General features: G+C 41.0%; 2 protein-coding genes across 11 annotated transcripts; both read left to right on the forward strand.

Moving 5' to 3' along the window:
* The first annotated feature begins 537 nt into the window (after positions 1 to 537).
* On the forward strand, positions 538 to 6,920 carry LOC119858865 (homeobox protein unc-30-like). Its single transcript, XM_038410356.2, has 3 exons — positions 538 to 1,175; positions 1,636 to 1,820; positions 4,333 to 6,920. The coding sequence occupies exons 1-3, from the start codon at positions 1,142 to 1,144 to the stop codon at positions 5,329 to 5,331; spliced, it is 1,218 nt and encodes a 405-aa protein (XP_038266284.1). The 5' UTR covers positions 538 to 1,141; the 3' UTR covers positions 5,332 to 6,920.
* A 6,109-nt stretch (positions 6,921 to 13,029) lies between these two features.
* Positions 13,030 to 52,779, forward strand: BMS1 (BMS1 ribosome biogenesis factor). Of its 10 annotated transcripts, none has more exons than XM_043518571.1 (23): positions 13,030 to 13,443; positions 15,176 to 15,419; positions 15,826 to 16,016; positions 19,251 to 19,330; positions 22,159 to 22,347; positions 23,011 to 23,153; positions 24,850 to 24,971; positions 25,585 to 25,781; positions 26,467 to 26,606; positions 30,303 to 31,108; positions 31,802 to 31,903; positions 33,325 to 33,479; positions 34,134 to 34,215; positions 35,951 to 36,027; positions 39,352 to 39,534; positions 41,423 to 41,611; positions 42,576 to 42,756; positions 43,348 to 43,406; positions 47,231 to 47,353; positions 48,512 to 48,659; positions 49,998 to 50,173; positions 51,223 to 51,384; positions 52,241 to 52,779. In XM_043518571.1, the coding sequence occupies exons 2-23, from the start codon at positions 15,244 to 15,246 to the stop codon at positions 52,469 to 52,471; spliced, it is 3,912 nt and encodes a 1,303-aa protein (XP_043374506.1). In that variant the 5' UTR covers positions 13,030 to 13,443; positions 15,176 to 15,243; the 3' UTR covers positions 52,472 to 52,779. The 10 variants fall into 10 exon arrangements, with proteins under 10 accessions (XP_043374506.1, XP_038266197.1, XP_043374507.1 ...); XM_038410269.2 differs by having other exon boundaries at positions 13,052 to 13,465; XM_043518572.1 differs by having other exon boundaries at positions 13,188 to 13,338.
* The last annotated feature ends 82,523 nt before the right edge of the window (positions 52,780 to 135,302 follow it).

The raw sequence follows: 135,302 nt of genomic DNA on the forward strand, positions 1-135,302 counted from the left end.
GTGCAGAATTGTTGTCTACACAAAACCCACAAGTGTTTTTTCTATGCTATCATATATGCAGATTTTACTGGATAGTGCATTTGCCTTCTTTTCTAAACTACTATGGTATTGCTGTGTGTTTAAGTTGTTGCATTGTGACCCAGAGGTGGTTGCACTTCAGTGGTGGGTGATGTGAGCTCTGTGTATAAGAGTATAAGGACAACATGCTGTGGCCCTTAATGTGACTAAAGTATTCATGTTCCACTGTATGTTTTTATTTTAATACATGTTTGGTAGAACCACTGGCATTTTAACTAACTGATTTCCTTCATGTCAATGGTAAAACTCCCCTGATGGAAACAGATTCTAAACAGCTAACATTTATTTATTTTTTTAAAAAAGAGAAGCAGAAAAAACAAGTAATAATATCATAAAACATTAAAATCTGGGTTTGTTTTTGTTCTAAACTGGAATAAATCCACAGCCGGGAAGCCCATCATCACAATTAGAGCTCTCCTAATGTTTAAGGTAGACCTGGATTTGCAGAAACAAACAATGCCTGTTCTGTTGGAGCAGGAGACCTGCTTTGCTCACCTGGAAGCAAGGAGAAGCTACAAGGCCTTCTTTCCTCTGCCCCTCCTCCCTGCCCCCATAAAATGTTATATAAGAGGAGGAAATTGTACCCTTGAACGTTTGAAAACCCTGTTTTCCAGTTGCCAGCACCGGCTTTATATATGAGAGTTTAAAGGTCTCAGTCAGAGACACTTTGGCTACTACTCAGGGGACAAGAGCTAATTGTGTGTATTTTGGTGATTTGATTACAATAGAGGTGTGGGACACATTTCTGAGTCAGACTTTACAAAAAAAAAAAAAAAAAAAAGGCAGCCCAACACAACACAAACCTCCAGCTCAGTTTTCTTTTTAAATTGATAACAAAATAGGACATGATAAAAGCACTTTGTCCCCATTGGATGCAGCCAAGGCGGGGGGAGGGTTGCTAACTGCTGGGGTGAAAGGGACTATAAAACTAAAGGATCCACTTTTACTCAAACGAGGAGCTTGCAGCTAAGTTAAAACGGGTGGGGCCTTATCAGTCTCCCAGAGTGAAGATTTAAAAACAAAGCTGACAATTTTTGCCAATTACTAAGCTCCTAGCTCAAAGATGGAACCTACCGAAGTGAAAAACAGCGTTACAGGTAATTATGATGATATTCAGAAATATCCCCAAAGTTTGATTAAAATTAAATGGTGGCCCAAGTATGGATGCAATTGGTTTCCAGCTGTGTGGATTCTGTCTAATATTAACTTCAAACGCTTTATTTCTGAAGCGAAGTAAGCTCTTTTAAAACTTATGACTGAGACTTACAAGAGGTCCCATCCAGATCTTCTTCTTAAGCCCTTCCGACAAACCTTACTTGAAATTAGTTTTGACTGTGTCAAGATTGTAAAATCAGTTGCTTTTTTGCTACCTCCAGGGCTAGATCAAATCGAGACCCGTGTGGCGCATTGAGACCAATACCATTGGTTTTTCCTCTTCTTCTACCAGCGGAAAAAGTTCAATGGTTCTTTACAGCAGCTCTTGTGCTTCGTGAAAGGTTTTAATACTTTATTTCTCAAAGACCTTACGTTCTTGACTTACCAATTTTTTAAATGCAGAACAAGTCACGCAATGCCCCATTATTTCCAATACGCCGAAAGAAGGAGGCCGAAGGAAACGGACCACGTTTAGCAAAGCCCAGCTAGACCTCTTGGTTAAAACGTTTGAAAGGGATCCCTACCCTGGCATCACCGTGCGGGAGAGGCTCTCCAGTCTGACGGAGATACCCGAGTCTAGGATTCAGGTAAGAGCTTAAGGGGAACCATGTGCTTTGGTCGCTATATATATATATATTTTACAACGTCTGTTCAACACCCTGTTTGCCTGGTTAAGGAGGCTTTTCGGATTACTGATGTCCTGCCACTCTGTAAACAAACCATCCCAGAGCTGATCCTTGGGTGTCCCTTGACTGCTTCTGCCCCCAGGACGGGCCCTGGCACTATTCCGGGGAGGTTCACAACAAGCAAGGCCCCGATACGCGGCGGAGCTCGGAGCAAAAATCCTGCCCTCGAACGACTAAGGCTCCCCGTCGGTCTAGAGTAGGGTTCTTCTGCCACAGGATCCCAGAGTGCCGGATTGTTGTGAACGGCACTGCAACAGTGACCTGACATGGCTCTTTCTTGTAACGACGGGACCCGAGTCCCGCTATACCGGCTGCAAGGAAACTGGTATTGGAGGCAGGGTGGGTTGGGGTAGGGGGTTTTAAAGACTGGGACACGTTTACCCATTGGGAATACCTGGAATATACGTTTCCCCCTTTTGCTGGCTTAGCGTTTAGAGAGGCGCCCCGCGAAATGGTGCTCTGCCCTCTCCTTGCTTTCCCTTTCTTTGGTGACTGGTCAGGGACTAGAGCTCTTCAGCAGGCCGGTGGCAACCACAAACCCTTTCCGTTGTGCCGTGTAAAGGGATACTGGGGGATCTGGATCGAGAAGTGTCTCCAGCAGGAGCAACGCGCTGCTGCCCTCCCACAGGAGCTGGGAGGCTTGAGCGGTCTGGAGAGTCCCCCCGCCCTCCCGTCCCGTTTCGTTTTGGCTCCTCTGCTGAGTTAAAGGCTTTGGTGCACTCTCGGGGCCCGATCCTGGAACTAGATGTTGGCGGAATTCGGAGATCTGTTCCCTTCCCCGCGATTGTAACCGCTGTGGGGCCCGAATCTGTCTTGATCTCCCGGGGAATTGAAACCTGAGAGAGGGCACCGGGCTCCAACGTGGCCTTGCCTGAAATGGTTACAATCCGCGGAGAAGAAAGAACTGATCTCCAGATTACAGTATTTATTTGCGGGATGGGAAATGCCTGCCACCACTCACTGGAAATGTATGTTTAAAAAAACTACTGTAGTTCACAACTCCAAGCAGCCTTTTGCTCGCAAACCTTATTCCCATAGCTGTGGGGCCATCAGAGATGCAGTAAAATTAATAATAAAGCTTTGATTTAGAGTCCCGTGTGCAGTCACTATTCCAACTGAGCCCTCACTCAGGCAAATAATTCCACAGACGTCTGTAAGACCGGTGGTTCTCAAACAGGGGTACACAAAGACCTTCTGGGGGTTCATCAACTCGGCTAGATATTTGCCTAGTTGCACAACAGTCTATGTAAAAAAGCACCAGCGAAGTCAGTACAAACTATCATTTCATACAGAAAATGACTTGTTTATACTTCTCTATAAACTATATGTTGAAACGTAAGTACAATATTTATATTCCAACTTATTTTATAATTGCATGGTAAAAAGAGAAAGTAAGCAATTTTACAGTACTAGTGTGCTGTGACACTTTTCTTGTAAGCAAGTAGTTTTTCACTGAGGTGAAACTTGGGATAGACGAGACAAATCAGACTCCTGAAAGGGGTACAGTAGTCTGGAAAGGTTGAGGACTACTGAGGAGAGCAAGCCCATGCCAACACAAGGGGGAGCACAATCTAGCCCTTAGTGGGGAGCTATAACTTGAATCTGTATTGTATATAAATTAAAACAAAAACCCCTCCAAGCTTAGTCCCTCACAAGGACAGGGGAAATTGATCTCTGCTACTCCCATTGAGGGCAGGAGTGTTCAATTGGATCATGGGTGGGGCCCATTATTTGCCAAGTAACAGGGCCAAACCCCTATTTTCCAACTGGGTGGAAAAGGGAAACTAAGGTTTGAAATTTGTTGTTGACTAAAGCTGGTAGTCAACCAGTTTATTTTTAACTCTTGAAACTTTGACAAGTTAATTGAATCCTTTGCCAAGGTTTGCTCATTTCAACCAGCCCCAGTAGTGACTTAGTTGCAAATTCCTCAAACAGCTGGCAAGAACATGATCAAACTCCCACTAAAATGAATCTGATGAAGTGAGCTGTAGCTCACGAAAGCTTATGCTCAAATAAATTTGTTAGTTTCTAAGGTGCCACAAGTACTCCTTTTTCTTTCTGTTGACTAATGGAAACTGAATGGGGCTTCTGACCTCTAAAGGGTGCTATAGTTTTCATTAGCAAGATATTTCAGAGTGAGAGGGACATAAATACCTGGCCATTCAAATAGTTAAAGAAACCAACTTTAAACTGGAAAATGGGGGGGGGAGGCAAACTGGGGCCAAATTCTACACTCTTGCATGCTGAACTGCACTGAAGCAGTACATTGACTCCAGACTTACACTGGTGAAACTGAGGAGAATTGGACCTTGTAGATTTGTGTGGTAGGGGGCTTATATCAATAAATTCACCTGAAAAGGCCCCTCTCACAGGAATGATCATGGGTTCTTACTTTCTGTTAATTTCCTCCCAGGTTTGGTTTCAAAACAGAAGAGCCAGGCAGCTGAACCAAAAGAAGAGTGAAGCCCCCACCTTTCCCAAACCTGATTATGGCAACAAGAAGCTGACCCACTTCACTGTCAATTTTCCAGACAGGCCAAGAATGACACAGACTCTTGAGTCTGGTCAGAGTCTACTCAATCTACAGCCATGTCTGCCAGAAGGGAATCAAAATGTTCCTAGTCAGCCCATGCAGTATTCAGAGCAACAACTTCCTAGGTTAGATGGTCATTTCAAGAGCTTGGACAGCACTTTTAGAACAGGAACCCAAATCCAGACCCCATCAACTCATTTAAACTCCTCTTATGTGTCAAGAGAAAACCAATTCAGTTTAGGAGTCACGGGGAGTCCTTCCCAGATTCAACACCCTGTGCAGCCACTACAGCAACATCCATACTATCAGCTATCTTTACCTGAAAACTACTACTCAGATACAAATCTATTCCAGGCTGCTGTCCCCCTAGTTTTAGGGGGGCAGCAGTGTGGTCAAGGTCCTCAATATACAGCAGCCAAAGAGAATGGATACAGGATGCCTGTGACTATCAACTACTTAAACTCTAGTCAAGGAGTGATCAATGAGGAGTGTTCATATGTCAAGGCAAGCACCTCTCATCTTAGTAAGAGTCCAGTTTTAGGTCATGATGGAGGAGACCCACAAGTAAAAATGAAGCAGGCTGAGTGGAACATTGATTTACCTGTTTCTTCTAGCATTGCTCTTCCCCCTTCAACATTTGCAAACTGTCAGGTAACATCTCAGAGGATGTTGACTCCTCTGGTTCCTTTGTTTGGGCAACAACTGAAAGATATGATAGATGAATTTGATCCTTGTTGGTCATACGTGAGAAACGAAGTCTTAGGTACTGGTCTAGATTTGTTCTTTGAAAATGAACAAAATGTAGAGCAAAATGGTGGTAGAAGTTACCTCTTCACCTCTGGTGATCAGCGTTCAAGCTGCCACTTAGGTCATACCTGAAAATCAGCTTGGTGTGTATGTTCATGCTTTATAAATTTGCATGATTGTCAGGGTGAAAGAGGGAAGAGGCTGACGAGTGTTGCTGGCCAGTGTGTTGAGAGTTTGTTATGAGAGCTGTGTGTGAGTCAGTAAGGGGTGGGGGGAAGGCAGGTGTGTAGAAGTTGGAAGGTGGCTGCTAGAAATGAGTGAATAACTTCATCACAGAGTGTTTTCTGTTTGGGCATTGTCAACAAGTTGCTTGCAGTGATCTTGTATTAGTTTATAATTGGCTACCAGATAACTTTACTGGTCAAGGACAGTTCACTGAGTATTTAGTTAGTTAGTTTCTGGTAGTTAGCTTTGACTGGAGGTATGGGAAAGATTTTAGGGAATTATGTCTGTTTCCTCATGGGAAGAACGTGCTACATATCTGGTGTGACTACTCATTTTTAAAATCCATTTTCTATACAGTATACTCCATTTCTTTCACTGAAAGCTATCACAGGAGGCACAAACACCAAAAAAAAAAAGCAAATAGCGTGTTTGTTTTTAAATGAAAACTTCAGTGGAAATTGCAGGGAGGTGGGGTGGTATTTTTCCTACTTGATATGTGCCTTTAGTTACAGTCGCTAGTATCCCCTCTTTCAGAAGTATTTAATGTACTTTTTTTAGTGAACAAAATGTGTAGCCCTTAAAAAGCAATGTTTTGTGCAAATTGGTGGTATTCTAATTGAATTGCGTGAATTCTGCTATAAGAAAAGGTTTTTGAAAACCTTATGTTCTTTACCATTTCTTTCTCATAGCCCTAATTCTCTAAGGGGAAAAAATAGATTAACAATATCCTGATTAAGTGGGCTGTAACAGGACTTGAAGGAAAGCATCCTTTTGAGCTGAACTCTGAACACTATACTGTAGAGCTTGATCCTGAAGAGACTGAGACCCAGTTCCTCAAAGGTATTGAGGTGCTTAATTCCCATTGATCTTGGACATCAATGAGTGTTAGGTACCAAAAGACCCTTAAGAAACTGCCTAGAAGCTACTGAATGGGCATCCCTGTTTTTGCATGAGGTTTGATTGAAGTCCATAAACTCAGGCGGTTGCAGGAGTGTGGCCAGGATGTCTTAATATGTCTCTTTCATAAATGTTTGTATAATGCTCAAAAAATGGCTGTGGATTCTTTTTAAATGTTGGCTTCAACCTTTAATATGTTTTTTTTAAAATCAATTTCATTGTTCATATTATAAAATAAGACAAATATAAGCTAAGTGTTTCTTTTTTACACTGATGTAGCTACAGAGAGGTAGTCCAGTGGCTTGCATATGGATTGAGAATTAACAAATCCAGAGTTGTAGTCCTGGCTTTTATAATGATTCCATCTGTGGCCTTGGACAAATCACTTAGCTTCTCTGCCTTCATCATCCCTATATTTAAAATGGAAATAATACTTAACTACCTCATAGTGGTCTTACAAAGAACCATAGGCTAATATCTATAAAGCGTTTTGCACACAAAAGGCACCATGTGAGTGCTAAGAATTGTATTTATTATCCAATGATTTGTACTGATTTTTATGATTGAATTGCCTCAGTAAACTTTGTTTCTAAAATGTATTCAGTAATGCGTATTTATTGTTACTACTTTAATCTCTTGATCTTCTGGGGGGAAAAACCTCTCTCAAGCATTTTCTTAAAAACTTTGCTGGATTGGGACATGAGTTCTAATGTGACAGGGTTAAAACCACTTTCAGTCCTACTGGTTGCAATAGACTATTCACACTTAAAGTACATGATGAAAGGTTAATTCGGGTCTAAAGGCTAAACTTTTATTCTCCTACTTATTTAAGTAGCCCGGTGTGGCACAAAATGGCTGCAAGTGGTCTTGGGCAGGGAAGCGCTTCTCTAATCTGGCTGCTGAACAGATTAAGAGCCACTCTGTGGCTCTTGTAGTAGTCCTGAGGCTGCAATGCCCTTTCTGCTCTGAAGGACAGTGTTAATGAATTCAGCACTGGAGCTGAGCTCTTGAAATCACAGCTCCTTTGAAGTCAATGGGAGTTTTTTTGCCATTGACTTCAACTGGGCCAGGATATCACACCTGTGCTTCCAGTATGGCCTCTCCAAACTGGCCTGTACTGCAGAGCTTCAGTGGTTCAGCCCCTGCTTATTCTAGAGCAGTGGGCAGTCTTTGCTAATAAAAACCACTCGGGAGATCTTTGCCATGACTTTCAGAAGTGCTGAGCACCCAGAACTCCAGTTTTAGTCAGAGCAGGTGTGGGGTATTTGGCTTCTCTGAAGATTGGGCCTGTCGTCTTTTTAAAAGTGGCTCTTGGGGAGGAGAGGGAGGGTGAATGTGTTGTCTTAAAGACACTTCTATGCAGCAGTGTGAATGACAAGATTTAAATCTTCAGATGCAGAAATTTTCAGTTTTCAATTAAATGTCAAATGGAAATTGTACTTCTGTTCTCAAAAGTATCTTTTTTTTTTTTTTGTCTTAAAAAAATTTGTTTCATTGGAACATAATTATAAGAGTAAATTTAGAGAGACACGATAGATGAGGTAATAATATATTTTATTAGACCAGCTTATGTGTTGTGCCTCTCCCAACCGGGCTATAATACTGCAGATAAGAGTAATTGTCAGGAGCCTTGCCCCTTCAAACAAACAAAATTTGTATTTGTTATGGATGTTAAGTGGGGCAAGTATTACCGAATCTGACCCTATGTCCCCAATAATTTTGTAACACCTTCTAGATGGCTACTAATTTTGGCCCTTGGGACCCGCTCCATGCGGGTTGGAGAGACTGAGGTTGCAGCTACCTTCGTTAATAGAAACATAGGAGTGGAAAGGATCTCGAGAGGTCATCTAGTCCAGTCCCCTTCACTCATAGCAGGACTAAATATTATCTAGACCATCCCTGATGGGTGTTTGGAGATTTTTAAGAGCAGGTGAGACGATGGAGATTCCACAACCTCCCTAGGCAATTTTATTCCAGTGCTTAACCACTCTGACAGGAAGTGTTTTTCCTAATGTCCAATCTAAACCTCCCTTGCTGCTTGTTTTCTAAGAGGTTAAGAAGAACATTTCCTGCCCCTCCCCTGTAACAGTCTTAAGTACATAAAAGGTTATCATGTCCCCTCTCAGTCTTCTCTTTTTCCAGACTAAACAAACCCAATTTTTTTCAATCTCCCTTCATATGTCACATTTTCTAGACATTTCAAATAATTTTCAAAAACAAAAATGATTGAAGAAAACAAAACAGCATCCACCACTGCACTTTGAATTTTTTAATTTGAGAGAAGTAGCACGTTACTGCAGGTGGTGTTTTTCAAAACACATCAGATTCATTACAGCTGCTGGCAAGGGTTCCTGTGGCTGAGTTCCCATTAATTTGAGAGTTTTTGACTTAGTAAGGACTTCAGGAGTAGAATCTTAGTCTGACCACTCTTCTCTGCTGTGACCAAGGAGGGGCTACTGTGGAAAAGGGGGGCAAGACTGGGGAATCGTGCAGAAGATCTGCACTCTGTATGCACTAGGTGTGAAGGCTTGCTGTATCCCAGCAAGCAGGGATTTGGGGGGAATGGATAGCGGTAGCAAAACCTTAATTTTCTAGGGTAAACTAGGCCTAAATCAGCTTAACTACATTATAGTGCTCTGGGGTGTGAAAACTCCACATGCCTGAGCGGCTATAGTCAAGCCAGCCTAACCCCTGGTGTAGACAGTGGTAAATTGACAGAGGAATTCTTCCCTTGACTTAACTATCGCCTCTCAGGGAGGTGAATTACCTAAGCCCACAGGAGATGCCCTTCCCATTGGTGTAGGTTGTCTAGAGTGAAGTATGGCAGTGGTGAAGCTGTGTTGCTGTAGCATTTTAAGTGTAGACCTATACTAGTTAAGGGTATATTCAACTAGGCAAATCCAAAAGCCACTGTCTGCAGAGAAAGGAACTGCACTAATGGTGTGGGCTACTACAGCCTCAGGCCTTCAAAGTTGCGGTTGTGCCTGCAAAAGGTTCTGTAGCTTGGAGGCCTGAATCTTTCCCTCCATGAGTAGTACCAGCATGTCGCTCTGTCACACACTGGCTCTACACTAGTTCCAGAAGTCTTTCCATTGACAGGCTTTGCATCAGCCTTCAAAGACTAACTGCATCTCTACTTCTGAGAGTTTAGCTGAATGCTACACCACCGAGAGTAAAGAGAATCAATTTCAGAGACAAATTATTAGGATGAGATTCTCAAAAAAACTTTTTTTTTTCCCAAGGGGGAAAGGCTGATGAAATCATCCCCTCTCCTTGCATGCACTGAAGGTATGAAAAGCGCAAAAAGTACCAGCTGAAGATGGCCACTGACTGAGTAGGAGGCTGATGGAAAGCCTAAGCGGCATTGTGTACCTCTCAATGTGCAGCAGCCCTGCTCTATAAGATGATGATGTAGTTGGGGGGGTGGAGGAAGCGAAGTTCTGCGTACGGTATTTTCTCCTGTGCTACAAAAGAGCACATAGACTAATAGTGAGTCTGTGTAACAGTACACAGGGCCCCCGTCTCTTGTGGGAGCTGGTTATTTACCTTGTGACCTTCCAGCTGCCTCTATCACTCAGACATGTGCAGAGCCTGCAGAACTGCTCCACGGGCAATGTGAGGTAGCTACACTAGCTTTTTTTTTTTTTTTTTTTCTCTTGGAGAAGCACACGCTGCTCCCATTTAGTATCCCTTTGTGACTGCTGCAGGGCTTGTGCTCTGTGTATATGGGGAATTGCTTCTCATTGATCAGTCCTGTAGTTTAAATATGAAAGCGGAGTCTATTATGGTTACTTCTCACAAGCATGCAGTATCTCAAGGCCACATAGAATACATGTTTTTCTACACACAAAGAATTTAGTAGCCAAATATCCATGGCACACTGCAGTGCTCTATCCAAATGAGCTGGTAATCAGGTGTGAATTTGTCCTCTCCCTTTGTTGCAAATTGCATTTATCTTAAACTGTCATGTCTAGCATGAATTCCACAATAAGGAAATCTGCCCGGACTTGTTAAATACAAATGCTCTCCTTTATAATGTCACTTTAAAGACTTTCCACAATCTCTTTTTAGTAGATTTTATTGAATTACATTTACTGTTTGCAGAAGTTGCAGAACTCAGAGCTTTGGAGACCAAAGTCTTCTGGTTATTATTTACAGAGCAGGTCTAGCCTAGGCAATGACATTACAAGCTTCCCTCAGGTTTGTATGCCCCAAGTGCAAGTGTATGCCCCAAGTGCAAGAGCTCTGCTCTTCAGGGAATAGCTCAAAATAAGAGTGGATAGATTCTGAGACTGCCAAGAAAGATTCCAGTTAATGCCATTGCTGGTGGTGGTTTTGGTACAGTGAACGTCTTGTCAGCTGGAAGCTTGTTTAAGACTGACTCACTTCACATAGAAAGATGGGTAATATCTTTTATTGGACCAACTTCCGTTGGTGAGAGAGACAAGCTTTTGAGCCACACAGAGCTCTTCTTCAGTTCACATAGGTCATGGAAAAAGATTAGATGGTAACAAAAGCTTTATTCACTTACTAACTTGGCATGGACTCAAACTGGTAAATTAAAGGTAAAGATTCTGTAACCCGCTGTCAAGTCTCTGAGCTATTCAGTTCTTCATTTTCTACCTTTAACATACATTCTTATCTTCTCAGAAATGTCACTGAGCACAATGAAACCAACTGGAAGCTTGAGGACCCTTATCCCATGCAATCTCTAACATAAGCCGCCCCACTAATCTTCCGGCAGGAGGACCAGAGAGGGAGGAACACAACCAACCCTTTGCTCACTCCTTCTGTTAGCAGCATCACAGGGAAAAGAAATTCATGACCTAAACCCCTTTTTAGCAGCTCTGCTTCTTGTATTGTTTGGCATAAGGCCGTTCCTGCATTTTCTTGTTGCAAATTATTTCAAAGAACAGCTGTCTCCATTTAATAAATCAGGGCCCAACCCTGCACCCCTTACTCTTGTAAATTCCTCATTAAAATTTATAGAAAATTTGCCTAAGTATGGAGTGAAGGTTCAGATCTCTGCTAAACAACTATTTCTTACTACTCCCAAGATATTTGAAATCAGATGCCACATCTTGCTATCATGTATTTAAGATATGTGGGATTTTGCCCCTATATGATGCATAATTTCAGTGTATGGTTTTAAAAAACTCCTGCTGGTTTTCATTAATAAAAAAGATTTTCTATACTCCTTGGAAATGTAAACAATATATAGTTATGTTCATAGCAAGAATTATTAAAAAAAATGGGGGAGGGGAATCAGGCAGATCTTTTACATTTATTTGCAGAAACACAGAAAAGATTCCTCAGGGGTTGACTCAAGCAAACACAAAGGTCTGCAAGGTCTAGATATAAATGGGAAGCTTCCAATTATTATTTCATTTATTTGTATTTCACTAGTATCTAGTGGCCCAAACTGAGATCAGGAACCCATTGTGCTGGGTACTGTATCTGAAGAGTTTACAGGCAAGGCCTTGATTCCACAAACAAGCATGTACTTAATTTTATTCCCATTGATTGACTACTCAGAACTGTAAAAATTAAGCATGCTTGCAAATGTCTGCCAGAGTGGGGCCTAAATAGACAGGACAAACAAAAGGTGGGAAGGGAAGTTCTGGACATATCAGATAAATAGTATGTAACTGGAGAAAAATGAGGCTTTAAACTTTTCCTATTCTACTATAATAGAAAATGTGGCACTTCACTGTGTAATTAAAACAGTGCAATCATCAGACTACAGAGAAACACCATTATCCTATGCCATACTTTTTCTATGAATTTTCCCTGCTAGTTGTGCAGATTCAATACAGAAGAAAGCTGGGTTCAATGGTGCTTCAAGTATCATTAACAAAATTGTCACCTAAACTGATTGCACAACCTTCAGACTGACACCAAAATGACAGTTTTATCACCAAATCTGAAGCAGAGTTTGCAGGACTTTTAGCGAGAAAAAAATCTTTTGACAAGGAACTCTGATACAGATTTACTGAGAGAATAAATACGGAAAATCATACCATTTTTACAGAATCACTTTTCTGCCCGCGGTGTATCACTTTTAAAGGCTACTGTGAAAGTAATAAACATTCCCTCAGGGACTCTTCAGCCCACGTTTAAATGAAAATACACTTTGTTTACAGGTCCCTTAATTTAAGTCTCATTCCTGAAGGCTTAAACACCTGCTTACCCTTCCCTCTCCCCCAGCCCCCGTCAATAGCCCTGATTATCTCAGTGGGACCATTCACATTGCATAAAGTTAAGCAGGTGCATAATTATTTGCCTTAACTGTGGAATCTCAGAACATAACACGAACAAGATGTGCCACGTGCCCTTTTTACGAGTCAGCTTACAAATCACGATCCGTCTGAAAATGTCCAGCTACCGTGTTGTTACAATGTTAGCCCTGTTACAATAGCAGGGGTGCTAAAAAGGAAAGAAACTAGAAAACCCCACAAACAAGTCTGTATTTTGCCGGTGTGTTAACTTTGGGCGCGCTCGGCTCCCCTGCCTAGGCGGGGTCACCTCTGGTTTCGGGGAGCCTTGCACACAGCAGCAAGGGAGCCGGGAAGGCAGACTGTGGGCAGGACAATGCAGACCCCCGCCGTCACTGTCGGGACGGGGACTCAGGGGCCGCATCCCCAACGTCCTCGCTGCGGCTGCGGGCGGCGCTGGCGGACCCCCCCAGGCGGGAGCCAGGGAGCCGATGGGGAAACACCCAGCAACGGGGCGCTGCCGTGGGAGGCGCTGTCCCAGGGCAAGGGTCCTGGGTCCCGGGTCCCAAGCGGGTGGGGCGGGGGGCTACTGGGCGCCCGCCCGCCCACCTCCCGGGGTATCCAATAGGTGCTCCCAGCGCAGACAATGGCAACGCCCCCCCTCCCCCACGGCCAGTAAGGAGGGGACCGGCTCAGCGCCTCGCCTAGCTCGGTCAGGGGGCGCCTCCCTCCGCGCCCGGCCTGGTGTCCCAGCAATACCCGCCCCCCGCCCGAGCCGCTGTTGCCGGGCGGGAGCAGTTGGGTGAGACGCGCTTCCGGCCGCGGCGCCCATGCGGAGTCGCTGGAGGCACCGGCGCGGCGGGACCTCCGGTCGCTAAGCCCCTCCGCGCGGGGGGGAGGCCGGGCTGCGAGGCTCCCTTCTCCGGCGGGTGGGTAACTGGGGTGTCCGAGGCCGGATCCTGCTCCCAGGGCAACCAGTGGCTTCACCTCCCCCGGCCGTGGGGGTGGGGAGGGGAGGATGAGGACATAGGCCTCCCTGTGGGCGGGGATTACGGGCTGCCCCCAACTCCCGCCCCCCCCCCCCGCTCATTTTTTCCTATGTCTGGAGAAAACTGCCCCACACTATGCGGGGGGAGCGGAGCGAGCTGTTGGTCGCGTGGCGATACCCCCAGGGCGCTGGGAGCGGGGCCCCTGTCGTGAGCCTCGGGCGCCAGCTCCTCCGCTGCCCGCCCTGGCCAGTCAGACCCCATCCTTCGCCAAGCTCCCCTGCCACTCGGGCTCTCTTACTGCCACCGCGCTGATTTCTGCCGGGGTGGCCTGGTCTCCCAGACAGCCCCGCTCCTGCGGTGAGCTCAGTGAAACTTTGTGCCCACGCGGGGCTCTGCTGGGACACCCCACTGGCAGAGAGGCTCAGGGCTTGTGTCGGAGGCCACCCCAGCAGATTCGGGCCCTTGCAGATCCCCTTGTAGAATTGGGGCCTAAATGTTAAACATGCCTTTTATCTGTGACGATTACAATACTAAGTGAGATTTGCAGTTGTATTTTGCACCATAGGGGCAAGTAGAAATAAAGTTAACTATTCGTTCTATGTCTGTAACGAGAGAGTGCGACTACTGCTGTTTAATTAACTAGTTTTAATGGAGCCCAGTGATTGCAAACTTTTTATGTTATCCAGGGAGTTGAAGCTGCTTAAAGAAATCTTAATTCCTGATACACTTCACGATTCATGCTGATAAGACTTTGATGATCTTGTGGTTAAAATACAGGACTAGGAGTCTGGTTATGTAATGAAATCTGTCTGTGGATTTTTTTTTTTTCCAGAGGCATGTATTTTTGTGGTAGTTAAGCACTGGCCTTAATGGACAATTCTTGCTTTGTGTATGTGTGTGTTTTGATCATTTGCTTTCTATTCCACAGTTGTCTTAGGATGCTGTTTCTCAGGGGATGTCTTACTGACAATGTAGGGCTTGCATTTAGGCCTGAACACTGTTAGGGTTAGTGTCAGTTTAATGATAAGAGTTCCATAGCTGAAGTCTTCCTGCTGAAAATACTTTGTCCCTTGAACCACGTCTGGAAGATCTGAAACATTTATCCAACATCACGTAGTCCAAGAACTAAGCCTACTTCCTAGACTAAACTTTGCCTGCCAGTGCCCCATGCCATGAGTGTCACCACTTCCTGCCTGGTCTCCCGCTTACTAAATTCTGCCCTCGATTAGTGTAGGACCCTACCTCCCCTTCCCCCTCAAACCTACTTGAATAATGGTGCTCCATATAAATTAATGAATCTTGAGTAACTTCTAAATAAAACTCTTTCAGTCCATCCAATGATAAATTAATGCTGGGCAACCCCACTGACCTCCAAATCAATTTATACCATCCTTGGCCATAGATCTCTGTGGAGATGATGAGCCTTTCATGAACAAGGTCCTCTTCCACAATCATCAAAGAAATATTCAAGTGGCAACTTCGTCTGTCAGAACTCGCTTGAGTTTCTTTTCTTTTAGATAGGCATGACTCTCCTAGAGGAAAATTCAGCCTTTTATGTTTTAGGTGAAAAATGGGTATTTAAATAATCCTGCTTCTTTTTTGTGTGTATGTTGCATAATAAGTATGTGGTTTTTTTTCCCCATATGCCAGCTATGCTCTGTATCATTGACAAAGGCAATCCATTTGACACTGGTGACAGGTGATCCCTGAGAGAAGAGATGGAGGAAAAGGACAGGAAGAAGCACCATAAGAAGCACAGTGGGCCAAAGGCTGACAAAAAAAGGAAACGTCATCTGAATGATCTAGGACTTGGAGATGATGAGGATGCTCGGAAGAGAAACCCAAAAGCCTTTGCGGTCCAGTCTGCTGTGCGGATGGCCAGAACCTTCCACAGGTGTGGATTCTTTTAGAGCATGATGGGCTTGATAATTTTGTTTTCCCCAGCAAACTCATTTTTAGGTGCTGAGAGAACTGTTCTGTGAATCAGTCTCTGACATGCTCCTACAACTAACATGGTTTACCATAGCCACACCGCAATATATTTATTCTCTGTTATAAATGGGGCAGTAGTGTGGGCCTAAATGAGTCTATCATGCAGTACTAGTGAATTTGTCTGCGTTATGGGAAAATCTAGTTAGTTCCTTAGTTGATGGGAGTTGTGCATTTCTATGTGAGTAGCTGAGTCCTTAATGATTACACCTAAGAGAATGAGTCCTTGAAACACTTAGCACCTTAAACCAAGTGTTCTTGCTTTTTCGTAACTTCTCATTAAACTTTTTTATGAATTTCTTCATAAATAGGACTCAGGATTTGAAGACGAAAAAGCATCACATTCCGGTAGTTGACCGAACTCCCTTAGAGCCTCCTCCTGTGGTGGTGGTGGTGGTTGGCCCTCCAAAAGTTGGGAAGAGCACTTTAATAAAATGTCTAATTAGGAACTTTACGAGGCAAAAATTGATTGAAATACGAGGTCCTGTAACGATCGTATCAGGTGAGAACAAAAAATACAAGGAACAAATTGTTGTTTGATACACAATATGTAGGATATGGATAAATAGTGATAAACAGAAGGGTGACTTGATCTTAGTACATGTGCATGTTTTCTCACACACAATACATTTTGTTGTGACCTCAGATATTTAAAGTATTGCAGGCAGCATATATTGATACAGTAATCTAAGGAAACTGTCAATTTGAAAATATCTTTTAAAAAAATGAGTTAAAAGTCGTTTAAGGCACTACTCCTCTTACCCATTTTTGTAGTTTTATAATCACACTTTCCAATTTCTTTTTAAAAATTTGTCTCTGCCTGTTGCTGTGTGGAAAAACACAAGCAAAGGTGAGAAATTGACAAACTATTCACAAAGTGATATCAAATGCACCAAGTAAGCAAATACGTTTCTCCTGTTTTTCAATTACAGTAATTTTAAATGTTGTTTGTAACAGTAGTAGGTAAATATTTCCTAGCAGATGCGTGGCTTTCTTGTGCCTTAAGAAAATAAGATACTTTCCTTGTTATAAATTTTTAACAAATTTCATCTATACATTACACATACAAAAACTGTTATAAGAATATTATTAAAGTTGCAAAATCAAGCACCCAAAAGTTAGGAAATGCCATAATTAAAGTTATCCAACCTTTGTGCATGTTAATTATGATAGTCTTTAATTATATGATCATATACACTGGACCGTCGCTAGAACACGCGTCTATATAGCATGAATTCGCATATAACACGGTCGCGGCCATGAATCTCAAACTTAATTACTTTAATTGGAATTCATTTTAACGCGGTCCCTGCTGTAAAGCGGTACCACGCATGGATCCCAAATCCTGCATTCTAGCAAGGGTCCGGTGTACTAATTTTTCCACAGGACCCCATTTCATTCAGCACACAGGCTGGATGGTGCTCAATTAATGATCAGCTAATCAGTATTTTGTTTTCTTCTCGTTCAGTGTGTAGTACCAGGCCTTATTTACTACATGCTATTCAAACCCTGCTCTGACGACAGAATCCTTAATTTCTTCATGGACTTTTCTGTGGCATTCATCACTATAGTATCTGAACCGTCACAAATATTAATGTTGTTTTCACAACACTGTTGTGAGGTGAGGGGAACCAGGTGGTATTGTCTACGGCACAGAATAAGGTCAAAAGTGTCTAGTGATTTTTGGGTGCCCAATTTGAAATTTGTGTGATCTAATTTTTTGAAGTACTTTGTGCTTTGAACATATAAAATCCTAAACCCGCTGTCTTCAGTTGCAGCTGAGTTCTCCGCACTTTTGCAAGTGTGGAACCCTTGGTCTTCAGTCAGGCCACCTAAAGTGAGGAACACACAATTGATGACTACTTGTGAATAGTTTGGTTTAAGTGGCTTGATTAGCATTGCATAGGAACTCTGTGGTAGAAGTGGGGATAAAAGCCAGTTCTCTGGGGCTGCATTCAACTGCCTTAAACATTATCCTTTCTTTGTAATCCTCCAGCAAAGTCAATACACACCTGCTTTCTGTAAAAATGAAACAGGGATCCTATAGATAAGGCTGTGAGTCTATCACCGAGGTCACAGATTCCATGACTTTCTGTGACTTTTGGAGTGGCTGGTGCTGGCTCAGGGGCTGCCCAAGCTAGGCAGCCCCTGGGCCAGCAGCAGCAGTTTGGGTGTGTGGGAGGGGGCTCAGGGCTAGGGGTTGGTGTGTGTGTGTGTCCCCAGCTCCCACTGGCATGTCCCCCCTGCAGCTCCTAGGCAGGGACTCCACACTGCATGCTGCCTGAACCCGCAGGCCCTGCCCCTGCAGCTCCCATTGGCTGCGGTAGTTGGCACTTGTGGCGGAAGTAGCGGAGCTCCTGCCCTGGCCCCTGCATCTGCCACATAGGAGCTGCAGGGACGCGGAGCTGGGTAGGAAAGTCCTGCCCACCAATCCCGCCAACCGCGCCACCCCCACCCAGCACCAGCAGGGGTCCAGGCTATGTCCTGCCGCCCAGCCCCCCTCTCCCCCAGTACCAGCGGGGGTCCCAGGTCACATGCCTCAGCGCCTGTGGCATCCCTGGATTTCCCCCTCCCCAAAGCAGCCGTACGGGCCTCCGTCAAGGTGGGTATTTTTAGCAAAAGTCATGGTCAGGTCACAGTCCTATGAATTTTTGTTTATGGCCTGTGACCTGTCCATGACTTTTTTAGTAAAAATACCCGTGACTAAAACGTAGCCTTACCCATAGATAACTGTTGCCTTCGTTACTCAGTCGTGCTCCATCCCTAGAACAGGGCTAACCTGTGCACCAAGTGAGACCGAAGGCCTGTGGCAAAAATAGTATATGATCATATAACAGACTATCATAATAGAGCTTTGCAACCTGATCTGGACCTGTCAGAACCAGATTACAAGTGCCTGCCTCGTGCCTGGTCAGATATGACTTTTCTGAACGTTTGAATTTGGGTCTCCTATATTGCAGGACTGTGCCCTGACCACTGGGTTATGGATATCCTGGGGCAAGTGTCCCTCACCTCTCCTATTTTACTTTTTTATAACTAATTAGTCATTGGAGCAGGGGCTGGAACTTGAATCTCCTGCATCCCAGCTGAGTTCCTTAATCACCAGGCTAGAGAGCTGTTCTCACTCTTTTTCTGGCCCAGTGACTACTGATTGTCATTATGATTTACCACTGTAAATGATATTGAATAATTATGGAAAATTTCAGCCCAAGTGGTTAGTTTGGCACAGTTACAAGCAACTGAAAAATGGGTCTTATAAAATGGGGAATATCAGCCAACCAGAAGAACCAGGGTGTGCTCCCAGCCCCCCTATCATTAGGCACTTAAGAAGTTTGAACTGGGAAGAAAATGTTGGCTAATCTAGTCCATCCCTTCTATTATGGGAGAGCAACCTGTAATCCAGGAGAACAGCTGCACAATAAATCAGCACAAAGCCAACAGGAATTTAAAATTCTGCTGTCTCTGTCCATTTAATCTCCCTGGCTGCTCTTCTGTTGGATATTTTTCATAGGGAAATAAATTTATCTATCAAAGGTAGCATTACTTGGTATGAGCCCTCACAATAAATAAATCTGAGTAGCATTCCAACATGCAAGCATGGCTAATTAGGGAAGTCAACTGTATCAACACAGTATTGTAGCAGAATTGATGAAATAGCTGAGACCATTGAGGTTAAGATAAAATAACTTTAGTTGGTTCACTTTTGTTTTTCCTTAAATTTGCATTTTCTTCACAGGTAAAAGGCGTAGGCTGACCATTATTGAATGTGGATGCGACATTAACACAATGATTGATCTGGCTAAAGTTGCAGATTTGGTAAGGCAGCAATTGTGGAAATAATACCTTTGCCTAGATCATACCTACAGATTATTGGCCTGATCTTTACTCCCATTGCAGTCACTGGTAAAACTCCCTTTGACTTCAGTAGGAGCAGGAGGAGTCCCTAAAAGGCCTAATTTTCTGGAGCAGTCCCTGGGACTTGACCAGATGTAACAAGGGGGAAACTGCCTTTGAACGTCTACTGACCCTCTGTTGCCCATTCCACTTCTGAACCTTAATGAAAAATCTCTTTAAGAAACCAAAATGGAACAGCAACTATACGCTAAACAAATTCCAATTCAGCCCTATTGACATTTGAAATGGTTTGTTAAAACATAAGAATAGCAATAATGGGTCAGACCAATGGTCCATGTAGCCCAGTATTCTGTCTTCCGATGAAGTGAGCTATAGCTCACAAAAGCTTATAATATTTTCTCTTATCTAGTCTTTTCCTAATGGTTCCTAACATTCTGTTAGCTTTTTTTGACTGCTGCTGAATATTGAGTGGATGTTTTCAGAGAACTATCCACAATGTCTCAGAGATCGCTTTCTTGAGTAGTAACAGCTAATTTAGACTCCATCATTTTGAGTGTGTGTGTGTATGTGTATGTGTATATAGTTGAGATTGTTTTTCAATGTGCATTACTTTGCATTTATCTACATTTAATTTCATCTGCCTTTTTGTTGCCCAGTCACCCGGTTTTGTGAGATCCCTTTGTAACTCTGCACAGTCTATTTTGGACTTGCCTATCTTGAGTAATTGTGTGTCATCACCTCACTGTCAAATTTTGCTACCTCAATGTTTACCCCTTTTTCCAGATCATTTATGAATATGTTGAACAGCACTAGTCCGAGTACAGACGCCTGGGGAACTCGCTCCCTTCTGAAAACTGATCATTTATTCCTGTCCTTTGTTTTCTTTCTTTTAACCAGTCTCTTATCCCATGTCTGCTTACTTTGCTTAAGAGTCTTTGGTGAGGGAACTTGTCAAAGCTTTCTGAAAGGCTAAATACACTATATCCACTGGATTACCCATGTTCACATGTTTGTTGACCCCCTCAAAGAACTCTAATAGAAGAAAAAATTCTACAATGATCAGATTGTTCACTGATGTGTGGAAAGGGAAACATACTGCTACATCATTTGGGTTCATCTTATGCATCTAGCTGGTGAACCTTGGATTTGAAGGTCTGAGTGCTGCAGTCAGAGTGTTTTCAGATGAGAGCATCAATTCTGTAATTTACCTTCCTCTTTGGTCGAGCATATCTGAGTCTGTTGATCTTCAGGACAGGGTGCAAAGCTGATTTGTCTACTCAGATTTTCTGGCTGAGGTGGTGGATATGGAATATATTTTTGCTGATAGTTGATTGTGGGGTTATTTTTGGCCATTGTTGAATTGACCAGCTAATCTCAGTAGTCTTCTACTGCATACGTGTTCTTTGAGTCAATGAGATGCATGTAAAACATAAATAATAGATATGGTATATGCCTGAGGTTATGAATGTATATGATGCTGAGAAGCATTATACCAGTTTGATTGTCACAAGGTTAGGAGGACTTAGTTACTGATGGAGCCATAAGCCATTAATTCCTTTGCATCTTAGGGCTTGTCTACACTTACCGGAGGATTCGATCGATGCTTCGGCGATCAATTTAATGGGTCTTCACTAAATCAACTGTCGATCGCTCTCCCCTCAATTCCTGTACTCCCACCTAATCGAGAAGAGTAAGGGGAGTCGACGGGAGAACGTCTCACATTGACGTTGCGTAGTGTGGACCCCACAGTAAGTAGATCTAAGATACGTCGATTTGAGTTACGCTATTCATGTAACTTAAATTGGGTAGCTAAGATCGACTTTTCCCTTTAGTGTAGACAAGGCCGTAGGCTCCTTGTTGCTGAGGACCTAATTAGCTTTGCCTCATGTTCATGTGACTACAGGAGCCGATTATCCTAATGTCAATGTTCTGCTCCGTTATCATCTCTGTGACACATTAAAGTAATTGCAACATATGAAGGAAGTTTGTTTACCTCACTTGTACCAAAGACCTGTTTATGATCTTAGATGCTCTAGTCCCTTAAGGCATTACAGCAGTAGTCTCTTGAGGTAACCTAATCTTTGGTTGCATTTGTCAGATACCCAAAACAATCAGGGCCTTTATCTTTACTAATTTAATCAGACATTCCTGCAAATATTGATAAAAGCTCAGACTTGCATATTTTAAGAGGGGATAAAGTTTGTTAGTTGAGGAGGGCCAGCTTCTGATACTCTTATTCCTGTTAAGTATTATCTTACTCCTCAAAGAGCTTCATTACTGTTTTGAGCAGTAAGAGGCTACTTAACTAAATAAGGATCTGTCCCTCGTTCCTGGGACTAACGCTTTTTTTTGCAGAAGAGGGAGGTGGTGATTGTCCAGGGGGAGACTTTTGTTCTGACTCTTGTCTGTGGGGGTGTGGTTTTTTTTGTTTGTTTTTTTTTGGTTTTGGTTTTTTTTGTCCTCCTGTAATTTTTATGGAGAGGGGGAAACAAAGTGAAGAAAAAATTATAAATTATATGTAGATTTAGGAGAGAGGATTTGATTTCTTAGCCTTCTCTAAACTAAGAAGGGCTTAAGACACAACTTTTAATTTAAAAGGCCACAATTGGCTCACTAGGTTGTGTGAAAATCCTTGGGAGACTGCCTGACTCCTGGAGATTAAAAATTTATCAAAGCCAACAACAGACTAGATGAAGAGATGGATCCTGTTTAAAAGCATGACTATTAAATTAGTTGCTGATGAGGGCATCTCAATAGCACCAGAGTAAATTGTTTTCATTCACTTTCAGGTTCTTATGCTCATTGATGCCAGCTTTGGATTTGAGATGGAAACCTTTGAATTCTTGAACATCTGCCAAGTACATGGGTTTCCCAAAATCATGGGTGTCCTTACCCACCTGGATACCTTCAAGAACAACAAACAGTTAAAGAAGACCAAAAAGAGATTAAAACACAGATTCTGGACAGAAGTATATCAGGTATAACACCAAACAGTTATTTTTCATAAATGTTTGAACTGTGGAAATTGATTTGGGGTGGGGAAAATATTCAAGTATTTAAATGTACTGCATTTGTTTGTTAACAAATGTTACTGAAAGACAAGACACTGCTAGCGTAGTATTTAGCATTGAGACTCAGATTATACAATCTTTCTCTTTCTTGAAAATTGACTTGTGTAATTGAGCTCTACCACCAAACAATAGATCTGTTACAGCACTAGAGCCCAGTACTCATTCACACAAGTAATGATGTGGGTAGGGGGTTGCAGGATGAAATCCTAAATTCATAAAAGCCACATTTGCAGACTTTAATGTGGTGTCTAACAATGCTAATATTATGTAGCTTCTGTATTTGTGTTGTGCCTGCTGCTGAAAAAAGACATGATTTCTGTGAAAGATACATCTGCCCTTTAATAGATGTAAAAGCAAGTCTTTGCTGCTGTTGTGAGCCTTGCACACCTGGTGCCAAATTGTTGGGGATAATTTTTTGCCTTGATGGAGGGGAGATAATAACAGAAGTTAACTCAAATCTATTGGAGGCAATTGTAACTTGCTGAAAGCAGTCTCTTGCTTTAGTTTTAATGAGGTAGGAATTTAATTGGGCTAAGTTTTTGTTAAACTTTTAATATAAATTTGATTTAGGGTGCCAAACTGTTTTATCTCTCTGGGATGGTACATGGAGAGTACCAAAAGCAGGAAATTCATAATCTGGGACGCTTTATCTCTGTTATGAAATTCCGTCCACTTACATGGCAGACATCTCACCCATATGTCCTAGCAGACAGGTACGTGGTTTTCTTTCTTCCTCAATTCTCTTTGTCCTCTGCACTCCCACCCCCAAGTTCTGTTTTTATAAGAATGTAACAGCCAGTCAGTTGATGATGGTTAAATTAAAGTTTAATCTCTTTTTTTTTATTACTGACATAAATGAGGGGAAATCAGTGGTGTAAGAGGTGTATTTTCAATCTTGTGTATGTAAGTTTATCCACGCAGCTCCACTAATGTCAGTATGAGGGAATGGTGTAATTCTGTTCCTGTACAGTTCTGGAAAAAATGCATTTTAATAGCACAGTTATGTAACTGTTGGGCATGCAAATGACCAATTTAATATGTAGCTAGAATTTTATAGAGTTATCCATTACTGTGGCAGCTGGTGCATAGTCTTTGTTGCTATAAATGAGTGCAACCCCACTAAATTAAAAAATCAGTTTTAATAATTTGCCATCTGACTTCTGTGGAGCTGAGCCCACTTAAGTCAGTGGTAAACTTGGCCTGGTGACTTCAGTGCAAGTTTGATTTGTTCACAGACTTGTAGGTTAAGGCACTAAATGTATCTTTAGAATGTTACAGGATATTTGAACACTGTCCATAAAACATTTAAACAAAATTGCTGCGTGATTATGTTGAACTTCTCTGAAACCATAGCATCCCAATAGTTTAACAGCAGATAGTGAACATATCACTCTGATCTCTAATCACTGGAATGGCTCTCCATTGAATACGGAATCTACTTCAAGGTCTCTATCCTGAATTTCAAAACTCTCCATGGGATTGGCTCTAGCCACCTGAGAGGTTGTCTCTCCTTCTGTGTCCATGATCTCACACAACAGCTAGGTTCCATTGGAACAATGCATCTGTCTACAAAAAGGGGGAGGGGAAGTTTGTGGCTTCTGAAGACTGTACTTTCAGAGGAGCTGGACCTAGCTAGCTCTTGGAAGAGATTAACAGAAATCAATTAAAAAAAAAACAAACAAACCAGCCTTGCTTCTTTCAAAGTCCCATTTACTCATAAATGAGGGGAGGGAAATACCTATGAACTGATCAGATTATTTTTCTTGCAATTTGGGAAAGAAGTAAGAAACAGACATTTTGGTTTTTGCTTTTAAATACTGGGGCAATGCTTAAGTGATGTGGTCAGAGAAGTACTTAGAAAGATGATAGACAAAGTTCTCTGAAATGTACAGAGCACATTTGGGGAAAAGAAGAAAAAATATTCTCTAAATCTTCCAGTTCCAGTTTTAGGTGTTAGCTTAACATTAATGTGCATGAGAGCCTAAAAGTGAAATTGACTAGAAAGTGACTATAAACAAAAATGAAACTGATTCAATTGTTTTCACTTTCTGCCTCCAGAGAAAGGAGAAATGCCCCAAATGAACACACACTTAATCTTTCAGAGATCTAGTATTAGATGAAATGCTATACATTTAAAAATAAAATCATCGTCTAAAATATTCAACACACAAGAATCTTTAACCAAAAAAAAAGACTTTAACATGACAGTGTGCTTTTATTGTGTTCCTATTATCAAACAGTGGAAATGTCAAAAAATGAGATTATACGATGTTTGTGATTTTTTTTTTTTTAAATAAAGCTGCAATAATAGTTTAATGTAGCAAACGCAGTAATTTGCTTCAGTACTTTCTTTATGGGAGATGATAGTTGAGAGAATATATTTCTAATATCTCTTCTGATATTCCCTAGAATGGAAGACTTGACAAACCCAGAAGATCTTCGAGTCAATCCAAAGTGTGACAGAAAGGTGTCACTTTATGGCTACTTAAGAGGGGCATACCTAAAAAACAAAAGCCAAATTCACATGCCAGGTAATATATCTAATCTCTTAAAATTCTTATTATTTTGATGATTTTTAGCTTGTAATGCTATTACTGTTAAAGGGATAGTTTACATCTGTAAAAGACCACCGTACTATAGTTAATATTTTAATATTAATATTTTGTAAAACTTTTAAGTAAGAAATCTTCTTGCAGTGCTAAATCTAAACATAACCAATGTACTATAATTGAAAACCAGAAAATGAAATTGATCAGTGTAGTTACCATCTCTAGGATGATTGAAATGCAAAAAAAGAGTGTTAATAGCGAAAAGTAAGTTAGGCTTATTTAAAATGAAAAGTATTATGTAGTGTAATAAATGAATACTAATTAATGATAACTTAGTGATTTAAGTTATTTTCTTTTTAACAATGCTGAGATGATGTTAGTAACGAAGATAAGTGTATATTTACAGGAGTAAGTTGCCTGTGATTTATAGTCCACTAGCTGATTAATTTGTAGAATTTTTCCAGACCTAGTGGTAGGTCTTAAAAGTATTGCATGTGGTTTATATATATGTGGTGTTTTTGTTTGTTTGTGTTTTATTTTTTTTTTTAAATCAGAGCTTTGTCAAAATCCTTTTCTTCCTTGTTCCCCAACCCAGGTGTAGGGGACTTTGCTGTGAGCGATGTGAGTTTCCTGCCAGACCCCTGTGCACTTCCTGAACAGCAGAAGAAGCGTTCCTTAAATGAGAAGGATAAACTTATTTATGCCCCACTGTCAGGAGTTGGAGGTGTAGTGTATGACAAAGATGCCATTTATATTGACCTTGGTGGAAGTCATGCTCATCAAGATGAAGAGGTGAGGAGAAAGTCTGTTTCTTTGAGTTCTCTGTTCTCCAGTAGAATATAGCTTCTGCCTAAAGAGGCAAAGCAATGGTGCTTGGAAACCTTTTTTGTTTTGTTTTGTTTTTAAAACATCAACCTAAATGATATGCAAACATATCCTTATCCTTAAATATCTTATTTAACCACCTTTCTTTCTACAATGATTGAGAAACAAAATAGTTTGTTTGTTTTTCCCAATTTCCCTCTCTCAAAAGCTGTGGAAAACAGCTAAGGAAGTAATTAATAATAAATTCTTACATAGCTCATTTCTCTTCAGATACTTACCAAGCATTAACTAAATGTCATGCCATCCCTGAGAGCAGGGCCTATGTATTAAGTCTCATTTAGCAGGTGGGGAAATTGAGGGAGAGTGATTGTATCTCATCCAAGGAAGTTGCTCTCTGAGGCAGGGCTTGAACTTTTTCTCTGTCTTGTGCTCAGACCATTTCAAATATTATGGTGCATGAGTTAAAATAATGTTAAATGTACAATATGTTTTTTTACACACTGGTAAGGAGCCCATCTTGGTAATTTGCATGGTTTAATATTGAGTCTGTTCTTGTTGCCCAATTTTAGGCAGTTTTAAAAAATTGTTGATAGTTCAACAGACATTTGTATAATTGATCTGTTAAACAGAAAAAAATCTTTTGGTTTGTCAGGAAGAAGTGAGACCGAATCATGAACTAGTCCAAAGCCTCATCTCCACACATTCCACCATTGATGTCAAGATGGCTTCAAGCAAAGTGTCTCTTTTCATGGACTCCAAACCATTAGGTTCAGAAGATGTGGAAAACCAAAAGTAAGTTTTGAATTTTACCGAGCAGTGAGAGACTGAACAACTTGATTTAGAAGAGGCATAACACAGTTAACAGCTTTGGCCACTGGTGTAGCTTAGTTAATAGCTGTTTCAGTGGGCTGATATTAAAGGTGTATGGCTTGCTTGCATGGCACATGCACATAAGGAGTTTGGGAAAGGTTTATTGTAGAAGAGAAAGAGGAGTACGGAGCTCTAAAACTTGAAGCAGACCTGTTTAAACTTCATGACTATTCCCAACGTTCATTAGAACCAGAGTAAGATGAGATCATCACACTTATTTTCAGTAGTGATTTTATCAGGGTTTGAACTTGTTTTATGAGTTAAAAAGCACTGTTGCAGAGTTTCCTACTCTTCTGTAGCAGTCCTCCCCTAAATGTGGAAAACATAATTCAACCTCAACTAAACAACGGGTAGGCATGGGAGTAAGGATGCTTCAGGATGTGGGCATGGATGTTTATAGGAGAAATAATTGTACAACGGGTATATTTGCTTTCACCTTTAGATATGCATCTAGTTTTTTTTTTTTTTTTGACATTTCTATTTTTGGACATGGTAAATTATGATTATCCATTAGGTATTAACTTTTCAGAATGGGATAATCAATACAAGGTTCTTCTTTTGTCAGGTCTTAAGAGGAGAAGAAATCTAAGCTTTATTTGCACTTTCTCTGTTTAGTTTAGTTCGTCCTGGAAGATAAGTAATCATGGTTGTAAATTTCACTGGTCTTTGTGTGAGCAACTCTGGGATTGGAGACTTCAAAGTAATGTTCTGAATAGGATTATATTTCTAATTATAGAAGAAGTTGGTAATGCCACCCTGCAATTAGATTGCTTATCACCTCCCATTATAAGACCGTTTTCTGTTGCTTATAACTCTTTTTAACCGTTCAGGCTGAAATGTTCCATGTTGTCCACCTTCAGCTAATTATTATTTTAATTTTTTTTAACTTTTGCTTAAACAGCTAAGCTGTTTAAAAAAATAAATAAATAAATAAATAAACTTACTATTTCATAAAGAGATCCTTTAGTGTACCTCTATGCTTTCTTTTAATTAAGTTTTTAGGATGTAATTTCTACATAGCTGCAGATGACTGATGCATGTGATGTGTGTGTGATCGGTTTTTTGTTTTGTTTTTCGAGACAAGGTGGGAGAGGTAATATTTGTTGTTTGACCAACTTCTGTTGTTGAGAGAGACAAATTTGCAAGCTTACACAGAGCTCTTTTTCAGGTCTGGGAAACATACTCGGGGCAGGTATACACTTAAAACGCTGCATTGGTGCAGCGGCACTGATGCAGCTGCACCAGTGTAATGCTTTAATGAAGGCACTCTAAGCCGACAAGAGAGAGCTTCTCCTGTTGGCTTAGGGCATGTCTACACGTACAGTGGTGCAGCTGCATTGTGTCTGGTGAAGATGCACTATGCCGATGCACTATGAAGATGCACTATGCCGAAGCTCTCCCACCGACATAGCGCTGTCCACACCAGCACTTAAGTCAGTGTAACTACGCCACTCAGGAGTGGAGTGTAGACCCAGGGCTCAGAGTGTCACAGCTAAATACAAGGTAGAACAGATTGTTTAGCATAAGTAGTTCACATTTCAACGGACCATTCAAGAAGTGGCCTATTAACACCCTTCTGGTAGGGAGGAAAGGAAGGTGGGAAAGCAGCAATATAGAGAGTTGCTAGTGGGTATCATTGTAAAAAGCCATACATCCAGTGTGTGTCTTCAGTCCTTGATGTTTAGTGTTCAACATAGTTATGAATTTAAGCTCCCAGGCTCGCCTTTTGAAAGTGTTGTGCAAGTTTCCTTTAGGCAATAGGACTGATAGGTGAGATAAAGAGTGTTCACCCACAGGTGATGAGGTGTTTTTGTCTTGCATCATTTTCCTGTGAGTTTATTTGAAAGCATAGTAATTGTCTGTCTGGTTTCAACCTGGCACAGTTGCTATTGGGGCATTTAATTCACTGGATGACATGTTGTGATAAGCATGTGTAGGCCCAGGTATTTTGAAAAGTATGTTTGGGAGGGGTGTAGATCATTGTAGTAGTGGAAATATGTTTGCAGGTTTTGTATCTATTATTCTGGCAGCGTCTGGTGCCGCTTTTTGAGTTGTATCCTGGTCTGTGGGGAGCTTGCTTCTGATGATGAGCTTGGATTTTTAGTGTCTTGCTAGATTCCTAAACTCATGGACTGAATATAGACACTGGATTTTAAGGCTTCTTACAACAATTTATAATCTGCTACCCCATATTCTCTCTCCTCCCCTCCTCCCTCGGAAGTTCCTTCCCCTTTTCTTCCTATAACTGCAGGAGTGTTGATGGGACACTTCACCTTGAATGGTCCCTTGAAATATGTGTTAACTAATTATGCTAAATAATCTGTTCCATCTTGTCTTTAGCTGTGACACTCTGAGCTCTAGTCTACAGAACAAAATTACTTTGGTAAAATTTATGTCACTCGGGGTGTGAATAATCCACACTCTTGAGTGACGTAGTTAGACCAACTCTGTATAAGGGCAGGTCTACACTATAAAAGCTGCATCAGTGCAGCTGCACTAATGTAGCACTTTGAAGACACCCTAAGATGACAGCAGAGCGCAATCCTGTTGGTTATTCCACCTCTGCGACAGGTGGTAGTTATGTCGGCAGGAGAAGCTCTCCCGCTGACATATCGCTGTTTACACAGGGCGGGGCAGGGACCATAAGGTCGGTATAACTATGTTGCTCAGAGGTGTGGATTTTTCACACTCCTGAGTGACGTCATTACACCAAAGTAAGCGTTATGCCTGCTGGAATTTTGCGCCATTTCTCAGTGCAGAATTTCTGTTTTCCACCTAAATGTTTCCTTTTTCCAGGGCTGAATGTGGGAGCCCCAGCTGTGCTACATTTCCTGGATCTGTTTTGTTGTCTATATTGTTACAGATCTATTTGCTGACAGATATTTTGAAATAAATTGCCAAATAATTGAAACTAGCATGATTATATTGTAGTGTTTTGACAAATAAAATATGCAGAATTTTAAAATATTGTGCACAGAATATTTAGATGCAGAATTCCCCTGGGAGTAAAGTGTGTATGGGAAACCTGACCTAAGCTTTAAAGCTTCTCTCTCACCAACAGAAGTTAGTCCAATCAAGCTTACCTCACCCATCTTGTCTGTCTAATATCTTGGGATGGACATGGCTACAACAGCACTGCATACAGCAATAGGTTTTTTTTGTCATTTATTTCTCCATATAAAACAGTACTTCTCTCCAAGTTAGAAAGGATTGAGACTCCATCAGCATTGAACACAGTGCATTTTTTCTTCAATTATTTTTTTTTAAATAATTCACTGGCATAGCAACATGTGATACATTTTTAGTTTTTGTGAGGGTCCTGGGAGAATGGCAATCATAATCTTCAGTGAAAAACCAAAAACTTAATGCAGGCACTCAGTCTAAACTAGTGGATAACAGTGAAGAATCACTAATTTAGTTGCGACATTACCACTATGAGGCTTCTTGAACTGAGATTTTTGTCAGACAGTGTTGCTACTTGTTTTGATGGCACAGGTAGCCATACTTCTGCTGTTAGAGTGACACCACCAAAATATTCTTCTGTATTTGTTTGTGACATCAAATGTTTAATTAAAGCCAACTGATTTTTTTTTATCTTGTTCTCCATTGGGAAAGCAGATTTGTGATGCCAAAAGAAGAGAAACAAATTGATTTGAAGACTGGGAGAGTACGTCGGAAGGCAATGTTTGAAGAAGAAAATGATGATGGAGCAAGTGATGAAGAGGAGGGACAAGATGAAGAAATGTCTGAGGACGAGATGGATGGAGGTGAAGGTGGTGATGGTGACGATATTGAGGGAGAAAGTGACAAAGAGGTACCAGGGCAAGAGCTAGGTCTCAGAAGTGCCAAGCGTCTGAAAAGAGAGGAGACTACAGAAGAAACTGCAGTGGAACTGCCAGCATTTGCTGATAGCGATGATGATCTTGAGATGAGTTCAGGGGAAGAAGGGGAAACTGACCTTGATGAAAGCAAGGAAGAGGCAGAAGACCATGGAGATGAAGAAGAAAGTGACAAAAAGGAAAGTTCAGGCAGCGATTCTGAATCTTCAAGCAGACGAATAAGTAAATTCACACCACTTCCACACAAGGAAGATAAAGAACAAAGAGAGAATCATAACCTAGATCACCATTTGGGTAAAAAAGTGGTTCCCACTACAGATTCTGGAAACTGCACAGCTGACGAGGCATCTGAATCTGAGGCTGAAGGATCCTCCCAGGATGAGGAGGAAGAGGAAGGATCAAATGATGACTTAGAAGTTGAAGAATCCAATAGGAAAGGGATTCAGAGTGCTCCAGATAAGAATGTAGATGGTGTTGAATGGGCTGAATTGAAGACTGTAGAGGAGGAGGAGGAGGATGTTGAAAATCTACTGAAAGAGGAAGAGGAGTATGGAGAAGAAAATGACTTTTCTGCAGACACAGCAGGTAAATTTTAAATTTCTCATTTTCCTTTACTGTGCATTTGGCATAATGTTCATTGCTGCAGGCAGAGTCTCTCTTTCTTCTTGGGAAGCATTGTTGTCCAGTAACTAGAGCAGGAAACTGCATCTCAGACCTGGGTTATATTCCTTTGTAAGCCATTGATTCTCTGCTTAAGCCTCAATTTCCCTGACAGTAAAATTGATAATACCTAGCTTTTAGAGAGTTCTCTGATCAAAGGCCCTAAAGACATGCAGAATTGTTATCTTTACTGTGATATGTTTTCAAAAAAGTGAAACTTTTGTGTATTGCATTTGGAAAAAGTAAACTACCTTTCAGTGATTTTATTAACAGATGTCAGTGGTGAATTTATAATGATGAAAATAGTCTAGTTGAATCTGCAGGCTCTGGTCCTAATCTTTCTTTTCCTCTTTTTCCTTCAAAAGTTAGGAACTGTCTACACCGCAAAACCAACCAAATCACAGTAGTATGTTACAATACTGGATGAAAAATTAGAGCCAACCATGTGTATCTGTGTCACGTAACCAGTATAAAGTCTTGATCCTATCTACCAATTTTAAGTATATTGTAATTGACTCCCTATTTAAGTTTTCTCCCTAGTGCAGATGGTCCCTTAGTCTAATGCATTGCCTGCCAGTGGAGAAGGAATTTATAGAGTTCTTCTCCCCTCGCTTTCAGGTGCACTTAAGTGGAAGGAAGACCTTACCCAAAAGGCAGCCGAAGCTTTTCTGAGACAACAGCAGTCTGCTCCCAACCTTCGCAAACTTGTTTATGGAACAGGTAAAAATCCCATGTGTGTAAGTGTAAATTTCTCTCCTAGCCTCATGATGCTATTGCTCTGATCCCTGTATAGCCTTTTAATCATAGGCATATTAGTTAGGCATAGCTTTTGGAGTCTACTCTTCCATGGTGCATGAGGAAATACTGGAATTAACTCTCCTTATTGGTAACAGGAGTTCATGTTTAGTTTTCCTACATACCCCCCATATCATAAGAAAGATAATTTTGTCTTCCTAATTAAACATATCTTATGCTAGTTTGACCTAGTATTTATCCCGAGGCTTGCTAAACATATATTTGTTGGGTCCTTCCTTTTTGAGATACAGCAATATTTTTCCAGGTGGATAGAAAGAGTATTGAGTTCCCTTTGGTATATAGTATTTTCCCAAAACATTTAAGCTCATCTTTTTAAAATAAAAAAAAAAATCTAGTAGTAGATGCTATACACATACCACCTATTTTGGCAACTGGTTTTTTATGATCTGTTTGGTCATGTGAGATTTTTGCTGTCCTAAATGAATTTTGTCTAAAATTAACCAAGCATTCTTCGAAAGGTGAGGAAGTGTTCATTCAAACTATGAATAAGGTTAATTTTATGATGTCTGTTATAAAATGTATTTTTTAAGATAATGATGATGATTTGTCAAGAATCGGGCAGTTGGTTTAAAGTGAAGATAAAGCTGTCATTTACATGATGTATGCACTCTGTTTAATTAATAAACTGATACGTTTCCAAGCAAGAGACTGTCCCCTCGACATGTACAACTCCTGTTGACGTTACTGGGAGTTCTGCATACTAAGATTTGCAGTATAATGCCCTAAGAAATTACCAATACATTCACAAACCCAGTGTTAGCAGTTTACAGACTGGTACAAAACAAATGGGATTTGGTTTTGGAGAAATACAGCTTTTTTTCTAATAGGTTGGGTTTTGTTTTGTTTTATTAATTTTGTGTTAAACAGTTTCTACATGAGCAAACAAAGACGTCACAGTTGCTTAATCAAAGAACAGATTTTTTCAGATAAATCCAATCATCCACGAAGCACCTGATTTTTCTGTTTAAAGTATGTGAAATTTGACATGTGTAATACATTTTTCCCACAGTCATGTCCCGTCTAATTATCTCTTCAACGAAAGACCTGACTTTGGGTTCTGATCTCAATATAGAATAATTCACTTGCTGCTGCTTGCTCTATAAGGGAATCAAACAATGTATTAGTTTTGCTGCTTTCTTAATACAAGTTGGAACACTGGTCTCCTTACTAATACACTTGTGCATAAACCACTTTTATGATTTAATTTCTCTTTCCTCAAACTACATCAGACATTTAAAGATGTATGGAGCAAGAGAGGTTTTTGATTAATTTAATAAATACATATGATTTGCAGATGATGCTTTTAACTATGGCATTTTATTTAGTGGCTGAGGATGCCGATGAAGAGGATGATGCTGATGAAGAGCTTGGAGGGCTGTTCCACGTTAGCCGTCCTGACAAAGAATCCAGACAAAAGGCTAATGCCCTTGACTGCTCCAAATTTCCAGTGGAAACCCCCCAGGATTGGGATTTAGATGAGGTATTGCTTTTGGAGAGACAACTCTTACACTCTATACTCTTAGGAGCACTTCCAGTATGTATCCACTTACACCAGTCTTGAATTTCCCTTATAAAGAATTGCTGATATGTCATGGAGACATGAAACTAACCCATGTGAATTACAGACAGTTCTGCTTATGTGTCTTCTTCAGAAATTCTCATCTCCTCTTTGTCCTCACCAGAGACATTTACACGCAAACAGGATATTAGGTTTTTTGTTTTTTTTTTTTTTTTGTTTGTTTTTTTAAATAGGAAGGGGAAATGAAAGTAAGTAAACTTAATGCTAGTGAAAGATGCTGGATGGATTGCTGTGATGACTGATGTCATCTTATTTATTCACTAAATGGTTACCCCAGACTCACGTTAATGTGCTGACTCACATTAATGAGCTTTTGCCTTTTTCTGGCAGGATGATTTCTGGCGGTAGGGAGAGGTTAATTCATTCCCCTCCACCTCTCTGTGGAGGTTGCCAGCAAGGAAGACAGTTTTGATAGTTGTGTTGTGATGTAGATAGCAAATGGGCTGAGAGCAAGCTGTCTCTCTAAGCCAGAACAAGTATTACAGACAAAATGTGTCAGCTGTTGAAGTGTATCGTAGTCATGAGAAGTGTACAAGTAACACTTTCATTTTACAGGTTATGAACAGTATTCAAGACTGCTTTGTAACAGGAAAGTGGGAAGCAGATAAAGATGCAGCAAAACTGCTGGAGGAAGATGGTACGTCTGATGCTCTTGGAATATGAGTAATGGAGAAAAAACTTCTAGTAAATGCTGTGACTTAATATTTAACCCAAAATTCTGTTATGTATTTAAAAATGTTTTACATTAGTAACACCCTTGCCAAGTTCTCTACCTATTTTACATATTTGAAGCACTATGCAAGCATTAACTGATTTTTATTACTATAGCTGGTATTGATCTGTGCACAAATAGGAGAGAAATAGCAGATCGAGAGAGGGGAACAGTTTACGCTCTTTGAATATAGAATCTGTCTATCATATAGAATAGAAAATAGAATCCCCACTCAAGGCTGGTTGGCTTACACTCAGGGCATGGCTACGCTTGCAGATGTAGAGCGCTTTGAGTTAAACCAGCCTTCGTAGAACGCAGTAGGGAAAGCGCTGCAATCTGTCCACACTGACAGCTACAAGCACACTGGCTGCAACGTGCTTTTCAAATGGGGGGTAGGGGTGAGGTGGAATGTGACAGGGAGTGTGTTTGTGTGTGTGTGGCGGGGGGGAGAGCATATCAGCATGCTGTCTTGCAAGTTCAGACAGCCGCAGATCTCCCGCCTCTCTCTCTCTCTCTCTTTCTCTCAAAAACAGCATTCCACAGGTAATAGTTGCTTTGTCTCGGAGCAGATAAGTATGCCGGCTGTCAGAAACGGAGCTTTCAAAGGGCATATCCGCATTCCTGCAGCGATTCCAAAACAATGAGAAGAGTGGCCACTTGAATTAAGGGGATTATGGGATGTTTCCAGAGGCTGATCAGAGCTCAGTAATGCAACACCTCATTCACACTGACGCCTGGGCGTTCCAGCCAAGGCACAACAAGCGTTAATCCTCTTACCGAGGTGTAGTGCCAGGAGCGCTCTAACCGTGAAGTCAGAGCTCTCTACGTGCCTTGCCAGTGTGGATGGGTAGTGAGCTAGGGCGCTCGGGGCTGGTTTAATGCGCTCTAACTCGCAAGTGTAGCCAAGCCCTCATAGATAATCAGCTTTCAGTTTTGTAGGTGTGCTTAGTTGTTCCTTTTGTACAGAGGGGATTGAAATGAACAGAAACCCTATTTGCAGAAAGTAAGTCTTGTCACTTTGTTTTGCTGAAAAGTTGGGATTTTAGTGTTGGCGAATTTATGGAGATACTGTTTTTAATTTCAAATATGATTATATTATCTCCAAAGCAAACTTAGAATATTGATAACTTTTGTAGAGCAAACTTCCATTTATTTTTAAACTTCTTGAAATTACTGGATCCATTTTAGATTTTTGCTCTCCCTGCAGTCTCTGCCTCCACATCCTGATGGAAGCCGGAGGCTCAGGTTGCTGTGCTGATAACTTAGTGGGCAGTGTTGAGGCAGAGATAATGAGAGGGTGCTGTCAAAATTAAGAATTGTTTCACTCTTTCCAATTGTGTGGCTTTCACTCTGAGAGATGCAGGGAGACAAGGCATGTGGGCTTTGCTAGAACTTCACTTGAATTTTGAGGCGCTGGAGATGTGTGAAGAAAGTTGCTGATGGTGCATTACTGAAAGGAAAAAGGAAGAGCTACTGAAAAGCTGGGCTGCCACTCACTTTCTACAGAATGTGGGAAGAAAATGTGATAAATCTGTACAGCAATCAAAATGTGAAGTATTAGTGAGAAATAAATATGCACAAAATACAAGAGCTTAGAAGTGTTACAGAGCAGTGCAAAAATGTTGCTAACTTGCGGATTTCTTGGCTGCTCTATTTACAGAAGAACTGTATGGTGATTTTGAAGATCTTGAAACAGGTGTTGTGCACAAAGGAAAACCAGCAGCAGAAGGAGATGAGGTATGATCTCTAGCTTGATTGTTCATCAGCTGCTCTTATTTAGTATGTTTCTCTTTCTGTGGTGGGTTGTTCTGTTTCAAACATCCTTCAGCTCAGGATCCCAACTGGAAAGTTGCTCATAAATCAGTAGAAACAAGGCTGCTGTAATGAAGAGAACATTTTGATATCTGAGAGACTGGAATGAAATAGATTAAGTTTCCTTTCTTTTATTTTCATTAGGATCAGATGTGCTTTTAATTTTAGGGGATCAAATAAACTATATTCTTTACATGGAGCTTATAATTGTGCAGGAGCAGAAATCAGTTTACCATAGTTAACAGTAGAGGGCAGGCTTGATCAACTTGCTGGGGCTGAAAATCAAGTTTGTGATGCATGGTACAAGTTGAACATGATCCCGACTACTAATATCTTGTATTTTCATGTAATCTTTCCTAAGTAGTATCATAAAATAGAAGAAAACAAATGAAGATTAGGGTGGATCACAGACAAAAGATGTATATGTGAATTTATGCTGTAGTGTTAAATGCTGCTGTGTAACATACCCTAGTCTATGGGCTTGTCCATACTTGAAATGCTCCAGAGGCACAGCTTGCCACTGCAGCGCTTCAGTGTAGACTCTACCTACACCAACGGGAGGGGGTTTCCCGTCATTATAGGTAATTCTTTTGTCGATCTAGCACTATCTGCAGTGTGGGTTAGGTTGGTTTAACTACTCCAGTCAGAAGTGTGGTTTTTTCACACCCCTGAATGACATAGTTGAGCTAACTTAATTTTCTAGGGTAGGTCAGGCCCGCATGCTTTCAGTGCAATATATATTTTAGGGGAAAGGGCACAATCGTAAACTTGGTCTCAGTAATAATTATGGGAAAATATTTGTTTTATGTTAGTGATATGTTGCTTTTAACTTTGTCCTCAATAGGGCTTTTTAATTTTGCAAGGCATAGTAATGTAGAGTGTACCTTTTTGTGTTGGTGACATTCACCTTTTTACAGAAAGCCAGCCCTTTTTTGAGGGCTAATGTAGCACCTAATTGGTGATGAGGCCTTGAGCTAGCCCCAGGAGGATGAATTTCACCCAGTGTTTGATCTTTCATGGAATCATAGAAATTGGGGGGGAAAAAAATTGGCCCACCTAACCCTGACTAGTACAAGACTGTTCCTTACAGTATATTCTCTGGTGACTTCAAACCATGGGCTTCCACCATTTCTTTGGAGAGGTTATTCCATTGTCTCATAGATCTTACTGTTATATATGTATTTTTCTGATATTCAGCCTAATTTGTTCTTTACCTAATTTCATCCTATTGCCTCGTTTAAACCTGCCTGAGTTGTTCTTTGTTGAGCAATATAGAGAGAGATACAGGGAAAAGCACCTTGCTATTATAGTGCGGCAGTAGCTCCACACTGGGTAAGGATGAGACTAGCTTATTGTTTAAAATGCGATTTTTCTAAATACTCAGAAATGTACACACTTATTTGCAAACTACTGTGCCTCATGGTGTGTCCAGGGTAGGATTAGTGGTTCTAATTTTGAGGTTGTTTGAACAAGGGGTTTCTGAGATACTGCTCCCTTAAAAAATGCATGGCATGAAAATATTACGATTCTTATAGTTTTTCCTGTACACACTTGGGCCTCAAACTATGGCTCTGATCCATCCCAAACTGGTGGTATCTGCTCAGGATTGATTTCAGATAAAGAGCTGACTGCAGTAATGAAAATTTTCTAAAGCTTACCTGCAAAGCAAAATTGTCTGGGAAATTGGTAGTCCACAATAGGAACTGAGATAGACTTTGAGAGAGGGGAGAGGAGAAGGTACTTTAAGATGAATGGGTCAGTCTATGACAAAAGTGCTCAGAGCTATTATATCAGCCTCTGTTCATCTTCATGAGGTGTTCTTACTGATTTGAGAAATCCCTCTGAGATGACTGAACCATTTCATACCTCTGCTGTAGAAGGTTGTGCAGAGCTCCTTCCCTCTGAGGGGGAATCTGGGGCTCCCTCCTCTCTGTTTTGCTGCTTCCTGCTGGTAGACATGCTCTTCATAGCCCATCAGTCACCACCTTCTCTCTTTTTCCCATGGCTTCTCCAGCCCTACTGGAAGGGACAGGAGACAGGCAGAGTTGGTAGCTGAATGGGAGTAAGTTTCCAAGGAAGCCTTCTTATGCCCTCCCCGCCCCCAAAATCATGGTCCTCTCAGTATCGCCATCTACTAAAAAAAACAAGGAAAATTCACTGCTCCAAAACTTTGTAAGTGAAGAATTAAGGTTCACTGGCAGTGCCTTTTACCCTTCCAGAGCATTAGTGCACCTATCCTTAGACCTCTGAAAACAAGGAAATAAAAAGTTAAGAGGTTTAAGTATAGGCTCATTCAATGTTCTGGACGGGTATGTGATTTCGGTTGACAATGGAATCATGAGCTAGTCTGTAGTAATAGGGACCAAATTTATTTAGGGCAAATGTTGAAGATATACAAAATATTGCAAATTTTAGGGTTTTTTTTAATACTTAGTTTTTTTTGCTTATTTGTGAAATTATTGCTAATCATAGCATCTTGAACTAGGCATTATTCATGTCCAAACTTCCCCCAGTCCATTATCTCTGGCATAGTACCTCACTCCTGATGGGCAATACTCGTGTATTATTCAAGTCCTGGGCCACTCTTATGCAGTCTTTTTTATTAATATGTTTGTTTTAACTTAAGCATGATAAATTATGCCAATTCCAAGCTCTGAGTACTCTTGGCATACATTTAAAAATGCAATTCATAGCAATAAAAATACCATTTATTTTAATATTGGTTTGAAAAGCTTTCTCATGAGGACAAAAGGAATGAGACACCATGGAAACACATTTCCACTTCTTATGGAAGACATTCTTCTCCATATGGTGAATTTATTATTAAACAGTTTATCTTTTTAGGATAAAAAGCTGTATTTATCACTATTTGCATTATTAAATAGATCCTGGTCTACACTTGAAATTTAGATTGACCTACCTGTGGTGCACAGGTGTGTGTGACCTAGCCACTGTTGTAGATGCAGTAAAGGTCAATGCAAGAACTCTTCTCTCAATTAAGCTACCAGCACTTAGAGAGGTGGATTACCTACATTGATGGAAAACCGTCTTCTGTCAATGTAGGAAACATACACTGTGCTGCTACAACGGTATAGCTGCAGCACTGCAGCTTTGCTGCCTGTAGTATAGAACATACCCTATGTTGTTCCTTGGTCATGTTCTGTAGGTGTATATAAAATGTTGGCCAGACTAGGAATTTTGTGAACTAACTTTTCAAAAGCTGTTTGATAAACTTCTTTTTCTTGCTAGGCTGGAAGTGAAGGGGAGGAAGAGGATAAAGCAGGAAAAGAACCCAAACTGGGAGAGGAGGAGGAGAAGAAAAAGCGCATGGACAAGAAACACAAATTGAAGGAGATGTTTGATGCTGAATATGATGAAGGGGATGCCACATACTTTGATGATCTCAAAGGGGAAATGCAGAAACAAGCTCAGGTAGAAGCTGTCAACTTGGCTATTTGTCTGACTGTGAAGCTTCTTAAGTACCACACACTCTTTCTCTGGGGCACTTTTAGGACACATCTTCACAGGCAACATTAAAGAGCTGCTCCCACTGGTGCACTGTCGACACTGGCACTTTATAATGCTGAAACTTGCAGCACTGTAAAGTGCTAGTGTAGACAAGCCCTTAGATTCAGCAGCCACCGATAGCTCTTCAGCATTTATGTGCAAAACACCATATGTTTAGAGGGATTTTTTTAATTGGTGAATAATGTGATTCCATTACCATTTTTAAAAAAAATACTAATTCTTTTGAAGCTCTTCTTTTTAATTGACTTATTGAGTCATTATTGCTACTAAAATGTGGCACTCACCTAAAGCTACTGTGTAAATGTTAACTGTTCAGGGGTTCCCAAGCTGTGATCCGTGGAGCGGAGAGCTAGGTGGTCACATGGTAGGTGTTTTCAATGGAAAGAAATATCAGATGAGAAGGGGAGATGAAATTAAAAACAAGTATAGTCTGTGATTTAAAGAGGTCAATCTTTATTGCACTGACTATAGGTAAAAATACTTTGCTAATAATTACTTTTTCTTTTAAGCAATTGCTGTGGTTGCCATATGGCTATTAAGGCTTCACAAGTGAGTAAGTAAGTGTCCACAAGGCAAAATGTTACATCAGAATGTATTCCACACTTGAAAAGTTTGAGAACCCCTGTTCCAGTGGTGTGATGAAAATTTTCAAAGACATTTGAGAGACAATTTGAGCTGGTAACTCTGCTGCAATGTTTAGTTGTTAAATGAAACCCTGAATATAGTTTTTAACATAGCTTTTTGTATTGCACTGACATCTTTCTGATGGATATCATAGTGTAAGGTTATTTAAAAAAAAAAAAGACCCATAGTGTACACCATCTTCTTAACTAACAAAATCTTGCTCAGATTAACCATTAACTCAGTTGTACAGGTTTGCATTAACCTCTGACATAAGTACCAAACAACAAGACCTTGTGTTCTAATGTGCTTGCATAAGAACACTTAAAATGTAAACAAGTCTCTTCCAGTAAAAGAATGAGCCAGTTTAGAGCTCCTGCACTAAAGGCCTGTTAGGGAAACATGTATTATAGTGATCCTTAAGCAGTGTATTGCCATCACAGACCAGAGAGAGAGAGTCCAAGTAAATTGGAGAAATCCAAAGACTTCAGAAATGTACTTGAGCCACAGAATTTATCCTATATGTTAGACTCCAACAGCTGCACAAACAGCATCCAGAATAATCAGTAGTGGCATAGCAAAATATAGATGTTCCTAGCAGTACAAAAACAGAGGGAAAGAACCCTCCTGTTAGTTACAAGGATCTTTTGTTAATTACATAGAATCTTAGGTACACATAGCATCTCACAGATAAAGATAGGCCCTCCTCTAGGGCACTTAAGGTAAAAATATTTCACAAATGCTTAGATTTAGAAGCTCACATCCCATTTTCAAAACTGATTTTGGTGCCCAGATCATTTAGGCACTTTTTGAAATTTTACCCTAAATTCAGTATTCTAAGGATCTGTCCAAAAAGTCACTTGTTTCTTCTGGGCACTGTACTCAGAGTAGAGCAGTATGTCCAGATGTGTTTTGGACTTTTCTATGTAAAGCTGGATCTGCTGTTTTCTAAAGGGAGCTGCAAAGGAAAGAATTCGTGGTGGCAGACATCTGTTAGTCTGAAGTAAGTTACCAGAACTATTAGGGCTATCCAGACAGATACCATATAAATTAGTGTTTAATTTGCTTTTCAAGTAAAACTGAAACCTTCTGCACAAGCCTTCTTCATACATGCTTTTTCATGTTCCATTTTCTACCCATTAAAACTTTTCCCCCTGTCTTTCTCACGTAGCTTAATCGGGCTGAATTTGAAGACCAGGATGATGAATCCAGAGTTCAGTATGAAGGCTTCCGCCCTGGGATGTATGTTCGAATAGAGATTGAGAATATTCCATGTGAATTTGTGCTTAATTTTGACCCCCACTATCCAATTATCCTGGGTGGTTTAGGCAACAGCGAAGGAAACGTGGGATATGTTCAGGTATGGAGCCAAAACTGTGTGTGCTTGGATGGTGGTACAGCTGTGTTTCAGTAGGCATGGTATTGCTGTTTATTTTTATTTCCTATTTGGCAAATGTAACTAATAGCTTAAAAAAAAAAAATTGAGGGAGATCCTTCGTCTGAAGGTCCTTATGCTGAAAAGAGGGCTTTTGGCATGGTTAATTTAAAAGTCCAGTGTTTGAGATTGTAACTTGGCTGCTATCCTGTTTTAATACAGGTTTGATGATCAGAAGGAAAACGTTATCAATATTGTTATTTTGGTATTTTATATTGCATTCGCACAAAGAGGCCCCTCCTCCCATTGTTCTAGTTGCAGAACAAGCTCATGCAACAGTTTGCATTTGCAGTTACATTTGCAGTTCCCTAGGGTCTATAATCTAAGGCTTTGTCTACGCTACAGACCTTATAGTGGCCCAGCTGTAAGGTCTCCCATGTAGCTGCTCTATACCAGAGGGAGAGAACTCTTCTGCTGGCATAATTAAACCACCCCGACGAGCAGCGGTAGCCATGTAGGTGGGAGAGCATCTCCTGCCGGCATAGCGCTGTCCACACCAGTGCTTTTGTCAGTGAAACTTTTGTCGCTCAGTGGGGTGTTCTTTCACCCCCCCCCCCCCCCCCCCCCGACCAACAAAAGTTCTAGTGTAGACAAAATCTAAATAAGGCAAATTACAATCAGAGGTTTGGGAAAGGGGATAGATCGATAGATAGCTGTGTATGTATGTATATTGTATACACATAGTTTTTAAAAATTTTAAATAGATGAAATGCCAGCTACTTCGGTTTAAGTCACCCTGACCATCATGAATAGACATGTTTTTAAAAAAAAAAAAAAATTTCTTTGGTTGTTAAACGAGCATTTAGGAAGGATGGAAATTGCTTAAGTAATCACTGATATTAGGCCTAATGCTGTGCTTTTAATATTGTCAATCTTTTCTTTTAACTAGTTACGTCTGAAAAAACATCGTTGGTATAAGAAGATACTTAAAACACGGGACCCTATAATCTTCTCCTTGGGGTGGAGGCGATTTCAGACTATCCCTATGTACTATATTGAAGATCATAATGGGCGTCATAGGCTTCTTAAGTATTCACCACAACATATGCATTGTGGAGCAACGTTTTGGGGTAAGGATTACTTAGACTTACAGTCTACAACCACGTGGTGAACTGCAAAACTCCCTAGCCTTAGAGGAGGCATTAGGAATTTCCTATACAAATAACCAGCTGATCGCTTTGGGGAAAGAAAGAATCACTTAAAACAAACGTTTATTCCCCATAGGATATAGAATAATACTAAGAATTAGCAAATTTGCAGTATGGTTGAGAAAGAGGTCAAGAGGAAACTATCTAACTCCTTCATGCAGGGTTCCAATCAAATTCTGATCAGCCTGCTGGGATATTGCATCAAGGAGGAACTGGTGACTATATGTCCAGAAAGAGAGAACATGTTAAGGACCCAGTCCTGCAAACACTTGCTTGTGGGAGTTACTTCACTCACACAAGTAATTCCATTCACTTCAAAGTGGGACTATTTATGTGAGTAATGTGCTGAATGGCTAGTTTAACCTGTCTTATTTTTTTTTTGGTAGGGGATATAGAATACATAATTCTGAACACACTAATATTATTTCAGCATTCTGAGACCACCTTTAAACAATAGCCAATTATTGGTTAGCCAAACACGTCGTCATTTGTTTTATTCAATTTTGCTTTTAGGCCCCATCACTCCCCAAGGGACAGGATTTTTGGCAATTCAGTCAGTCAGTGGCACAACGGTAGGTTTATTATCACAAAACGTTTCTTGGCTCTTTCTGTAGATCATTGTATCAAACAGTGAATTTTTTTGAAAGCTTACTTAGGTTTAAACAAAGAAACGACAGGCTCTTGGAGGATCTTTTAAAATTTGTAAGGCACTCAGATACTGTGGTGATGAGCATGGGATGAAGACCTAGGAAGAAGCTAGATAGATACTTCATTTGGTAAAGGTTTATATGGAGGGATGTATTCCTACTCCTGCTGGGCTGATATTCCAACTGTATAGGATAATCTCATTATAGTGAGACCAGATTAACTGAAGGGCAGTAACATACCTGATGCAAGAGTTTCTTTCCTGCACTGTGATTGATCTGAAATCCTGTTTGCCAAAAATATTACAGGTGTCCCTTCAACATTTTTTATCAATGATGGTGTGCATACTATATTAAAGTAGGTTTTTTGTTGTGTATACATTTGGGCTATGTGTAGCACTTAGAGCACAGGTTCCCAACTGTGGGTTGCACCATCAGCAGATGGAGCCACAAGTCCAGGGGATCGGTTTCAGCCTGCAAGACGATGCCATCTGCCCCCAAATGTCTCCAGACCCGCTTCATAGATGCTTCACCAGAAGACTGCCGTTTTGTAGATCAGATGCCTCCTGGTGCGGCATTTGTGGAGCAGGTCCAGACATATTGCCTATGCGGAGGTGGCTGTGCAGATGCCAATTTGGGCATTTGCACCATCCAGCTGTGCAAGCATCCAGCTGAGGGACTTGAATGCAGAAGATCCTTATCTGTGGGCAGCAGCCTCATCAACAGAGCATCCTTTCTTCTCAAGCTGGTAGGAGCCTGCGCTAGCCTTTTCTGAGGTGGAAATTGGCAGTGGCTTGTATGGGCCCTACCTTAGGGAGTTTATCTTCTTTTATGCCACTCTGAGCACCCTGTTGGCGCTCAAGGTTAAAGAATCATTGTAAGTCATTGTCTCTGTGCTGCCCTAGTTTCACTACATGTGGCTTTCCTAAGTCCTGGCCTCATGCGCTTAACAGTGAATTCCTCTTTCTGCTCTATGATAAGAAGCACAATGGACTCATTTTTATGCATAGTATCTGCTTCAACCTTCAGTAGTGAGTCTAGTGATGCAGTTATGAACAAAAAACAATAGACCAAGAAACGTGCTCACAAATGATGAGGCTTTCTTTAATTATGGCGTCACCAGTGTTTTAGTCAAGAACGAAGAAAGGCCAAAATGCCTGATGTGTTACACAGTGTTACCTTGTGAAAGCATGAAGCCTAATAAACTTGAACGACACTTGGAAACTCTTCACAAGGACCACATAGGAAAACCAAAGTCATTTGTCCAGCTCCAGAAAGAACTTTCCCATCAATACTTGCAATTCGAGAGAGCCATGTCTATCTCTGACCAAGCTCAAAAGGCATTTGAGAGGAGTTACGACATCACACGGACCAAGAAGCCTCACACAATTGGAGAGACTTTGATTTTGCGATCTGCAATTGATATAGTGAACATAATATGCACAGAAAACAAGGCAAACAATCTGAGCATACCACTCTCCAATCCTTCACTTCAGCATGCTTTTGAAGTGATAGCAGCAAATCAGGAAAACACACCACTGGATCATCCAGAAAACCCAGATGCTTTTGCTCTTCAGGTTGATGTGAGCACTGAGTGGCATGAGGTGCATTTCTCAAAAGCCAAGAAATTTGCATGGGATGGTGCAGTTCTTGAAGACATTCTGTTCTGTCGCCCTCTTCCCGGACATGAGATACAATGTTTGATGTGCTACATGCAAGACAAAAATATACCATGTGATCACATGGTGGGCTTTTCCACAGATGGAGCTCCAGCTATGGCAGGCCACAAAGCAGGTCTGCGCGCCTCAGTAAAGAAAGTTGCTGTCTGCTGTGTGAATTCATTGCATAATACACAGAGAACAACTGGCATCTAAAACTCGAGTCCAGAGCGAGGTGAAGTTTTGCAGCAGATCTCATCTATTGTGAACTACATCAAGGCTCACATCTCTCTGCAAAACTGTTTGAAGAAATAGGGTCTGATCATGATGTGCTGTTTTTCCACACTAAAGCTTATGGTTCTCGAGAGGAAAAGTACTGGGATGATTTTTTTCAACTGAGAGACGAGCTGCATGCTCATGCAATACTGCAAAAAGAGTGAATTATTTGATTTTTTTTGTGACCAAAGGGAGATGTGCCTTCTTGCCTATGTCACAGACACATTTGGGAAATTGAATTAATTGAAAATATGTCTGCAAGGAGAGAACACCCACACCCTTCAACTGAGTGATAGAATCCCAGAATTCATGAAGAAAATTGTTTTCTGGAAGAATAGTCTGTTGAAGACAAACTATGAATTCTTCCCACAGCTTTGCAAGTTCCTATCTGACAATGTAATTTTTCTGCCTCCCACACTGGTGATGTCTGAGCATCTCAGCCAGCTGGAGGAACGGTTTTCATCCTTTTTCCACAACTTGTATGTGACAAAGTATAATTGCCTTTCAGTGCAAGCCTGATGCCATGGACTTGCCAGCAGCTGAAATCAAATAGCTCATCGAAATTTCCTGTGATTGATTCTTGTGAGGAACATATGTCCAACTTTCTCTCCTGGAGTTGTTGTTCACTGTTAAGAATGAATATCCTGCACACTCAAACATGCATCGTGAAACGGATGGTGCTATTCACAAGCACATATTTGTGTGAATCTGGGTTCAGCACACTTGTGTCCATCAGCCGGTATCAATCTACCGTTGATGTCACGTTGGAGATTAGAGATGCAATTTCCACCACGCCACCAGACTTTGAGAAGCTGTGTTTCAACCCGCAAGCCCATGTGTCACGTGAGAGAGCATTAAATAAGATGCTTAATGTGTAAATTCCTTGGATTTTTTTTGGCTGCTATGTTGCTGCTTGGTTTCAAAATGGGGTCACGTAGGCAAAAGGTTTGGAAACCCCTGACTTAGAACTAGAGTTGTGATTCCCAGTACACACACAAATACATGTGCTAGCTCTTGCTGAGCTAGCATGCTAAAAATTAGTAGTGTAGCCACAGTGAGTGATAGCACAGGAACTTTGCAGGGCCAAGTATGGACCCATAGGAATCAGGCGAGTTCGTTCTAGGCACAGCTAACCTATGTTGCTATTTTTAGCATGCTAGCTCCATGAGAGCTTGTGCAAGTGGAATCACAACCCTAGCTCCAAGTGTAGACATGCCTTTATTGTACGGACATTTGTTTGCACTTACACCACATATTAAGGAATTCAGATCGCTCTTGGCTAGCCAGGTAGTAACTCTTGAGTGGTTGTTTTGTTAAGCCAGCCCTAAGAGAAGTGCATGTGTGTCTTCTTTTATATGGCCTTCCTGTTTGGTTTTAAAATATTTAAAGGATATCTTCATACTATCTCAACAAGAGAGGTATGATTGTTATTACAATACACAAAAAGTCCCTTTGCTCTGAGCCCTTCTGCATGTGTGTGCATGTAAAATTATTTTTCATGAAGAAATAGAGTGCAGAGTACAGTAGAAAATGGGGGGGAAAAATCTTAAACGTGACTTTAAAGTTAATTTGAACAGCCATTCCAAATTGCTCATTAATGGGTGCTAGGGATATGACATTGACAGTAACTCAGCCAGTTTTCATGAAGTTGAGTTTAGTTTGCCATGCTGCAGTGCTACTGTTAGTTGTAAAGTCTGTGAACTCTGGCTATGACATGTAATGAAATAGTACCTGTCAAGTGAGTTCTTCAGTCGCTGGCAATAGGATTGTTATACACGTTTAATGATCTATCAATCATCCATACGTTGTATATTTCAGCCTGATTTCCGGATAGCTGCCACAGGAGTCGTGCTTGATTTAGATAAATCCATAACAGTTGTGAAGAAATTAAAGCTGACTGGTTTTCCATTTAAAATTTACAAAAACACATCATTTATTAAGGTATGTGTGTGTACTGTAATCTTGCTAGAATGAAGGTTGGAAAGAAATGCAACTTGGGCTCTGTTCATCAGTCTCTTAAAAGTAATGGAAATTTTGCTGATGTTGAATAGGGTTTTTCGTCTTGTCAATTTTTTTTTTAAAGTATATTCAATAAGTTTTGTAAAAGAGTTTTACAGGGAATATAAATTATTATGACCTCCATTAGCCAAACCTCACTTCTAAACTCTGCTGTGCCAAATACAGTACTGTCTTCCAGAGGGTTTCGTAAAAGTGAGGTGTGGATAATCAGTTGGCCAGCTTCCCCAGTGTCTGCCATCTCAGCACTATGTTAACCCAGTCTTTTCCTTCTCCAGCAGGGTTTAATCCTATAGCATTTACAAACTGCAGGATGGAAACTGAGCTCCTGCAGAAATTAAGACTTCCTGTACAGTTGTGGAGCTAGCTGTGGGAGGAGGTGGTGTAAGACTGAGTTTTCAATGAGCCAAATAGCTTTGGTGAAGCCTGCAGGCTACCTTAAACAGAGCTTTAGGTTAGGCGATTTGGGGCTTGAGCCTGCAAGTTGCTGAGCACTCTGCACCCAGTCCAACAAACCACTCAATCACTCACTTAACTTTAAACCCATGAGTAATCCGATTTGATTTATTGTATTTTATAAATGCAGAAACTCATGTCCTAGAATGCTGCATTACATTGGATACTCTCTCCCCCCCCAATCCTCCCACCCCCAGTGATTTAAGCCAATTACACCTTACAAGATGCCTGCCAAATGTTATGTTATGGCAAACAAATCTTTGAAGGAGAAATGGGCAGATGCTTTCTAACTCGTTCATGGTTGAGATGGATGGTTGCAAAGATGAAAACAATAAATTAAGGTTAAGAAATTTTACCTCTATTTATATGTGTAAATTAGTTTTTAGTTAGATGACTGTCTTAGAAGAAAAAAATAATCACTATCATAGATACTTAATGTGATCAGTGTCAGTATAAATTTTAGAACAACAACTTATTATCTCAGTTCCCTGTTTATGATAAACCACTTGGGGATGATTGTGTTTTTGTGGCCTACACAGGTCTGTATAGAGAGTGGTAGGATTGTATTTTATTCATAAGAAACATGCCATCTTTAATAAATGGTCTATAATCTTTGTGTTTTCACAGGGAATGTTCAATTCTCCATTGGAAGTGGCTAAATTTGAAGGGGCGGCCATTCGCACTGTGAGTGGTATTCGAGGACAGATCAAAAAGGCTCTTAGAAAACCCGAAGGGGCGTTCAGGGCAACATTTGAAGACAAGCTGCTGATGAGTGGTGAGCAAATAAAAGATTATCATCCCATGCGTTTTCTCCTCCTTCCGCAAGAATGGAAGCACCATTTGTATTCTTGAATCTCTAATAACCTAAATGTGAATTCAGAGAGAACGGAATCTTTTGATTATTTGTCACATGTGGTGATGAATGTGTGTGTGATAAAGAGTTTCACTTATGTTTGGTTCTTCTCAATTATGCTGCTGTTGAGAATAATAGGAAATATAGATGAAGAACGTCTATTAGGTGACCTATTTCTGCCCTCAGTGTTAGTTTGTTTTGTAAACTATATTCTGGAGAACTTAGAACTCTGTTTGCCTAGAGAACTCAAGCATATGCTGTATATAGCGGTGTGAGTGCTAGAAAGGCATTTTTATTATAGATCAGAGGAGAGTTGATAGTCCTTACTCAGAGGATTTTCTCTTATCTCGTGTGATTACAAAGCAGAAGTTTAATTTTTAGTCATCTGCTGGGGATTCCCTACTGGACTGCAGTCGGATGATATGTGCATCAGGTCACTGTGCCCTATGCTATTTTCTCATGTGATTGTAGTTACACTATATTGAATTTGTGCTCGTGGAAAATAATAGCAGCATATAGTTTGGCTTTGAAAAGCATGTAGAGGGAAGACTAATTATTTGGATATGCTGCTACTAATAGGCACAGTCTATACATGACCTCCTTTGCTATAGATCATTGTATGTTTTTTAATCAGGTAGGAATATCTAGTACAGGGATACTGAACGTGGGACTCTTCAGGAATATGCTTCTGGAGGAGTCCAGAGGTATTAATACATGCATTGCTCTGCCTGATGTTCTAGAGCAGAGATGGGCAAACTGTGGCCCGCGGGACTCTCCTGGTTGGGGAGGGTAGCCCCCGGTCCCTCCCCTTCTGTTCCCCCGCAGCCTCAGCACAGCTTGGGTAGAGGGCAGGGGAGTTCGGGGTGGTGGTCAGGGGGTGGGGAACAGTCAGGGGAAAGAGGTCCGGGGGTGGTCAGGGGGCGGGGGGTAATGGATGGGGCAGGAGTCCCAGAGAGGCCATCGGGGCGAGAAGCAGGAGGGGTCAGATAGGGGGCAGGGGCCAGGCCATGCCTGGCTGTTTGGGGAAGCACAGCCTCCCCTAACTGGCCCTCCATATAATTTTGGAAACCTGATGTGGCCCTCAGGCCAAAAAGTTTGCCCGCCCCTGTTCTAGAGACTAAGGATAAGGGGAAAATAGAAGTTAATTTAGTGTGCAGTTTGCAATTCAGTTGACTTCCTTATTCAAATGATGTTTATCTGTAGCATGGATACAGTAAACCACATTGTTAAAAGCTAAGTGATCATGTTCTTTCCTTTCAGATATTGTCTTTATGCGGACTTGGTACCCTGTTTCCATCCCAGCCTTCTATAATCCAGTAACATCCTTGCTGAAGCCAGCAGGTGAGAAAGATACTTGGACAGGAATGAAGACAACTGGCCAACTGAGGCATGAACGGGGCATCAGACTGAAGCAAAACAAAGATTCCCTCTATAAGGTATCTTCTATATTCTTGCAATCTGCAAGTTAAAATATGTGTGTGTGGCCTCCGCTGCTCCTAAAATCAGTGTAAAATTAAGTGCAATATACGTGTGTGTGTGTGTGTGTGTGTGTGTGTGTGTGTGTGTGTACATCTCGTCACTCACAGAATAGCTGGCATGGCCCTACTTGGGTGGTATGCAGAAAAGTTGTGGGGGATTGAGGTGTTGAGTTGGATGGTGGATCAATGAGAGTTTACGAAGTGACCCATGAAAAATTGGAGAACCAATGGGACGTCCAGATTAAATGGCATTGGATTGATATTGGCAGACTTCTTAATTACCACAAAGACATTTGTTTTGGATGGCAAAGCTAATATCCAGAATCTCTTAAAAGCATATCATAGGATTTTTTGAAGACCCATAAGTGATAAGGGCTTTGGTTTCACATCTCACCCAAAAGATGTAATGAGACACAGTTAAGGCTATAATTTTGTCACGTAGGTCATGGAAGTCACAGAATCTGTGACTTCAAAAGACCTCCATGACTTAAGCCCCGGTGGCTGGGAGCTGCAGGGTCCCACAGCTTCCCACAGTGGCACGGAGTTGTGAAGTATCCTTGCCTCCTGAGGCTGCAGGCTACCATGGGCAACGGGGCTACCTTGCAACTCCCTGGCCCCCACGGCGGGGGCAGAGGTACCCAGTTAACTTCCCAACCACCACGGCTGGGGGACCCTGGAGCTCTGAGCCCCCACGGGTGGTAGGGGCCTTGGAGCTCCTGGCCACCTTTCAGCTGCCCAGCCCTTTCCCATTTTATCATGGATATTTTTACTAAAAGTCAGGGACAGGTCATGGGCTTCTATTAATTTTTCTTTATTGTCCATGACTTTTATTAAAAATATCCATGACAAAACCTTAGCCTTAGGTTCATCTGTACCATTCTACTATGTCTATCATCCCCAGCCAAGGGCAAGAATGACAGAGAACTCATTTTATTTGAAATGTAAATGTGCACAGGAAAAGTTATAGAAATACGACTCTTATGCATGTGTGAAATTTGTTTTTTCAGCCAATAGTGAGGGAGAAGAAGCATTTCAATAAGCTCCACATTCCTAAAGCACTCCAGAAGGCACTGCCATTTAAGAACAAGCCTAAGAATCATGAGAAGAAAGCTAAGCCTACAAAGGACCAGTGGAGACCAGCGGTTATCAGGGAGCCTCATGAAAAGAAGGTAAATATGTTTTATTGTGAAATTAACTCTTCTTGTTTAAGATTGTGTTGCTTGGATCATGTATAACTCTTAATTTAATTTTAGGATCACTGAAATGTGAAGCTATTGCCAAAAATTTGTTCCTGAGATTATATCTTGCCTCCAGCCATCATTCCAGCTCTGTATATGGTACATAGCAGAGCTCTATGCTGATTTGGTCCTGAGCAGACTACAGAGCAGAAGGTTGCTAGGAATTGTTGTACTAGATCATGTATGGCAAAAGTATGTCTCCCCAATTCTCCTAGTATGTCCTAGTCGTAGTATTCTCAAGATGTTTAGGCCAACGGTGTGCACTTATGGGAGTTTTAGGTATATAATTGCCTGCTTCTCTTTGCTCTTAAGTTTGCCATCTATTAATAGTAAAGAGAGGCTTTGAACACAAATAAAGAAATTGTGCTGATGCAGGATTTGGGGAAAGATAGAGGCTTTGTAAGGACGGGAGGATGTAAACCTCAGTTTAGCCTTCCTGTAAAGTTAAATAATCTTAATAACAACAATAATAATAATAATGCACAACGCTTTTCAATAATACCTTCAATGCAAGGATCTCAAAATAGCTTCATAAATAATAATTAAGCCTCTTAATGTTCCTAGGATTAGGCATGGTAATTATCCCCATTTTACAAAAGTGAAACAGTCACAGTGAGAGTAAGTGATTTGCTCAATGTCTCGGATCTTGACACTATTCATTATATAATATCGTTAACTCATGGTTTCCCAGGGATTAAATTTGTTCTTTCTTTTGGGAACTGTTCTGTGGCTCACCTCAAATGTACCTATTTGTATATTTAACTGTTTGTTTTTCTCTTTCAACCAGATATCAGCCCTACTTACTGCTTTGGGTACCGTGCATAGTTACAAAATAAAGAAGGCCAAATTAAACCATCATCAGCACCTTAAAGATTACCTCAAAAGGAAGCACAAGGAGGAGGAAGAGAAATTTAAGAGGCAAAAGGAGGCCAAGAAAAAACTCTTTCGAATTATGGGACAGAAGGAGAAAAAGAGGCAGAAATCAAGTTTGAAGGGATCTGGTGAGAGAGAGAAGTGAGATTATGGAGGTCTCATCAGATCTAAAATGGAACTGGAGGATAGTTATCTATGCAGTACCTACAAACATCTAGTCAAAAGAAAATATCTGAAACATGCCTTGGAATAAACTGAACTTGCTATTGAGAAGACAAAGGGAAAAAATACTAATACGACCTCTTATCATTTGGAAATGCATATAAATAAAAGTTATAAATTATTATTTGGGGGGGGGTTAATTCTATTGGAGAACTGTCCCCTTAGTAATTCCATTCAGTTACATCCATACAGCATGCTCTGCAAGCAACCATTAAACTATTTTAATGTTAATTATTGAATGTCATTAATTTATGAATGGACCACCTTGATTTCAATGGACTGCTCATGGAGTAAGGTGCTACTTAATGTAAATAAGGGTGTCGGAATCTGTCTCTGGGTTGGTAATGCTCAGGCCTGGTCTACACTAGAAAAGTCAGCATAACTACATGGCACAGGGGTGTGAAAAATCGACACCCTTGAGAGGCATTGTTAAGACAGTATAAGTCCCTGTGTAGACAGCACTAGGTCAACAGAATTCTTCCGTCGACCAAGCTACCGCCTTTCAGGGAGATGGAAAGGAGAGGTCAGCCCATTGGCATAAATATTGTCTACTTTGAAGCGCTGCAGCCTCTGTGATGTTCTGACACAAGCCTTCAGTCTTTTCCTAATTCTGCCCTGCAGCAGAGCTACTGTGAAAAGGCAGGAAGCTCACTAATCTACAACAGCCACATCCTGGAGAGGGAGGGTGCATTATTTGGCTTTGGTGTTACAGTAAATGCCATGGAAATAGTCACTTCCATATATCTGGGTCTCGCCTTCCTGAACTCGAGCACCACAGAAGTACTTTCCATATGCCTTCCACTGTAGTTCAAAGCCAAGTGTTCAAAAGAAAAAATGATTCACCAGCAGCCTGCCCCTGGACGGTGGCTAGAACCATGAATGCATACTCCACAACTTGTGCAAGTACTTTGGGACCTGTCTGTCTGGGAGCAAAAGGTGTGATTTTTTTTTTTTTTTCTTTCCCCCCACCAATCAAGTTAGCTTAGTTGAGTTAGGATAACTCTATTGAAAACACCCTTGATGCTCATGTCTAACCAGCTCAATTGATCGCAATGATACTAAACTGCCTACATGGTTGGAGGGTGGGGGGGAAGGAGGTCAAAGAGGGGTTTCAGTCATGTTAAAATAACTCAGTTGGAAAAAATCCAACACCTTTTGGGCTATGTGGACAAAGCATTAAATTGTAAGCTCTTAGTAAGATAGAGGGGACTATTTTCGTTTTGTCATATATAGCACCAAACATTGCTGGCACAAAGCTAATGATAATACTTCCTCTCCCAGCTGGCAGTGGTCAGATAAAATTTTGGGATTATAATCTTTTGGCATCTCATTCAGAGATGAGATCTCGTTTCCACAAACTGAATTTCCTCATTATTTTTATTTTATTTTTATATTTATTTTACTGCAGAGATCCCAGTCAGGATCAGGGTTCCCTCTTGCTCACATTGTCCATACAGGCATTATATGGAATGGGGGGTGGTTGTGGATTTTCATGTGAGCATTTAACATTCCAGGATTCTCTTAGTTAATCTCACCATGTTGGGGAAAAGTGCCCTTTTAGTATTGCAGTTCTAATGCATCTATTGTTCATGAGAGGTGGAAACCAGGCCTCTGTGAAAATATAACTATTTCCTTCACATGAAATGAAAAGTGCCTGGGTATGAGAAGAGGAGGTTCACTTTGAAATAAAAGCAGACCCTCTCTGCTGAGTAGTTGAGTGGCCAGCCACCCTTAGATTTTTACCATGCAGCTCATGACGGTTCATCTGTAGCATGAAGGGGTGACCCATGGTTATTTTATTTCAGAGTAGCAGCTGTGTATTCGCAGAATACAGCAGTCTGTATTCACAAAAAGAAAAGGAGTGTTTATGGCACCTTAGAGATTAACACATTTATTTCATTGTTCTAGGCACTGTACAAATATAGAACAGTCCCTACTGAGACTTCAGGTTTGATGGTGCATGCATCCTGCTCTGAAGTTTGCATGCTGCTATCTGTAGCTTCCACAAGCCACTCCTCTGCATTCTTCTCTAATTTATGCTAATTAGATGTAGCCCTTGGGTCCTGTCAGGTTGCCGGTGCAGCCCCTGACTGCATGAAGTTTTTCTTTTATTAAAGGTAAACATGGGAACCTAAAGTTGTGAATTGTTTCTGAACTCTGATCACCACACACTGAAGTGTGCAAAGGTTTACGGATAGTACCTTTGCTGAAGAAGAAAAAGGAGAAGAGAGGGACTGCAGTTGTGCTTTTCTTTGTGGTCAGATCCACTCAGAGCACTGGTCCAGGTAAGAAAACATGTTCTGTGGCAGGCCAATTCAAAATGTGTGTTCTGATTAGGCTTGTACTATTTTTTTTTTTCTATGCGGTCTCTCTAAATATTGTCTAATTCAAAAGATGAGCAAATCCATTAATTTAAACAGATGCTTCCATATGAACAAACCAAATACTCCTCAAAGTTATATATAAGGTCTGACCCAGCACACTAAATTTTTGAAAGGACCCATTTTTTTAATTCTTACATTACTCATAAATTCTCAAATTCATCTCAAGTAAGAGCTCGTCTTTTCCCAGAGTTGCAGTGCTTTAACTAAAGGTATGATTTACCTGAACTGGGACACAGGAAACTTGGGCTTTATTCTTGGCTCTGCCACTAGCCTGCTGGGTGACCTGGAGCAAGTCGCTTCTCTGTGCCTCAGTTTTCCCATCTGTAAAATGGGCATAATGATACTGGCCTACCTGCCATTCCACCTTTTATTAAGCACATTGAGAGCTATGGATGAAAAGCAGTATATAAAAAATAGGTTTCATTTTTTTATTGAACTGGTGCAAAAGGCTATATAGTCTCTTTACATCAATACAAACCCCTGGTTTATATCAATTTAGCTTAAATTAGTTTAAATTACCCTGCCATAAATCATTCTTAAACTGACCTATGTTTAAAAATAGCTTTAAGTAAAACTGATGTAATGTGTGTGTTAAATGTGTTTTTGGGGAGGGTAAATTGTATCCATGTGAAACAAAAAGGTAGAACTGCTTTAAGTGGAAAACTCAACTCCACCTTAACTTTGAAAGTGTAACTACCTCCATAATAGAGAAAAAACTATTTTAAAATCACCAGTAGAGCCTTTTTATTTTGGAAATTTATGAGGGGGGACATATTAAGTAACCATCAAGGCAGATTTGTTTTTCATTGTTTTGGACTTCAGGGGGCCTCCACTTTTATGATGATAGAGAATCTGGCCAAGTTCCAATACATTTGCTAATTGTTCCTGTGCTTTGATTTAGAATGCTCTAAGGTAGATCCCTATAAATCCCTGCCTATATCATGAGGGAAGTGTGACACACAACATATAGATTAAAATGACCAAGTTAAATAATGGTTATAATACAGCCTTTGCACAGCAGGGAGAGCACATTAATACTTCATGTACCAAAAGTGAACAGAGTCTTGGTTGCATGCAACTACATGGTTTTCATTCAAAAAGACTGGAAAATATTTCTTTTTAATAACAATGGCCTCTAATATACTACTTTGGCCTGTTTTTCACATTCAAACGTTTGTTTTCTCTCCAGGGAATAGGAAAGGGAAGTGGCTTGTTCTCAAATGTTCTGTAATGCTAGAGGGGGGCTAAATTCTAAATGGGTCCCTGGTGCGACACCATTGATGCTGGTGGACTTGCAGCTGAGAGTGATTTGGCCCAGTTCTGTGAGAACACCTGGGAAGCTTTCTGAGAGGAGCAAAACTGCTGGTCATTCTCTGGGCCTGGAGAAACGAAGGGCTTCATGCTACATTGGAGAAACCGCCAAAGTGGAAGGGGAACGCCCAAGGTTTGTACTTGGGGAGTTTATTCCAGATTCTCTGGGGGCACAGGGGAGGGTTGGTTTTGCTCCCATTCAGAATGGGCACAGAGTTTGACATCTGAACACAGGTGATTCTTGTGGAGACCTTTTGCCTCTGCACTGGCCCTTAGCTACAGTGCTTTCCGCTAGCATATTGCCCTTGCTCCCCGACCTCTGCTGTGCTATCATAGCCTGGCAGGAGGTGCACAGATGGGTTACTCCTGACTCAGCATTCACTCTTCTTGGTTTGGCCTTGGGTTTGAGAGGGGAGAAGGTGGCAAAGCTCAGCCAGTCCCCTGCTCTAGCCTGGCTTTTCCCACATACAGAGCCTGAACACTGTGATACACCTGCCATGTGTGCGGATGGGGCATATCATGGAACAGTTGCTCCCCAACCCGTTCTGTGCCCTGTGGGCCAGAATCCACAGGTCCAGGCTTCTCTTGGATCCCTTGAGTGGGGATGGGAACACTCGGCCCTAAATTAGTCCACAAAAATGGCCTTTTTATGGGGCCATTTCACAAATTGACTCTACCTTTATCTAGCATGTTATCAAATATACTTGTTAGGGCAGGATATTTGCAGATGTTTCCAGGAGACATGGTAGGATCAGTCTTGGTCAACATCCCCTCTGTACTGTACTAGGTAACGAACAGATGCTTGACCAGGCTCTGATCACATTTCACACTCACCTATTTGAAACAATCAGCCTCCTCCGTGTGTCTGAAGATTGTTACAAGGTAAGAACTATCTCTGTCACAAGAATAATGTCTCAGTAATATATGGCAGGGAGAATATTACAACAAAGCCTGAGTTATCTGAGAGAATCATTTGGCTATGATCCTATCCCTGTTAGAACAAGGGTCCACAGCTGCTCTTATCTTGAGTAAACATGGTGAATGTCACAGGAGGTACAAATAACAAGCAATTTTGCTCATGCCTAATCCCCAGGCAAACTTAACAACAACCACCCCTTTACACGTTTTCCACATACAAATCTTCCAAGTCAGTACACCATCCAGCTCTCTGGGAGATGGCATAAAATATGTGCAATCCATTTGTATTGATGCATCCAGCTATGTAAGTTTGGAGCCAAGGGGAGTCATTCCAGTCCCAACCAGCATTTGGGAGATTTTTATTTTAAACCCGTTATGTTTTTAAAATTGGAGAGCTACTCTGTAATGACAAGAAATTATGAAATAAAAGACCCACCCACATGGCAGAGCAAACCTAGTTAATGGATGCAGTATTTAAGCACAGTTCAAGGTTTCCCCTACAATGGAGAAACTACCTTGTTAGAAGACTGTTAAAACACAGTATCCTACTGATGTAATTAAAGCATGGGTTGACCTTGTTCATGTAGGAGTGTGAAAGAAACCCCTCCTCCCCCCCCCAAATCAGGGGCGGCCCTAGACTAGCTGCAGGCAACTTGGCGCCCTAGGTGAACCATGCAATCAGCGACCCCACCCCCAAACCTCAAGGGCAGATCTAGGCTGAGATTTTTGGTAAACTGGGAAACATTTTGCCCCTTTTTTTCCTTTTAATGTTTTTTATGCTTTTTTTTTTTTTAAATGGAGGCTTAATTATTCGGTATGTCCGTCTGTCCAACCAATGTTCTGAGATCAGAGAAAACAGAGACACGAAATTTTCATAACAGATTTATACATGACAGCTAGATATTTCAGTCCAATTTCAAATATTAAATTTAAAATGTTAATTATAATTTTTATTATTACAAATCCAAAATCATCCATTAGGCTACCCTGCTTTAACTGCCATTACCACCACATCCAATATAGAAAGAAATAAGAAAACTCTTCAATGAACTTTAACCTGTATTTACAAAACACTCCAAATAAAAAACACTCTGCTTTTAAAACATGACTTTTCTTGCTTTAAGTTTTGAAAATTCAGTCACTAGTTCTTTTAGATCTAGTTTTCCAGCTATTTCATGCTCTATTGACATTGTGGCAAGTCCAACAAGTCTCTCTTGCTCCATTGTTGAACACAGATATGTTTTTATCAATTTTCACTTTGAGAAGCTATGTTCCCCACTAGCTACGGAAATTGGCAAAGTTAAAAGAATGCGTAGAGCTATAAAAATGTATGGAAAACTGTCTGAGAGTTTATTTTCACAAACAAACTTCAGTACTTCTTCAGGAGTGGAATGTTTCTTAAGTCATCTTGAAAAAGCCTGATGCTCATTACACAAATCTGTAGCATCAAAGTCCTTTGAATTTTCATAAGTCAATGCCAACTCCAGTTTTATACAAAATTATTTTATCTGTTTTGCTGTTTTCTTTTGCAAGCCGTGGATATCCTATCAAATACTGACTCTAGCTTCTGCATCTGTTGAAATCTTTTGTCAACCCAGTGAATAACAATCAATCAATGACTGTGAAGTAGAAATTCACTTTGAACCTTTTTGAGTTCTGGGTGTGTGTCGTCCTTCATACAAAAACTGCTGTTTCTTTTGCCAAATGCGAATTGGCTCTAGTTCAAATTCTGTCAGAAAGTCTATTTCTTCAGCAAGCTCGAGAGAATCTACTGGTATTCTTTTGAACCCTTCATCACTTGTGAATTCCTCCAGAATATTTTTAGTTTGCTGCAGTTTTTGAATAGCAGAATGTATGTTCCAGTTCTTTTCCTGAAACTGCTTACTAGTGAGGCTAATCTCAAAAAGGATATTATACCACAAAATGAGTGAAGTCACAAATTTGAACTTGGAAAGGCCATTTGCAAGAGCTTCTGCATCTGAATGTGCCATATTGCCAGATGATCCAGTAAAGGTAGTATCATCAGAAATTTCAGTTAGGGCATCAATAAACGTTTCCAAGTTCATAGCGAAGAGACTTCAAAGCATCAATGCGATTCTCCCATCTTGTCTAAGTGGTTTCACAGTTAGAGAATTCACATGGCGAGTCAGAATCTTCCAATGGCGTGTTGAGCCTGAGAAAAACACACACACACATTGCACCAGGCCAAAGAAACTGCTTGCCTCCAAACAGCATCTCACAGCATCATTGACAACTAAATTCAGAGAATGTGCTTTGCAAGGAACAAAAAAGGCCCTAGGATTGATTTCCATCATTCTCCTTTGCACACCATTGTCTTTACGCTTCATATTACTCCCATTATCATAGTCTTGGCCACGTAAATTTTCAACAGATAATGACATTATTTCAAGCTCTTGTAGAATAGTTTCTGTCATAAATGCTCCAGTCATCTCTTTCAGTGGTACAAAACCCAAAAAATGTTCCTTTATGAGCACTTCATCATTATTTTCATCTGCAGACTTTTCCATATCCACAAAATGAATGATCATCATCATTTTGTTCAACATGACTCACATCTGGTGTACAGTCCAGTGTTATTGAAAAGATTTTGCAGAATGGGCAATTTTCTTTTTAATGGCATTTGCTAGGATTTGAATCACTTCATTCTGCATATTTTTTTCTAAGTAATGAACCTGTGTTTCATGATCAGTTATTTTACGTAGATGCTCCTTCATGACTGGATCAAACAAAGCTAGGTATTCAACAAATTTTAAAAAGCTTCCATTACCTGGAGTCTATAAATTTTCATTTCTACTGTGGTTGTGGAACGCTAAATTTTGCCCACCGAGAACTTTCACTAAAGTAATCAGACAATCTCTAATATTTGTTGCCAATATTCTTAGTTTTCCTTGATCACACGTAAATTTTCTTCAATAGTTTTTCCTTTTTTCAATTGTAATTCAAGTTCTTTCCAATTTTGAAAACATTCCAAATGTTCCGTACTTCTTCTTGTGAAGAGAAAATTGAAGATATGCTTTTTCCAGTCCTTCAAACCATTTTCAGTAAGTGATGTACTAATTGCTTGATTTCTAAACAACTTGCAACAAAAGTAAAACAGAGTCCTTCGACACTGAATATTGTAACCAGTTTTGATGAATTTCTTCCCCATTACTGAGTTTCCTCTTGTAATGCTGAGCAGATAACTTTCTTTTATTTTCATCCTTAGGGAAGGGAAATTCATGAACTTGTTCGGGTCCATGTTCCATGAGAATTTGCCTCACATTGTCATCACATCTGAGCCATGAAGCTGGGTCCCCGTACTGTAACTTGTTTGTAACTTCCTCATCCTTTCTTCCTTCTACTTTATTTACTTCAATTTCTGCATATGTCTCTGAAGGTGAATAAATTTTCTCCACTTCCATATCAGTCTGATGCTGTGAGCTGCCATCATCTTGAGTTTCCCAACTGCTTTTCTGTGGATGTGAGCTACCCTCATCTTGAAGTAGTATACCTTCATCTTGATGTTCCAAACCGCTTCCATGTAGATGCGAGCTAACCTCCTCTCCAAGTAAAATTGCTTCATCTGGATGATGTGAACTGCTTCCATCTTTATTTGGATTAAAGAGAAGATATTTCGGGAAGGATCCCTGCTGTTTTGCTTGGTCCTTTTCCTTCTCAGCCTTTTGTTTGCGATACTCAGCTCCTGAGGGTTTTCTTTTTCCCCTTTCTGCCATGGGGCATTTGAATATTGTTATGTACTGTGCTCGTGACTGCAAGCATTATGGTAGTAAGGATGGCTGACACACCCACCACATAGTTGGCGATTTAAACCACATTGCAGTCATCCCAACACATCTTTCCACTGCTAAAAGGTTCAATGATCAGTAATACATTCACTTACCTATTAAAACAGTTAGTTACAGCACTTACATGGAAACAAAATGACCTTTTTCAACGTTATAACCTGACACCGATTGTTTGGAAAGTAATCCCCTTCCTCGCAGTTAACCGCTTGGAGTGTGACATCATCACTTTCGTAGTCTATTAAGCGTTAACGCTGTTACTTTTCTTTTATGGACCTTATTTATTACTTGTGAACCAGTTATAACAAAGAAAAGTTCATAATTATACAGCCCAAAAATAACACTAAGGTTTAATAACACTTAAAGATGCTCACATTTTGGATTTATAATGCTGAAAGGCATTATTTTCCACAGTATTTGCTCAATTCTTAACCATCTACCTGCGACGTGTGTTAAAATGACCATTTGACATGTATCAACTCGTGATATCTCCTCTCTACATGAATTTTCAGCTATGCGACCTTGATGTATATTCAAATTAGGTGTCACTAGCATTGCAGCTCCTGCTGCTGGTGGATGTGTTTGCTTATCAAAATTGCAGAGTGGGTCACCTTGACCCTAAATCGCAAATTGAAAAAAATTTCACTAAAATGTTATTTATTTTTGCAGTAAATAAAAGATTTGACATACTAATAAATTCTCAGAAATGTAGAAAAATGAATTATAATTCATATTCCCACCGTACGTACACGGGAATTGAAATAATGACAGCTTCGTTATTTTTTTTCATCTTTTTCATGTTTTTTCATTTGATTTTTTTCCCCTCGAATTTGGCGCCCCATTTAATTTGGCACCCTAGCTGACCGCTTAGTTCGCCTATATATATGGGCCGCTCCTGCCCTGAATGACATAAGTTTTGCCGGCATAAGTGGTAGTGTGCACAGCGCTATGTCAGTGGGAGAACTTCTCTCACCAACACAGCTCCTGCTGCTCGTGGAGGTGGTTTTATTATGTCAATGGCAGAGCTTTCTGCTGTCAGTACAGAGTGGCTCTTGCAGCAGATCAGCTGCACCGGTACAGCTTTGCTGCTGTAAGCTCGCTAGTGTAGACCTGGACTTAAACATGTCTTAGCTGAGTCTCCAAACTAGGACAAGGTTCTGGTATAATTTGGGGATACAGTTAAAAACATGGGCCTGGTTTTCATAAAGGCTGAGCACCCACAACTCCAAACGAAATCTGTGGGAGCTGCAGGTATTCTACACTTCTAAAGATCAGGGCTATGGTTTGTTCCTATCTACACTGTACTGTGTTTTAAGATTCTTTGAAGGTGATAGTGTTGACAGCACCTATTGCAATTAGGCATATTGGATATTGCTTTCTCTGGAACCAAGCTTAAACACCACCCTTGCTCTAGTTTTAAAGGTCACTGTTGATGAAGCCTTATAATCACAAACACCAGGCTTAATATGTTGTCTGTTTTAATGTATTATGCCCTAAACTATTGGGTTTTGAGAACAGAATCTATTAGGAAGCTTAATGGAGCACCTCATTCCAATTATATAAGAGATGCAGTGGTGGGAGAAATTGAAATGCATAGAAGATGAACATGTTAAATAGTTGCCTAAAATGAGGCAATAACTTTAAATTAACCCTGTACACAGGAGTACCTTGCTACAGGATGGTGCAAAAATGTGGTGTCACTTAAATTACAGAACAGAAGACAAAGTGGTTCAGTATGTAAATGACTAGAAAAGTCAGATAACAAAAATATACCCACAAACTTTTGCACAAGCCAAATCCTTCTCCAAGATAGCGTTCACAGTGCTTTGGCCCTGGCTTTGCCTTGACTCTTACCACATTGGGCTACACCCTCTTATTTTGGCTTTTTCCTATCTCCTGACTGGAAGACTTTTGTATAGTAAATTGATATGGCAACATTCATATATCAATGACCCTAATTCAGTGTATCTGGGACTGCTGGATTTAAAAGCAGGGGTTTCTACTGCTAAACAAGCAGGTCCATTAGTTCTATGGCAGTAGTGGATTCACAAGCCTCTCTGCATGGTCTAACCACCGGTGGGAAACAGAGCCATGCTCTGTTGACAGAGGTTGCTCTAAATTCCTTGTCCATTCAGTATGGAGGAAGGTTGTGCAAGAAGTTGCTAAGCTTTTTGGCAGGCATGTGCCTAGTAGATATTAGAGATGGAAAAGACAAGAGCTGGTGGATTAATCTGCATTGTATAATTTACTTGATAAATCTCCCTCTTTGTTGTTGTTGTGCACCAGTTGTCCACAAACAACTGACATTTAATCATAATTTGCCATTTCATCATAATTTAATGAAAACTATTCATGGATACTTTCTGTGAATTATTCCTGTTCTGTATGTCATTCCCAAGCAAGAAGGCTGTTTGTAGCCTGCCCTCGAATTAGCAGGTGGAGTTAAAGACTTTTTAAAGTTGGCAATACAGAACTTCCTTGTTTTTGTGAGGATTTTACATCAAGTTAATGGGTATTAAGAATGCATGCTTTTCCCAGGGAAGACAAGGCCCCAAGAGGGAAATCCTGCCCTGCCCTTGAGGGCTTCAGGTATAATGAAGCTGAATTGGCATAACAAGGTCCATGTTATGGATCTGAAGACTGTCAGGTCGTTTCCTGCCAGTGAACGATGTGGGGGTGAAAAAAATGCATCTATGTAAATATATTAGTGCAAGAACCCCAGAACATCTTTAGAAGTGAATTTGTACTAAAATGAGACTTCCTGTTGCATTTTTATTATTTGTATTTGATTAATGGCAGCTGTCCCTGGAAGAATAGGGTATGCTATAGACAGAGAGCAATATGTGGCTGACTTTAGCTGTGTAAACTCCAGAAAGCAAGTCTCACTCTGGAAGGGGCATCATTAGCACTTATGGGGGACTGAGTGGTTCAGGGTATTACTAATAGATAGGTCACCGGTTAGAATCCCATGCAGCTAAACAGAGATTAAAAATAGTCCCAATTTAATGGATATTTGATAGACCCTGGTATGTGATGACTGTTTTGTTCTAGACCAGGGGCTGGGCAAACTACAGTCTGGGGCCCGTATCTGGCCCTTCAGACGTTTTAATCTGGCCCTCAAGCTCCTGCCAGGGAGTGGGGTCGGGGGCTTGGCCTGTTCTGGTGATACAGCCGGGGAGTGGGGTTGGGGGCTTGCCCCGCTCTGGGGCTCCGTGTGGCTCCCAGAAGCCGCGGCATGTTCCTCCTACAGCTCCTATGCATAGGGGCAGCCAGGGGGCTCCGCATGCTGCCCTCACCCCAAGCGCCACCCCCACTGCTTCCATTGGCCGGGAACCATGGTCAATGGGAGCTGCAGGGGTGGCACCTGTGGACGGAGCAGCACACAGAACTGCCTGGCCACGCCTCCACATAGGAGGCATGTTGCTGCTTCCGGGAGCTGCTTGAAGTAAGGGCCGCCCGGAGACTGCATCCCTGACCCCCTCCTGTGCCCCTCACCCTCTGCCCCAGCCCTGGTCCCGCTCCTGCCCTCCAAACCCCTCAGTCCCAGCCTAGACCACCCTCCTTCACTTCCAGCCCCTCATCCCCACTCCAGAGCGCGCACCTCCACCCAGAGCCCACACACATACCCCAACCCCCTGTCCCAGCCAGGAGCCCCTTCCCGCACCCTGAACTCCTCATTTATGGCCCAACCCCAGAGCCTGCACCCCCAGCTGGCACCCTCACCCCTTCCCACACCCCAAACCCCAGTTTCATGCACATTCATGGCCCCCCATACAATTTCCATACCTAGATGTGGCCCTTGGGCCAAAAAGTTTGTGCACCCCTGCTCTAGACTGTAAACTTGCTGGTCCAGGGATTCTCTTATTTCTTCACTCTCTATAAATGTGTGAGCATTAGCATTAGCAACATGCCTTGGGGGTGGTCGGGGCATGTTCAGCAAGGGAACATGAATCTTATGGGGTCTAGAATCTTATGTCCCGCATATGTATGTTTGGCTCATGATGTTGGCCAAGGTGCTCAGGACCAGGAGTTACCTGAAGAAATGGCTGTGGAGTCCATAAAGTGCTGAGTTGTATTCTGTTTGTTAGAAATCGCCAGCCTTCCCTTGCCCCCTTGCCTACCACACCAAAATGAAACAGAAAACAGTGCCCGTACTGGAGATGACAGGAGCCTGGAGAGCACCTTTGAGTGTTTGAGTCACAAATAATCCAAATAGGTTTAACCGGCTTTAACTTGGGCTTTGATCATATCTCCCCATTAAAGTAAATAGAAGGGATGTTCATGGCTTTGCTACTGTGGCTAATGTTAACCTGGAGACACTTTCCCTCTCTACCCCACCCAGCACAGACTTCTCTTCTTTCAGCAAAGAAGGGGAGATAGAATTTTCCACAGGATGCTCCCTTTGGTGCTGAAGTATACTTCAGGATCTAAGCTTTTCATTAAAAATGAATCCAGTGTAACTAATGCAACCTTATCTGCCTGACGCAGCAGACACAGGGCAGGAAACAATAGCTCTGAAAGGTGTGAAATGCCCCATTCATCTCAACAAGGCATCAATTTTTGGAATGGAATAATGCCAATTTAAATGTCCAATGTCATTAAGGCATAGACAACAAGGTCAACAGTGCAAGCTTAGCAGATAAAGCTTACCCTTACCATAGGCATGGAATGGAAAGATCACACTTTTCTAATGAGAGAATGTTTCATGTTGATTGGCTTCTGACTCAGCCAGTCACTGCACTGGGCCACTTTCAGAAGAGGTCCCTTCCCCAACCAGAGACCTCAAAATTTGGATCTGTATTTGCAATCAGATGCAGACAGAGCCCTGGTGTTTTTACCACTGTGCCTCAGAATTTCAGAGCAGGTTTCAGGCTGCAGTCTCTGCTAGTCACTTGGCACCCTTGCATCTGGTCTGGGGCCAGTAGTTCCTGAAATACAGGTACTAATTTTGCCAGTGCGTATGCAGCTAGGCTATTAACAAAAGCCTCAATTCCTCAGAAACTGATGGGGCTGTAATGAAGTTCATTGTGACTTGGAGTCAAATCCAGCTTATTTTGAGCCCTGAGAAAAACATGTTGGAATGAAGTGCTTAGAAGGCTGGGATTTTTCACTGAGCTGTACTACCCCCATACTATTTGTGAATGTACTACACAAAATCAAAGAGATGGTGCAGAGTACTCTCATCAGATGAGATGAGCAGTGGAGGATGGTGCATTTAAACCAGCAAATCAAGCACAGCTGTGGTTCAACAGCAAGTTATTGTGGGGGGTTTATTACATAAAGTTGGGACTGAGCAGCAGTGAGACCAACTGGAGGGAGGGAGAGAGGGGGAAGAAAGCTTGTGTTAGTTAATGATAAACAGCTGCTGCCTCTTCAAAAATTACTCAGCACTGTGTGCTGTTATGCCATAGTTCAGCTCTGTGGTCTAATTGCATTTATCCTACCTCCTTCCTGCGGGAGGGGCTTATGCTATAAAGGGGCTGCCCAACTGAGGTTTGCTTTTGACTACTGTTCTTCTATCAAATGCTGTTCCTGGTATAGAGAAGAAGGTACAGTTGAAAGAGAAAGGGCAGGTGAAGAAAGAAAAGGCAGGAGGAGGAATGATCAAGTTTTGACAGAGTGTAGTTGTCACTACAAGTTACTCTCATTCTCTTTCTCAAGCAAGAAAAGAAAGTAAGGGAAGGAAATAAATGAAATTACAGGAAAATCTTCTGTTTGAGCTACCTCTGTGGGATATGAAAATATTAGGCATCTCCTTGTTCAGAATAGAAACCACAATAAGGCATGTTAATGCTACCAAAATAGAAGAAATGTTTTAAAAATTAAATAACTAGTACAACAAGATAAATAGGAGCAACTGGGATACATTTAATAATCAAATATGATGTTACAAAAATTAGAACTGATTAGAGATGATCAGATGTTCTGCTTTTTTCCCTAAGCATCTCTGATTTTCAGTTTGCAGGTGAGATATCTAATATCCAAAAATTCTAATCTATTTACCTTATAAACAACAAAGAAAAATTGACTTTGGCGACCTATAGCAAAGTAATGCCCAATCCTACAAAGATGCAGGCATGTGTTTAACTTTGAGTGTATGCCATCCCCTTGTCTTCAGTGGGACTATTGCAAATGTACAAATGTTTGCAAGGCGGGGTTGAAATACACAGGGATTATTTTACTCATCAAGGACATGCAACCATCGTATTAGTGTGCTGCCAGCTGGCCTGAGCAGACATCTGAGTATATGTGAATATATGGGGCAATGAGGCAATTTGGTTGCTGCCGAATTCTAATTCACTCACAGTCTGCCTGAAAGCGTTGCTAGACAAGGAGTAGCCTTTGTTCAATAAGCAGTGCTAGATGAAAATAAAAGGGCTGAAAGTTTAGACCTAGGAGAACAATCACCATTTTAGGGAAGGAACTTTTTGAGGCACTGTATTCTTGTACTTGCCCATCTCTTGGTGCCCCCCTTTACTTGTTGGTTTAGGAGCCTAGCTGCCCAGTTTAATCTATTGTCTGTGTGCGGCGGCGACTGTGTCCTAACAGGTTGGCCTTGTTTGAACATGGTTTATGGGCAAGCTTAAGCCCACAGGTAAAATACAGTTTGGTTCTATCTACGCAGGCAAGAGACAACTGGTTAAAATTAAGGTCCCAGGAACAGTTATGATCCCTAATACTTGCCTGTTATATGTGGTTTGTGAGGTTTCATTAACATTTTTAAAGTGCTTTGAGATTCTTAGATGAAAGGTGGGTATCATTGTAGGTATGGCTTGAATTAGTGCTGTCTGCTTGCCCATGTTTAGCCAAGGTTCATAAAAGGAGATTTAGAAAGCATAAATCCTCAAGTAGTTAAAGCAACCCCATTAATCTGAGGCAACTCCCAGATTTAGAGTTTTTTGAAAGCTTCACAGTGGCTTATAAACCATATCTGATACTCTCTGAAAGCTGAAAACTCACTCTCTCCCCTAGCAAGCCAGCTTTGATGCCAAGAACACTTAGAGCTAATTTTCTCTTCTTTGCCCTTGCCGTTGACCTCATTTACAGAGATGAAAGGAGAGAAAACAATTAGTTCACTGAAAAATTCTATTATGTGTAAGGGATGTGGACATCTGATCAATACTCTAGGGTGATGGTCTCAGCTAGAAGGGGATATTTGTCTCCAGATGCCCATTAGTCCCAGAAGTCTTTGCGAAGGAGTAAGATAGTGATCCAGCCTTTTACTGCTGAAAATCTAAAATATACCATTTAATCTTCTCAAGTGGTGGGCTAGGATGGATTTTAAACCTAATTCATCATGCTGAGGAAGCATAAGGGCTAATTAGGGACATGTGCCTGCAGTTTAACTAATTTGTAAAAAGATAACCGATTATTTCTTTGTATGTTTGTGTCTATATTCTCTACCTACCTCCCTCCATCCCCTTAAGATGCTAGCTTAAGTCCTAGTCCAATAAGATGGTCAGGGCAGGCTGGATCCTTCCACCCCCCTGGAACAACATGGGTTTCAAGTTTGGAGCTGGTCGTGTTCTAGGAACCTACATGCTGCTGCCGTTCTGCAGATGTTCTGTCTGCTGCCCACCACAGGTCTCATTTTAGCCTTTTCAGTTAGCTTGCTTGTACCAATTCCAGACTGTCAAATATTTTGAATAAGCGATTCTTAAAATATTAAATATCATGTTCAGAACCATAAACTGTAGCAGTCACACCTGTACTTTTCTTTCAGCTACTTTCAAGTTACAGAAATTTACTGTCTTTTTAAGATGGGATAGAAATCAGCTGCATACAAGATAACAAAGAGGTTATTTCTCTGCATTATCTTACCTTCCTCCATCTCCTTAATATGCTGCCATAAACTTAATCTGATGAGCTGATTTGTGCAGGCTGGATACTTCCATCCACATGGAAAAACATGGCCTTCAGCACATCTGTTAACAGGCAGTAAAGGTTGAATGAATCTGTTCCGTTTTCCAGCTCTTAAGCAGAGACATAGCTGGCCCACAATTATATAGCTTGTCATGTTAATAAAATCTCATTGAATTGAGCATCAAGGTCAAGACTGTGTGATTGCAGACTCTCGATTCAAGTCAGTTGGGCAGGTGAAATGGCCCTGGCTCCTTTTTAAATTGACACCTCATTGAGGCACTGTATGTGTGTATCGGGGTTTCAGGGTGCAATAGAGTTATCATCTTTGAGGCTACTATTGTCTGTATGGGAGACGGTTTTCTGCAGGGCTAGACGCAATGGTAGTAGGTAGTCAGCTGCATTGTTGAAGGCTCTTTGAAACACAGAAGTGTTAAATACTGTGCAAAGCAGCAAATGTAGGGCAAAGACACCAAAATTGTGAGTCTGATTTTTTTTTTTAACAGGATCTATGCAAATAATTTCCAATGAATAAAGTGCTGATGCTGTTATAAGAAAAGGGTTAAATCAACATAACACCCCTATGAAATGTACAGAAGGATTGCTGGTGATATTAATCATAATCAGCACTTCCTATACTCATGCACTTTAAGCACATGTATTAATTTCATGCCACTAGCAGCCTCCAGGAACAGATGATTTGCCAGATTGAGTAAAACAGTTGGTCCTTAGTCAGTAATCCTGCCTCCAGAAGTGGCCTATGTCTGATGTGACAGAGAACAGATATTTTGCATTTGAATAGCACCTTCCATCCACAATGTATACCTCACAGCAACCCTAATAGGTTGTTATGAGCTGTGTTTACAGAAGGGGAAATAAGCATGGAAAAATTAAATGACCTGCATAAGGTAACCCAAGCTAGTCAGTGGCAGAGCTGACAAAAGTGCTGAAAACCCCTGGTTAACCTTATCTTTGCATGTATGCCTACGCTTGTTATCAAGCACCAGAGCTGCTGCTGTGGGGCTGTGCAGAGAGATGGCCAAGAAACAACGCAGCTTCTGGATACATCCATTTTGCTGGGGGTGGAGGCTTCTTTCAAAGAGCCATTTTGCAATGCTGCTCCCCTTTCTGGTCATTCAGTGTGTTCTCCTGAGCATTGTTATCACCACACATGTATATGGAGAGTATGAGGAGAAAAAACTTCCTTTGTTTGACGTAGTTGTTGAAACAAACAGAACTAGGCCTGCTTGCAAGTAACAGTGCATTGCACTAAAACAAACTTGGTGGGCACGTTACAGGGAGGGGGTTATTGTTAGTGCTGCGTTTGAGACTGGGGAGGTAGTGTGGTCTTGGGAATGGGACACTGGATTAGGAGTCAGGAGATCCGAGTTGTAATCCTGGCTCTGGCCTGCTGCATGACCTTGAGCAAATCATTTCAACCCTCTAGGCCTCTGTTTGCATTTGCATCCTTTGTCTGTCTTGTCTATTTAGACAGGCAAGGACTGTGTGTGTCGCTATGGGTACGTCTATATGTAAGCTGGAGGTGTAATTTCCAGAGCGGGTGGATGTGCATGCGTTAGCTCTGGCGGAGCTAGCATGCTAAAAGTAGCAGTGCTGCCATTGCAGGATGGGCTAGCCACTTGACACCATAACCTAGGGTCCCCAGCGGGATTGTACTCAGGGGTGGCTTGCCTGTCCTGCCACCCGTACTGCCACTCTGCGATTTGTAGCACACTAGCTCCATCAAAGCTAGCACATGTCTGAGCTGGAAATTACATACCCTAAGTATCTGTGCAATGCTCAGCTCAAAGGGGGTCTTGATCTCACATTGGAGGGGTCTCAGTACTGCTGTAATATAAATAATAAATTTAAAAGCTTCAAAGTCACTGGCCAGTTCTTTTAGCTTTGATTTTTTTCCCTTTCCGTCCCTGCCACCTCAAAGATTAGACTGGCTAAATGGGGAATAAAGATTGGTTTATTATTGTTTCTTTTTATAAGAGCTGCCATACTGGGTCAGACCATGGTCCATCTTGCCCTGTATCCTATCTCTGATAGAGCCCATACTGGAGCGTCAGTGGGGTTATACTGAACAGGGAAATTATGGAGTGATCCACCCCGTCTTCCACTCCCAGCTTCTGGTAGTTATAGGTTTAAAGTTGCCCTGAGCATGAGTTTGTGTCCCTGTCCATCATGGCTAATAGCCAATGATGGACCCATCTTCCATGAACTTATGCAGGTTTTTTTTGTAACCCATTTGTACTTCTGGGTATCACAACATCCCATGGCAATGAGTTCCATGGGTTAGTTGTGCATTGTGTGGAAAAGTATTTTCTTTTGTTTGCATATTACTTTTATTGGGTGACCCCCAGTTTTTGTATTGTGTGAAAGGGTAAATAGCACATCTCTATTCACTTCTCCCATGCCAGTCATGATTTTACAGTCCTCTATCATATCACCCATCTCTTTTCTTAGTGGAACAGCTCAGTCTCTCCTCCTATGGAAGCCGTTCTGTATCCTTGATCATCTTTGTTGCCCTTCTCTGAACCCTTTCGAGTTCCACTATATCCTTTTTGAGATGGGGTGACCAGGACTGGACACAGTGTTCCATTTGCATTGTGGGGGCTAGGGCCTTTCAGAGCTACATTGTACTAGGTACTGCAGATGATGGCCCTTGTCCCAAAGAGTTTACAGTCTCAGTTTGTAGATTCTTGCTGAATTAAAAATCAACTCTGCAGGAAAAACAAAGCTGGTGAGACTGGACACACCAGTCATTCCTCGAAAGGGACAAACTCCCAGTGCAGGCAAGGAACATAGGATTTCATGCAGAGGCAGAGGGCTCAGAAGTGCCATTTGTTATTAAGAGTTTAAGACAGAGGGTTGGGGGGAAGACCACCACAATGGATTAATAGTATGAGGTCATCTAATCTAGTGCACTGTTAGGCCATTATTTCTTTGCTCAGGAAATCATGTTTTTAAAATGTTGGAAAACGGTTCAAATGCTGTTGCGGCCTGTGTTAATCCCAGGAGCCAATTTGTAATGCCCTTGGTTAGAAACTGTGCTTGAAACTACAACAGACCTAGGGCTTGTCCTCAGTTGTGATTTTGAACCAATTTTTGCATGGATTTGCAAGTAACTTTTTACATTTTTGCACTGCGTCTACACTGCAGTTGAAGGTGTGCTTGTAACTCAGGTAGGCATACACATGTTAGTCTAGCTAGCACGTGTACAAATAGCAGTGAAGACACAGCATGCGGGCTTCAGTGTGAGACATCAGTGAGAGTGCATGGTTCTCTGAGAGGCCCATATTGTCTTTCCTGTTGCTTTAATCTACCTAGCATGGATAAAAGTTAGGGCAGGTATGTATGTCTGTACCTTCACTTGCAGAATAGACACATCCTACAGTTCCATGGTCAGACTCTAGAGAGAGGCTAGGGCCCTTTGAAATAGATTGCTACTTAAAACATGGACTAAGACCTTGTCCACACACAAGTTGTATAACTTTAACTATACTGGTGTAGTTAAAGTGGTATAGTCCCTCCCACTGTGGAGGCTTATTCTCGTAGGGGAAGGGGAATAAGTTATACTGGTAAAAGGCAATATTGCAAGGGGGAAAGGCAAAAGAAAATGCCTGATTTCTTTCCAATCTAGATGAACAAGTGAAGAGAACAAGGCTTTCAAAAAGAGCCCATCTTCGATGGCGATGATAAGATTTCATGTAGTTAGACTGGCCTTGGTTAATAGTGTTAGGGTATGTCTACACTACAAAATTAGGTTGAATTTACAGAAGTCGACTTTTTAGAAAGCGATTTTATACAGTCGATTGTGTCTCTCCCCACTAAGTGCATTAAGTCAGTGGAGTGTATTCATAGTACCGAGGCTAGCGTCGACTTTCGGAATGTTGCACTGTGGGTAGCTATCCCACAGTTCCCGCAGTCTCCTCTGCCCATTGGAATTCTGGGTTAAGCTCCCAATCCCTGATGGGGCAAAAACATTGTTGCGGGCGGTTTTGGGTACATGACGTCAGTTGCCTCTCCCTCCGTGAAAGCAACTGCAGACAATTGTTTTGAGCCTTTTTTCCGTGCGGGCGCCATACTGCTTTCAGCAGATGGTGCAGTAGGACTGTTAACCTTTGTCATTGAACAACTGCTTCCGCTGCCACTCTGCTCTCCTGCTCTGGCAGCAGACGGTGCAGTAGGTCAGAAAAACCCATCTTCCGACCAACGCTTCCGCTGCCACTCTTTTCTCTCCTGGTGGTCTCGCAAGTCCTCGATATCACCATGGTCATCCGCCGCTTCTGCCGCAACTTTGCTCTCCGGCTCTTGTCTCACCATACCACGGCAAGCGTACAGCCTGCTCAGCTGTTGTGTCCTGGCAGCAGATGGTGCAGTAGGTCTGCAAAACTGGTTGTCCAACCACCGTTTCCCCTACAATTCTGCTCTCCTGCAGACGCCATACCACGGCAAGCATGGAGCCTGCTCACATCACCACAGCAGTTATGAGCATTGTAAACACCTCGTGTGTTATCATGCAGTATATGCAGAACCAGAAGCTGCAAAAGCAGGCGAGGAGGTGAAGGCAGCGCAGTGATGAGGACATGGACACAGACTTCTCTCAAAGCACGAACCCTGGTAATTTGGACATCATGGTGCTAATGGGGTAGGTTCATGTGGTGGAACACCGATTCTGGGCCCTGGAAACAAGCACAGACTGTGGTACCACATATTGTTGCAGGTCTGGGATGATTCCCAGTGGTTGCAAAACTTTCGCATGCGTAAGGGCACTTTCATGGAACTTTGTGATTTGCTTTCCCCTGAAGCGCAAGAATACCAAGATGAGAGCAGCCCTCACAGTTCACAAGGGAGTGGTGATAGCCCTCTGGAAGCTTGCAACGCCAGACAGCTACCAGTCAGTTGGGAATCAATTTGGAGTGGGCAAATCTACTGTGGGGGCTGCTGTGATCCAAGTAGCCAACACAATCACTGAGCTGCTGCTATCAAGGGTAGTGACTCCGGGAAATGTGCAGGTCATAGTGGTCTGTGCCTTTCCTGCACCTCAACCATACTCCGGAGCATATCCTCCAGTAGCCTCAGCATTGCATCCTGCCTCCTCTCATCATGCTGCTGCCACCTCTCCTGTTGCTCCAGCCATCTATTCTCCTGTGCTTCCCTCCTGTATTTAAAAAGATACATTGGCCATTTAAAAGGAGGGGCTGATGTTTTTGAGTTAACATGCAGCACAAACCCAACTAACCCCCCCCCCCCCCAATTCTCTGGGATGATCACTTCACCCCTCCCCCTAACGCATGGCTAACAGCGGGGATGATTTTTTTTTCAGCCACAGGCAAACAGCCCAGCAGGAACGGCCACCTCTGAATGTCCCCTTAATAAAATTCCCCTATTTCAACCAGGTGACTATGAATGATATCGCTCTCCTGAGGATAACAGAGAGATAAAGAATGGATGTTGCTTGAATGCCAGCAAATGCTGACATGCTTTCTTATGCAATGATTCCAGACTATGTGCTACTGGCCTGGCATGGTAAAGTGTCCTATCATGGAGGACACAATAAGGCTGCCCACCCGAGAAACCTTTTGAAAAGGCTTTGGGAGTACCTCCAGGAAAGCTTCATTGAGATGTCCCTGGAGAATTTCTGCTCCATCCCCAGACACATTAACAGACTTTTCCAGTAGCTGTACTGGCCGCGAATGTATCCCAAGTCTTCAGGGTAAATTAATCATTAAACACCCTTGGTTTTAAACTGTGTATTATATTTACAAAGGTACACTCACCAGAGGTGCCTTCTCTGCCTTCAAGGTCTGGGAGCCTGGGTTGGGAGGGTACTGTCTCCAGGGTGATCAACAGTTTCTGGCTGTCGGTGAGAACAGTTTCTCTGCTTGCCTGGTGTGCACTATCTTCAACCACCTCCTCCTCCTCATCTTTCTTGTCCCCAAAATCCTCATCCCTGTTGCGTGAGACTCCCTTGCAGGAGTCCACGAACAGGGGTGGGGTAGTTGTAGGGGTACCCCCTAGAATTGCATGCAGCTCATCATAAAAGTGGCATGTCTGGGGGTCTGACCCTGAGTGGGTGTTTACCTCTTTTGTTTTTTTGGTAGGCTTGCCTGAGTTCCTTAAGTTTCATGCAGCTCTGCTGTGGGTCCCTGTTATAGCCTCTGTCCTTCATGCCCTTGGAGATTTTTTCAAATATTTTGGCATTTTGTCTTTTGGAACAGAGTTCTGATAGCACGGATTCTTCTCCTCATAAAGCGATCAGATCCAGTACCTCCTGTTCGGTCCATGCTGGAGCTCTTTTGCGATTCTGGGACTCCGTCATGGTCACCTCTGCTGATGAGATCTGCAGAGTCACCTGTGCTGATCAGCTTGCCATGCTGGCCAAATAGGAAATGAAATTCAAAAGTTTGCAGGGCTTGTCCTATCTACCTGGCCAGTTCATCCAAGTTGAGAGTGCTGTCCAGGTCGGTCACGATGGAACACTCTGGGATAGCTCCCTAAGGCCAATACCATTGAATTGCATCCAAATTTGACCCGGTGATGCCGATTTAAGCACTAATTGACTTGTCGGGGAGGAGTACAGAAATTGATTTTAAGAGCCCATTAAGTCGACAAAAATGGCTTCGTCGTGTGTACGGGTGCAGGGTTAAATCGATCGAATGCTGCTAAATTCGACCTAAACTCGTAGACCAGGGCTTAGGCTTAGCTGACCTAGCTGTGTCAGGGGTGTGAAAAAACTATACCCCTGACTGACAAAGCAATGCTGAGTCCTAACCTCCAATGTAGAGGTAACTATGTGGACAGAAGAATGCTTCTGTTGGTGTAGCTACCATCGCTCAAGGAGGTGATTTTCATACCTGGATGGAAAAACCGCTTTGGAGTTCCATAGTGGCATAATTTTCATAGTGTAGACACAGCCTTAGTGCTTAAATGGCACTAATTAAGGGCTGGTCTACACTGAAAAGTTACACTGTGAAAAATCCACACTCCTGAGACATCTAGTTAAACTGACCTAACCCCAGTGTAGACAGCTCTTAATCCTGAAGAATTCCTCCATCGACCTAGCTACTGTCTCTTGGGAAGGTGGATTACCTATAATGATGGGAAAAACTCTTCTGTTGTAATAAGTGCTGCTGTAGCATTTAAAGTATAGATATAGCCTAAATTGTGAAATCACCTCAGCGAGGTGAATTGGGTATCTTTGCTGCTGCTATTGTTTGCCTAGATCCTGTTTTTTCCACAGTGGGTCAACTAGGCAGGAGCACATGCGGTACTGTTGTGAAAGGTGCTTGCAATGGAAAAAGCTGGGAGCGGTTTTTGTAACGAAATCTCAGGCCTGGTCTATGCATTGTTGTTGTACTACTATAACTGTTTAGGGTAGGTTTCAGAGTAGCAGCCGTGTTGGTCTGTATTCGCAAAAAGAAAAGGAGTACTTGTGGCACCTTAGAGACTAACTAATTTATTTGAGCATAAGCTTTCGTGAGCGATGAAGTGAGCTGTAGCTCACAAAAGCTTATGCTCAAATAAATTAGTTAGTCTCTAAGGTGCCACAAGTACTCGTTTTCTGTTTAGGGTAGGGGCGTGATGGTTTTACTAAATTATGGATGCTGTGAATGTAGAAGCAAGAGGGCTGTTGGAAGTTGCAGAATCCAAATTCTTGTTCTTTGCTGAGGTTGAGAGTGAGAGTTTTTGCTCCTGTGAACAGTTACCTTCAAAAGGAACTAATGCACCTTGCTAAGGAGTTGAATTGATTACTGTTGCCTGTGAAAAACTGCAACAAAAGAAAGAGACTCTGAAGATATTTTCTCAGTGATTTCATCCAAGCAAGAGGCATGTGATGAAGCCTAACATTAACATGTGCCACCAAAAGAACCAAGATATTCCCCCAGAATTTCAAGATACCATAGTCACTGAAGATTTAGCAGGATTCCAAAATGTGAATTAGCATCAGTGGTGAACAGACTTGTCAGGAATTGATTGATGAAACCAGTGGTGAATTGCAAAGGCAATTTTCTGAGAAGAACTCCAAGTTACACACATACTTGTCAATAATCTATTCCACCACCTCTCCAGACTTCATGAAATTGTAATCACTGTGTGCTTTGATTGAATTGCTTAGATTAGATATTGAGAAAGTGAAAGTTGAAAGAGCTGTATTTAAACCACTGAGAGATGAGAGAAATTGTTAAGAATTTAAAGGTTTCAGGGTAGCAGCCGTGTTTAGTCTGTATTCGCAAAAAGAAAAGGAGTACTTGTGGCACCTTAGAGACTAACAAATTTATTAGAGCATAAGCTTTCATGAGCTACAGCTCACTTCATCGGATGCATTTGGTGGAAAAAACAGAGGGGAGATTGATACACACACACAGAGAACATGAAACAATGGGTTTATCATACACACTGTAAGGAGAGTGATCACTTAAGATAAGCCATCACCAGCAGTGGGGGGGGGGGGAGGAAAATCTTTCATGGTGACAAGCAAGGTAGGCTATTTCCAGCAGTTAACAAGAATATCTGAGGAACAGTGGGGGGTGGAGCATTTGCTCAAGAAACTCCCCGAAAAAGCACAAGAACAAATCCGCACAGACACACCCGTAGAACCCCGACCTGGGGTATTCTATCTGCTACCCAAGATCCATAAACCTGGAAATCCTGGACGCCCCATCATCTCAGGCATTGGCACCCTGACAGCAGGATTGTCTGGCTATGTAGACTCCCTCCTCAGGCCCTACGTTACCAGCACTCCCAGCTATCTTCGAGACACCACTGACTTCCTGAGGAAACTACAGTCCATTGGTGATCTTCCTAAAAACACCATCCTAGCCACTATGGATGTAGAAGCCCTCTACACCAACATTCCACACAAAGATGGGCTACAAGCCATCAGGAACAGTATCCCCGATAATGTCACGGCTAACCTGGTGGCTGAACTTTGTGACTTTGTCCTCACCCATAACTATTTCACATTTAGGGACAATGTATACCTTCAAATCAGCGGCACTGCGATGGGTACCCGCATGGCCCCACAGTATGCCAACATTTTTATGGCTGACTTAGGACAACGCTTCCTCAGCTCTCGTCTCCTAATGCCCCTACTCTACTTGCGCTACATTGATGACATCTTCCTCATCTGGACCCATGGAAAAGAAGCCCTTGAGGAATTCCACCATGATTTCAACAATTTCCATCCCACCATCAACCTCAGCCTGGACCAGTCCACACAAGAGATCCACTTCCTGGACACTACAGTGCTAATAAGCGATGGTCACATAAACACCACCCTATATCGGAAAGCTACTGACCGCTATTCCTACCTACATGCCTCTAGCTTTCATCCAGATCATACCACATGATCCATTGTCTACAGCCAAGCTCTACGATATAACTGTATTTGCTCCAACCCCTCAGACAGAGACAAATGCCTACAAGATCTCTATCATGCATTCCTACAACTACAATACCCACCTGCTGAAGTGAAGAAACAGATTGACAGAGCCAGAAGAGTACCCAGAAGTCACCTACTACAGGACAGGCCCAACAAAGAAAATAACAGAACGCCACTAGCCATCACCTTCAGCCCCCTACTAAAACCTCTCCAACGCATCATCAAGGATCTACAACCTATCCTGAAGGACGACCCATCACTCTCACAGATCTTGGGAGACAGGCCAGTCCTTGCTTACAGACAGCCCCCCAATCTGAAGCAAATACTCATCAGCAACCATACACCACACAACAGAACCACCAACCCAGGAACCTATCCTTGCAACAAAACCCGTTGCCAGCTCTGTCCACATATCTATTCAGGGGACACCATCATAGGGCCTAATCACATCAGCCACACTATCAGAGGCTCTTTCACCTGCGCATCTACCAATGTGATATATGCCATCATGTGCTAGCAATGCCCCTCTGCCATGTACATTGGCCAAACTGGACAGTCTCTACGTAAAAGAATGAATGGACACAAATCAGACGTCAAGAATTATAATATTCAAAAACCAGTTGGAGAACACTTCAATCTCTCTGGTCACTCGATCACAGACCTAAGAGTGGCTATCCTTCAACAAAAAAGCTTCAAAAACAGACTCCGAGAGACTGCTGAATTGGAATTAATTTGCAAACTGGATACAATTAACTTAGGCTTGAATAGAGACTGGGAATGGATGAGTCATTACATAAAGTAAAACTATTTCCCCATGTTATTTCTCCCCCCCCCACCCCACCCCCCACTGTTCCTCAGGCATCCGATGAAGTGAGCTGTAGCTCACGAAAGCTTATGCTCTAATAAATTTGTTAGTCTCTAAGGTGCCACAAGTACTCCTTTTCTTTTTTTAAAGAAGTTCTAGGTGTTGCCAAGGAATTAACGGAGGCTTTCTTATGTATTTTTGAAATGTCTATAGTGGTCTTGTTGTTTGGAGCATCAACGGCATCTTGTGAGAATTCCTTTTCTTGTGTGAAAAGAATTTTATCACACCACTGGATAAGAATGATCCAGGAAAGGAAGAGAAACCTAATTCTCATGTCATATGAAAGTGATTTGACGTCACAACTGGACCTGTATGTCTTCGTGGAGGAATTCAGATACCATTATTAAGAAGACTACAACTTTGGTTTCCTGACGGTCTGTGTTACATAGCATTTTTGTATTAAGATCAATACTTTTTCTGTTTTTGAATCTTTGAATTTTTGGAATGCTTGAATATTTTCAATGTTATATTGAACAATCACATAAATATCATTTTTTCTTCTTGCATAAAAATAGTTTAAAAAAAACCCTTCTGACTGAGATGGCATTTTCCACTATGTATGTGAATTTCTGAAGGCTAGGACAACTGCCCCTCTTGTCATGAATTTGACACGCCTCCCCCCCATGTTGATGTCCTTGCTACATGGCTGTTTTAATACCAAGTCTGCACAGCCCAACCCAGCTCCAACATGGGTTTTCAGATGGGCTCTGATTATTTTAACAAATAAATTGCTCATCCTGGAAAATAGTTTGATTTTAGCCAGTCAGCAAGAGAGGGCTTTCATCGGCCATCCTGCCCTTAGGCATAGCATAGGCTAAACGGTTTGCTGCTTAGGCCTTTACATATCAGGTGGCATCTCAGTTAGCACTTGATCCATTGTGATCTGTCATCAATAAACCAGTCCTGAACTGCTGTTCTCCACTGTGGAGCTCCTGCACACAACTGAGCAGAAACTGAGGCACCCTTTAGAAGAAGAACAGGATACTGAGTGGGCTGCAGAGCAAAATGGGAAGGAGGATGCAGGATGCACCACTTTCTGTCTTCGCTTTGAGCATCTATATACCTATGGCCAGTCCTTCACTGTGGGCAATTACTCTTCCCCTATCCCTTGTCTTTCACCTGTGTGCTTCTCCCACATTATGGGCAGAAGGAATAGAACCTAGTTTTAGAAAGCTGCAGCTCAGTGCTTATGAACTGTGAATTCACATATAGCATTATCTAACCTACACACAGTACACCTTGGAAACACAGCGCTATGTCTTAGACGTCTAATCTAAAGGCAGGAGTTTGTGCTCTTGAACTTGCAATACTATTTCACATCTGCATTGGGTGAAGGTCAAAAGTTGTTTTAAAAAAAGGGATCAGGAATTATACTGGAAATATTGGAGTGAAAATCTCAGTGGATTAGACAGTGTCAAGAAAAGGAAAGCATTTGTGAGTTGCCAAGGAACCTTGGTGGGATCTGAGTTACTACAGAAAATAATTTCCTGGGTATCTGGATGGTGAATCTTGCCCATATGCTCAGGGTTTAGCTGATTGCCATATTTGGGGTCGGGAAGGAATTTTCCTTCTAAGGGCAGATTGGAAGAGGCCCTGGAGGTTTTTCGCCTTCCTCTGTAGCATGGGGCACGGGTCACTTGCTGGAGGATTTTCTGCTCCTTGAAGTCTTTAAACCATGATTTGAGGACTTCAATAGCTCAGACATAGGTGAGGTTTTTCGTAGGAGTGGTGGGTGAGATTCTGTGGCCTGTGTTGTGCAGGAGGTCAGACTAGATGATCATAATGGTCTCTTCTGACCTTAGTATCTATGAATCACTTATTGATTCTCTCTGAATTAATTGAAAATGACAATCTAAAGTGTGTGTTAAAAAAAAAAAAGGTGAACGAGCATGGAGACAAATACAAGGCTTGATTTAAAAAGTTATGAAGCTGATCTCCAAAACCTCAGAAGGATTTTTGTGTCAAAGGGTTCTTTCCCTAGCAGTATTTATAAATAATCCGGAGTGGATTAGATCTTCATGATTGAAAATTTCATTCGGGGTCATCTTTAAATGAACTATAAAAGCATTAGATTTCACTTGGCTGGGCTCTTTGCTTTGGGCATAGGCCCAACATATCTTCAAATCAATTCCAAGGTCCCTTTATAGCCCAAGCTGCTATTGATTTTTTTTTTCTTTTTACAAAAATTCGTCTCTAAACTGATCATGTTATATATCTTGCCTAGTAAATCAATAGGGCTGAATTCAGATCAGGAGAAACTGCTGTACCAGGAAGTATGTGCACCCTGGCTTTTCTGTGACTGGTGAGGACATCTGGCAGTTCCAAAAAGGATCAGCAGGTGGCATTTCAGGGCCAGTCAGCTAAGGCGGTTTCTGTCCTTTCAAAGCTTTTTGTATTCCTTGTAAAGGGTGTACAATAGTCTAATCTTCTAGTCATAGTCTAATCTTCTAGTATTCCTTTCTGTCAGAAGGCCTGGTCGATACCATACACCTCATCAGTGAAACATTTTGAGGAGTTGCAGAGAAAATGTGCTATCAATTAAATTCTTGTGACCAGCTCGACGTACTTGAAGGGTATGTAGTGGCATATGTTTTTAACAGAGAACATGCCCAACATGCAATACCAGCTTGGGTATGTGAAGCCCTTTGTAGGGCCTGACTTACAGCACGGAAGCAGGTATTGAGTGCATTTCCTAAGAACCCATTCACTGGGAAAGCTGACAGCATACTTGGTTGGACGGACATGACATCCTGCAGAGTGACAAGGATAGGAAATCAGTGCATCAGCAGTTCTCTTTCTTGTCCTATCAGTGACAGGTCGTTCAGATTCATGTATTTATTCATTTGTATGTGCATTGATGTCAGGAGCAAATGTGGCATGACACAATGTATTCTGATGTCTTACTGAAGGATATAATACATTCCCAGCAAAAGAGTGCTCAGAAGGCAATTAACAGTCAGTAGGACCATATAATCCAGAGTACAGTAATAGTGAATTGACTGGGGTGTGTGTGCGGGGAATATGATCCAGGTCTATGAAATCCTGAATGGTGTGGAGAAAGTGAATAAGGAAGTATTATTTACCCCTTCACATAATACAAGAACCAGGGGTCACCCAATGAAATTAATAGTTGAAAACAAATATAAGGAAGTGCTTTTTCATGGAGCGCATAGTCAACCTGTGGAACTTGTTGCTAGGTGATATAGCAATGGCTAAAAGTGTAACCGAGTTCAAAAAAGAATTAGATACGTTCATGGATGATAGGTCCATCGATGGCTAATAGCCAAGATGTTCAGGGACACAACCCCATGCTCTGGGTGTCCCTAAATCTCTGACTACCAGAAGCTGGGACTGGACAACAGAAGACAGATCACTTGATAAATTGCCCTGTTCTGTTCATTCCCTTGGAAGCATCTGGCACTGGCCACTGTTGGAAGGCAGAATACCGGGCTAGATGGACCATTGTTCTGACCCAGTATGGCCATTCTTGCATTATTCTGAATTGTTTTTCCATTTCACTAGCTCGGTTGCTTTTTTGACCAGAGAAGAATGTGCTTTGCTATAAGGTCCATTGGTTTTAACCTGAGTCAGGTTTACCTGCTACAGAAAGTGTTGGGAAAATGATTGTTGCTAGGAGAATCTTGAAAAACACAACATCTTGCTGGTATTGTGTTTTGTGTTTTCACATTTTGGACTGTTATTTTTAAGGTGTGTGTGTGGTGGAAAGGAGCCGCTTGTAAAGAACTACCAGAGGATGGGACATCCTTTTTTCTTTCTGCTCACTTCACTGTCTTTTGTTTTAGGCTATGGCTACAGTACGAGGCTTTTAGCAACACAGCTGTGCTGCTGCAGCCATGCCGCTAAAAGGCATGCAGTGTAGCTGCTGTTTGTTGGCAGGAGAGACCTCTCCTGACAACAAAAAACTTCCATCCCCCATGAGTGGAAGTGGCTTTGTCGGCAGGAGAGTGCTTCTGCCGACAAAGCGTTGTTCCCACCGGTGCTTTTCGTTGGTAAAACTTTTGTCGTTCGGGTGGGGGTGTGTGTTTTTTGTTTTTTTTAACATGCCTGAACAACAAGAAGTTTTGCTGACAAAGTGCCAGTGTATACAAATCTTTAGAGACACAAGCTGGGTGCAGGTAATATCTTCCAGTGAACCAACTTTAGTTGGTGAGATAGACAAGCTTTCTAGCTCACACAGAGATCTTCTTCAGGTCTGGCAAATGTATTCAAAGTGTCACAGCAACATGCAAAGTGGAACAGATTGTTTAGCATAAGTAAACACACATTTTGAGTGACCTCTCAAGGTGAAATAGCCCGTTAACACCTTTCCGGTCAGGGAAGAGGAAAAACTAGTGTCTAGGGTCAGTGGTGATAGATCGTTGTAATAAACCATAAATCCTGTTTCTCTATTCAGTCCAGGATTTTTTGAGCGTCCAGCAAAGTTATGAATTTCAGCTCCCAGGCTCGTCTTTTGAAGGTGTTATGCAGGTTTTCTTTGAGGTTGAGGATCGAGAGATCAGATATAGAGTGATTGCTTGAGTGTTCAGCCACAGGTAATATGGTATTTTTGTGTTTTTATCATTTTTCTGTGAGAGTTCATTCAAGAGTGTAGTGATTGTCTGGTTTTGTAGTTGTTGTTGGGCATTTAGTGCACTGGATGAGGTATACCACATGTTGTGATAGGCATGTGTAGGACCCATGGGTCTTGGAAGGTGTGCTGTGTGGGAGTGTTGATCATCGTACCAGTGGAGTTACTTCTACAGATTTTGCATCTGTTGTTCGGGCAAGATCTGGTGCCAGAAATTGGCCCAATAAAATATATTACCTCACCCACCTTGTCTCTTAATATCCTGGGACCAACATGGCTAGAACAACACAGCATATCTTTTTTTTTTGACATTTGTCATTCCTGAAGCAAGAAATGGACTTAGATCTACATACAAAGTTGCACTGGTTTTACTAAAGGGGTGATTTAAACCAGTTTAGTTACATCGGTGCAACTGTCTGTGGATGCTTTTAAATGGATTTAAATTTGGATTATGAGTTTGGCATTTGCCTATAAATAGACTAAGCAGAATTCAATTTTGATGTTTGAATAATTTTGATGGCTAATATCAGTGTTTATTTTTAAGCATTTTTTCTATTTTTATCAATTTAAATGTTCACAGTTGCACAAAATTATGAGTTAGATGCATTTTTATTTGTTTGTGTGACAGCCCCGTGAAAATTTAAACCATGTGGGGGGTGTGCGTGTGTGTGGGGGAAATCAGATAATAATTATGACTGACAGCAGACATTGAGGTTCAAAAAGTTAAAGCTTTATTACTGTTAAAACACAAATTATCAACGTTGAATATCAAAATATATAAAGTAAATACCCTTACATCAAACTCTGTTTTCAAGCAGCATTTTTCTCATTTTGCCTATCTGCAAATTTCTGTTATCGATGGAAATATTTTTTTCCATGGGTTTGTGTGTGTACTGTGAAATTGACATTTACTGACCTTTATCAATAAAAAAACTAATCCTAACAAACTGACCTATAAATTACTATTTTTAAACCAATATATGTGGGTCCTCCATACAGGGGTTTGCACTGATTTGACTAAACCAGTTTAATTAAACTAATGCAAGCTTCCATGTAGACAAGCCCCATGTCTCTATGTTAAGCAGGATGTATGTGTAAGAACTAGGGGCCACCAAATGAAATTAATGGGTAGCAGGTTTAAAACAAATGAAAGGAAGTTCTTCTTCACTCAGGGCACAGTCAACCTGTGGAACTCCTTGCCTGAGGAGGTTGTGAAGGCTGGGACTATAACAAGGTTTAAAAGAGAACTGGATAAATTCATGGAGGTTAAGTCCATTAATGGCTATTAGCCAGGTTGGGTAATGAATGGTGTTCCTAGCCTCTGTTTGTCAGAGGATGGAGATGGATGTCAGGAGAGAGATCACTGATCATTACCTATTAGATTCACTCCTTCTGGGGCACCTGGCATTGGCCACTGTCGGTAGATAGGATACTGGGCTGGATGGCCGTTTTGTCTGACCCAGTATGGATATTCTTATGTTCTTATGTATATAAAGACCAGCATCTTGGATGTTTCTAGGGAGGGTTCAACCTGCGACCTCCAGACCTAATGTGAGCTGCTTCAGCTTAAGCTGAAGGGCTATGTGTTTTTTGATTTTCAAAGGTATTTAGGTGCTTAAAGATGCCAATAGGGGTCAAGTGGGATTTTCAAAGCATGTAGGTATCTGATGCCCATGGATTTTAAATTTGCTTTTGAAAATGCCACTAGGCACCTGTTTGCATCTTTAGGTAAATAATGTCTTCGAAAATCTGGTCCTAAATACCCTAGTTTGCAGCTGACACAGAGGAGCATCTATAACATACACTTAACACTTGGTTACGTGTTTATAGCTTCTCTCCTACCAGCACTACCTTCCACTTGGAAGAGGAGAAAGCTGTTAGGGCGTCTTTTCCCTTTGCATTTGAACAGTGTTGGTTGATAGACCATCTATGATTCAGTCTTAGGGACTGGGAAGGAATTTGCTTTTGTGATCTTTTGAGGAAACTGAGCTGAAGAAGTTTGTGTCCACCTGTAATACATGAGTATTTACAGGGCGTAATTGAAGTTTGTAAAGTGCTTGGAGATTCTCGGATGAAAAGAACTGTATAGAAGGTGTACATTGTTATTGGAGTCCAGTATAGTGAAAAATAAGGAACAGATATGAACATAATCTTGAACAAGGAACACAGTGAAGAAATAAGAATTAGTCTTTTAAAATAAAGACCAGGTGGCAATGCAAACCAGAGCATCAGAGCCCTATATGCTGGCTACTAACTTGGTTAGTGCAGTTACCAATAATTACCACATCCTTAAATGGCCATATTGTATTCACTAATGTCGGAGGTCAATTCCCAGTCATAGAATATAAAGAGGGCAGTGCAGTAGCTCCTAATGTGCATCAGGATGAGAAGATTGATACTGACAAGGTGACCTCAGGCTCTACAGAGGCAGTTTATTCTGAATGCCTCTAGTTTATCCTACTTATGTTGGAGACCCCAAGTGATAGGACTTGTCTTTTATTTCTGGCACAACACAGTTTACATGGGCTCTTTTAGAACAGGACAGCAGTGGTGGAAATAAATGGAAATGGGTAACTCGTCCGATGGAAACTTGTTGCCATCCTAATACCCTATGCCCCCAGGATGCCCTTTGGTCGGTCTCTGAATGACCGCAGTGCTGTGTTAACATCTGGCAGACAGTTCCGCAATTAAAATGTGTTGCCTGACATCAGTTCCGAATTTGTCTGTCTTTCAATTTTTCATGTCCATCCAAATTATGCCCTTATCCACTTAACCATCTCTGTGCCAGATAAGTGTGTATATGATTCCAATCCTCCTGTTTGCCTTCAGTTACCAAGTTTACATGCAGCTGATTTTGTTTGATCTGTTTGTTTTTACATTAACTTTCGTGTTGGAAAGGATTTTCACTCATCTTCTGTTCTGTCTGGAATCTGTGGTTACCTCCTCCTTGTTAATTTGTTTTAGTTTTTCAACTGATGGCAATTTTACTTTGGAGGAATTTGGCTACTACTATCCTGTAATTGTAGTCTGTTAACATATTTTTGTCATGGTTTTACATCCACAGAACTGTCATTGAAAATCCATTGATTTTCTTTTTTTTTTTTTTTAAAGTCACGGAGCAACAGAGTTTAGCATTTCTAAATGCTAAGAGTCAGGTTGTCAGAAGTATTCAATCAAACTGTAACTGGAATTTTGCACATTCAATTATATATATATATATATATATATATATATTAAAACTCTCATTTCTGTTTCTAAGATGCACTTAACAATGTAGTTTTGTGGGTAAAATGTGACCCTAAATACAGAGCACTTTTTGATGGTATAGATAACTTCAATGTTAAAACCCAGTTGATGCGCTTTATTCTGAGAGGAAAAGAAACACGGGAAGCATTTTTAATATATTTGCATCTCCTTCAGGATTTGAACTCATTACTTTTGCAATACAAGGTGAATATTTTGTGCATTATGCTGCACAATCTGTGTTTCATATGCTGTGGGAATTAACTGATGTCAAATCAGCTACAGAAGGTGTCTGAGATTGTTCCTTGAATGAACAGAACAATCGTATTGAAACATACTGAGCTGTACAAGGAAAATGTGAATAAAAGTGCACATACATACCACCATCAGCTTAAAAGAAGCCTATTTCCTTCTTCATACTTAAGGTATGCACAATGTCCTGGCAATTAGGGTCAATTTACAGAATATTTTGCTGCAACAAAATAGTGAAATAAAGAGCAAGAGTGCTGCATTTTAGCTTTAATTTTTCCCCTTATTAGGGAAAATTACTAATGTGACTTCTTGTATGATCATGTTTGCATGAAAACACAAACATGGCTTTGTGGGTTTAAATACAGCAATGCTGTCCACAGTGTAAAATGAGCCTGACAATTAGGAATCCTAGCCTTACTGTCTTAAACCATGTAAGGATACAGTACAGAGCAAAGTGGGAGGTTGTCTTTGCAGGCAGAATGCTCCACAGAACAGGTTAATGCATGGCATAACGTTTCCCAGTATTTGGTGTTTAAAGATGTGAGGCTTAGATTCCCAATAGGTTCTGTTATACATATATAAATAATTTAATGCTCAGTCTCTGAGTCAGGGGAACTCTCAGGGCCAGATCTTTAGCTGGTGTAAATTGACATAGTTCCATTAATTTCACTAGGCCTGTGCTGATTTGCACCAGCTGAGGCTCTGGCCGTCAGTAACCAAAACCGTACTTACTGCTTACGGCACTTATATGTGAATCTAAGCACAGAAGCACTGTTACTTAAGACCTAGTTAATCTATGCTTGCCATTTGTTTGTCTTGATATATAGTAGCAATACGTGTGCTTATACTACGCTGTGTATTGTTGTCTAACATCCTTACGGCAGGGGCGAGAGGAAACACTCTTTTCCAGCTAATTTGGTTAAGCTAGGTATAACCGACTGCCTTGTAACTTTTCTGTTAATCAGATCATGGGACTGTTCTGAAGAAAGTTTGGCCAACTACTAAAACAAAGTCAATATGTACGTGTTGTAATAAGCTTGCATCGATTTTGCTCATATATTAAGATTTATGCCCTCCAGAGTGTAATAAATTAGAGGTGGAAGACAGGTCAATATATGTCATTATACCCTGTCACTGGGGAAATAGACTTTCCAAAGAGATGTCTGGCCCTACAGATTCATACCATCAGCCTGAATATCTAGCGTTGAAAAGGCTATTCTTTTTACTTTTGATGGTTTGACGTTCAGGACTTGTCTTGACAAACGGGCTTGGCAGTTGTTTCAGATTAAGGTGGCTCTGTGGTCTTCAGCCCTAGTGGGAGAGGTATAAAATAATGTAAGGTCTGGTCTAGACCTAAAATCTGTGTTGATTTAGCTACGTCGCTCAGGTCTGTGAAAAATTTCACTCTGCACTGTAGTTAAGTTGACCTAACCCTGGGTGTGATGTAACTAGGTCAAGGGAAGACCCTTCTGACAATTTAGCTACCAGCTCTCTGAGAAGTGGATTAACTATGTAGATGGAAAAACCTCTTCCATCAACTTATGAAGTGTCTATGCCTCAGTAGCACGGCTGCAGCATGGCTGTGCTGCTGTAGCATAAGCATATTTTGAGTGAGGTATTTAGCCCATTCTGCTTTACATGTAGATGTCCCATATGTCAGAGTTTGCATCATCCCTGCAAAGTGACTTTTCTCATGTTCATCTTGACAATATAGTGATGCTAACGTATTTTTAGTCTAGTACTTTACTAGAAAGCCTTCGTTTTTACTACCAAATGTGTGAATCCCTGCACCCCTTAAATGTTTTCCCTTCAACTTGCTGATTCAGATGTAGGGAACTGTTTTTGTGCGTGTGCGTGCATGCACCCACCCCGTCTTCAGAGGTCTGGTGTTCAGTTGTTCACCCTTTGAGCAAAGCTCTGGGAACAATAAATAGTGAAGTCCTAGGTGCTTGTTTATTTTGTCTCTGAATGGCCAAAGGCTGGGAGATCAAAGGGGAGTCTCCTGATTGCAGCTGGTGCATTTACACATTCTGTAAAGAAAGCATGAGAGGTAATTTGATTTTTGTTGTTCTAGTATTAATTTTAAAGGGCTTGTTGTTTTGATAAACCCTCCTGCATCTTGCAAGCTCTGTCACCAGCTCCTCTGGCACAGCTAGAATCTGGGCAGGGTGAAAAGAGACCCTAGTATTGGGATTTACCGGTGAGACTTGCTGCTGTAAGGCATTTAACATGGCCTGTGCTGCTGTCATGAGGGTAGAGAGCCCATTCCCCAGAGGGGTAATTTATCAGTGAATGCTCTTCACCCAAGACTCTGGTGAATGCAGCTGAGCAACTGAGAGGAGGGTACAAACCTGCAAGGTCTCCTTTTGTGGCTGGGAGCACCCCACTTTCAGCTGTATTCTGTGCAACCCCTGCCCTGGAGCTTAAACCTCCAGATTTGGAGATCTGAGGAGACGCTCGAAGATATTTCTTGATGATTAGGGCCATACTAGGCTGGAGCCTTTCAGGTTCAGGACTTTAACCATAGATATGTAGCCTAGAGCAGTACTGGCAGTGCTTCAACCATAGCTCTCTCGCCATAGTGGCAGGCAGGACCACAGATAGAGTGCCCCCTAGCCAGGCAGATAAGGGAAAAGGAGCAGCAAGAGCTATTCCCGAGCTAGGGTCCAGCAGCCTGGCCAGAGCATCCTCAGTTGATGATAGGTAGCAGCTTAATTGCAGTCCCAGTCCAGGGTAAGCAGCAGCTGGTATCCGAATCTAGGAACCTAACCCCAGCCCTCCTCTTGGTGCACGAAAAGGATCAACAAAACCCAGAGCCTCAGGAAGCCACTTCTGGACGAAGGCCAACCAGATCAGGGCAAATCCAGAGACAGCTGGGAGCATAACAGTTCTTATGTTCCCAAACCACACAGGCTGGAGCCTGTGTAACCGTGCCTCAGTGGGTCACAAGTGAGAATGCCAAATTCAGGACAAACTGCTGAAAAATAAGGCATATACACACCAAAACTGGTGGTTAATCCCCCATAAGATATACCAAACCAGCAGCAAAAGTAAACTGTCTCACCATACTGGCTAACAAGAAGTTTCAAACAAAGCTTTCAGCACAGCTAGTGGAAATTCACAGGTGACAAGATGGTGTTTGGAGTCACATGGGCAAAGTCCATGCATGATTCCGCTTAGTCACAGTAGAAGCCATTACCTCTACCTCAAACAGCAAGTTCCCAGGAAAGTCAATTCAAGGTAGGTGAGCATCTTCCATTGTGAGTTAAATGTTCTTTTGATGGGCTACTCAATTTGAATAGTCTCTCCGAGATGTGCTGGCTAACTACCTTGTGGGCGCTACCCAGGAGCAAACATTTTGAAATACAGGTATAGAGCAAATAGTCATAACTTCAAATACCAAAATGGTACATGCATACAGATAGCATAATGATAACTAGCAAATCTTACCCTTTCTATTGACACCTTACTTGATGCACTTTGTATAAGATTTGTTGCAATTATATAACCGTGGTAGCGACAATGATTTGCATGGTCATATTATAATCAGATAATGTCACAGCCTGGGTCAGTGTTAAGTTTGGATAATCAGCACACTTATCACTACTTATTTAATTAAAGTAATGAATATTCATCTGTTATGCAGGGTATATATAAAATGTCCTTTTTTCTGAATCCTCAGGCTGAACAGGTATGAGCTTTACGGCCTGGCCACAAGATGGCTAGTCAGGGGCTCCTGAGTCCCTAATCCCAGTTCTGGCAGAGTTCCTCTGAAGTAATTTCACCTGAATGCTCTGCCTCTGTTCCCCCTCAGTAAAATGGAGAAAATTCTTCCATGGGGTGTTTTGAGGACTAATTAATGACTATAAAGCAGTTTGAGGGCTATTAGAACTAAGTATTATTACCTGTAGATAGTGTTGACTGAATAATTTATTTGTTAAAATTGTTGCCAGTTTCTTAAATTCACCCAACTCCTCCCTTCCCAATTTGATACCTCTACTTGCAAAAGTGGCTCTTGCTCATCAGCAGGACAAAGGTGGAGGTTATTAAACTCTAATCTTTGTCCTTCATTAGAGTATTGAATGTGTCAACTTTTTGTGGAATGGTTTGCCATGTTTGCCTGAACAATACCTGTATAAACTCACTTGTGGGAGGGAGAGGAATGGGGAAGGCGTTGGCAAAGATTTAATTCTTTGCTAAAAACATATAGCTTTTCTAATACTTGTGTGTCCTTATTACTGCACCCAGGCGCATGATATCTGATTATATTGTTTATATATTCATTTAGATGGAGGAAATTATATAGAGAGCATGAATGGTATTTGATATTCAGTCAGTCTGCCCCTGCTGAACAGAATATTAGTGGGGTCTCCTGTACTGTCATCATGGACAAAGCCCCTGTGAACAGTTACATCCATAAGTAGTTGACATTATGTTGGTCCTTTAATTTAAACAGAAGGCTTGTGCTGATCCAGGTCAATGTTTCTATGTGAACAAATGGATTTCAGTTTCTTTAATACGGCTTGTGTGTGAAATTCCTCTGGGCATATATAGTACAGTATGTTGTGTGTTTAGCTGAGTGTCCAAGTATGCATTTCACTTCACTCTCTCAACTATCTTGTCACTGCAACTTTACACATTTTTCATTTGTTTCTGCTGTTTTATTTGTGTGCATATTATCACCACAGCTTCATTTCCCCAGCCCTCTGCTCCACAGTAATATAGTAATAATGAATAATTGTGATTATTTTTCTTGTTTTTCATTGCGGTGTCCTCTAAGGCATAGAAACAATCCCAACAACCTCCTCATCTTCCCCCTTGTATTCTGATTTGGGAAATAATCAAGGGATTCACACTGTTGCACTGAAAAGTCACCAAGGCTGTTGTAGCAGCTGCAAAGTGCTGCGAAGTGTCTACCTCTCAATAGCTGTCTCTCTCTTTTCTTGTATTGTAAGCACTCACTGAGGAAGAGATGCACAAGCTACCACTTGTTCCACAGTATCAAAGAATTTCTCAGGGTGGCATTTCAGCACTGGTCAAGTGCTGAAATGCCACCCTGAGGACCAGTGGTTTAAGCATCTTCACTTTAGCGCTACAGCAGCGGGGCTGGTGCAGCGTTTTAAGTGTAGACCTGTCCTTGGTAATTACAACCAAAGTATGTTGTTCCTCATATCAGCAGAGAGTTCTGTCTTAGGGTATCTGAGGGTTTGTCTACACTTGAAATGCTACAATGGCACAGCTGCACCGCCAATGGGAGAAGTTCTTCTGTCAACCTAGCACGGTCTACATTTGAGGTTAGGTTGGCTTAACTACAGAGTTCAGGAGTCACTTAAAAGAAGAAAAGGAGTACTTGTGGCACCTTAGAGACTAACAAATTTATTTGAGCATAAGCTTTCGTGAGCTACAGCTCACTTCATCGGATGAATGAAAGCTTATGCTCAAATAAATTTGTTAGTCTCTAAGGTGCCACAAGTACTCCTTTTCTTTTTGCGAATACAGACTAACACGGCTGCTACTCTGAAACTTAAAAGAAGGTATTCCAGGAGTGGTCCTGAGACAGACAAATGAATTTAAGATTCCTAATAGTCATTAAAATTAAATCCCACAGAGATTTATATGTAGCTCTTTCCACTGCAGGAGGAAAGCACACCTCTTTCTGGGGATTGGCTAGATTTAAATATCAGCTGCTGTCATCCATTCATTGGCTCATCACCTTCATGGGATTGTCTTGTTGGTATTTTCAGCTCCTGAATGTGTAATCTGATAATGTATTCGTAGCAGGGTATGAATTGCCTTTATCCTTGTTGTGAGAAATTTCTCCATGGATCATTAAAGTATAGAATGTTAACTCTCTTCTATTCCATTCATTTTCTGAGATATCCCTTTAGTTCTACCAGGGCTTAATAGGAATTGGAATTTTGTTTTAAATGAGTTCAAACACTGTTGTTGCCTATATAAAGGTCTTTTAGGTCTCAACTTTGTCTTTTACAACATATTTAATATTTGTCTTTACACAGTCACTGTTCTGCTTACCAGTCTTTCGAGGGACGATTCTTGTCTTTCTCAATTTGGCAAGAAGTTGCTTAAGCATTGTAAAATAACTAATGTCCACTTAATATCGATAATTTTACACTCAGATGCCTTCTTACATTAGCATCAAATTATCTTGCTATATTTGTACATAAATCATCTTACTATTTATATGGCGATGGCATTGGGCAGTTACTAGATGAAGGTTTGCATTTAGGTTCAAAATATTGGAAAATATACATCTCAAAAGGCAAAGTGGGTGAGGCAATATCTTTAAGTTTTATTGCACCAACTTCTGTTGGTGAAAGAGACAAGCATTCAAGCTGCACAGAGCTTTTCTTCAGGTCTGGGAAAGGTACTCCCAGCATCACTGCTAAATACAATGTGGAACAGATTGTTAAGCATAAATAGTTTAACATATATTCTAAGGGACCATTCAAGGTGCAGTGGCCCATTAACACCCTGAAAACATAGGACAAAAAGGGTTAGAGGGTTACAGATTGTTGTGATAAGCCATAAATCCAGAGTCTTTTTATTAAGACCATGATTTTTAGTAACTAGCAATGTTTATGAATTTAAGTCCCCCAGGCTCATCTTCTGAAGGTGTTTTGCAGATTTCCTTTCAGGACAAGGACTGAGAGGTGATTGTTGGAGTGATTGTTTTGTGAAAAGTGTTCACCCACAAGTGATGTAGTGTTTTTGTCTTTTATCACTTTTCTGCATGTGTTCATTTGAGAATGTAATGATTGTTTCGTTTCACCCACATAGCTGTTGGATTATTTAGTGCACTGAATGAGATACACCAGGGATCAGCAACCTTTGGCACGCGGCCTGTCAGGACGATTTGTTTACCTGCAGCATACACAGGTTTTGCCGATCGCGGCTTCCACTGGCTGCGGTTCGCTGTTCCTGATCAATGGGGGCTGCAGGAAGTGGCGCGGGCTGAGGGATGTGCTGGCTGCCACTTCCAGCAGCCCCCATTGGCCTAGAATGTTGAACTGCGGCTAGTGGGAGCCGCGATCGGCCGAATCTGCAGATGCTGCAGGTAAACTGTCCCGGCCCGCCAGGGGCTTACCCTGATGGGCTGTGTGCCAACGGTTGCCGATCCCTGAGGTACACCACATGTTGTGCTAGGCATGTATAGGTTTCACGGATCTTGAAAGGTGTGCTGTGGTGGGTATTGAACATTGTAGCTGTGGAGAGATGTCTTCAAGTTTTGCATCTGTTGTTCTCTCAGCGTCTGGTGCTGCTTTGGGTTGGTGGGTCCTTGTCTGTCTAATATCCTGGGGCCACCATGGCTACAACAACACTGCAATTGAGCATCTCAAAAGAGGTATATGTCCTCTTAAACATTTCAGGGATAGTCAAACATGAATTAGAAGTAACACAGGTCTTCTACAAAACATTTCCCAAAAATACATGTTTTGCTTTAGAGTTTAAAGAAGATTTTCAAGTGTTTGTGACATAAATTATTTTTATACAGACATGTCTAAACTTTGTGTGGTTTGAAACTGAAGGATTTAATTTTCTTGTAAAGGAAAAGCCCTTTTTATTATTTAGTTTATGGCTCTGACACCATCTCTTAGGCAGCACTCCTCTTTGAAGCATCCTTATGTTCTTTTACATGATATCTTACAAGTTGCAATTAAAGACTTCTATCACATATTCTAAACAAAACACAAATCACAATAATTAACATTTATATACACCTTTCAAAACATAATGTAGAAGAAAATAGTATAGAATATTGAAGCAAAATAGATGTTATAAAGCTGCATTCTGGAGTCTGTGTAAATACACTTGAAGTAATAAACCTGGTGTTATTTTCCTTGATGCTTCGGGTGTGTGACCAACTTGTCTGTCCCTTTAAGGGTGGTGGTCCCTGGGGGTCAGCCCACCTCTCATGTGGTATGACCCTTTACGATCTGGAGGTGTGCAAGGACTTAGGAAATGGGAGGTATTGGAAGAGGTCCCAGGGATAAATAGCGTTTGGAAAGAAAACCCATTACTGTCTGTTTAAGGGCCTAGGACAGGAGCCTTGTAGGAGGCCAGGCTTCCCTCTCTCCCAGCCAACTGCAGATGAGCTGAGAAAAAGGGACAAGCATATATACTGTCTCCTCCCTCGTAACAGGGCAGATAGTAGCAGGAGAAGATTGGCTTGCTGAACTTTGAACCTGAGGACTAATTGGGGAAAAGGGGCCAGCTGAAGGAGAAGCTGGCTAAGGCTTTACAGCCTGCCTAAATTACACCCCCAGCTCCAAGGAGGAGAGCTGGGAGGACTCCTGTGTTAAGGATGGAGTGACAGCCTGTCTCTAAAATATGACCTAGCCACTGCCGGAGAGGCTGGCAGTGGCCATGAGGAAGCTGGCCTTGAGTAGCTGGTTGGGAAGTAAGCACACGAGGAGAGAGAACTCCACAGCGGGAATATTGGAGTCTGCAGCCAGTTACGGATGCTGACCAACAGGGAAAAAGGTAGGAGCAGCCAAAGGAGGCAGCAAGAGATTGGAAGGCATGGTCCTTAGCTACCTACCAGGGTTTCTGGGCATGATCTTAGAAGAGAGGATGGGCCTGGGTTCCCCTGCCGCTCCCCCAGCAAGAGGGGAAGTTACAAGAAAAGACAGATGGGTCCCAGTTGGGGGCTGAAGGCCTGGCATAAAGACCACTAGAATTTGGGTTTGTTCTGTTTGTACTTTTTCTGCTACCCCAGAAGGGGACTGAACCAAAAGGCCACGCCACAGAAGCAGCAGACTGCTGCAGAACCAAAACAATAAATGATGGGAGGTACTAGAGGAGAAGAACCCCTGAAACATAATATCCTGGCACAAGGGGCTGCTGAGGCAGTGAACCTGTCATGCTGACAGAAAATAGGGATCTCCTAGGAATTGTATTAGCTTGAATATTTTATGCAGTTAGAAAAGTAACAAAAATGTAAGTATGTGAGTTATATTCTCCAAATGTTGTGCGTACGAAAGCAATTGTAAGTATCTCCTAAAACTTGGTGAAGGGTAAGGCAAGTTTGTAATAATCTGTTATAGGAATACATTTTATACTTTTTATTATTTTTGCATGAGTATTGAGGCTTACCTCCTGTAATAGTTATGCATTTAGCTTTTTTTTGCGTAGAGGTTGTAGATACTTGATATATAATCAATGTTCAGTTATTTTTCAATGAATCAGCTGTGACTATGCAAACCTCTGTGCTCTGATTGGATATTGTAATCCTCTACTCTGGCTGGTATCTCTATTTGGAATATTCAAGCTGCTTGCCAACAGCAAAGCCCCTTGCCTCTGCTTCTCAGTCTGAAAGCAAGCTGAAAATGCTAGAGGAGGAAACAAAGAAATAATCTAAACCATGGAGAGGGAAAATGATTCATTTCCTTCATTCAGGCCCAATCTCTTCTTCCTTTGAAGTCAAAGGATATTATGCCCATGACTTAGTTTATAAACTCTTTGAAGCTTTTGTTTGTGTGTGTCCAGTGCTTAATATAGTGTATCTCTGATAGGAGTCTGTAGTCAACGCAATACAAGTAAAAAATTACTTCAGTAGTAACAGTTGGGCTAGTTCTCAGACTCCTCTTCCATCCTTACCAGTCAGCAGGACTCTAGCCTTTGTAATAACTTTTCTGGATTTGTGCATACATTGTTTATATTGGGATTCTCCTGTGCCTCAGTGTGGCTTTGAACCAAAATGTGAACAGTTTATTGCAGCTCTTCTGGGCAGAAGAGAAAAGCTGGAGAGGGGGAATAAGATGGAGGGAAGGACAAAAACAGAAAGGGAAACAATAGAATTTGTTTCCCCTCCTATTTTCCAGCCAGCTTTACTATTAACAAAACCTTAGGCTAGTAAACTCCTTAGCTATTGACTTCTGAATTTGTTATAAACACCTAACTCGGAGTTTATTCAACCCTGTTTTTGACTGATATCTCATAAACAGGAAACATCCTCCAGTTAACATTATAATATCCTGGCCTGGGACCCCTACGGGGCTTTCCCTGAGAGAGGAAAAAGTTATGGGACTTAACAACAGAGGACAAGCAAAGAATGGTCAAGGTTACACAGGGGTGGCGGAGCCTTGTTTATGTCCTAAGCAATGTGCAATAGGGCAGGAAGGAAGATTCAGAACATTTAACAGCTCAATCCTGCTATTGCCCTGCACTCCTCATTCCCCTTCGTTTCAGCGTAGTACCATGCACAGATTGATGGAAAGGAACTTAAAATTTGATCTTCTGTTTGAGGTGTTATAATTTTACTGGAGAAACAATATTTGAATATTCCCGTAACTATTACTGCTGCAGGAAAGTAGTATTTAAGATTCCCCTTGGCTCTATGCCCTTTCATCTTCACAAATGCCTGTCATTATGGAGGAGTGGAATTGCATCACCTTTAATTCACCCACTGCTAGTATTTTACTCAGGATCATTTCTGGAGAGAAGAACAGGGAAAATTTACAAGTTTGTTAGAAAAGCCAAAGTTCATTTGTTGGAACAGAGATCAAAAATTTATGGGCAGAATGCCAGGAAAGGCACAAATCATTTTGAAAGTGTTCCCACAAGAAATCATTGAAATTGTTCAGGCTCTAAGAGCCCCAATACCATTTTATTTCTTCCCAGAAAAGGGAATATATTTCCTGCACATATTTTAATAAGGAGAAAACCACGCCCTTAGCTCTAGTTGTTTTTTAGCAGCCATATAAATATTATGATGCAATAGAATGATGATGTATATGTTTGTATTTGATTTTTTATATATATATAATGTATTTCACACTGGAGTCGAGATGTGAGACTTTGATTAACTCAGCGGTTAGATAATTTAACTGGGTTTAAATATACCCAGGAACAACATTGTTGGTGAGTGAATATTTATGTGTGTTTCTGATGGAGGATTCAATTTGTCTAGGTGATAATAGCTGATCTATTAATATGTAGTGTTTATAGAACACTTGTCAAATCTTGATGTCAAAGCTTATTATAAAGGTATTACCTTCACTGTGGAGGTGGAGAAATTGAGGGACAGATATGTAAAGAGACTTCATCACGGTCACACAGAAAGTCATGGTAGACCTCTGGACAGATCAAAAGTTTCTTGACTCACTGTCCTGCGTCCTACCCTGCTGACCATAATGCCTCTGGTATTGAAAGGAGTTCATGTATGCATTGGTGGATGTTGATGAGAATTTATGCTGTCCTATTAAAGACAAAGCTAGGGTCTGGCTATAAGGAGTAAACTTAGCAATTCATGGGAGGATGGTGCTTTCCTATATAATATAAAATATATAGAAAATATATTTTGCTTGGTTTTAGACTTTCAGTTCACCAGCTCAGCTTCATATCATCTTATGGAGAAATATTAGTTTGACTTGCTAAGCTTCTAATATAAATAATTGAAGGTTGCTCTGTTGGTTTATTTGTGTTGGCCATGCTTAAGCCATGCTTTTTTGTTGTTGTTGTTTCACCCTATTTTTCAGTTATACTTAGAATGTGTCATTACAATAATTGCTAGCAAAATGTTGGCTGCTACATAGGGGACTTATCATTTCAGAACTATTCCATACATAATTGTATACATTTTTGAATTTAAAATGTTAAGATGCAGAGATAAGAGCATATAGTTTTCCTCGTTTATTATTAGTATTTATTTATTTATACTGTGAAAAGGTGTGCTAGGACCCTTAAGCTAAAAATGGGCTGAACAATCCCCCCTCCCCACCCAAGATCTAAATGTAATGAACCTTGTCTGCATATAGACACCACATAGACAGCAGGCATTAAATCCAGGACTGTCAGTACCAATGCCCTGATTCAGCAAAGCACTTAAGCATATCCTTCAGTAACATGTACTTCAGTAGGATTTAAGTATGTACTTAAGTGCATTGCTGAGCTGGCAGTCCGAAAGCATAGTCATCTGCCTCTGCGCTTAACTGTTAGTACCCTGTGCTCTTGATGCTGACTGCCCTGGATTAAAATCCTGCTGATGAGTTATAGTGTCTCTGTGTCTGAAGCCATTTCACATCAAATTTAAACATGCAGTATACCTGTATGTTGTCGTGATGTAACAATACAATTTCCCTTTGTTTTCTCAGCAAGCAGGTGGTAATTAAGTTCCTTTTTTGTTTGTGCTTTGCACAGTGGGGAGGAAAATCTGATACCACGCATAAGAAAACTGTGATGGACACCTGCTAATTCCGTTATACATCGGATACTATATATACCCTATATAACCCTACCCCTGGGAGGGCTTTATTTTATAATTAGACTCCTTCAATTTGAAATTCTTTGGTAACATAAACACACTTAGAGGGGAGCAAGGGATGGCAAAAGGAAAGAAAAGGAACAAACTCTTTACTCCGGGGAGCTCGCTGGGACACGCATCATTGCACATGCCCCTATGTCTCCCACCCCAATCACAACAACTTCAAGAGTAAACTAGAAGCTGGCTTCTCCTTCTGTTGCACTTAAGGGAGTTCTGAGATGACGTCTCACAGCACTTATTTTAAACAGAGAAACGTCACTATTACAGGCCATCTTAAGAGCAAGGAAGTAAACATGAAAAGCTAAACTCATTCTCACTGAACCTTACAATTATGCTACCTCCCTCTGTCTTATGAAGAATACTCAACAGAAACATTTTCCCATAACAAATGCTTTAAAACTGATGAAGCAAAAGGTTTTTCTCTTGTACTATTGACTTCACCTATGAGTGAAGCTAAGGTATATCAAGTATTGAGCTGACCTACAGAAAGTCTTGACATTTACTGAGAAATGTTACTTAGCAATATGTAAGACCAGCAAACAGAAGTCTCTTCTACCCAGAGTGAACTGAGAATAGTGAGGCAGTTTGAGGCTAACACAAAGAGACAGGCTGTCAGGGTTAGTACCAGCTGGGGAAAGAATGAGAAACCAAAAAGAAAGAGGATGCTGAATGTCTTTCTATGGTTTATGAGGCTTTGGAGATCTATGTTCTATTTTATAACTAGAATAAAGTGATTGATGGCCTCCCATTACCCCCCCAAAAATCTTAACATACCTCATGTTGTTTTCTGAAGGCAATATGTGACTAGTTTGTATTGAATCTGCTGTGTTTAACTCAATATATTCAATATTATGACAAATAAATCCTTTGTTATATTTTGATATGTCTCTGATAATCAGGCTTGCAGAGTCAAGACAAAAGATGTGATTTCTTATGGTTACATTTTTTGCCACATGTCCGTGTTTAATAATGTCATTTCCCCAGATATTTGCATAGTACCGCCTGCTAGATATATGGTGTTACTTTTAATTTATCTATTTGTTTGGTGAGGGAGATGTGGAGTACCTTTCCAATGGTCAGAGTTGAAGCAGATGCAGGACTAGTCATTTGACCTGTCCAAAAACAGTTGGTCAATTGACTGGTCAAACATTGGTCAAGAATTGTCAGATAATGTAAAAAAAATGGTCAGATGTTTCAAAGCATGAATTTGTTAGAACAGCAACAAAAAAGAGGTAAGACTTTTTGTGGCTTCTTAGCCTGGCATGCTTATGTCTGATTACAAAACAAAGTTTTGTTAACTGAGCTATTTTAACTCAGAAAAACGTGAAACACAATGCAATGAAGTTCTAAAACATGAAAGAATAATTATCTTTTTTGCTATGTGAGGTTAGTATTTAAATGTGAAAGTTGCAAAAGAAAAATGACATTAAACAGAAATAAAACAAACACATAGTAACTATAAGAAAATACGTCATTTTTAAGTGCACTTACGCTAGGAAGTCAGGAGGCCAACTCTTCAACTATCTTGCTTTTCATTATCTTTTTCTTTATCCGCTTTAATCGCTTCATCTATATCTCCATTCCTATCATTGAATCCATCAACATCTTCTTTCTCTTCACCTGATGAATTGTGAGTCAACAGTACATATGCCACTTTCTTCTCTAATCTTAAATTGTGATAGAGGGTTGCCTGCTTCCCAGTGGTAGATCTTCAGTTTATTTCTGGTTTTTGAATGGATGATTCCCCAAATCAAAGAATTTTGTTCTGCATATGGAGTAGTTTAAAATAATTTCTTCCCATGTAGTTAGAATGCAAAGAGAACACAACACTTTCCACCATGAAATTTAGTGCTGCACTAAATGACACTGAAAAATGACTGCTGATACTTGTTTGTTTTTTGAAAAACTTGATGATGCTTTTCTCTTCTGACACATGATGAGAATACTGTCAGATTTTCAACATCACCTATAAAAAGTTGCATCATAGGGGCAGCACATCCATAACACAAAGGCATAGATATTTATTTGTCAACAACACCCAAGCAGCTTTCATATTAACCAGCACAACTGAAATAAGGTTTTATGGACCCAATTAATTGATTGTTTTTATACCGATCAGCAATATATTGGACTGTGTGCTGATGCTCAATTGGAATGAATAAAGCACTGGTTTGAAGTTGATGGCACTCTCACTGGGAATATTGCTTCATCCGTGAGACAGGTGAGGAGCATGCGCAATAAGGACACCAACTCTCTTTCACTTCATGTGCTTCAGCATCCAGAAGACTTCTTGCAAGCTGTTTTCTTCTTGGTAGTTTGTAAACTGGATACAACTGATGGAAAAATTCTAGCATCAGGATTTTTTACTACCTAAAATGATGGATTGCTGGCATTTATACCTCTATTAAGTGTATGGTTAAGTTTGTTGTTCTGGTCATGGGACGTTCTATTAAAAAACCTCTTAATACCACTTTGTTGAACATTTGAAGACTTTCCAGGAATAGGAGTTTTTGATCCTGAAGCAGATGATGTAGCAAAATTCTTATTAGAAGATGAAAAAATAGAACGTTTCACTTTCATTGTCACTTGTCTCATTATCTTCATCAAAAGACCCTGTGCTTCATGACTTGCTGCCAAAGAGAAGTAGAAGAAGAATGCACAGAAGAAAAATTTGATGCAGATGTGTTTTCCGTCTCTTGCTGTTTGACTGCAATAATCTATTTTTGACAGTAGCGGGAAACATACCACAAGAATTCACCAAGTGTTTCTCTATTCTGTCTACATGTCTTACCTACTAAGAACAACAGAACTTGCACTTAGCTTTAACAGTATTTCCAAGTTCATGTCTAGTAAAAGAATACCATACAAATAAGTTGGGCTTTCCCCAACTCTGCCTCATTTATTATGTCACTGTTATTAAAGTCTCACTACTTCTAGGGTATCTGTTTATGAGGTATCTGTTGTATTTCAATCAACCAGTTTTGAATTGCTGCTCTTCCGGAAGATACCAGCAAATCAAAATGTTTCTGGGCATGCTGCCTCTCGGTAACCTTACAGACTCCCAGATGACATGGAGGGGTCCAGTAGTCCCTTCTTCTGGCAGTCAGCACAGTGGACTCATAATCTTAGCAGGAGAAACACTGAGCAGTAAGGAAGGGGCCTGTACAGAGATGTGATATCACATACCATCCTTAGCATAGAATTTTTCATATTATCAGCAAGGTTTGGCTGGGGAGTGGTGGTGGGTATGAAGGGATTTTTTTTATTGAGAAGGGAGGAATGGGGGACTTATTTACATGGGCATTTAATATAGGTTGTTTGCTTTGATGAGGGTCAGGGAGGTGTTAGGGGGGTTAATAGCTGCGATACTTCAGTTTGTTGAGGTTTAATGGTTGTGCATCTTTTCACTTTGTATTGGGGGAGGAGGTTTAATGACAGTGAGTACTTCTCTCCCTTCTGAGTTAGTTTCTGTATGTTTTTCGAGTCTGTTTCAGTTGTAAGCTTTTCAGGGCAGGGACTGTAGCTTTTAACTTGTTTAATGTGCTTTCAAAGCTGCCGTATACATTGATGGCCTGGTATACAAATACATACATACATACATAAATAAAATGTTTGTTCTAGAAGATTCCAGACAATCAAGGTTCTTTACCTTTAGTTAATTCTGCTTTTTCTAACAGGTGGCATTAGTATGTAGTCAAGTGAGTGAACAAGATATTTGAGCAGGCTTGCTAACAAAAGGAAACTAGGGGTTTGGCTACACTTGCAATTTAGAGCGCATTAAATCAGCCCCGAGTGCCCGAACTCCTGAGGTGTCCACACTGGCAAGGCACGTAGATTGCCTGCATTCTGCAGGTGGAGCGCTCCTCATAATCCACCTCCATGAGGAGCATAAAGCTTGCTGCACCCCAGCTGAAACGCCCGGGTGTCAATGTGGACGACGTGTTGCATTACTGTGATTGGCCTCCACAAATGTCCCATAATGTCCCAAGTGGCCACTCTTGTCATTGTTTTGAACTCTGCTGCAGGCTTGCAGCTATCCCCTTTCAAAGCTCCATGTCTGACAGCCGGAATGCTTATCTGCTCTGGGACAAAGCAAACCATTACTGTGGAATTCTGCTGCTGCTGCTGCTGCTGCTCTGTGTGTGTGTGTGTGAGTGTGAGAGAGAGAGAGAGAGAGAGGCAGGCAGGCAGGGGGAAAGGGGTGGTCTGCTGCTGTCTGAACTTACAAGACAGCATCCTGACACACTCTCTGCTCCCCCAAACACATTGTCTCTCATCCTCAAACACACAACACCCTCCCTGTCACACTCCACCCCCCCATTTGAAAAGCACGTTGCAGCCACTTGCACACCAGCATAGCTACACAATGCACTGTGTTTTGTGGCATTGCAAGAGCTGCTAATGGGGCCAAGCCAGTGCACTTGCAGCTGACAGTGTAAACACATGGCAGCGTTTTCCCTGCTGCAGTCTCTGAAGGCTGGTTTAACTCCCAGCGCTCTACATCTGCAAGTGTAGCCAAGCCCTAGAACGAACCCAAAAAAGGTAGGCAGCCATCTATATCGGGACAGTCTTTCTGGAATATCTGACAATGCTTGACCGTAGTCAAGTAATAGTTGGTCCATTGCTGCTATTTGATGGGTCGATTGACTGGTGTGTCAAGGCTAAGCATGTGTTATGATGGAGCCTACTATTTATTATTTTATTATTTGTCTTTTGATAGCATCTAGAGGACAGAATAAACAAAATAAATAATTGGAAGTAGTAGTTATTTAATTTAATTACATTTTTAAATTTAATTAAACTAAACTATACCAGTAATATGTTTAAAAAACTTCTGTAAGATAAAATGTTGATGGGCCTACCCACCTCTGTCCTGAAGTCAACCAAATCTTTTAATGAAACTACAGCAAAGGAAAACAGAAATGAATTTGGTTGAAATGTATTAGAATAACAGAGTTTAAGGCTAGAAGGGACCATTATGATCATTTAGCATAACACGCATGCTATAGAATTTCACCCAATAGTTTCTTCATTGAGCCCAATAATTTGTGGTTGAACTAAATCTTATATTTTAGAAAGACGGCCAATCTTTATTTATGGATATTTTACTGCATCACATGGTAAGCTGTTCCAATTGTTAATAACCCTTGTTACACCTCAGAGAAGTGTGTTCATGATGGTTCAGAAGTGCAAAATGTGAGTGCAAAAATTTAGTCAGAAGAGACTAAACATACTCCATTATACATGCATTACATTCGGAACATAACATCCAGGATACATGTCTGAGGCAATTTCCACTAGGGTTAAGACACAAATTTTATGGCAATGCATCAATTCAGGAACCCAAAATGAAGGGATTGTTCCGGTTTCAGAATCTACTTCCTTTTCCTGTGCCCATTTAAACTACTGATTTTAAAGGAACAATGTTAACTTGTCTAGGACCCAAAATACATAGTCATTAATACAGGTTAAATACTCCAGCATTCTTGGAAGAAGATGTATATGATAATTGTTTAATATCCCTTTGTAAAATATTTATTACACCAACTATAAAACAAGTTTCCTGGGTGGGTATCCTCAGTTATGAATAGAAAGACATGAGTATCACTGTGAGATACTTAAATATTCAGCTTAATCCTGGCCCCTTTTGGACATGATTCAGGATTTTACATTCTGTGACCCACTCCAGAGCTTTAATTTCAATAACTAGAAATGGCCAGTCATTTTTAATAAGCCTTTTTGGACCCTCATTTCATTTACACTTCCTTGATCTGACACTTTCAAAAGTTGAGGAAAACTGTCATATTTTGGATAAAAAATAAACCAACCTAGGGTATTTCTGCCCAGAAATATGCCTTAGAGCTCCAGTCCAGTTCTGCTCTATGACATGCATATGGACACTGCACAGCCTATCACTTTCTGTTGAACATGGCCAAGAGCGAGAGAAATAAAGCCCCTCATTACTCCAGCAGCTGTTTCAGCCGTTTGAGACAAAAGCACCTTCACAGACTGTTCTTCCCCTTCTTTCCAGGAGCAATGCCAGCACTCTGGTGAAGAGGAAACTTGGCAGCCCCAGATGCCTTTCTTTATTAGTGTACTGCGCCTCTTACCTTTTATTCTCATCTAGCTTAGGGTTCTGGAGGGAAGAAAAGAGAGGCTCTTGGAACCTAGAATCTTGGGGTGCTGTGGAAATCCATTATCCTGGATTCAGCTGTGATTGCCTTATTGAAGTGAAAATGGTTTCACTTGTCCTTTTCTTTTTGAAAACAATTCCCCACTAGGTCACATGAAGCTGCTTTCTCTAAGGGTGGGAAGGAGTAGTTGCTCGCTAGGTATCAAAGCAGCAAGGCCTAACAGTCGGGTGTGATTAAAGTCAGGCATTGTAAAAGACATAGACTGTGACATATGCCTAATGCTGATGTTCATGTCTTGTCTAGTGAATCTTTCTTTGAAGTGCCTGACTCTTATTGGAAATGGAAAGAGGATAGACTGGTAGGTTAAGCAATCGTACTAGAGATCATCTAAGATAATGTAGTGCATCATTCAGAAATTCAAATGCACCAGGTACATGTAGCACCATTGAGGCAGCTGAATTACTGATGAAGCAGTGTCTAAAATTCATATGATGCTATTTGTACATCTGCTAATGCATTTGCTCCTTTTTTTTCTCTTTGCAAAATTTTATCTGGCATTTTCATTGAGGATGGGTGATTCTACTTGCATACATTTAAATGCTGCTTGTCACCACATTTATTGCTTCCCAGAGTCTGAACCTTCACTTATAATTAGATCAAACTTTGTTGAAGTTCCCATACTTTTAGTTATCTTTTTGTCTCCATTTTTTTTAACTTTCTTTATGCTTAAGTGTTTGGCTGAATCAGGGCCATAGAGGAGTGTGATGTCAGTCTAGTTCCTGTACACCATAAAATCATCAAATTGACATCCTCACTGACATTCTCCATAGGGAAAGCTAAATACTGAAAATTATACTCTTTCTTTCCCAGAGGATGTCATTCCAAAACATAGATCAGTGGCATGGTACAAAGGGGGATGTGTCTGAGGAAGCTTGCACTCCACTGCACATTCTATAACTGCTCTGATGATAGATAGAGGACTTCTCTTTTTAATGCTATCAATCTGGCACTTTCATCAGCTCTAATTTAATTTCTTACAAGTATGTAGGATCAAACGGCACAAGAGAATAGCAAGTGAATAGACGTTTCACTTCTTGACTTCTTTGCAAGGCTTTTATGCTGGATTTTATAAAGCATTCTTGCAAGTGAGCTCTTTATTGATGCACTATATTTGCCTATCATAGGAAAGAGAGTAGTATATTAATCGCACACAAACAGTTCACCAACACAGTGATCTGGTTCCCTGGCTACACTTTCACTTTAAAAATAGACTCCATGTATGGTACCAAGTTGTTGCTATGTCTGCAGTTTTTGTGATGACCAGTTTGCAACTGATTAGGGTAAAATGATCTTGTTGTGGAAGGTAACCCAGCCCTTGTCAGTGCGAGCTAGCAGGTAAAATGATCCCCATTCATTAAGTTACACAGTAGAAACTGTGCCAGCCACCCTGGATTGTTTGATAATTGAATCCCATTTGTGTTGAGGTACTTGCCTTCTGTAAGGTACCTGATGATAAGGTCTCAGTGAGTGAAAGCTCAGTTTGTGTACCTATAAATACAACTAAATTATGAAACAGAGACAGACTAACTTGCAGATCGTGTTTTCTGCTTTTGAAAGTACTGATCCTCCTTCAGTTTTATTACAGGAGTACCTAGAGGCTCCAACTGTTATGGGTTCCCAGTGCCAACGTGCTATGCATACGCCTAGGATATGCCTACACTCAGCTGAGAGTGTGCTTCCCAGTCAGGGGGACAGACTTGCACTAGCTCCACTTGAGCTAGCACACTAAAAATAGCAGTGTAGCTAGGGCTAGCATGGTCAGTGCTCAGGTGAGATGCCCTAGTGCAAACCTGCCTGACTCTCTGGGTAAATATTTGAGCAGATAACCCGAGCCTATGCCCATGCTACCCCTTGCTACAGTGCTATTTTTAGTTTTCGAGCTCAAGGAGAGCTAAGGCATGCGTGTCTACCAGTGCTGGGAAGCGCACTCCCTGCTCAAGTTTCGACGTACTCCTTTTAGAGTGTAAAGTCAAACTGGTTAAACAGACAGAACTATGATTATTCCAGTTTTATGGGTGAGGAACATGAGGTACGGAGATTAGGTGGCTTGCCCAAGATCACACAGGAAGTCTGACTGTCAGGAATTGAACCCAGGTTTCCTGCGTCTCATTCTAACGTTGTAATCTTCTAGTGCCAAGACCATGTTCCTTCCTTATTCTCTGAAACAATTCAGTGTTCTTCTAGCAGCTCTTTGCCACATTGTACATGTTCTCTAATGTAGTTTTTATTTCCTAGTTACACCTTTCCAAGCCTGTTGTTTATCAGAAAGGAAAGGGTTTTTTTTGGGTGGGGGGGCACTCCATCTGTTACAGTGATTCGGCATCTAAGATGATTCACATTATTTGGAAAAAGAATCCATTAAAAGCAGCAAGTTTGAAAGCCAAAACAAATGACAGGATGTGTGAGGGATTAGTTGTAAGGAGCATCTGTTGTTAATACTGAAGAGTGCTTTTTGAAAATGAATGTGAAGCATTAACATGAATGCAAGAATGAATTTTAATGCCTTTCCGTGAAGAGAGGATGAATGAGATTCATGTTGTTCTTTTTGTTGATGTAGAGGTACTGTTTTCATTTCTTGTTCTACCTGAGTTTTACCAAACTTAACCCCAACCCTTGTTGATAAACAAATACTTAGAATCTTGGTGTGGCTGTGCATCTTCTCTGGGCACCCCTGTATGGAGTGGCATGGCGTGGCAGGGCTCTGTCTCTGTTTCCCTCTTAGTCTTCCACTGCTCCGTCCAGCCTCCAACACTTACCTTCCAGGCTGAGGTGACTTAGCTCACCGTCTAGGTCATGTGACAGTTCCACCTTTTCTGGGGTACTCTAAGTTCAAAGTAAACACAAGGAAATGTAAATTCTCTCAGAGATGACCTGATAGGTAGCAGTCTTCCCTGTTTCCTGGCCCTAGCTGCATTTTCTCCTGGAGCAGTGGGTCCCAAACTTTAACGACCTGTGAACCCTTTTCACTAAAATGTCAAGTCTTGCGAACCCCTCCTAAAAATGAATATTTCCAGGGATTTTCTCCTTTACCTGAGTATAAATTGTAAAAGCAGTGATCTTGGAAATATAAAATTTGCTTTTAATGACATGATTATTACACACTATTTATTATTAATTATTATTTATCATTACAGTATTTTATTACATTATGAAAACGGCAACGCTCTTCCAACATCTCACTTTCATAGCTTGTATCACTTTGAATAAGCTTGTTATAAGACAAGGCTCCTATGTTGCATTAGGAGTATCAGATGTGAAACAGCATGAAGATATTTAAGAAACCAACTCAAAGAGTTCCTCCTACGCAAGCATTCAGGTCTTGAGCAGTCCAGGCAAACTATGCATGTTACAGCAAAGCTTAAACTTGTTCTTTATAATAATTTTAAAAACAATACTAGCTGCCTATTTAATTTTAAAAACAGCAAAAAATATCCACCTCTCTTTCCATTTCTTATAAGGAGTCTTGAAGTTTAAATCTCCTCAGTGTGATAGATATGCTTGCTTTGATCTGCTTAGCTCTTGGAAGTCCAGGGGCTCTGGCCTGCTGACCCCATGCTACCCGGGGTCCCTAGGGACAGCTCTGTCTGCTATAAGGGAATTTTCCCCCGAGACCTGTAACATATTCCCCCCCCCCCCCCCGGGCCAGGAGTTCACGAACCCCAGTTTGGGAACCACTGTCCTGGAATGAGAGCTCAAGGTTCTCTCTCCCAACCAGGCACCAACTGAGCTGGGCTCTCCCTTTATAGTTCCTTCCTTGAAGACTTGCACCTGATTGAGGTGGGCCTGATGGGGTCCCTGGCAGTCCATTAACCCTTTTCCTGATGTGTGTGGGTTTGTACACCCCATCACACTTTTTTATTGCTGAACTTCCAAAAGGGAGACTAGCCTGTCAGTGACCCAGAAAGCGCAAGTCTGAGCTCTTCAGGAGTCATAACCATACATTTCATACTCAGTCAGGTGGAGAGGCAGTGGAGGAAAGGCAGGCGAGGTTAACATTCCATTATGGAAGATGAGCTGCTGCAGTCAACTGTGACACATTCCTAGGGATTTACTGATCTAGTTTCCACACAGAACAAAGTTCTCCAGGAGAGAAATCCACCTCCTCTCAGGAATTGAAGGGGGTCTATGTGTGTGTGTGCTTAAGTTTCACTGAGCCTAGCAACCATGATAAATTAAGGTGGTTTCCAAAAGTTTTTCTCAGCTGGTACCAAACTACAAGTGTTCCAATAATCCAGTCTTAGTTCTTTTCCTTTTGTTATTGACACTTCTCTGTAACTCTCTGGGCCCTGGAGTTTGAGACATTTATAGAGTGCTCACATCTCTCTTTCCAAGTTTACAATAGCAGCCTTATACTTTTTCATCACTACCTTATTTGAATGGTGACAGTGACTGCTATTGCTGACACGTGAAATGTGATTGCCTGCCGCACTGTTTGTAAAGGGGATGAGCATCAAGGGCTTGCTTTGTTTCCCATTAAACTCAATGTAAGCCTTTCCACTGAGTTTAGTGGGACCTGGATCAGGGTTAGAGTGATTTGAGCTGAGTCAGACACTGTGTATTCATTAGTTACTACAGCAGTTGTTCTTGAACCTTTGTACTGGTGACCCCTTTCACGTAGCAAGTCGCTGAGTGTGACCCCCCCTTATAAATTAAAAACACTTTTTAATACATTTAATACCATTATAAATGCTGGATGCAAAGCAGGGTTTGGGGTGGAGGCTGACAGCTCGCGATCCCCCATGTAATAACCTTGTGACCCCCCCGTTTGAGAACCCCTGTACTAAAGGCTGTGTCAAGGTAACACTTTTCATGAATATAGCAGTAACTTTCATCAAAGGATCTCAAAACACTTTTCAAATATTAAAACAATAAACTCCTATGAGATTAAGATTATCCTCATTTCACATCTGGATTAGAGAAGTAGTGTGGTCTGGTAAATAGATGCTGGACTTGGACTCAAGAGCTGGATTCTTTCCCTGGCTCTGTCAATAAACTCCTGTGTGGTTTAGGCAAGTCACTTAATCTTTTTGTTCCTCCTTTTATCCTTTTTAATTGAGATTGTAAACTTTTTGGGAAAGGGGCTGTCTCTACCTATGTGTTTGTACAGTGCCTAGCACAATGAGGAACGGGTCCTATAGGCACTATTGAAATACAAAGAACAATAATAAAAAAGCTTAAAGTTAGGCACAGAGAAGTTAAGTGGTTTATTCAGATCTTATTATGAATGCTCCCTCCCCCAAGATACTCAACTCAGTAGACAGTCCTAACTTATTAGCTTTCGAGTGAAGAGGTCACTTGCATCTGTACTTGTGACCTGATAAACAGCAAAACTGGACTGTCTGACCATGACAGGAAAAAGAGAAACAGTTGGTATGTTGTGGCTGTTAAGCACACTCAGAACTGTTTGCTAGATTGGCTGGATTTACTTTTAAATATCACATCAAGTAACTGCAGCTTTACATAATTTTGGATGAAATCCTAGCCCCGCTGAAGTCAATGCCAAAAGGTCCTTTGACTTCATTGTGGCAGAGATTTCACCCTTGAACTTGAATTCATGCTTACTTTCATTCTTTAAAATCAAAGGGTAAGAATTCAATGAGCGCCACTAGAAAAACTATATCTGTTCTCCACACAGTTTAGATTCACAATTACATACAGAAAATCCTAAATAGAGGGGCTAAGTAGCTCAAGATTGATAATGCCATTGGTAGCCCTTTGTATCTAGCCCCTCGTTGTAAGTCACTCCCAATGTCTGGTAATTTTTTGGTGACCTATGTGAAAACAGCTCGCAGTCTAACTCTAGAGGACAAATAGCCACATTACAAAAACTACCACAATTTGCACTAATTGACACCTTTATTTGCAATATCACCAGAAAGAACAAGGACTGAACAATAGTGTGGATTCATCTATTCCCCCACCCCAGTACCCTTACTACGGGCATTGTGTGGAAGGGGCAGTCCTTCTGCCTGCTTGTGTAGTAAGATTTCTGTGGATACTTACAGGATTTTTTCTTGAGGGCTCTGAAGCCGACCACATTTCAACAGCACTTAGTAAAGGAAGGTGAAAATATTAAGCAAGTTTTTCATGAAGGCTATACCTGAAATGAAATGAGTCACAGATGCTTCACCTCCGTGTTTATTGGGCCTTTCATGTCAGCTATGTTAGTCAATACTTTTGAAACAAGAATATATTTTTCTATCTTACTTTTGACTAAAATAATCACAGCAGATCCAAAGTAATGATTCTTTCTAAAAATTCCAGAATCTTCAGAATTGGGAAGTAAATTATTTAATATACTCAGTCCCTCTTCCTTGGAGTTGTCTGATAAGACTGTACAGGAGGTCACCCGTATATCAGAGCAGCATCTTTCCTGCTTAGCTACTGATGGGGCTTACTAATGCCTGTGTGTACCAGCAGGGGCCACCATACACCTCTGTAAACAATACCACTGGTCAAATGAGAAAATATTTTAATGCACCTGTCTCCTGATGATCTCTGGGTTCTCCTTAGTGTTGAGTATTCCACTGAGACAAAGAGCAGCCCCACCAGCAGGGGTGGGTGGGGATTTAGTAGCGGAAATAAACTACACTCTATTCCCTACAAGTCAATTTGACCAGAGGCGAAATTCAATAGCTGGGGGAGTCGCGATCCCCATGATTCTGAATTAGCCTCTTAGTGCACCTTGTGTGTCATTTTAAAAATGGACTTTCAAAGTAAGATTGCAGTGAATGAGTGCTTGAGGTTTCATGAATTACAGCATTTTAACAAAGGGTTGGACTAGCCAGAAAAATGAACTTGTATCTTATCTTTTGCCAAAAATTAAAAAATGGACAAAACCAGGGATATTCTTGGTATTTTAATGCCAGCCATAGTTAGGTGCTGGAACCCATCTTTTATATAACAATCAAGAACATCCTTGGTGTAATTCATGAAATCTCAAGCACTCAAAGTGAGTGCGGTTCAGATAAACAGTTCCAGTTTTTGCTCATCTCCAGTAAAAAAAATATTGTTGTTTCTGGAAGCTCTTCTTTCAGCGATATGATCAGAAATTGTTTCACAGGTAGGGATGCCCCCCTCCCAAGAAACCACACATCTGAACCCTCTCATCTCTCCTCTCCTGCCCGCACCCCAACTGCAGCACTCCCAGCATAATCTGGTCCAGATGACAGTTTAATTGTGCTAGGGTAGGTCAGTCTAATGCAAGGGGGATCCTGTGGAGTTGTACCTATAAACAAACAAAAAGATTGGTCTCCAAGGCTGTCAGGCAGGCACTTTTCAACCCATTGTATTCTATAAGGCTAGTTCAATTGCAACTGAGCTCTATTGTGATTGAATGTTACCACCAGCTGATGGCTTTTTGGTGGTTTGGGTGGTGGTTGTGGGATGATCTCCTCTGGACCAGGGCCAAATCACCAAAATGTCTGCTACCATTAACTGCTACTCTTGCTGGCATCCTTAGCAATGAAGCCAAGGATCAGTGGGTTTGGAGACTAATCCACTCCTTTCTTCCCTTTTCACATGGAGACATGGTCCCTGCAGAGCCTGGTGAAAGCACATTGATGGGGCAGCATAGGAATCTTGCACTGCTTTTGTATGTGACTTCTATCTGTGCTTTCTATCATGACTAATTTGAGAATTTAACGATGGAAGGCCTGGGGGTTTAATAAAGGTTAGCTGAATGTATGGTTCTGGTGCGGTTCTGTTTGATGCAAAGGGGTGATGACGGGTGATTTTTTTTTGATTAATCTAAACTGATTCAATCATCTCTAAACAGAAATTTAGAATAGAAGCTATTAGATAGGTAAAAGGAGGAAACAGTTAAGTGTGATTATTTGTTTGTTTTTTTTTTTGTGTTGGCAGATATGCTCCTTTTTCTGCTGGGATCTGCTTTCAAGATGTAAGCTTATCAGGGAGTCGCAAAAAAATATTTCCAGCTTGACAGCAGTAGCAAAGAGGGGGTCTCACACTGTTTGCTTGTGAACAAGATTACATATCATAAAGCTGTCACAAGCTGGCACTAATTTGACAGTTTGTTGGCGCAAGAGACTCCAAGATTGCGAATGCAGGGGATGGAAATATCTTCCTGATGCTGTGAGGTTCACACTGAAGGTATTGATGAATGGGAGACAAAGTGCACAGGCAACTGAAGTTGTCTTGCAAGAATAAAAAAAACCCTACACATTTTGTATGCAAAAGTATAACAATGGGAAATCGTAGATCCGTTAAAATTTGGAGTGCTTTAATTTTTATGTTGGCCCTCAATATATGGACAATTTTAGGACTAGCCTCATAGTGTGTCTGTACATTCTCTCTTTTAGTAATTGGTTGGGTCTCTTAAAAAGCTTTTTATAGTGGCTGAAATCTATTGATCAGAAACTGGAGTGACAGGTCAACATTAGACTTTATTACAGACTGATTTTTGTGTCCCTCAGGACAGGGACTGGTGAGGGGCAGAGAAGGATGCAAGATGGATAGTATGAAAAGTCAATGGGGAGAGAGGAGGATTAGAGATGAAAGATTGACAACATGTATGGAGGAGAATAGGAAAAGCAGAAATTTCCTTGGTTTCAACCATGTTTTTAAGGGTCGTTTAGGGCATATGTCAAAGCCCATCTTGGAATCCATTTTGGCCTGTGGTGAATGTATGCTTAAAAATATTACTTTGACTGGTATTTCCTGCTTTACACCTAATAGAGCACCATTCACCTTAGAGCTAGACCCATGCTGAACACCAGTCCAGAAACTACCTTGAATTCTGCGAAAACTCAGATCTTAATTTCCTTAGCTTGAATCCATCTCTTAATCTACACAGTCAATGGACCATTATTTTTTATAAACATATAATAACATATATGGTCCCAAGCCACAGCAGTCTCTGGGTGCCTTAAATAAAGTTACTAAGACAATATTTTCATAAAGGGCAACATTATCTTTTGAGACCATCACTTTAAATGAGCTGCAATATAAACCACAATCTAGATGGAGTTGTATCTGTTGAGTATTGGTGAGAAGTCACGGTTTGGTCTTTGGTTTTACATAAGTGGATTTTGTTAGTAGTCCAGCCAAACAAGCAAACAACAGTAATCTGTTTTTCAAATATAGATGATCTTTGAGTTACTTTTTTTATCCTGCTGCTCTTGTTGTACGATGCTCCTCTGTGCAATTTGCCTACAACCACCCGGTTGGTAATCAGTGCTTTGTGTGCTCCTGTAAATTAGATATTGACCGGATGTGCTGTCTTAATAGTATAAACTTGTTCAGAGAACAAAACAAACTCCTTTGTAAAGTGTGGCTGCATGCTTGCATAGCCCAAATGAAGCAATGATGGTAAAGCATAATTACATACGTGGCCAAATCCATTTCTCAAACAGGAGTCTTACAGCGCATGTTACGGCCTTGTTTGTGCCATAAGATGCTTCTTAGCCAAGGCGTGTGTTGCATACCTGAGCCATGTAAATAGCAACATTTTGGTAGAATGCCTAATCATCATTCCCATAGTGGGACTTGCTCTGTGGAGGATTTTTTTCAGTTCAGTGATTGCCCTTGTCATGCTGTCTGGAGTGGCTCATGGCTCAGAGTGCCAACCTCAGGGCAGACTATTCAAAAGCAGGGCAGACACCCCAAACTGGCGGTATGTTTAATTAGTTTTCACTAACCCAGTAACAAATGTGAACTCTTAAAGTACTACAGTAGTCTTATAATAGAGTCATAGACTGTCCCCTTGGACACTCCAGTCTATCTTGCCACCCAGGCAAGTTGGACTGTGTGATAAATGTTCACTTGTACCAAAAATCACATAATATTCAGGTTGCTTCCTGTCCCAAGAGACGAGGCACTTACTTCAGAACAATTGGTACCTTAGATCTCTCACCAAAGCCAATGATGGTAGCTAATTAAAGGTATATTAACTAGGAAAAGGAACAAAAGAGTTATTAGCAGGTTAAGCAAGCAACATATACACACAAATGTTTGCAAAAAGAAAAGGAGTACTTGTGGCACCTTAGAGTCTAACAAATTTATTTGAGCATAAGCTTTCGTGAGCTAGAGCTCACCTCATCGGATGCATATTTGCTTATGCTCAAATAAATTTGTTAGTCTCTAAGGTGCCACAAGTACTCCTTTTCTTTTTGCAAATACAGACTAACACGGCTGTTACTCTGACACAAATGTTTGTGATTCAAAAGGTGACAGATGTAGGAATCTGTCAATTCAAAATGTCTTTCATGGCTAATCCATGTTAAGTAGCATGGGAATCTCTTTGCTTATGTTTAGGAATCTTTGCCACTCAGAGTCCAGATAGCATGAAAGAGATGGTTTGTTTGTTTCTTCTTGTCAGGGATTTTTATCCCCTTCCACTCCAGAATCCAAACTAATGAGATGAATTCATGTGTAGGTCTCTCCTTCCTGGAGGGTGTTCGGAATGAAATCAACAGGGCATCTCTCCTTTGATGCTACACAATACCTTATTTGCCTTCAAGGGCCATCTTGAGCACTTTACCTTAATTAATACTACCTTTCCTGTTTGATGAGTTACATGATTACAGAGGTTTACAATGCAAACACTCAATATAACTTTAGACCAGGGGCTACAGAGATAATAACTGAGATCAATACATGCAGCATCCCACAAGCATTTTATAAAGTCTAAACAATAAACACACTTTTATCAACTTAACATCTAATGTCTATTTTGATGACACTAACACACAAGTAAGCAAGACTGATTTCCAACCGTGCCTTTGTAAGTGTTCAGTGAGGCCTTGGCACGAGCTGGCACCTGGTCTGCCAGCATCACAGCCCTCTCCTATAGCAAATCCATATGTTATTTTGAAAGAACTCTTGTACGTTTTATAAATGGAAAAATGGCCAGACGAATAGCGGGGAAGTTCACTTTCTGTGATGCTCATGACTGAGTGCATCCAATGGCGCAGACATCATATTAGAGCAAGCATGAGAAATTCTTAAAACAGGCTGGGAGGTTTGAAATCTAGAAAAGCTGAAGGAGCCTCAATAAGATGTATTAAGACACAGCCTTAACTACAAAATATATTGCTTTGTTTCACCCTGCAAAGGAATAGGTATAAAATGGAGGCTTTGGATACGGAGACTTAGGTTTTGGCCCAGCCACAGTGATGCCTTATCAACAGCATCTGCTAGGAAGATCTAACTGCCCCTTGTGGGTGAATATATGTCAGTGTGTGTGTACATGAAAGACTAGACCTGATACTTTGATCATAAGAAAAGCTTCAGTTTAATCTAGCCAGGCATGTACTCAGAGGTCACTTTTATTCAGCAAGAGTGGTCAGGAGGGTCTCAAAAGTCACTTAGAGGTGGTTATTGATTTTCTTTTTCTTTCAGCGTCTGATATGCTACTGAGAGGAACATGAAAAGGGCAAATGTTTGTACTTATTTAGTGCCTAAGAGAGTCTCTGTGTGTAAGGTGCATTAAATTGGCACCAGGATTAAGGTATAATGGTGGTTAAAATCAATGTTTTGCTGAATTTAAGTCCCCCTGCTCTCCTCTAAATCACCAAAGAGAGTGAGGGAAAATGCTCTTTCACAAGGGTTGGTCATTAAAATTAACTCTTCCCAGTGGCCTCTGCCCACCACGGGCTTCGGTTTGGACGAACGAGAAGGTGAAATTTAGCAGTTATGTTACACTTCACTTAATGGAATATCAGTTAGAGATGCTCTGGGTGTTAATTTATGACTTGACATGTGTGTCATAAATTCCAACAGCAAAGTCAGGAACCTGGGTGTTGAGGCGTTCTACATGGCTTCAGTGATGATGGAGCAATAGACAATGAGGCCTGATTCTGCTCTCATTTATGCCAGTGTAAATTAGGAGTAATTGCATTAAAGACTACTCCTGATTTTAAAGTGATTTTGGCCCCTCGTTTGTTTAGTTATGGAGATAACAATGTGTGCACGCAGATTTTAAGCTCCATACAAGCAAAAGTAGCAGTATAAGGACAAGGGGTTTCCAAAAATCAGACTTTAACCAACTCAGAGAGCTGGGAGGTAAGATCCTATGGGAAGCAAATCTAAAGGATGAAGGCGTTCAGGAGAGCTGGGTGTAAATTTGCAGAACTAAATATGATGCCCTTAGGAATAAATTATATGGTAGTACAATATAAATCAGTGCAAGGGCATGGGAGCTGAAAGTGTGTGTGGTGTGTGTGTGTGTGTGTGTGTGTGTGTGTGAAATTAAATCCAGGCCACTGCTCTTTTGCAGGACACACTTATACTTTTGTCCATGTTGCAATGCTGCCGAGCTCCAAATGGAAAAATAAGTTGTTTCTAGGTGACGGCTCAAATAAACATGGTCGCATCCTGACAACTGGTCACTCAGTAATAACAGGATCTGAAAGACGCCCAGTGGAAAATGCCCTGTTTACTTACTTTAAATGTCATGAGCAATAAAGGAAAATGAAAGGCAGAACAGATTATAGTAGTCAGTGCACTGGGAGTGACCCTCTTACTTTTGGAAGCAATTTGAGAATAAGTATCCCAAGTATTCTTGAGAGAGACAGAGCTGGAACAGCGGGATTTACCATCTTCATGAACCTGGAGATCCCTACTGGGCTGCCCTAAGCTCTAGGGCACGATGAATCAGCTACTAAATCTTTAAATTTCTTAGAAGTGAAATCAACTGTTTGACACCATCAACCTCTGAAGAGCGTCTGGACCAGGAGCCAAAGTAGTATTGTAACATCCGGATATGGAGAATTGATTACAGAATTGGTAAAAAGAAACACAGCCTGGCTGGATAGTCCAGCTGGATACACTTAACTGGGAGTAGACTTACAAAAAAGTGTTTTTAAAAGCTAATGGAGGGGGCAGAACAATAGTGAGCTGAGGAGAATAAGGAAAAGGGAACATATAGACTATTTTAGGTGAAGGATTGTAGGATGGTCTGGTGCATAGTGTCAGGGACTAGGATTCGAGAGACCTGGATTCAGTTTCAGTTTAGCCACAGGTTTTCGGTGGGACCTTGGCCAAATCACTAAGGCCAAATCACTGTGAGCTAGAGATGTGATTCCCATACTTGGTGGGCGCTAGCGTGAGCATAAATAGCAGTTTAGCTGTGACAGCATAGGCAACAGCATCATAGGCTTGGCTTAGTCATGCCAAGTATATACCCACTGGTTTCAGGAAGGTTTGTACTTGGCACAGCTATGCTGCCGCTGCTCATGCTACCATGGCTACGAAACTATTTATACTTGCGCTAGCTTGATGAGAGCTAGTGTTAGTGTGTATTTGAGCAGGGGAATCGCATCCCTAGTTCACAGTGTAGGCCTAGTTTTGGTCCATCCTGTGCCTGAGGTCCCCATCTGTAAAATAGGGATTGTATTTCCCTGCCGGGGAGGGTGTTCAGGGATAAACTCCCTTAATGATCGCGTGGTGCTCATGTACTGTGGTGACGAGGGATGTCTAAGTACATAGATAGAAGAGGTTGTGATGAACTTCTCCAACAACATGTTGGCGGAAGACGCAGATTCAAGGTAAACGTACCAGATTTGTTTGATCTACATTAATAGGCTGTAGCAAGTTCCCAGGTACAGCAGAAGAATTTGTTCCTCTATCATCTTTCTCCCTAGTCTAGGTCCAACTGCTTTTCTTCCCTGTCTCCTGTAGGATTGTTTTATGCAGAGCACTGTTCACTCCTGAACTTGCACCAAAACTGTAATGGGGCCATGGAACCTGGTTAAAACATATCATTATGCTAAATCCTTGGTTTGATCAGTTGATCATAACCTAGTCATGGGAACGCAGTTAGGTCCCATCTACACCGCAACATTTAACTGTGCCCTTTGAATTTGCTAGAGTTGTAATTTTTACAGGGCTTAAGAGACAGTCCCAGCACTTAAGAAGGGTTTATTACAGTAACACTACAAAAAGTGTGTGGGTGGAGTGATGGAAAGAAGCAATTTTACTTAAATCTTCTGATTACCTTCTCTCACTAAGCAAACATCCATTTCATCTCCCCCCTTACCTTTCCTGTTTACACAGCTCCATTCACATTTGCAGTAGGAATTATCAAGAGGTTATTATGGAACCTGGAGTTGCCTCTTAGGCTTTGAAGGATCATACTTTAGAAGTTCAGTGTGTTCTATCTATTCTACTATTAATCAGCCTTTTTTGTTCCTTGTGGTTCAGTTAACTTATTTTCAGCTTCTTGTATTACTTTTAAAGGACAATTTCCTACATTTTGCTTAATACATACACAACCTTTGCTTGACCTTTTCCAAAGTAATATGTAAAATAGGTTCCTACCCTTAAGAATAGAACACATCTGCATGATATTGCAGGAGATATTGGGGGGAGGGGGTATGCAGGGGAGGAGATAGCTCAGTGGTTTAAGCATTGGCCTGCTAAACCCAGGGTTGTGAGTTCAATCCTTGAGGGGGCCATTTAGGGATCTGGGGCAAAAATTGGGGATTGGTCCTGCTTTGATCAGGGGGTTGGACTAGATGACCTCCTAAGGTCCCTTCCAACCCTGATATTCTATGATTCTATGAGATTAAATAATGCAACATAAATAATATGTTCATTTGGGTTAATATAGATACTGTTTTATAGCGGTTCTAGGCTTTAGGCAGAGAAGCACAAAATAAATGAAAACACCAAAATAAATATTTTAAGTGAAAATACAAAAAAGAAGCATATTCAAGCCTGTTTGCGCGGCAGTTCATTTCAGGTGAAAAAGCAGTATAATTTAATTTTTTTCTCTTTGTAGGAAGTCCAAGAATATTACCACCCCATTGAAAGTAGAATATTCTAAGTAAAATGTTGTGCCAATAAAGCAAATAATATATTACTATATACTAGTTCTTATATGGTACTTTTTGTCAGTAGATCTCAAAGCACTTTGCAGAGGAGGTCAGTATCATCACCCCCATTTTACAGATAGGGAAACTGAGGCACCGAGGAGTGAAGCGATTTGTTCAAGATCACCTAGCAGGCCAGTGGCAGAGCCAAGAATAGAACTTTGGTCTCCTGAGTCATAGTCCAGTGCTCTATGCACCAGTCCCCATTTCCTCTCTACATGACATCTTCAGCTATGGTGAATTTGTTTGATTTGTGTTTACTGATAGTCTTCTTATGCGGCTGTTATGGAACACAGTTTTCCAGGACTGAGCTTAGTAATGAAAGCCACCAAGAGACAACCAGGGAGTACCGTATAGAGATGGCAAGAATTCACTAGAGTATCAGAGTGATAGACCTCCTTTGTGTTCAGTTTTTTCACTTTGGCTCCTTTTCCAAAGCTTCTTTGCACATTTTCAGATATTTTCAATCCCTTCTCACCCATAGGCCCAATGGATGAGCACAAAAATTGGTGCACTGAAGACTGAACAGCTAGCTGTAGCAGGGGCATTTTTAAAGACACCTCAAGCAATTGGAACAGAGCGTGATCAAGTGGCATTATAGTGCATGGTAGATATTAGCAAGGCTGGGAATAGGTTTGCCAGCTGTCCTCTGTCTGAAGTTGAGCTCCAGATCATACAGAGCCTGGCCAAAGAACAGCTACCTCTCAGCCACCAGGAAGAAGGGACTCCTTCCAGAGTCCAGTGCCAGATATGAGGTGCACTAGGAAAGAAACACTAGGAAGGCAGTTGTCTTCTGTTTGGTAATTGAGAACAAAAATGTTATACGTATAGAAAAGGAGGGGATCAAAAAGCCTAACATCAGCCCTGACTGGCTTGTGGCTGGGTCCACTACCCTTGAACGAGCACCTAGGCTGTATAAATAGCGCAGTCAGCACTCCTTAATAAAGACTGGCACCTTAGACTTCACCTGGCAATTGACTGGTACAGAGTACAGGTGTAATGTGCACTCTGGGTGAAGACCTGTTTAACATAGAGACCACTGTACATTAGTGTGGTGAGTGCTTGCTTTAAGGATGTAATCCCAAGTCAAGTGCACAGCAACAATTTAATCACGAGGTGACAAAGTGTGGGTTAAGTCATGACAAAGACCACATCCAAAAGAAAAGGGCTGCAACCTTCTTGCCAAGCGCATTTGAGAAGAAGCATGTGTGACAGCCATTGGTCACTAGGCCGTGACCAGAGATACATTGATTGAGAACCTAACTCACTGGGAGATGAGGACACTTGGTACTTTGGGGCAGTGGACCTTGTATCAAGATGTTTCAAGGATTTGGAATGCTTGGAAAGCCATTTTTGTTGGTTTCCAGCCTCTAAGTATAAACAGCTGAGACATCTTTTTTTATCATCTAAAGTGAATCCTGTATAGGACACGCACACAGAAGTATTTCAAGGCAAGTACCATGCTTTGTCATACTTTCCCTCATGACTTATTTCTCCACCCATCCTCCCCACTTTCTCTTTCAAAACAAGATAAGGATGCACCCTTCAGAAACTGATAGTTTGATGTACAAATATGTTTGAATTCACAATCTCCAGGATTTTTTTTTTTAACAAGAGAGGTAGCAGGGCCAGTATAGTGTGAGGCTTGAGTTAATGTTAGGCTAGCCCTGGGATGTGGAAGATAACAATCTCCAATAGTGATATCAAAGATGAGCAATGGCTTTTAGCACACAGCTGTGTGTCGTCTGTTATAAAAAATGATGAATAGAAAAATGCAGAGAGGAAATAAAATGGTTCCCACCCACCCTATGGAAAGGAGAACTAGAAGCAGCTGTTGATGGACTTGTTCTGGCCCAACTACCACCTGCTAGCAGACAACTCTGACAGTGTCTCTTTAACTGAGAGTCTGATTAACTGGGCTGAGTCTCAGTGATTTCACTACATTTATCCAACTGCTGTACAAACTAAAATCGCTCAAAGGCTGCCAAATTGGAAAAGCTGTGCAGGGGAGTTTTGTTACATCTTTTGTTTGACTCTATTGACTTAAAAGAGTAGACTAGGCAGTGACCAGAGATACAGATCTAAACATCCCAAAAGCATTTGGGCTCTTAGATCTAGGGTTTTGGCTTATGCCTAACTCCTAGTATCTATGTGATATAAATACATACTTTTCAGTTCTAAAGCATGTCTCACCAGAGAACCAACACTTAAAACAGCCTCACAATGCACCTGTGAGGTAAGTTTAATCAGAGGCTTTTATAGCTGGGTAAAACAAAGCAGTGGATAAAGGTCAAGTGACATGCCTCATCTGGTTTCCCAGAATCCTGCAGAACTCACTCATGTTTAAATGTGTAAAAATTCAATCACTGTATTGTACGATAATTGTACAGTCAGTTGCCCTGGACAGCTAAGTGAAGTGTGGTATGCTTGCATTTTCACCCTCATTATTTTAACCAGTCCCAGTATTTGATCTGTCATAACTGGCATAAGAAGATAGTTTCTAATATTCTGTTTTGGGATATGTTGTATACAATTAAAGGACACCAAAGATAAAAACATATATTTAAAATGTTCCCTTAACTCTGTTACTAGTAATATTAGTAAGGGAGGATTTCAAAAAAATAAATACAACTTCAATTGCTTATTACTTGTTATCTATCATTGGGCCAGCAGTTAGAAACAGCCAAAACTTTTTGATGAATAGATAATACAAGAATGCAGCTGCAGGTTGACCAAAACTGTTCTTAAATTTGGATCAAATTTGGTGAATAGTTTTGGCAAAAATATTAACACTTTTCAGTTTGACATTTTTTAAACAAAACATTTAAACTTTTCATTTGAAACAACACTTTGCTTTGTTTTAGTAAGATTTAACTACCCCCCAGCCCAAAACTATAATGGGTAAAAAAACCACCCAAAAATAAACAAAACACATAATTTTGGCTAGAATGAATCATTTTGACCCATAGCAAAATGAAATGTTTAGTTTGACCTGAAACTAATTATTTTTGGGTTTTACAATTTGGTGAGAAAAACATAAAAAAACCCCCAAAACCCAGTTTCAGGTTGACCCTCAATAATTTTTTTTCCGTTCAGCTGCCAAATCAAAAAATTATTTTATTTTCCCAGCTCCACCAGCGGTGACTAGACTTTTCAGTTTCACTTTCTCTTGTATTCACTTTCACTTTGAGTCTCATGTTCTTTTGTTTTGCCTTCCATCACACAGGTAACTTTTAATTGAAAAGTATCATGAACATCTGTATTTTAGAAATTTACTCCCACCCCAATCAAAGCTAAATTTTGGTCCAAAACTACTTGACAAGATCCCTTTTAATAAATGAATGAAATGTCTGGCTCCAGAGACTAAGCAAAGGACTGAACCAAATTCATCCCTGCCATAACTCATTATACTTCATTGGTGCAATTGCTGGGATGAGCTTGTCCCAGAAAGTTTGTATGCAAGTTGGCACTCTGGGATACACAATTATATTTATTAAAAAAGTGGCTATTTAGGCACTTCATTTTCATTTTAATGCCAGACATTTATTTTCAAAAATCCATCCTCATTTCATTGCTAGACTGTAGCCAAGGACAGTATCAACCTTTGGACTAAAATCTATGAGAATCCTTCAGTTTTCCATTTTCTTGTCAACGATGGGGTAAAATATGATGGCAATAACTTGAAATCCTCTGTCTAAATACCTTAGACAAATATTTCAATTACAATACAGACTGGCTACCTTCTTGCATAATCTTGTCTAATGGCACATGCACCAGTGCTGGTATTTTGGCCATTTGTAATCAGTCCTTAGGATCACCCTTATCTGTCTCCTTAGGAATAAAGGTGTGTGCAGTAGGAATAACATCATGACCTAGGCAGAGTTCTCTGTTGGATGGAATCAGAATTGGTACAACTGGCTGTCATACACTCTGTATTGCTAATTAACAGCTTCTCTTTTAGCTCCATTGGTAAGGCTTGTGCTTTTGAAGCAAGGAGAACTGAGTTTGATGCCTTGTGCCTTAGTGCACCACACTCACTGCTCCAAATCTTCTTGCCTTCCATTTAAAAAGGAATGTTCTACCTTGGCCTGCTTCATATCCCAGCTTTAAGCAATGTGGTTTAATCCAGGAGGATGAATGCTCACAACTAAATGGGATAGAGGCCCAGAGTGATACCTGCCCATCTTAATGGTAACAAAGGGAGAGAGTAGGTTGTGACCTGAAGGGGAATGTGGATGACTGAGCTACGTTCCACTATTCAGATTGGACTCTTAGTTTTTGTACTCTTCTCCCTGAACCTCTTTTGAGGAATTTCTGCACCCTGTGCTTTGTCTTGTAGTGTGACTGCTTGCTCTGTTGGGGTGGCACATGCCCTCCATGCAACAGACAGAGGGTTCAAGATCCATCAAAGTCACTGCACAGCATTTAGGTTTTTCTAGATCTCATGGCAATGTGTCCACTCCCAGTGAACCTTCTGCCTCTTCAGGGGAAAAGCCGTGGAGCAGGGAAACCCACATTAATGAATGCTCTTAAGCTTCCTCCCCTGCCATCAGCAGCTGGGATCCTGTCCTTCTGTACACAGAGAGCACGATCCATATAGAGCTATCACAGGGGGCCTTCTCAGGGACAAGGCTGAATGGTAAGCAATTGGAGGAGCACGCTCTAGAGATGTCATGCTTTTGAGTTTCCTCCAGTTACTGTAACTGAGGAGAAATAATTTAGTCTATAATTCGCTAAATTGGTATGGTTGCCTTAAAAGGGGGTGGGGTGGGATAAAAGAGGTTTTAAACCCTAGTAGGATTACTAAACTGAAGGATTAGAGTCTTAAATTACAAAGATAGTTTTGCAGTCCAAAGATGTTGTTACTTTAGTTATGTGTACTTATGCAGATCTGGATTCTTTATATCACAAGTAGTGACTAGTAGGTATTGCTGTTTGATTAGTCTTGTCAATTGCAATTTTAATTTCTTGTTAATGAGGTCTTTGCTAATGAGCCAAACTCTGCAAAATATGAAACTACAAAATTTAGAATGAGGAAATGCTCAGATTTGCATGTGCTTAAATGTGTACTCTGTGTGTAACGCACACACGTACCTGAAATACAGGATGGCATAATACCGTATGAAGAGTCTTTATTGGCATGCATTTGGTACTCCTGCGGGAATTCTGCGCCCCTGCACAGTGCAGAATTTTTCAGAAATTAATGTTGTGTGAGCAGAATTTCCTTCCCCCTCCCCGCCACAGAAATGGGATGCAATGCTGCTGGCCACCACTAGGGGCCGCTAGACCCAGAAGAGCCTATCTCACACATAGTAGACACTGCCAGGGGGAAGGGGAGGGAGCAAGGGGTTTCCTGACAGCTGCAGTCTCCTGCAGGGAAGGAGGCTGCGGCACACAGGAAACACTACACAAGTCCGGGAACTAGGATCAGGCTATTTCTCCATCTGGATCCCTGGGCTCTGGAAGAGAGGGTGGCAGGTATCTGGGCTGGGGGGATCCTGCGACTGGGCTCAGGGGGCAGAGAAAGCGGGACTAGGTTGTCATAGGGCTTTCTTTAACTCTACTCCTGGGGGGATTTTTGTGTGTCTGTATTGTTACAGACATACTTGCTGACAGGTATTTTGAAATAAATGACTGAAATAATTGAAACTGGCGTGATTATGTAGTGTTGTTTTGACAAATAACATTTGCAGAATTTTAAAATATTGTGCACAGAATTTTTATTTTTTTTGGCGCAGAATGCCCCTAGGAGTAATTTGGGATAGCCACGATTTACCAGCATTGACTAATTGTTTCCTCCTCTTCTTTCCTCCTTTAAAATAGTCATTTTAAAGCATTAGTAGCTATAACTAAACTAAGTTGCCATACTGATGCTAAACCTGTGGAGGAAATAAACGAGTCTCTATGTACAACCTCTCCTATTCTTTCAGTGTTCCCTTTAATTTAGAGATGGACTGAAGAGATGGATTAGTGTTTGATCAGGGGTGGGACCTGGGTACAGGGCAAACCGGGAGCAAGAGTTAGGATTCAGATATGACATTGGTACAACCTTGTGACCAGTCCTGTGAGGTTTTGGCTCAAGATGATGGAAATTTTGCAAGATCATTGGTCCTCAGACTCTTATCCCAAAACCAAACCTGGGGGTGGTTAGGTTTCAAATTGGGCCCATGCCAGTATGTGGAGGAATTTGGAATTAGGGATCCAGATAAGTTTTTGACTGTTATGATCATTAAATATATAGAAAAGATTTTTTTAAATTGCTGCTGATGGGTATAGCTGTGTACAGACCACTAGACTAGACTTGGACTCATTCTGTCCATCAAAACCCCCAATCAGGCAGAATTATTTCTAGTCTTTTTCTGCTTATATTCAAAATATCTGTCTCCAGCTTCCCTCTTTTTGTTGGGGGACTTGGATGAAATCTGTGGAAGATTTGGATGATGACATCACAGGACGCTAAAATTTGAGCTCCTGCTCTCCCAGAATTTACTTAAGAGATAAGAATAATGCTGAGTCTTAGCCTCATTTGAGGGCTAGGAATTGTAGCTAATATATATGCATTTTCTGACAGGAAAATGGATAGTACATATACATGAAAGGAAAAAAACCCTTCGTTTTAAAGTTACGACATCAGATAGTTGCTATTTCTTCCCAATATCAGCTGTGAGCAAATAGGATATAGAAAATGTGGGGTAAAACTTAAATTTCTAGATTAAAGGTCTGTAACACTAATGATTACACACAATAGCAGCAATAGTCCATTTATGTATTAAACAATGTCTGTGGAATGGTGGACAGTGATGCTACCAATCTCTCTTATTCCAGAAATTAATGGTAGCTGATTGTAACTTCCAAGCTAACAACTGGACCTGACTTCTTTGAAGACTTCCCATTACTCTCCATTTCCTCAGGAAGTCCCTCCGTGCTTTAATGGACATGTACTGCTGGTATAAATCCACCTGTATAACACATTTCCTGTCTAGATGTAAACATCAGTTTATAGCTAGATTTTAAGTGTGAAAATATATAACCAGACAACAACCAATTAGTTCTTTCATTTCCCCCTCTACCAGATCTGTAACCCTGGGTTAAACCCATTAGCCAAATTGCTTTTACAGGAATTTAGCTTTCCTATCCACTAGTTGTATTAAATGAACTAAAAGAAAACACTCAACCACAATTTACTTGATTGAAGAAAATTCCTTAGTTCAGCTTTTTGTGAGGGAAGTCTTTCTTTGTTTCCGTATTCCCTTACAGGAACCTCACTTGAAAAACATACTTAATAATCTTCCAACCCAAACTTCTCTCTCTTACCTAAGCAAAACATTCAAGAAAAGACAATTTTTTAAAAACTTTTTGGGTCTGTATTTTTCTTATGCATAGTTAATTGCTTGAGGGGAAAAGAAAACTTTGAAGAGATTGATGGTTGTCAGGCATTCTTATGGTGTTGTGTTTTTGCCGTGTGAAGAGGAAATGGTTAATGCAAACAATCCATCTCAACTCATCAACCTTTTTATTATGAAGACTTTTATTAAATACTCATAATGTTGATTGATAGTAAATATTAGGTGTCTCGTCACTGATTCGATTCAAAGCAGCAAAATGGGATGTTTCCTTGCAGCATGCAATTAAGAACAAAACTTGAGCTCCTTTTTAATTATTTTAACCTGTCAGTTTCCGATTCACCACACTGGATTTCAGATTACATTGCCTCGCTGTAATTTTTGTGAGAGGAACAAACGCTTGCTTGAAAGACTTCACCAGAGCTCTTAAATGTTGAGTCTGTTATGCTCCCACTGATAACACTAATTTCCTTTTACCCTAGGGGACAAAATGACATATAGTGTCAAGTAGACTTCAGTAAGAATGTTGAGTATTTTTTCCTCCTAAATTACAGCTATTGTGTCTTAACGTTCTATGGAAGGGAACAGAGTTCAATATCGGTTCCCAAAAGGCCCAAGTTAGGGGAGAAGGAAGGTGCGAAGAATGCAGGGTGGAGGGCAGTGTACATTCCCAGAGTTCCCCAGAACCTCCGTCACTTTGCCTGATGAAGAGGAGAAACCTGAGAAAGGTGTGTAGGAATAACATCATGACCTAGGCAGAGTTCTCTATTGGATGGAATCAGAATTGGTACAACTAGCTGTCATACACTCCGTATTGCTAATTAACAGCTTCTCTCTTAGCTCCAGTGGTAAGGCTTGTGCTTTTGAAGCAAGGAGAACTGAGTCTGATCCTTTGTGCCTTAGTGAAATTCTGATTTGGTTTAACATGCATCATAGTGACAATTGTGATATCCTGCATGGCCACAAATTTTTAAATGGTGTTTATGTGTGCACTAACTTCCTGAGAACCTCCATATTGGGTAGCCTATCATAAAGCTGAGGCATCTAGAATCACTAGTCACATTTGAAAATCTTCATATGTATGTGTGAATGTGTGCTAAATTATTAGTAGAGTTGGTCAGATCATGTATAATGTTCACAAAAATACATTTGATGTTTGAGGGAAGATTTCACAAATAATGAATCTGAATATTACTGAGCAATCGAAAGAGCTGGTTGAGTAATGAGAATGTATTCAGAAGTAATTTATTTGACAATGATAGGGGAAAATTCATCAAATAAATTAGTGAATATTATTCATCCAGCTCTAATTCTTATATTAAAGATTTCAAGGCAGCCACTTGTTTTGTGAGAGGCCGCTGCTTGTCAGCAGCCACCCAACCTGGACTGTTCCCCAGAAGGAAAAATGAGAGATCATTTGTAGTAAAATATGGTGCAAATAACTGGCAATCCTACTGTTCGATTTCACTCAGCCTTCTCTTTAAGACTGTGCTTTCATGGTACATTAATTCTGAATGTAATTGAATGTTGTCATCTGTGTGCCATTTCACTGCAGGGAGCTAGTCTGAAAAATAGCAAAGCTTTAGTTTATGGACTAGAGAAAGATGTTGGCAATTTCTTTCTACGCTGAAGGAGCCATTGTTCTTTTAACAAATATGCACAAATAGCACACGATCAGACCAATTAAAAGCTAAAGTAAAAAGGAGTCAATAATGTGCTTTTATATTAATTCACAGTGTGCTATAAAATATATCTCTATATATCTTTAACAGGTTCTGTGTATAAAAAAGGGCTCATTGACAGCTAGTCATTGAAGAGAGGCAGGTTGGTGCACTCAGCTGCTGGAATCAGGTCATTACCTGGGAATCTCAGCTTTCTTTTAAAAGAAAAAGCAAGTGGGTTCTACAGAAAAGCTTGAAAATGTGACTCCTAAAGGCTCAGACACCAGAACACGAATAAAAGAAACCCCAAATGTATTAATTTAAATATTTTTGTGAGTTTTGCGGGACATGATTCGTGGTGTCTCAACACTTGTGGCCGGCAATTCCAGTTTCTTGACAAGGATGTCAACAGATGTTAATATCTTTTGAGTGTGTAAGAAAAACCTAGAATAATGTACAGCATTTTATTAGCTTATATGGTCACATGCAATCAAGTGTATATCCCTTAAATGTGGCTGGTTGGTTCATCTTGCATTGTAGTTCACATTCTTAAAGGAGAGTTCCAAAGCTCATTTGAAATCAGATTGTAAACATACACTGGAGAGAGGCAATTCCAGAGGGAAGCTCTATCCCTGTGCCATGCAGGAGCAATGGCCAGTTTTTTGCTCTCCCAAACCTGAAAACTGCTGCTTCTGTAAATAAAATTTTACAAGAATCAACATGTCTGAAGATAAATGAACATTTTTGATGTGGAGCTTTTATTTGTTTGCTTGTTGTCCTGGTATTAAATATATAAATATACAGCACAGGACAGAGGTTGAATAAGGCAGAACACAAATGTGAATGATTTCCATTGGTGACTCAAAGAGTTTGGAGCAGATGTGTCGCTATCTCAATACATGCTTCATCATTAATTTGCTGTTTTAAAACTTTTCAAACCACAAGACAACCTGGGTTTCTGAGTGTTCTACTTCATGTTAATAATTTTTTAATTCTCCGCTTTTAAAATATTTATCTGAACACAAATATTCACAATATTGCTGTGCACAATTAGACTAGGTAAAAGTTTGCATTTCCACTAGTGTTAGTGTTGACACTAGAAATTATTCTGAAACAAGGATCTGCTCACTTTGGACTTTGAGAAAGTCTGGAATTGGATGCAGACTTTGCATCTTGGTACAAATGCTAATGGACATATGTACAAGTTAACCTAGCACGGCAAAATTGTCATGCAAAACCTGGTTATTCACCATCCACAACAATGTTAGTAAAATACAATGAAATAACTCATGATATTTCTCTCTCCTGTGGAAAAAGTGGGTAAGTAGAATTGAGTAAGGGTGAAAGCCTAACCCCACTGAAGTCAATAGCTAAACTACCCATTGGTCCAGGATATCTCACGAAGATTTTCTCATTGAAAGGACTTATGAAAGATCTATAGATCCTTTGGGAACCATTCAACATTCAAAAAGCCACTGAAGACAAAATTTAAAGAACTGCAAAGTAGGGTGTAATTTGGGGTTCTTATTTGAATTTTAACTAAGATTTTAAAATGTGAAGTTAGGATGCCATATGATTTTAAAGGGCTAAAAATAGACGGCTTCCACTGATTAAAGCCATAGTTGTAGGCTTTTCAAACATAAATAGCATTTGTGAGACAACGCAGGTGTATGGTGCTGGAAAATCCGGAGCCGCACGTTATTTGGGGGTCTATGACACAGACATGCCTAATGACGGACTCCCAAAGCCTTACATGCTCTGAAAGTTTTCCACTATCCAATGACAGAAATTTTCCCAACCAAATAATTATGGGATACCAAGGAGCCCTGAAAGCCATTGTGATGAAGCCATTACGACCAATAGTTTTGCTCCCCTGCCCAAAATGGTTATTATTGGATGATAAAGTAATTACAATAAAGTAATTTCTCCTTGATTACAGTAATGTCTCAGACTTGAACTATGATCTTGATGTCACCAGTTATTAATGATCTCCATGCAAGTAATATACAAGTACACAAATGTAACTTTTTTAGATTTATTAGAATTGTTTTATTTTGCCAGGACAAACTCTGGAGAAGACATTAATTCAATTTTTTATAGCTGTTCATTTAGAAAGTATAAAAAATGCAATATTGACAACTTTGAAAAAATTAATATATCACTTTCTATTTGAGAGACATCATGAAATAATATAGTAAAGTTTTCCTTTTAGGTATAATAATACCATGTTAGAGGATGATCTTCTGTACCATTATTTTAATTTGTATTATTAAAATGCAATTTACTTATTTTCATATGGTAACTCCTGGTGTGTTTGTGTATAGTGCATGTGTATGTTTAAAAATACATATTGTACGTAATGAGGTCATGGGCTGTAAATAGCAATATGAAATTTGTTGCTTGCTACCATGTGTGTGCACTTCCACAGGCAGTTTGACTTCCTGTATTTTTAAAAATATATATTTTTCAGAGCTTGATTGTTCATTAGCCTCCACAGCTGGAGTTATGGGTTGTCCTTAATATGCACAGTGTCTGATAAAATAATCTGGCATTGACCTGTTCTGGGTTTTATTCATTTATTAAATAACTATTCTTTCATTGTGAACTCTGTACTTCATTAAATGGTGTGTTTTTCATGGACCCATGGATTTTAATTAACTGGGGCTGAATTCTTATCTTTGATTAATTTATACTTTTACAGTTCCCACAATTAGATGCTAGAGAGAGAGAGAGAGTAGAATTAAATAAAGACTTTTCCGGATATGAGTGCTATATCTGTGGCAGAATTCACCTTACAAAACGGTAATCCTTCTCTCCCTCCCCCCATGCTGTTCCACCCCCTGCTTTTACTGCGGCTATCTCTAATGCTAGGTGCTACAGATGAACTATTTAGGACTAGGTGGTCAGGATTTTCTGATGCTCAGTGAGGACTAATTAATTTTGAAGATTGGGATATTTAGATCCAAGTTCAAATTCTAACAATTCACAAGGTTAGAAATTAGCAGCACCGAGGCTTTAACGTGTGACAGATGTTAGTCTGATTGCTTAGTGTGCAGTAGCTCAGATAGTATGGTGATGAGTGCAGCATCAGAACAACAGAGAATTGAATTATGTCTTAAAGAATTTTTTCCCTCATTTTGAATCCTTTTGCTGCTCTAAGGAAAGGAAGATTTGGAGTTGGATTTCATAGTTCCTCTTTATTTTCTTACTAATTAATCCTGTATGGATGTGTAATAATTGTCCACGTATAGAGATTATCACTAGAAACCATCTCCCATTGAAGTCAATCGAGGCTGTATGAGATTCACATAACTAGCATTGTGTGTGTGTTTGACCCTGTAATAGTTTCTGATTAGCAGGTTTCTTGCATGTTTTTTATTGATATAAGCTTAGGCCTCAATCCTGCAAACTCTTCGGTGCACTAGTAGTCCCACTAGTCAATGCTGGTACTTCTGTGAGTAAACTTATGGATGTACTTAAGTGTTTGCAGGATTGGGCCTCTCTTATTGTTTCTCCTATCTTGTACTTCTCATCTCTTTTTAGTCACTTCCAAGCTCATTCCCTCTGCTTAAAATACAGCTGACACTAGTATTATTTCTTGCTCACCTTTTATGGAGGTTGACTCCTTAACTCCAAAGACTTGGAATGTGTCACCTTCATCAAAGCAGACAGCAGCCTGAAATCAATCTTAGAGCAGTGATGCTAATGCCATTGGGTTAATGGGTTATATAAGAGTCAACTTGTGCTTTTTAAACTTTGTTCTTATCCATGGTATATAAGCATTACTCACAGGCCTGACCACAACACACCTGATGGGAAGATGCTCCTTAATCTATCCATGCTCTCTTGATTGAGAATGATCAGCAGAGAAAACTCCAGACACCCTCTATCACTACTCTTCTTAGACAGCTTTAAGACGGTCTGTGAAATTCTCATAGTCTAAAAGCATGTGGGATGTAGTAAAAGGAGATTTATTAAGAACTGAGAGAGGAAATCAGGTTAAAACCAAAAGAACAGTATCCAAAACAAAAGCCACAATTAAAATGGCAACACAAGCTACTGGTGCTAATTGGAAATACAAAAGGAGTTTGACACTGCAGACCTCTTTGACAACCAGTGGGTAATACCCCTCCAACAGCAGAGCGAGCAGAAACAAGTCTGTCAATTCCCCCCAGCTTCTAGTGTCATTTTCATCGTGTCTTCATTGGATCTCATCCATTTCCACTTCTTCCCCACTGCTATCTCAACACGGGAAATAGGGAGATTATACTGCATAGTTGTGATGAAATAGACGTAACAGCTGAATATCACCATCAATACCAATAGCAATGCTGATCAAAAAATGGAATGCCTCACCTACATGGTGAGCAAGAGGGGTGACAGCATGGAACTCTGCAAGAATCTACAAGAGAAGACCTTTTGGAAGGTGAGAAATCAAGCAACACTAACCTCTGAGGTATCTTGGAAATGGAGGAATTAGTACTATTGTTACCCTGTCTAGAGCCAGATTCTACAGGCAGAATAACACATCTCATGGCAGGTGGTATCAAAGGTTGCTGATAGAGCTAATAAAATAAGCATGTCAATTGCCAGAATAAATCATTGAGGCAATTTCTGTACCCAGGCTGTAAACCAGATTAATAGGGATCTGTAAAATGTGATGAATCTGGAATTGCAAGTATTAATTATTTCTATTTATCTTTGGTTCTTAAATCACACCTATAGGCATGATATCTCTTTATCCTCTCGTGATCTTGATAACTTTCTCCAGAAGTGGAGGGTCAAGATGCAATTATAATTAGTGAAGTCACGAATGTCAAATGGTTGCTTCTTGAGTTAAGGGCCTGGGCTAGGGGTATAGAACTTACTGATTATGACTATAGAACAGCTTCCGTATGAGGAGAGATTAATAAAACTGGGACTTTTCAGCATGGAAAAGAGGTGACTAAGGAAAAGAGGTGACTAAGGGGGGATATGATGTCTATAAAATCATGAGTGGCATAGAGAAAGTAAATAAGGAAGTGTTATTTACTCCTTCTCATAATACAAGAACAAGGGGCCACCAAATGAAATTAATAGGTAGTAGGTTTAAAACAAACACAGTGTTTTTTTTCATACAACACATTGTCAGCCTATGGAACTCCTTGCCAGAGGGTGTTGTGAAAGCCAATTCTATAACGGGGTTCCAAAGGGAGCTAGATAGATTAATGGAAGATGGGTCTATCAATGGCTATTAGCCAGGATGGGCAAGAATGGTGTCCCTAGCCTCTGTTTGCCAGAAGCTGGGATTGGGTGACAGGGCATAGATCGCTTGATGATAACCTGTCTGTTCATTCCCTTTGGGGCACCTCCCATTGGCCACTGTTAGAGGACAGCATACTGGGCTTGATGGACCTTTGGTCTGACCCAGTATGGCCGTTCTTATGTTTTTCAAAAGGTGGCATTACTTAATCCTCAGGGATAATGTACTGAAAACTGCTTTGCTGGCTTTCACCTGAGGGTCTTAAGTCCCACCTTACAAATGGTAGAATGCAGCTTTTCCAGCACAACCAGAACCGCATTACATGAGAATGAGAGAAACTCTGTCAAAGAAAAGAGTGGCATTTGTCATATTCTGCTCTGGAATTGCTTTCAAGGAAAGAGTTGGATAAGTTTATGTAGGATTATCTGCCAAGCAAATGGATAATTTATACCCATAAATACTCAGTTTTGTATCAGGTGTAGTGACAGTGTGGACTCACCAAGCTGCTAACCACACAAAGAAGTTCCATCGGAGAAAAGATTTCTCTCAGCCTCCATCTCAGTCACACACAGGAATGCA

Source organism: Dermochelys coriacea, chromosome 7 (assembly GCF_009764565.3).
Source record: "Dermochelys coriacea isolate rDerCor1 chromosome 7, rDerCor1.pri.v4, whole genome shotgun sequence".
NCBI lineage: Eukaryota > Metazoa > Chordata > Testudines > Dermochelyidae > Dermochelys > Dermochelys coriacea.

Excerpts from the sequence above, each read along its gene's own strand:
- LOC119858865 (XM_038410356.2), top strand. The coding sequence starts at position 1,142 with ATGGAACCTACCGAAGTGAAAAACAGCGTTACAG. Across the intron at positions 1,176-1,635 it reads AGTGAAAAACAGCGTTACAG|AACAAGTCACGCAATGCCCC; the intron begins GTAATTATGATG and ends TTTTAAATGCAG. Across the intron at positions 1,821-4,332 it reads TACCCGAGTCTAGGATTCAG|GTTTGGTTTCAAAACAGAAG; the intron begins GTAAGAGCTTAA and ends ATTTCCTCCCAG.
- BMS1 (XM_043518569.1), top strand. The coding sequence starts at position 15,244 with ATGGAGGAAAAGGACAGGAAGAAGCACCATAAGAAGCACAGTGGGCCA. Across the intron at positions 16,017-19,250 it reads TCCTGTAACGATCGTATCAG|GTAAAAGGCGTAGGCTGACC; the intron begins GTGAGAACAAAA and ends TTTTCTTCACAG. Across the intron at positions 41,612-42,575 it reads GAAACGTGGGATATGTTCAG|TTACGTCTGAAAAAACATCG; the intron begins GTATGGAGCCAA and ends TCTTTTAACTAG.